The sequence below is a fragment of the Pituophis catenifer genome, unplaced genomic scaffold (genome assembly GCF_029215685.1).
Source record: "Pituophis catenifer annectens isolate HBS135680 unplaced genomic scaffold, rPitCat1.0.hap2 SCAF_3, whole genome shotgun sequence".
In the NCBI taxonomy this organism is placed as follows: domain Eukaryota; kingdom Metazoa; phylum Chordata; class Lepidosauria; order Squamata; family Colubridae; genus Pituophis; species Pituophis catenifer.
Window position 1 is genome coordinate 156,676,691 of NW_027256883.1, and position 120,172 is coordinate 156,796,862.

At 39.3% G+C, this 120,172-nt stretch overlaps 4 protein-coding genes and 1 pseudogene across 7 annotated transcripts; 3 read left to right on the forward strand and 2 right to left on the reverse strand.

Annotated features, from left to right (window-relative positions):
• Positions 1 to 6,839: 6,839 nt before the first annotated feature.
• Positions 6,840 to 19,258, forward strand: LOC139314056 (cytochrome P450 4A25-like; annotated as a pseudogene).
• A 25,479-nt stretch (positions 19,259 to 44,737) lies between these two features.
• CYP4B1 (cytochrome P450 family 4 subfamily B member 1) lies at positions 44,738 to 64,255 on the reverse strand. Its single transcript, XM_070939576.1, is given in 11 exon segments — positions 44,738 to 44,947; positions 45,656 to 45,738; positions 46,248 to 46,312; positions 47,895 to 48,028; positions 48,321 to 48,511; positions 49,962 to 50,068; positions 50,450 to 50,601; positions 52,737 to 52,861; positions 53,831 to 53,958; positions 60,536 to 60,646; positions 64,057 to 64,255. Coding segments are annotated over 11 exon segments (1,467 nt in total). The 3' UTR covers positions 44,738 to 44,775.
• Positions 64,256 to 69,359: 5,104 nt separating this feature from the next.
• Positions 69,360 to 87,916, forward strand: EFCAB14 (EF-hand calcium binding domain 14). 4 transcript variants are annotated; one of them, XM_070941359.1, is made up of 11 exons: positions 69,360 to 69,847; positions 71,488 to 71,636; positions 74,386 to 74,531; positions 74,926 to 75,024; positions 76,021 to 76,131; positions 76,881 to 76,982; positions 78,607 to 78,798; positions 78,896 to 78,976; positions 80,417 to 80,522; positions 81,875 to 82,006; positions 83,135 to 87,916. In XM_070941359.1, the coding sequence occupies exons 1-11, from the start codon at positions 69,615 to 69,617 to the stop codon at positions 83,308 to 83,310; spliced, it is 1,527 nt and encodes a 508-aa protein (XP_070797460.1). In that variant the 5' UTR covers positions 69,360 to 69,614; the 3' UTR covers positions 83,311 to 87,916. The 4 variants fall into 4 exon arrangements, with proteins under 4 accessions (XP_070797460.1, XP_070797461.1, XP_070797463.1 ...); XM_070941360.1 differs by having other exon boundaries at positions 81,878 to 82,006; XM_070941362.1 differs by having other exon boundaries at positions 76,947 to 76,982.
• Positions 87,917 to 88,636: 720 nt separating this feature from the next.
• Positions 88,637 to 93,808, reverse strand: TEX38 (testis expressed 38). The gene is made up of 3 exons (XM_070939577.1): positions 93,790 to 93,808; positions 91,900 to 92,043; positions 88,637 to 89,133 (listed from the first exon to the last, which is right to left on the reverse strand). Exons 1-3 carry the CDS (start codon positions 93,806 to 93,808, stop codon positions 88,637 to 88,639), a joined length of 660 nt encoding a protein of 219 aa, XP_070795678.1.
• A 3,914-nt stretch (positions 93,809 to 97,722) lies between these two features.
• Positions 97,723 to 107,677, forward strand: ATPAF1 (ATP synthase mitochondrial F1 complex assembly factor 1). The gene is made up of 9 exons (XM_070939578.1): positions 97,723 to 97,943; positions 98,471 to 98,579; positions 99,468 to 99,512; positions 100,647 to 100,709; positions 101,793 to 101,843; positions 102,098 to 102,145; positions 104,057 to 104,152; positions 105,412 to 105,516; positions 106,421 to 107,677. The coding sequence occupies exons 1-9, from the start codon at positions 97,723 to 97,725 to the stop codon at positions 106,619 to 106,621; spliced, it is 939 nt and encodes a 312-aa protein (XP_070795679.1). The 3' UTR covers positions 106,622 to 107,677.
• Positions 107,678 to 120,172: the final 12,495 nt, after the last annotated feature.

The following is a 120,172-nucleotide window of genomic DNA, read 5'->3' on the forward strand; positions in this document are numbered from 1 at the left end:
TAAGCCATTAATGTTTACCGAAAAGAGTTTGATCTGTTCATCCATTGCCTATTGTATCTGTTTTTTGGTGTTTCTTGTTTCCATCCGTTCTCTAGGTTTTGCACCTTCTCTCTGTTCTCTCTCTTTTTCTTGCCTCTGTCTTATTTTTTTTTCTTCCTTTGTTTCTATTGGTTCTTCTTCTTGACTTTTACTATCTGTTTCCTCCTTACTTTCCTGTTCTACTTCTAGTCTAAAATGTGTGTTATGAAATTCTCTTGCCTTTTCTAGAGTGTCTATTTTATATCTTTTGTCTTCCCACGTAATTAAGATCCCCTCTATTGGCAGCCATCTATACATTATCTTGTATTTGATCAATAGTTGTGTTAAAAACTGATATTGTTGTCGTAGATTTCTTACTCTTCGGGGTATCTGTTTTAAAATTATAATTTCTTTTCCATTATAGATCACCGTTTCTTCTCTAGATTTCTTATAGACTTCATCTCGGATTGATTTTTTTGAAAATTTAACATGGACTTCTCTCGCCAATCTGTGTCTTCTTATATAATTTGTTTGTACACGATAAGTTTCTTTCAATTGTCCTTTTATTTCTTCTGGCTCTTTTTGTATCATTCCTGCAATAATCTCCACCATCTTTCCTTCTAAATCCTCATTTTTTTCTTCTGGAACGTTTTGAAAACGCAGGAAGTATGAGGCCTTTTCCATTTCGAGCATGGCCAAGGAGTCTGACATTTCTTTGTTTAGTTGTAGGGTTTTTTGTTCCATTGCTTCTACTTTTAATTCCACGTGATCTATTTTTGTTTCCGTTTTCCTAATTCTCTGTTCATTTTCTGCTATAGAATTTTGAATGCCCCCAATTTTATCTTTCATGGTCTTAATATCTTCCTTAACTTCTCCTAATTCATTTCTGATCTCTGCATGGAACGTTCTCATTTCTTCCTGATTTTCAGCTATTTTTTCTTGTGTTTGAAGCAGTGTTTCCTGGATCTTTTGAAACATATCTTGTATTACATTAGGTGCCATTTCCAGTTTTTCTTTTTCTTTTTCTTTCCCCATCATGCTATCTATTGTTTTTTGTTGTGAGGGGGAGGGAGTCATTACTAACGTACTAGTTGTAGGTTTTTTCCCTGTCTTTGTTATGGTGGATGTTGTATACATTTTTAATATTCGTGTAAAGCTTTCCAACCTTAGCATCAATTATTAAGTTATTCCTTAATATCTCTTTTCCCCTCCAAATACTACTTATACACCACGCAACTTATATATCGTTATATTATATTATATTGCCAGTTATCCCGATTAAGCAATTAATTCTTGTTCACAGTATAAATCTATTTACTTATCAATCAAGATTTTAATTTAATTTTCTTATTTTCCTAATTAGCAATCTTTTCAATTACCCCCTTTTTCAATCAGTCTATCTCAGAGATACAGTCAACTCATCTGTTATTTTATATAAACATCAGTCTTTCGCTTTAACAATAATTCCTTGTCTAACTACAATTCCACAATACAATTTATAGCTATAAAAATATTGTCAACTTATATATTTCTTTCAAATATTAAACTTATTAACTAATTAAACAGTTCAAAATTAATAATTCACTTAATTTTTATTTTCTTTAGTCCTTATTGTATTCTTGTTTTACCTCTCTCAGTCTGTTCTTTCACAATCATGAAAAACGCAATCTGTGTTGTCTCAGTCTTTTTTTTTTTAATTTCTTCTCCCAGTAATTGGATCTCTGCATTCAATTTTCAAATCTTTTTTTTTTTAAACTTAAGTTCTTATTATCCAAAGTTATTTGTAAATCCAGAGTTCGAAATCCCGACAGATCTTCTGTATCCGTGAAATTCACCACTTAGTCTGGTATTTCAGTCTCTGTATTCGGTTTCTGATGTTTGGGGTTTGAATCAGTTATAATTCCCAAGATCAAACAGCTTGTCTCTATATCCACAAAGTCCACAGGCTGCTCCCTTTGATCAGCTGTAAAGGTCCGCAGTCAGACTGCTTCGAGCGCTATTTCTCCTTTTCTGATGTTTTGCTTAGTCATTCTATGGGATTCTCTCTTCCGCGCTGTAGTTATTTTCCCTTTTTTCCTTCTCCTCTTGTATCGCCGCTGTTGTAACTCACTTGTCTTTCTCTGATTCGATCGCGTGTCCCGTTTGCCGTCTCTATTGTAGGTGATCTATCTGACAGTCACTTGGAATTGCTTCCACTTTTTGCTTCGATCTAGGCGGGCGCCATCACTCCTGTCCGCCGATAAGGCCGACTTCTTCTCCACCAATTTAAGAGGTTGATCGCTCAACCTCCCTGATGACAGTGCAACACCAGGGGGCTTCGCGAATTCCTCTTTCGTTTCCCGATCCCTCCAAGTTCGGGAATGCCCCTAAAGAGCAATTAATGAGGAAATTTGGGTTTCAGAGATGGAGCCTCCATTTCCTCACCCGTTCGTGATGATGTCACCGCCGGAAGACACATACTTCCATGCACTAATAGAAACATTTAAAAAAAAGAAAGAAAATAAATCTAAGGCAAAAGGATTGTGTATTTAGAAAAATATTATTAAAAAGTAAAATGAATGTAGAGTTCTTTATTGTAATGGCACAATGGCGGACAGTGGAGATTGCAATTCTCATCTGATTTTTTTTTTAATTTGATTTATATGCCGCCCTTCTCCGGAGACTCAGGGCGGCTTACAATGCATTAAGCAATGGTCTTCATTGAATAGGATAATGAAATCTTGATTAAACTGACCAGCTGGGTGAAGAGGCAGTGTCCATTATACCTAGCTATCCACTAAATGGCAAATGAGGTCATTTATGTATTTTTGCATCATCTGTATAATGACATCATTATGCAAATGACTATTGGCATAATTTGCATCCGAGGACATAATTCATTGCTAATTATCATACTTTAAGGTGCCTTGTCTGGATTACTTAAGATGCAGAAGAATTTCCCTTTATTTTGGGGGGATGCCAAAGAGAAATTTTCTGCATTGTATCTGAGGACTGTTAATTGGTGATCTGTTAAATAGAGATCTCACTCAATTCCTATTATTAATTTTGCTGTATCAAGAATGGGTGTTGGTGTAGGACAGGGGTCCCCAACCTCTGGGCTGCGGCCCACTATCTAGCTGTGGCCTATTTGGAACCAGGCCACACAAGAGATGGGATAGTGCATGCATGCAACTCCACTTGCGCCTCAAAGGCTTCTCTTCTGTCACGTGAGTGGAGTTATGCATGGAGTGGTGGGAACAGAGGCTGAATGGGACAAGTGGGCCCTGCTCAGCTTCACTGACTCAACGAGGCTGCGTGCGCAGTATACCAGATCCACCTTTGGAATGTCGGGCAGCCTCGGTGAGTCTGAAGGAACACAAGAGTGTGCCTCCAAAGCAGGGGTGAAATGCTCCCGGTTCGGGCCGGATCGCCTGATCCGGTAGCGATGGCGACAGGTGGTTCGGAGAACTGGTCGCAAAAATCCCTGCCCCCCCCACCATGCCCAGCTGAGCCACCCCATCATCAGAGGCTTTTTTAAAAAAAAAAATTTAAAAGCAGTTTTTCTACAACCTCTTTGGCCGAAAAAATGCTTTTAAAAGTTTAAAAAAAAAAGTCTCTGATGATCGCGCGGCTCAGCTGGGATCGTCAGAAGCTTTTAAAAGCATTTTTTTTTACAACCTCTTTGGCCGAAAAGGTTGCAGAAAGAATGCTTTTAAAAGTAAAAAAAAAAAAAAGTTGGCCATACCCACTCAGTCACATTATCCCCACCAAGCCACGTCCACAAAACAGGTAGTAGCAAATTTTACATTTCACCACTGCCCCAAAGGCTTTTCTTCTCCATGCCAAAAGCTTTTGCAAAGGGATGAAAGGCTTCAGAGGATCAATCTGATACTGCTTCAGGTTTTCCATCCCTTTGCAAAAGCTTTTGGCATGGAGAAGCCTGAAGGAGCACAAAACCGCACCCAAAAAACCTTCTCTTCTCTCTTGTGTGAGTGGAGCTGCAAGCACGTGTGCAGGTGCGCCAGCTCACCCTTGGCATGGACCTGTTTCTCTCCCCCCTCCCAGCCGGGCCACCAAGCCACAAAGGTTGGGGACCATTAATGTAGGATAGGTTTCTACTATATATAGAGTTACCATGAGGTAAGATAGGTAGCCTGTCAATTTGATAAATAAATAATTAGAAAACAGATACAGTTTTCTAATCCAAGATATGACCCCATATATTTTGCCATTCATGCAAATGTTTATATGTATTACATGATTTGGGTTTATTTAACCTGGAAACAATAAGTAAATAAAGGTAAAGGTAAAGGTTGCCCTCACACATATGTGCTAGTTGTTCCCGACTCTAGGGGGAGGTGCTCATCTCCGTTTCAAAGCCGAAGAGCTAGCGCTGTCCGAAGATGTCTCCATGGTCAGTGGTCGGCATGATTACATATAACAAAAGATCAAAGTTAAGTGCTACAATTTTTCTTTGGGTGAAGTAGAGATCCTCTGAAAATATCACACTTTATTTTAAAAATTGTTTTGTTATTTAGTTTTACTTAATATGGCATTAAACTTACATAAGTTAAATATTACATAAGCTAACAAGTCTATACAAATGCAAGTTCTATCCCTAGAGCAACTTTTAATATATAAATTGAAAACAGTTTCTGTTGCATGCATAAGTACACAAAGATGTTGCTGGTTTCATATATATTCACATTAGCTAATATTCATGTGGGGGGGGATGACTTTTTTCAACACCTCCCAAATTAGGAATTCCTCTTTGAACATTCTTTTTTGTCCAAACTTTTGGGCACCAGTTCTGTGGAGAGAGGTTGTTCTGTGTGGTTTTGTATGCCTGAATCCCACAGCTGGGGCTTCCCTTGTTTGCGTGGCCCAGTTTCTGGGATGCCGTGGCCCAGTGAATAGTGGAATAGTGAAAATAGCAATAGCACTTAGACTTATATACTGTTTCACATGGCTTTACAGCCCTCTGTAAGTGGTTTACAGAGTCAGCATATTGCTCCCAACAATCTGGGTCCCCATTTTACCTACCTCGGATGGATTGAAGGCTGAATCAACCTTGAACTGGTGAGAATCAAACTGCCAAATTGCTGGCAACTGGCAGTCAGCAGAAGTAGCTTGCAGTACTGCATTCTAACCATCGTGCCACCACAGCTCTTGGTAACTCTTGTGTGGTAAACACAAAATAGGGGTTTGAAAGAGGGGTCAAAGAGGCCATCTACATTAAGATTGAACAGCCTTCTCTCAACCGAGGGGAAGGGATACAACACCACCTATCTCCTGTTTACAATACAGTCCTTTCAACAGTTCCAAGAAGGGTCCACACCCATCTGCACTATTCATCTGACCCTGAGGGCACAGATACAGCTCCAAGTGGCCTCAATGATTCTCAGAAAGAATGCTAACAACCAGATGACTTCAAGGAATATACATCCTTCTATTCTTTTATTTATTTATTTATTTTTCCATTTATTTATTTATTTGTCAAGCATATATAAGATAACAGATAAAAGTATAAACATAATTTGCATGCATGAAAAGGATACAAGTAAAAAAGGATATTAGGACAGGGACGGTAGGCACGCTGGTGCGCTTATGCACGCCCCTTACAGACCTCTTAATTGTGGTGGGGAATTGTGGTGGGTGGGAGTGTGTTTGGGGATTGCTATGTGTGTTGGACCTGGTCTTTGGGTGTTAAGTGAATTTCGTTGTACAGGTATACTGTGTATACACGTACAATGACAATAAAGTTATTTATTTATTAGGAATGGGGTGAGGTCAACAGTAGACAGTTTAATTTTTAAGTTTTGGGGGTTTAGGAAAGAAACCACAGAATCAGGTAGTGCATTCCAGGCACTGACCACTCTGTTACTGAAGTCATATTTTCTGCAATCGAGTTTGGAGTGGTTTACCTTGAGTGTGTATCTATTATTTGCTCGTGTATTGTTGTGGTTGAAGCTCCACCATTCAGTCAGAACTGAAGAAACTTATTGGATGAGAAGTGAAATGTCTTCAAGCAAAATTAGAAAGTTTGGTTGCCTTTTGAAAGAAAGCACCTTTGGGACAATAATTTTGAGGTATTTTAAGGAAGGCTCTTCCTCTCTTGGCTTAATATTTGAGAAAGGTAAACTTTTAAAAAAGAAAACATTTTATCATCATATTTTGATCAGCATGGATTAGCAGTCAAGAGATCCAGTGCTTTGGGTCAAATCAGTTGCTTCCACAAACACCTCCCTACTAGATACTAAGCTTACATTTAAATCTCAGGGGAAAAAAACAGAGTTCAAATAAAACTTTCCCAAGCAATTACAGTAAATGCCCATAAAATAGCTTAACTCATTCTTAGATAAAACCATATCTATGATCTCCAAGATCTGGAGTGTCCGACCTTGGCAACTTTAAGACTTGTGGACTTCAACTCCCAGAATTCTTCAGATAGCTATGCTGGCTGCAGAATTCTGGCAGTTGAAGTCCTCAAATCTTAAGTTGGCACAGCTGTCCAAGAGTGTGATCCAACTTATGAAATGTCATGTGAGTTTACTGATTAAAGAAGGAGAAATCTGCTGACATCTGCTATCTTACTCATAATGACTTCTAAGGCAAAGATTAGATGAGATTATAAATTGTTTGAAAACTTTACTTGGAGTTCACTCCCAAGCAAATGATTAATGGTTGAGAAAGTTTAGGTGGAAGTGGGCCAAGATACAACAAAAGACTCACTTAAGGAACATCCATCTTGTAGTTTATTGGTGACGACATTCATCCTTTTATAAAACCCAGCCAGTGAAGTACTGTAACACCATTGCAGAGGCTTCAGGCTCGTGGCACGCATGATGGAGAAAACATCAGGTTTCCACCAGCTCACACTTCTTTGTTCTGCATTCTGTCTTGTTTATGTCCTGGTTAAAATCATCCAACTGTATTACAAGAGACAAAAGCAGCTGGCGACACCCAGGGGGAGGGCCTTCTCTGTGGGAGCCCCAGCCCTGTGGAATGAACTGCCCCCAGAAATACGTAAGATCTCCGACCTCCGGGTGTTTCGCTGCGCACTGAAGACCCTGTTGTTCCGCCAGGCCGGGCTATCAACATAATAATTTTAAATTGGGGTATTTTAAATTTCTGGGGTTTTAAATTGAGCCAAATCTATTTAATCATTTTAAATTTTTAATCGTTGTTTTGTCTTGTGTTTTTAAATAGGCTGTACACCACCCTGAGTCCTTCGGGAGAAGGGCGGTATAGAAATAAAATTATTATTATTATTATTATTATTATTATTATTATTATTATTATTATTATTATTATTATTATTATTATTATTATTATTATTATTATTATTATTATGAATTTCCCAGGCCCTCCTACTCACTGGCTGTATAGCAATATCCATCAGGTAAGAAGCGGCAAAATATATGGGGAGGTGATGGGGCAGAAGAAGACCATGAATTTCTGACACAGTTAATTGCTAGCAGAACTTGAAAGTATTTAAAGATTGTAATTGTCCCTTAAATAATATTGAATATTCTTAAATCATTGATTGTGGCTCTGTTATTATCAGATGAATAACTTCATTCTAATGCCTGTGTTCCACAAAGTAATCTAAAAAGTGGTTAAGTTATTTTATTTATTTATATCAAATTTATCTAGCTGCTCATTTCTCTAATTCAGGGAATATACTGTATTTTCATAAGCGTGCATTATATTATGAGTGCCTTTTACACATTCTTAATTTTGTTTGCATTATTCAGGCTGATTTAAATGGATGAATATTCTGATGAACGTCAGGGTTTAAATGCACAGCTTTCCAACTATACTGTAAACATGATTTTCTTTCTTTCTTTTTCTTTTTTGCAGATACCTACCTAGAAAAAAGAACTAAAGTATATGTTGGAGTGGTCTGAACAATATTCTTATGCTTTTCCCAGATGGTTCGGGACTTTTATTTCTTCTATAATTGTTGCTCACCCAGAATATGCCAAAACTTTGTTTGCCAGAGGAGGTAAGTGCATGCCTGTTAGGACAATGACTATTTGCCATGCATTTATGCATATAGAGAGATTTACACTAGAGAACAGTACCCAGGCTCTGTTGGATGCTAAGGGGCACATTTCTATCAGAGCTTCAGTACCTTTCAGCTACTCCTATAAAGTTTATATTGATAGTAATGTAAGATGATGCTAAAAAAGACAAATGGAAGTTACCTTCTTTATATGTATTTGGCACCCACTTTATACACTTAGTTAAGAACTGTTTTAAACCTCATACTCATTAAAGTATGTCTCTTCTCTACTGCAGCTCAAAGACACAACTTCAGAAGAGTAAAAAATAGTGTCAGCAAGGCTTAATGATTTCCACTAAACTTCACTAAACTCTTCCTCGCAAACAGTACAGTACAACAGTACAACATAAAGTTTTACTGTACATTTGAATAATTTTTCTTTTGTTGTGATCCAATGGTTAATGTGTTAGAATAGGACTCAGGAGATCGAGGTTCAAGTCCATCCTCAACCATGGAAACTGATTGGGTGGTTTTGGGTCAGTCCCTCTTTCTCAGCCCTACTTATCTCAAAGAGTTGTAGTGGGGAAGACTGGAATAGGGAATTTTGTCTATAGCAACTTGAGCTCCTAGAGGACAATTAGGGAGTTAATCTTATTATATGAATGTGTGAATAATGCACTCATACCTTCAGCAGAATGACTGCTGCAAATGACAGAGAAATGGGGAAAATGCAATATGTCAGTTTAAAAATATGTCAGTTTTGTAATTCTGTACTAGGGCTCAAGAAATAGCCAAGGACATCCAACAATAAACTTACTTTTAACATTTAGTATATTTTTTAAAAAATAGACCTTTAATAAGGCTCTGCAAATTCTTTGAAAAGTTGCTTCTCAATATGTAGGAAGCATGTCTTCCACTCATCAAGAAGCCACTTTGGCTACTCCTGGCAGTCCTCCTACACATGTAGGTATCTATAGCCACTTCACTTTTCCTCCAGCAAAGCATTCTGGAGAATTCTTTCAAACTGCCCTAATTTTTAACAGATTGAATGGACTGAACTTTAATACTTGAGCAGAAGTTGATATTATTATTGTATGCTATGGAAATGCTTCACAAAGCACAAAGTGATGGATTTAAGATTTTTGTAGCAACACCAAAAGAGAATGATCCATTACTTTTGTCATGAACTTTGATAGCCACTAATTTTCATGTAAATTATCTTGGTCGTCATATGTAAACTACTGTATATATATGAGCCACATATGAATATATATTTTACGTATCAGAGTTACTGATTCTCTCATATTTGTTCAATGAAAGAAAGATGCAGTAAACTTCCAATGTGGACTTTATCTATGCCAAATAAATTAATTATTTCAGTATATGTTTAGCACTGTGCTATAACTTTGTTCTGATCTTCTTTAAATTTTCTAGATCCAAAGCCTGAATTCACCTATGCACCTTTGATTCCTTGGATCGGTATGTGTAAAATTTAAAATCAGTTGTAAGTATTTTTTCTATTTCTCCCTTTTTTTCCAAACAGTTCAATTGATAATTTAACTGTTATTATGTTGTTTGTTTTAGTGTAGTTTTCCAATGTTAATTTGATCTTCTCCGGTCTTCTGCAGACTGGTTGTATATAATGGGACCAGAATCTGGAACTATATTCAGAACCGCACCTGAAATTTATCAAGTTGTGGAGGCTTGATTTAATTTACAAAAATTTCAATTTGATCATAAGAGTCTGATCATCACATCTACACTTTAATGAATGAAATGGTGTACTAAGGAAGGTCACCCAATAGCTTCTGTGCTTAATGGAGGTCTAGAACCAATCAAGTAATACCTTTTCAGCCCAAATCAGTATCAGACTCTTCAAACATTTTGTCATATTATGTAATGATAGCTTTGTTATAAGAATTGCAGTGAGGATAATACAAAACAAGCTGACCCTACAAGTTGGACAACATAGGAAGTAAAACAACAGAGTATAAAATAATAGAATAAAGAGTTGGAAGGGAGGCGCCTGCTCAAGTGGGAAACCCTGTACCATTTCAGACAAATGGTTGTCCAATCTCTTCTTTAAAAATCCCCAATGTTAGAGAACCCACAACTTCTAGAAGCAAGTTATCCCACTGATTAATTGTTCTAATTGTCAGGAAATTTTTTCTTTAGTTCTAGGTTGGTTCTTTCCTTGATTTAATATCCATCCATTGTCTTCAGGTGCTTCGGAGAATGGGTTGACTTCCTATTCTTTGTGACAGTCCCTTAGGTATTGGAACACTGCCATCATGTCATCCCTAGTCCTTCTTTTCATTAAACTAGACATACCAATTCCTGGAACCATTCATCATACATTTTAGCCTCCAGTCCCCTAATCATTTTTGATGTTTTTCTCTGCACTCTTTCTAGAGTCTCAACATCTTTTTTATAATATGGCAACCAAAATTGGATGCAGTATTCCAAGTGTGGCCTTACCAAAGCATTATAAAGTGGTATTAACACTTCATGTGATCTTGATTCTACCTTTCTGTTAATGCAGCCTAGGAGTGTGTTGACTTTTTGGCAGCTGCAGCGCACTGCTGCCTCATATTTATATATACAGAGGGAAGAAGGGATAATTTAAAAAATCACTTTCCTCTTTAATTAGCATGAAGCGCTATGGATGAAAGCCAACTTGGGTCATTTTAAAACCAACCATCTGTTTGTATTCCTATGCAATTTTCCATGGAGTAAGTATTCTTAATATAATCTGCTGCATAGAAATAAAAAGCTCATACTGCATGGGTCTAGTGTCTTTATGAATTGTCTTGGATAAAAGCGGTTTCTTCAATTCAAAAGCTTCAATATCTGATTTCCCTAACACCCAAAGAATGGATGAAAAGCTACAGGGAGATGAAAAGGTAAATTTTTACCTATCTTTCAGATGAATAAGCGAAAGAGAGATAAAGAAATCATATTCCTGTCAGGAATTTTAAGACAACTTGAAATGATATGCAATGGTCCTTGAGCTCTGTGCTTGAAATATGAGCATCACTGTGTCAAACGAATATCAAAAGTAGCAATTCTGGTTGGTGCAGGACCATTTTTAAAACCCTGCTGTCATTTCTGATGAGATTTGTTTTATGGGATTTTGAAAGATGGGCCTGGACGCTGCAGGTACATTGACTCTATCTTAACGCCTTCAAACGTCTCAAGCGTGAGATAAACTGCCTATCTAATTCTGAGTGCAAACAATCTCTTAGCTCGGTCAGAGCAGATGGAATAATATCATCATCATCACCATCACCGCCACTACCACTTAATTCAATGTAATTTGTCTTTTTTTTTTTTTTGTACCTCCAGGAAAAGGATTGCTTGTTTTAGGTGGCACAAAATGGCGTCAGCATAGACGGTTGTTAACACCAGCTTTTCACTATAATATTTTGAAGCTCTATGTGGCATTAGTTGCAGATTCCACCAAAGTTATGCTGGTAAGGAAAGTTTTTTTTTTTACAGGTTATACAAGCAGATGCAAAAGAGACCATTGTAAACTGAGAAGGACATTCCTAGCTAGCTCTTGGATAGGCAACCATCAGAATTTCTAGGACTGTAAAATACAGGGAGTCCTCGACTTACAACAGCTCATTTAGAGACCGTTCAAAGTTACAACGGCACTGAAAAAAGGGACTTATGACAGTTTTTCATACTTATGGCCACTGCAGCATCCCCACAGTGATGTGATCAGAATCAAGATGCTTGGCAACTGACTCATATTTATGTTGGTTGCAGTGTCCTGGGGTCGTGTGATCATCTTTTGTGACCTTATGCCAAGCAAAATCAATGGGGAAGCCAGATTCACTTACTAGTCATGTTACTAACAACTGTGGCAAGAAAGATCTTAAAATGGGGCAAAACTCATGTAACCACTGTCTCACTTAGCAACATAAATTTTGGGCTCAATTATAGTTGTAAGTCAAGGACCACCTATAAACTAGCCAAGAACAATTCTAGAAAATGAGAATGGGAATTCTCTTCCATGTTGTTGCTAAGTAAGTAATATGGACATATCTATGTAGTTATCTGAAGCTGAGCTGAACTCAATGGTACATTGTACAGCAGTTCACCAAAATGGCATATGGCATGGGAACCCTATAAACAGCTAATGCTGTTCCATCTCTATTTTCCCCACTAAGATAAATGGGAGAAACTGATTGCAAAGGAGCCCATGAAGTCTTTGGAGATGTTTGACCATGTTAGCTTAATGACTCTTGACAGCATCATGAAATGTGCATTCAGTCACAAGAGCAATTGCCAAACTGAGAGGTTAAAACTTCTATAATAATACATTCTAATAACATGAGTATTGGGTAACGTTGATCGTATTTATGTAGCACATATATATACATTTTGTTAAAAATGTTTTTTCCCCCTTCCATCAGAGACCTGGATTATTATGTCCAAGCTGTGTCTGACTTAACTTTCCTGTTTTTCGGAGAGTTACCTCTACTATACTTCAGAGTGATATCCTATATTCATGTACTCCATCAGGACGGCATTTTAAACAGGCTTGTAAATTGGCACACCAGCATACAGGTAACTCTTGTGTTGTTTGGTTAAATTAAATTAAATTAAAATTACTATGAGAGTGTCTTGGGTTCCCAGCAGGGATGAAATCCAGCAGGTTCTGACAGGTTCTGGAAAACTGGTAAGCGGAAATTTTGAGCAGTTTAGAGAACCAGTAATAGTTCGGAGAACCAGCAAATACCACCTCTGGCTGGCCCCAGAGTGGGATGGGAATGGAAATTTTGCAATATCCTTCCCCAAGGAGTGGGGAGAGAATGGGGATTTTGCAATATCCTTCCTCTGCCATGCCCAACAAGCCACATGCCCAACAAACCACACCACGCCCACCAAGCCACGTCCACAGAACCAGTAGTAAAAAAATTTGGATTTCATCACTAGTTCCCAGGATATATGAAGATGGAGGAGGAGCGGCTGTAGCCTGAGGTCATCTTTGATGGACTGTTTCACTAACTGAAAGCAAACATGTTGAAACCACTTGGAGTGAAACTGTTTCCTCTAATGCCATTATATAAGAGCTATTATATGACAAATAGAAAGGTTTTCAAAACATTGTTTTATTTGGCAGCAAAGTAGTTCAATCTTCATTCAAAAGTTAATGACCTATATAGATTACTGTACTATGCTTAAAACAGCATATTTTAATTTTTCACTTATTTCATAGCCTTATCCTTCATATGTTGTCTTAGAAGCAAGTCCCATAGACTTCAATGAGGCTTATTATAATATAAGCAATGTTTTCTGATTCTCCTTATTATGGGGATAAGCCTCATTATGGCCTTGAGATATGTCAGTGAAATCCTTGACCTGCCAACACACAATGACTTTTATTCATCACTACTAAAAATTGACTAGCATCAGAAAGACACTGTTGAATTTACTTGGAGCCTAATAAGGGATTTTGGTGTATACTGATTTGATTCTGAATAGTTCTTAACTTGCATATTGCAAATTTTATTTATAATAAAAGGAACCAAATTAATCTCTCAGAGCCCTTTTTTTTCCGAAGTCAAGGGATAAAATGATAAAATGAGGCAAACACCGTGAATTTCTCGTTCCTGGCATTAACTCATCTTGTATTACTTCATAGAAAAAGTAATTGAAGAGAGAAAGAAAACACTACATAATGAAAGAGAGCTTGAAAAGATCCAAAAGAAGTGACATTTGGATTTTTTGGACATTCTTCTTTGTGCCAAAGCAAGAAACTATAGGGAGTTTTTTTAACAGCCTCTTGTCTCACACTGTTATGAAAGTTATTACAACACAAAATGAAATATTGTTTTATTACAATGGTAAGTAGGACAGCTTGAACATAAAATTGATGTGCTAATGAAAAACCGGTAAATCAGAATAGGTATTATAATAAACCTGGGACAATTAATTTGAATCTTTGACACTGGCTTATTTGCAATGTCTGTAAAAAAAAAAAGATGAGAAAGTCAACAGTACCAGAGAAAAATATAGTTAAAGCAACCTATATTTTAAAAAGCTTACAATTTTTATACTGCAGATAGGAATTTTCTATATCAAATGGTTGCTAACTCAAAGCATTTGTGCAAATAAATTGTGAAACAAATGGGGCTGCCAGGTCAGGGAGTTGATGTTCTCCTTAAACATTGCAGAGTAAGGTGAATGGTTATGGACTGATTCTCATGAACTGCACATCATGTCAGGAAATCATCTTATCATTTTTAAAAGACATGCCTCTGTCTCATTCCCAGCCAATTGCAGAGAAAAAGGTTTTCCTTCTACCAACAATTTTGCTGAGAATGCAATCTATTTTATAGCATTTTATTGGCCAGGGTGGGATAAAGAGTCTCTGAGGCAGTGGTGAAATCCTACTGGTTTGCACCGGTTCGGGCAAACCTGTAGTGATAAAAGCTACCGGTTCAGTGAAGCTACCAGTTGGTCCAAATCGGTATTTCCGACGATCAGCTGTGCCGCGTGATTTATATTCGCTAGAAAGCAGGAAATCCTGCTTTCTATCGACTCTAAATCATGCGACACAGCTGTTCCTCCCCTCACTGTTCTACTTACCTTGTTGTGTCCTTTTTCCATGCAAAGTGTGCCTTTGGTGCGCATTGCACATGCGTGTGCATGCAGCATGCATTTGGTGCTCACTGCACATATACATGCACATGCGTTTGGTGTGCACTGTGCATGCATATGCAGCATGCATTTGGCATGCACCGTGCATGCGCGGGCCGCGAACTGGTGGCCAACCATGGAGGATTTCACCACTGCTCTGAGGTATGCTAATATCATTTACAATTGCAGAAAGGAAGATAGATGGTAGGGTGGTGAATCTCACAATTCCTTGCAAAAGTAGCACTAAATGAATCAGATGTATTTGTAGTATTATTTGGATAGGACAGGGAGAAAGAAAGTAAAATAAAGATAGCTGTTTATGTCAGGATGCTTTTCGACAACTCAAAGACTAAAACAATATACATTAATCTGACCAGAAGGAAGAGCTCTATGTGTCTTTGTTCAAACCATGGAATAATAAATCCCAATAATATCAGTGTATCTGAATCCAATAATATCATAAATTAAAAACTCATTTTTGACACTTTTGTCTTTGGTCTGATTTTATGATGACCTCATTTTATTTTATTTTTCTTTAAATGAATGCTCATTGAAGGTGGCCCTTGCTGATTCTTCTTCTCTATTTATCAGTATGAAGACGGAACCGGACTATCTGATGAAGACCTCCGTGATGAAGACCTCCGTGGACACTTTCATGTTTGCAGGCCATGACCCAACATCCTCTGGCCTCTCTTGGCTACTATATATAATGGCTAAGCACCCAGAACATCAGCAGAAATGCAGAGAAGGAATCAAGGAAATCTTGGGGGATCGGGAAGACATCCAGTGGTGAATACAGTATTGTTTGCTTTAGATTTCTTTAATTGGTGACTTGATTTAAGCATCACACTACACGATACCCATTTAGAAAGTAATTTTAAACAAACAAAGAACACTTGGAGGCTATCAGATGGATGAATTGGTTAGATTGGATGTTTAATCCTTTTGCTGATATCACCTTATTTTGTCTTTTTTGAATCAAGAGGAAGCAGAGGGAAGGACAACCATCAACATGATTCTTTATGTTATGTTTAGATCCATAGGATTGCCTATAGGGTCTCCTGCTTGAGCAAGGGGTTGGACTAGAAGACCTCGAAGGTCCCTTCCAGCTCTATTCTGATTGGTTAATACCCTTTGCCTATTTAAACCTCACCAAAATAGTCCAAAATTGCACCAAGAGTTCCAAAACTATATAAATTAAACATTGCATTATGTCTATAAAACTATACTGATAGCACATCTATTTAAAGAGTTACTCTAGTTAGAATAAGCAATTGCCATTATAACAGAATTATTAAAAACACCAATTTCCACCATCTGAATTAATTGAAGTTCTTTGATATCTTTGTTCCAAGAACTTAAAGTCAATTTTTCAGGCATTAGAATAATTACTAATTGGAAGCTTGCAAAGCAACTGCCAAGGCATAGCAACTTTGCCTGATTTCTAGAAAAACTACGCAAAGTAAAATCTTGGATGAGAGTTCTTGGATGAGAGATTATTAGGAAATTTGGGGCTGTAGTTTAACTTGACTAAACATCCTAGAACAAAACTGTGGCAAGCCACATCTATATTGTTACCAAGTAACTGTATGAATGTACTAGGAGTTGACTTTGATTCTTCACCATTATGTAAAGATCTGGTTCTGATTATGCAACAGTATCCCGGGTTCTTTTTCTACAGAATACTTAGATTCTGCTTAATGGTAACATCATAATTATACCAAAGGTGAAGATAATGTATTGGCCAGTTGCAGCTGGAATGAAATTGTATATATTTAAAGGTAATTTGGATACTTAACTGGGATGAAGATTACCGCTCTTCCTGTTGTCAAATATGTAATTCTTTTTCATCTTCAAATTACAGTAGTGGCCAAAATTGTGGAAACCTTTTGGGAAAAGTGTATTTTCTAAAACTAGCTAATACTTTTTTTTTTGGGAGTAGTACCATAAAATTATATATCAATGGAAAGATAATTTAATCAAGAATGTAATGCAATACATTTTATTAAGGATTTGCTATTAGAATAGCAGTTACAGTATAAAAAAGAAAAGTGAAACACAGAAAAAAGGAGATATACAAAAATTATCACCATAGAAAAAAATGAGATATATAAAAATTATCATGTCAGTTAATACTTAGTTGGGTAACCTTTAGCATGAATTATGGCCTTACAATATCTTCCCATGGAGTGAACCAAATCTTTTAGTTCTGCAGCTGTTATAATGTGCAACCAAGATTGAATGATTGCTTCTATTAACTGGGTTTTATTGCTGGGTTGCTTCTGACTAACAAGTTTCTTTAGTCGGCTTCATAGATTTTCAATTGGATTAAGGTCTAGGCTATTCCCTGGCCATTCCAGCAGTGGAATATGATTATCTTGAAACTCCAAAAAAAAAAAAAAGTGGTGTTATTAGCCATCAAACTTCAAAAATACATTTTTCCCAAAAAGTTTCCACAATTTTGGCCACTACTGTAGTTATTGAATATATAGGTGTTTATACTTTTATATGTAGGATTACTTATTTATCATAACACAAGAGAAATCCATTGAACAGATAATAAATTAATATCTGTTAATTTATTTGTTTGCTTAACAGTGCCTATGAACATTTTCCTTGAAAATGCCAAACTTCTCTGGTTGCATAGAACAAGCTGCAGAATTCTTTTCTTCATGTCTTTTGATCTTGTTTCAACCACTGACAATGTTTTAATTACTGTCTTCTCTGGTTCTTTGTTTTACAGATATTATAGTTGCAGTTGACATTTATTCTCTTCATAAAAACCCCAGCACTTGGCCAGATCCTTTTGTAAGTAGTTTTTTTCCCCATCAAATGATGACAGTGATAAAGGGGACTAACTGTTGTAAATAAAATTTGTCACACTTAATCGGGACTTTTATAAGTACACAGATTCTCTATAGTAGAGATAATCCCCATTTATCACTTTTATTGACTCACTATATTTTCAGAGCAAAGCCTAAAGTGATTCTGAGATGCTTCAATAGCTTTATAATAGCACAAGTGCTGTAATGAGAAAAAGGATTGTAAACGTAGTAGATTCACTTTTTTATTTTTTTTCCTCCAATTTTCATTATTTTTTTTATTCCAGGAGTTTGATCCTATGAGGTTTTCACCAGAGAATGCCTCCAAAAGACATTCTCATGCATTTATTCCTTTTGCAGCTGGATCAAGGTGAGTCTATGGTCTATTTTTTAGACCATTGGTTTCAAAATGAACATCCCTGTCACTGTTTCTCCTCCTTGGCAACTTATTTGGACAACTGGATGCAAATTCTGAGAGTTGAAGTTCACACTGAGAGTTGAAGTCAACACAAGTTGCCAAGGGTGAGAAATGCTGTTCTATGCCTATCAGTGGTGGGTTGCTACCGGTTCTACTCGGATCGGTGAACTGGTAGCGGCAGCGGTGGGAGGCTCCACCCACCTGTGCTGGATGCTTCTGCACATGCACAGACGCTTCTACATTGCACAAGTGCGAGTGTGCACGAGCGAACCGGTAGCGACAGGTTTTGCAACCCACTACTGATGCCTATCCCAAGCATTGTTATTTGCTGTCTTTTTAGAGTCTTATGAAATGTTCTTACAGCTAAGAATGACAGGCAGATATGTTAAAGGAGCAAAATAATCATCCCCCAAAGCTGTGCAATTGACACGGCTGTTTTTTTTAAATTAAATGTGAAAAAGTTTTCCTAATTAGAAGGACAGACCCTGTACCTGCAGTTGTGTATTTAGCACTGTATTTAAAAGCCTTTTCCAGATAGAAAATTCCAGTCAAAGGTTGAAAACTGGGCATAATTCAATGATACTCAGTCCCTGATTATAATTTCCTACGGTGCTTTCCTGCTTAGTTACTTCAGTTAAATGCAGCCCCTGTAGACTAAATGCTTCCACTGAAGGGAAACACTTCATGCATTCACACATTAATTTAATTGATCCAATACATTGTCCTCACCTGTTCAGTTTTTAAGATACCTATAAATGTTTGCACTTCTCATTACACTCCATATTTAATTTGCATGCTTACTAACTGGTACGTAACTGAGCAGGAAAAAACAAAACCCACCCTACCTTGTTCTTAATGTCAACCAGCCTCCTTTTATATTGAGTATAACACAATATATATCTCTTCCTTTTCTTGTTAGGAATTGCATCAGACAGCAATTTGCCATGAATGAACTAAAAACAGCACTTGCTCTGACGCTGCTTCGCTTCGAACTAATACCTCACCCAGAAAAAACTCCGATTCCATTCCCCCAGGTTGTCCTCAGGTCTGAAAATGGAATACACATCATTTTAAACAAACTTGACTGATCCTGAAAAATTATTCCAGGAGTTGATGCCAAGAAGACTGTAAGACAAAGATGGGGCATTAACAGACTATGCAAAACTACCAGAAGCATGATGCATACTACAGCTTTTTTAATCGTAATAAATCTCTCCACTTTGCCCAGAACTATTCTCATTTTTAACTTTAATTCCTTGTAAATGCTTAAAAACTCAGCCTTCACTATTTGTCAGAGGAATGCATCACAACCTATCTGTCATGGAGTCATGTGTTCCCCTATCTCAGATTGTAAAATGTTGCCTGGAAAACTCTGTAATAACTTACACCTTAATATTTTATACAATAATTGTCTAGCAGCAGCTTAATTGTAGAACCCAAGTGTTAGATCAGGCGCAGGAAATGAAGACGTGACCAGCTCGATACATGTAACAACTTTATTTACAATGTAGCAAGTAAAAGAAGACTGCTGGCGCGCTGCCGGAGCTCTCCTTATATTCGCTCCCGGCAGACGCACCGCCCCTAGACAGGGATTCAAATCTCCCGCCCGATGGCTGGCAGCCAATCAGGGCGGATGTCCTTATAAGGACATAACACTCCTCCCCCCTTAGTCTGGACCATCAAATCTCGTCCACAAAAGTCACGTAATCACGCAGGTACGTAGGACGCCTCGGCACCCTAGCTGACCTGCGCAGTCTCACTTGTTCTCCGTCTCCGGCCTGGATGGACGGGGCTCTGTCGTCTCCCGGCTCCCTCTCTGGAACCGGGCTTGGTTCGGCTGTCGAGTGAGCGGGGTCACCCCCAGCGCCTCCGGCCGGACCGCATACCTTGGATGGCTGGTTCTGATGGTCTTCCTCCTGGCCTGTGGATCTATCGCCTCATCTCGGTGGCTCGGTTCCGACCCGGGAAGAGCGTCTGAGTCTCGGTAAGTCCATCGTTTGCTCCTCCCTGGTCTCCCGGGCGCTGCGGTTCGGTTGCGGTTCGGCCTGGTGCCGGGTGGGTGGTGGTTCTGTTCGGTGCCCTCTGGACCGGCCCGCCGGCTGCGGGTGGTGCTGGCTTGTGTTGTGTTGTCCGACCTCGCAGGGGTGGTGTTGGTCTGCTAGGTCGGGCTGGCGTTGGTCTACCCCGTCTGGTTGGTGGTGGTCGACCTGGCCGGGCTGTTGTTGTGGCACTACCTCTGCGGGGCGGCGGAGGTCTCCCCTGCCGGGGTGGTGCAGGTCTCCCTGGCCGGGTTGTTGTCGGCTTTCCCTTCCCCCTAGTCCCTGGTCTACCGTCGGGTGGTGCCTGGGGTCATCCGGGTCGGGTTGTTGTTTTCTGGCTGCCTCTTGAGATGGGCGGGGGTCCCTCTCGCCGGGGAGTCGTGTGCCACCCTTGCCCATGGGTCGAGGGGTGCCCGTCTTGGATGGGTCCCGGTCTACTCGCCTGGAACTGCGGTCTCCTTGGCTGGGCTGGCGTAGGCTGCCGTCACTGGTGGGGTGCGCCGCTCCTCCATTGGGCAGGTCCTGGTCTACTTGCGGCCTGGGTAGGTGGTCCCTGGCCCTGTAGAGCCGGGTGCCCACCTGGCTGGGTTGGTGTTGCCATCCCCCGTGTGGTTGGCCCCGGTCTACCTCGCTGAACTGCCGACGTGACAGTACCTGGTAGTGTGCTGGGCCGACCTCATCGGGATAGCGTTGCTCTGCCTCGCCGGGGTGTGGTAGGCCTACCTCGCAGGGGTGTGGTAGGCCTACCTCGTCGGGGTGTGGTAGGCCTACCTCGTCGGGGTGTCGTTGGCCTACCTTGTCTGGGTGGGGTAGACCTACCTCGCCGGGGTGTTGGAGGCCTACCTCGTCTGGGTGTTGCAGGCCTCCCTCGTCAGGCTGGTTTTCGTGTGCCCCCCCCACCTTTTCCGGAGTTGGTCGATGTGACGTCTACAGACCTGTCCATCTTCCAACTCGACGGTGTAGGATTTGGGGCCGGTTGTGCTGGCAATCTTCCCCTTCAGCCACTTAGGAGAGCCATTGAAATTCAGCGCGAAAATTAAATCTCCTGTGCTGAAGGCGCGAAGCGGGCGGCTGGCGGTTGCGGTCACTTCCGGGCTGTATTGGGGGTGCAGCCCTGTCCAGGGGTGACCTCAGTCTTCTGCCCATCAGCAGTTCGGCCGGGCTCTTGTGGGTGGTGGCATGCGGCGTGATGTGCTGGGTGAGGAGGAAGTTGTCGATGCGGTCTTGCCAGTCCCCCGGGCCCATCTTGGTGAGGGCTTCCTTGGTGAGGCGGACCATGCGTTCCGCTTGTCCGTTTCCGGCCGGCCTGTACGCGGCGGACAGGGCGTGGCGGATGCCCAGTCCTGCCAGGAAGGACTCCATGGCCAGGGATGTGAGTGGGGGCCGTTGTCCGAGACCAGCACGTCCGGTAGCCCGTGTGTGGCGAAAAGGCGGCGCAGGGCTCGGATCGTCGCTTCTGTTGTGGTAGATGCCATGGGTACCACCTCGAGCCACTTGGAAAAGGCATCTACCACGATGAGGAGGTATCGCCCCTGCATTGGACCCGCGAAGTCTATGTGGATCCTCGACCAGGGGTTGCTGGGGGTCTCCCACCTCGCGACTTCGGATTGCGGCGGTGCTGGGCGGACTTCTTGGCACGGGTCACATCTGGAGACCCATTGCTCAATGTCTCTGTCCATGGAGGGCCACCAGACGTAACTCCGTGCCAGGGCCTTCATGCGGACAATGCCCGGGTGCCCTTTGTGCAATGTCTCTAGCGTCCGCCGTTGCAGAGTGCTTGGGATCAGCACCCTGTCTCCCCATAGAAGACAGCCCTTTATGGTGGACAGCTCCTTCTGCTTCCTGGCGAACGGGCTGAACTTCTCCTCCGTCTTTTCCGATGGCCACCCTCTGAGGATCCAGGACTTCACTTGGCGGAGTGTGGGATCCTTCTGGGTGTGGACGGCCACATCTGCGGATGAGACTGGACAGCTGGCATCGTTGTCGATGTGGAATAGGTGGAGCGTGGGGGCTGGGTCTTCGACTGGGTTCTTAGACGGGCATCTGCTGAGCGCGTCGGCGTTTCCTATGGCTGTGCCTGGCTGGTGCACGAGCCTATAGGAGTAGCCGGCTAGGAAGATGGCCCATCTCGTCATCCGAGGAGACATGAAGGTCGGGGTGGGTTGGTCGCCTGCGAGGAGTCCCAGGAGTGGCTTGTGGTCGGTGACTATTGTGAAGCGTCTTCCGTAGAGGTATTCGTGGAAGCGCTTCACTCCAGCCACGATGGCCAGGGCTTCTTTGTCCAGCTGACTGTAGTTCCGTTCCGCGCCGGACATCGTCTTGGAGAAGTAGGCGATCGGGGCTTCCGTGCCGTTGGGCAGTTTGTGGCTGAGGACTGCCCCCACTCCGTATGGTGATGAGTCACAGGTCAGCTGGATGGGGAGCGTCTCGCTGTATTGAATGAGTACGCACTTGGACGTCAATAGTCCTTTGATGGCCCAGAATGCTGCCTCCTCTTCCTGGCCCCACCTCCAGGAAGCCGATTTCCCCAGCAGGCGGTGAAGTGGCTCAGCAACTGTGGCTTTCTGTTTTAAGAAAATTGCGTAGAAGTTGAGCAACCCAAGGAAAGCCTGGAGCTCCGTTTTGTTTTTTGGGCTTGGAGCTTCATGGATTGCTTCTACTTTTGATTTGGTGGGGTGGATGCCAGTGCTATCAATGAGGTAGCCCAGGAACTCGACTTCCTGTACTCCTATGATGCACTTGTCCCGCCTGACCCTCAAGCCCTTGGCCTTGAACCGCTGCAGGACAAGCCTGAGCCGTTCAAGGAGTTGAGCTCTTGAGCCACCGGAGATGAGCACATCATCGAAGTATGGCACCACCCCTGGAACGCCTTGGAGAAGGCGTTCCATCATTGATTGGAAAATGCCGGGGGCAGCGCTGACTCCAAATTGGAGGCGGTTGCATTTGAATGCCCCCCTGTGCGTGACAATTGTTTGTGCCTCCGCCGTTTTTTCATCCACTGGCAGTTGCTGGTAAGCCTGGGCCAGGTCCAGTTTCGCAAAAATTGAGCCAGTTCCCAGGGAATGCAGCAGATGTTGCACCACTGGGACTGGGTATGCGCTCTGTGCCAACGCTTTGTTGATGGTACAATGGTAGTCGGCGCAGATGCGCACAGACCCATCATGCTTCAGTGGGGTCACAATGGGAGTCTCCCATGAGGCATGATCGATCGGTTCCAGGACGCCCTGGGCGATCAGCTTATCCAGCTGTTCGTCTACTTTAGGCCGCAGGGCAAACGGAACTCGGCGGGGCTTGAGCCTAATTGGGGTGATTCCCTTATCCAGATTAAAAGAGATTGGCCTCCCCACAAATTTCCCCAGCTTACCATCGAAGACTTCCTTGAACTCTTCGATGATGGTGTCGAGTTCGTCCCTGTGGATTTCGTGGATGCCCTCGATGGAAAGCCCCAGCGGCTTAAACCACTCCACACCAAGCAGGTTCGGTCGGCTGTGCTCCACGATGGTGATGGGCAGCTCTCCGTTGAAGTCGTTGTACTTCACGTGGATGGTGGCTCTGCCCAGGATTCCAGTGGGGTTCCCGTTGAAGTCCACAAGCCTCGACTTTGGGGTTTTCAGCTGTGCCTTTTTGTAGGATGGCTTCAGCTGCTGTAGGTGCTGCCAGTCCATGATGGAGTAGGCGGATCCGGAGTCTACCTCCATCTTGCACGGTGACCCCTCTGCTAGCAGCGTCACGTGGAACTTGGTGGTTCCCTCGTCGCTTGTGTGAGCGATGGTGGTCTGGTGCACTGTTCTGCTTCGGGGGTATTCCTCCTCTCCGCGCCGGGACTGGTTTGAGGACCGTTTGGATGTCCTCTGGTTGTCTTTGCGATTCTCCCGGAATCGTGGTCTGGATGGTTCCAGGGCTGGATCTGTGGCTCTGCAGGCCTCGGCGATGTGCCCTCTCTTCAGGCATCGGCGGCAGGTTGCGTCTCTCCATCTGCAGGTTGCCCTGGGGTGGTCGCCTTTGCAGCTGCCGCATCGTTCTCCCCGGTCGCCATGCTGTGGGTTTTCCCGCCTGGGGGTGCGGGAAACCTTGTGGACGGTCCTTTCCTCATCAGACTCAGAGTGTGTGGACGAGTCGTCTGATGAGGTCAGGCCCGACTTGTGGATCTTATGGATCCCTCTTGCCTTTATCATCGCGGCGGCTGCTTGCTCCGATGTCTCAGCCGCTTGCCTCGTCGAGGACGTCTTTGAGCGGGATCCTCTTTCGGCTGAGGAACTTTTTCTGCAGACCCACATCTCGCATTCCAAACACAACGCGGTCTCGGATAGCGTTGTCCACGTTATCAAACTCACAGTTGGCAGCGATTTGGCGGAGCGCTGCCACGAATTCTTTGATGGATTCACCTTCCCGCTGGTTTCTTTGCTGGAAGGTGAATCTGTTTGCGATTGGGGTGCCTGTGGGTGCGTAGTGCTCTTGTAGGACTTCCTGCAGGTCGTTCCAGGACATCTCCTCAATGTCCTTGGGTGCCACGAGGTCGATCGCCATCTCCAGGACGTCCGATCCGCAGTGAGCCAGGAAGAGGGCTCTTTTCCGCTCATCGTCGAGGTTCTGGTAGCCATTACCTCGCAGGAACTGCCGGAATCGGACCATGTACGACCTCCACTTCTCTCGGGATGGGTCGAATGGGTTCAGCGCGGTCATCGGGGCTTGCGGAGTTGCCATTCTGTAAGTCGCTGTGTTGTAGTGACTTCAGCTCGGTGGCGATCGTGCCGTGAGTCTTTCTCAGGTTCTCTTCTCTAGTCCTTCATCGCCAGTGTTAGATCAGGCGCAGGAAATGAAGACGTGACCAGCTCGATACATGTAACAACTTTATTTACAATGTAGCAAGTAAAAGAAGACTGCTGGCGCGCTGCCGGAGCTCTCCTTATATTCGCTCCCGGCAGACGCACCGCCCCTAGACAGGGATTCAAATCTCCCGCCCGATGGCTGGCAGCCAATCAGGGCGGATGTCCTTATAAGGACATAACACCAAGCCTTTAATCTCAAATTGTTCCATGCCTGCGATTCCTCCATGGATTCAGATGACTGCACTTCTTTCGTCCTTTCCATCTCTGCGGAAAGTATAGTAGTTGAACATAAAAGAGCAATACAACAATGAAAGTAAGCATCTACTATACAGCAAGACAGCAACAGGGAAAACAAACTGAATATACCGTACCTATAGGGCAGCTGCCAAATGTATAAAATCTCTTATGCTTCACTGCCCATTAAACTGGATGCCAAGCTAGATAACAAGTACATAGTGAATGGGATCAGAGAGGCTCTTACTGAGTTGTAGACTGATGTAAACCTCCCTCCCTCCACTCCCCAAGTCTCTTGTCTACTACTGCTCTCTAAAGAGCAAGAGGTGGAATTGTAATAACATCTGCTTGTGGTAGCTTGAAATGGCATATCAGAGAAGTGGTGTGATCCTGGAATGATGTGAGCAACACCCATCCTGCTCAGTGCTTGGAGGAAATGGAGGCCAGTGTTTGTTACCAGTGGGAGAAAAAAGGAAGGTGTTACTTGTGGAGCCAACTTCCATTGCAATTCCAATCTTTCTCTTTGTTGTGGACGTTAATAAATCAATGAACCGTGAACCTTTATCTCTATGAACTTCTACTTAAACAAATGAGCATCTGAAGCAGTTAACAGTAAATGTTTTTATTTGCATAATAAAAACCTAACAATATCTATTCAATTAATAAACAGCACTTAGTTACTATGATAAATTATACTGTCAGCTATCTACAGTATCTATCTATTCTCTCTAAGCTATGTTATCTATGACTATTCTTCCTCAGAAGAATTATTATTATATACCACAGAACTGCTCTTCTAACGGACTTCCAAACTGCTCACAGTTATCTAACAGAATATCCTAGAAGACAATACAATACTAGACAGAAGAGTAAACTGAAGAGTAACCTGAAGAGTGAGGTTTCTGTTAAGAATCTCCTTTTATACTGCTAACTGTGACAGTTAGGGGAGGGACCGGGAGATTCAAACATATTAGCTGCCCTCTGATTGGCTTATGTATCTGTACATTCCAAAAGCCATTAATAAGCACAGCTATAGAGAAATAAATTTTCTCTAACACTCTTTTTAATTCATCTGGGTTATGACAGAACAATCCCCAACATGAGGTACAGAACTGGAATAGGAGAGATTGTAAAGAGAAAGAACCAGAGGATCCGTGGACATACACAATAAAGAGATGGGAGAATATATTAATGGTTTATCTAGGCAACAGCAGAAAACGTGGGAAGGAAAAAAATTCAGACTCAATTTTAATGAGCACACTAATAACACAGAGCTGGAAGTTCTTGTCACTGTTTCCAGGATGTTCTTTTCTCTAACCCTTGTTGTTGAATATGTAAATAGAGAGTGAAGCCGAGAGCATAGGTTTAGCCGGACATTAACATACCCGCCACTCATTGGTCCATTCAAGTGGCGGTAAAATTAAAGCAATGTCAGTGGCTAGGCTGCCGGACAGCTCCCTTTAAAAGAGAGCGCTGCCGGCTAGTCTAGCAGAAGTTTTTCCAAGTCACAAATAAAGAGTTGAAGTTACTTGCTGGAGTCCTGCCTCTTCTTTCAACTCCCACACTTAACTTGTATTAAACCTCCTTTTTGAAATCTTGTTTCCTTGATTGTGCCCTTTTCTGTCTCCTAAATAATGAAGTTTGGGGAGAGGGATTCAGGCAAGGTGCTCCTTAGAAGATAAAATCTGATAAAGGCTGGTGGCTTCTGGGAATGGGAAGACCAATCTAGATTTTAGGATTTTGTCCAGAAGCCTCATTCCTACAAACGTGACTTTTGATAGATAGTGCACCATTTCTTTTATAAGAAGGTGTACAGGAAAGGAGGGGTGTAAAATGACTGTGAAGCCATGTACATAACCTTAGACATTGCTGATCAACACTTCCAGCTTGCCTTGGCTTAAGCAAGGATTACTAACCATCTGTGAAGGATAGGAATTCATGGATATCATTTTTAACCTTCTCCCCATCCCACAATGAAAGAAGATTCCATATGTCTTTTCTTGAACCACAACATATACAGCATGGGTATCAAACTCGCGGTGTCACGTAGCCGTCATATGACGTTTCGCAATGTTTTTCCCTTTGTGGAGCTGGAGTGGGTGTGGCCTGCATATGATGCATCTGGCCTGTGGGCTGCCAGTTTGATGCCCCTGATATACAGTATTTCCCAAGTCATTCTGCTTTAAACTGTACTGAACAGTTATTTATTTATTTATTCAATTTGTATGCCGCCCCTCTCCGAAGACTCAGGGCAGCTACAGTTACACTGTTTCATGGTGAAAGGGTAAACTTTTGTTATTTTTCTTCCAAGTGCACTGATAATGTGGTGATTAAAAAAAATCAGGTGGAATTTTCAGAAGTTCTGTGAATTCCCATTTCTAGTCCCAGTAACAGAACTAATTAAAATGTAGTGTTTTGCTTTTTTTATACATTTTCTGGTGGACATACCAGACTGGAAGATACTACTGTGTTTCCCTGAAAATAAGACCCTGTCTTATATTTTTTGAACCCTGAAATAAGGGCTTGGCCTTATTTTCGGGGAGGTCTTATTATTTTGGGGTGCGTAGAGCAAGATGGGGCTCCTCTTGCTGTCTTACCTGATTTCCAGCTCTGCGTTTAAATATTTTTGGAGAGGGCTTATTTTCAGGGAGAGGCTTATTTTAGCACATGCACTCAAAAGTCCGATTGGGCTTATTATCAAGGGATGTCTTATTTTCGGTGAAACAGGGGAAGTAGGGACTCACCAGATGGCAGCTTATAGCAAGTTGCTCCTGTGCAAACTATGTGGCCCTAAAGACCCATAGAAAAGAGAGGGAATTACTTTCTCAACACAAGGGAGAGGATCAGGGGAGGAAAATCTACTAATCAGAGATTGTAGTATCCATTCTCTGGGCAGAATACCTGACTAGCATCCTTGTCAAAGCTGAAGGGTTTGTTTTAGTCTGGGAGACAAACAGCATAAGACTGCTGTGTAGGATTACCCATAGAGTATTCTTTATTTTAATCAGCAAAGATAAACTTTATGGCTTGGTAGTAATTCTTTTTTTGAACAGAAGCCTTAGATATCATGCAAAGTGTATGGCATTCACAAGAAGTCCAGGATAGAAGTGTATTGACAAAGCAAAAGATTGGCAAAGAATGGTGTGAAGTCATGTTTCCTGTTGCACATACAGGTAGTCCTTGATTTACAACAGTTCATTTAATGACTGTTCAAAGTTACAACAGCACTGAAAAAAGTGACTTAAGATCACTTTTCAGAGTTACCACCTTTGCAGCATCCCCATGATCATGTGATCAAAATTCATATGCTTGGCAACCGGTTTATATTTATGTCCGTTGCTGTGTCCCAAGGTCATGTGATCATCTTTTGCAAACTTCTGACACACAAAGTCTGTGGGGAAGCCAGATTCACTTAACAACTGGATTACTAACTCATTAACTGCAGTGATTCACTTAACAACAGTGGCATGAAAAGTCATAAAATGGGGCAAAACTCACTTAACAAATATCTCACTTAGCAACAGAAATGTTGGGCTCAATTGTGGTCGTAAGTGGAGGACTACCTGTCTAAGAAATAAGGTATCCTTCTAGAACATCTAGGAGACTTCCCAAATGTATGGGTTTGGAATAATAAAGGGGTGTGCTTGAGTTACCCTACTTAGGATCCTAAAGAGATCCCTGTGCCTCCTACGCTGATGGCAATCCAGAAGGCCTTAAATCTTGTCTGTTTTCCTAGGCCTTGCTGGAGACAGTTTTGCATTTAAACAGTTTGCATTTAGAGCTGTCCAGGTGGAAGTTGATTATTTTGTATATTTCATAGTGCATAATATATTGTTTTAAATTGTGGGATCCTGTTGCGCGATTCCGTTGCGAACCAGTAGTAAAGGTAAGTAGAACCCACCCCTGATCTGTTGTTGTCATGCACTTCATGTTTCATTCAAAAGTCATTTGGAAAAATTATGGTTTGAATACAATTAGTTTAATAATATCCAGTATGGACAAAGCATGAAATTTTAGTTACAAATGAATTTTCTTTTTAATAACCAAATATTGTGATCATATTTTATATAATAGTACTAGAATCCCAGAGGCACATATTCTTTCTTGGCTTCCAAGCCCAACTTGGAGCTGAATTACTCTACAATATGAGTGACTGAAAGAACTGACCTACATCAAGAAAGGTCGGACTTCCGGTTTGCTAGCCTTCGGCGAAGACGGTCCCTTCTTAAGGACCACCAGCCCCGCCGCCTGTAGAGCCGCCTCGAGATCGAGAAGCGGCTCGAAAACTCTGAAATCCGAAGGATTGAAGGAGGAGAGATAGCAGGGCACAGGTTGAGCCCCTGTAAGCCCCCAGAGAATCGCTTCTGGGGAGGAAACAGGCGCGGCTCCCTCCCAACCTGCTGAGACTCTGGACGGCGTGGGACGATTCTGCTTTCTGCAGAACAAGCCGGCTGCAGCAAACGTTCAAATTGAATGAAACCAACCTTAACAAGCAGCGGAAACATTAACGTGAACCCTTAAACTTGGAAATCGCAAGTATTAACGCTTTGTTGACTTCTTAACTTAAGAGAAAGTACGAGCGAGTGAAAGTGATTTGAAAAAAAATGGCGCCCAGCAGCAGAGTTAACGAGCTTGCGAGAGTGGACTTGTGAAGTTACTCTGCTTTGTTACAAAGTTGCTACAAAGTTGCTCTGCCTGTAATAAAGAGAAACAGAAGAAGAGGGGGAGAAAAAAAACCTCTTTCTTTAAAATCTGAGCTTGCTTCAGTCCAGTTTCTATTTGATTAAACCTGGGGGACTTTTTCAGAAGTCTTTGTGGAGGTGGAAAAGGAAAAGGGACTTCCCTTCTCAGAAAATCTAACTTACGTGGCAGGATGGCCTCAAAGAAGCAGGAAGGAAAGGCAGCAGGGGGGGGATCCCCCACACACAAATATGAACTGCAGCTTCCTCCCCCCCAACAGACTCAGAAAAAAGATTTTGATTTTGAAAATTTAAAAGAATTTATTTCTCAGGCTTTGGATGATAAATTTCAAAAATCTCATCAAGAAATAGACGATAAACTTCAAAAATCCCAACAGGAAATTATGCAGGAAATTAATGAAATTAAAGATATGGTGAAACAGGATTATGGCAAGGTGACTAAAAAAATATCGGATGTGGCGTCTGGCCTTGCAGAATTTATTATTAAAGTGGACTCCAAAGTGGAAGAATTCAAATCAGAAGTCGATGTTAAGATTAAGGACAATGATTATAAAATTTTTGATGTTGATGAAAAAGTGCAGAGAGTTGAAAACGAAATTGTAATGATGCAATTCAGGGCCATGGAATTTGCTATAAGGCTCAGAGGAATTAGAGAAGATGACAGGCAGGATTTGAGACAGATTTGTGCTGATGCCCTGGCTGTGTTATTAAAAATTAATCCTGAAGTGGTTTTTTACAAAATAGATAAAATTTATAGAGTGAATTCCTGGGTGGCCAGACAAAGACAATTGCCTAGAGATGTGGTGATATATTTTACAGATAGAACAATAAGAAATGACATCCTGCAAAAATCTTTTCTCTCTTCTGTGCAAGGGGGGGGGGGGCGAAATTGGAGTTTTTAAAGAATTGCCACCCAAAATGTTGAAAGCTAGAAAAGATTTTGGTTTTCTAGTAAATGAATTGAAAAAACAAGACATACCATTTCGGTGGGACGCCCCAACTGGTATAATTTTGAAATACAATGGAGAAAGACATCGGTTGAATACTGTTGAGAAGGCGGAGCATTTTTATTCTGCTAATTTTAAAGAAAGAACACCATCTCCACGTACGTCTACAGTGTTGGAGATTAAGGAGAGTGATAAGAAGCAACCCCAGCAAGAGATGCAAGAACAGTCTAAGCAGGTGGATCCAGAGGAAATGCAAGGTGCTGTAGGAGGTTTTCTGGAGGAGCGCCTGCTAGAACCTTCTCCAATCCTGGACCCGGTCCGGATGGTTGAAGTCAAAGACCAGCGTATAACTAGTGCAAAATCTAAGCAACTTAAAGAAAAGCAACAACAGGAAAGACAATACAAAAAGGGAGCTAAGAGTACTGCACAAGAGACTGAAGCCATGGGGGGAGCAAAACCGAAGATTTTGGAAGATATTTGGTTATTCTGCTCATTGCTTCAAAAAGATAAAGATGACAATTAAGTGCTTATCTTGGAACATGAATGGGTTGAATTCATTACAGAAAAGGAAGAAGTTATTTGCATATTTGAGACAATTTAATAATGATATAATTTGTTTACAAGAAACTCATATTAGAACTCAAGATCAAAAATACTTGATAAATTCTAAATTAGGAACACATTTTGTAGCTTCAACTTTGCAAAAAAAGAATGGTGTGGTTATCTATGTAAATAAAAGACTGACAGCTAAAATTATAGAGGCAGATGAAGATGGCAGGTTTATAGCAATTGAATTGTCCACAGTAAATGGCCAAATTCTTCTGATTGGAATTTACGCTCCCAACCAACAACAGGATCATTTTTATAAAATGCTACACACTAAAATACTGCAATGGGACTATAGATCTATTTTAATTATGGGAGATTGGAATGGAGTAATCGATTCTAAATTAGATAAAAAGAGCCTGGCGAAATCCAGGATTAGCTTACCACAGACTTTTTTCGATATGAAAGAGGACTTGGAATTAAAAGATATCTGGAGAATACATAATCCAAAAGAATTGGACTATACTTTTTTTTCCGATAGACACAGATCCTTCTCTAGGATTGATTTTATTTTGTTGTCAGATGATCTACTTGTTAAGACAAAAAGAACAAAGATTTTTCCAAGAACTCTGACCGACCATAGCCCAGTATGGATAGAATTTGAGACGGGTAAAATTGAAAGACGATCATGGAGATTAAATGAAAACTTGTTCAGATATGAAAAAAATATAACAGAACTTAAGAAGCACTTGAAAGAATTTTTTGAAATGAACTTGAATAAGGGTACCCCACTTGAAATTGTGTGGGATGCGAGTAAAGCTTATATGAGAGGGGTACTCATTTATATGAATTCTAAACATAGACTGAATCGACAAAAGAAAAGATCTGAATTGGAAGCAGAAATAAAGAATAAAGAACAGCTACTTATTAAGAACCCAACAGATGAAAGAATACGTGGTGCTATAAAACTTTTGAAAGATCAATTCCAAATGCTTATGGCGGAACAAGTTGCAACAAACCTACAATATGTGAGGCACAATACATTTTGTAACGCCAATAAACCGGGCAGATGGTTGGCCTATACATTAAGGAAGAAGCAGAGTATTCGGACTATTGATAGTATTGATATTGGAGGGAAAGAAATCTTTCAACAAAAATTAATTAATGAAGCTTTTCTGGACTATTATACTAAACTATATGCTAAAGATGATGTGCAGAATGGATTTATAGAAAAATACTTAGATAATAAAAGAGTTACAAAAATTACTAATCAACAAAAGGAAAGAATGAATTATCCTATAACAGAGGAGGAGATAATAGTAGCAATTAAACAATTAAAAACAGCTAAAGCTCCTGGAACGGATGGTTTGACTGCAGTGTATTACAAAACTTTGCAAGCAGAAATGGTGGAACAACTTAGAGTAAGGTGACCAGATTTTAACATTGGTAAAGAGGGACATTGTGGGCGTGGCTTATTTTGTGGGCGTGGCTAGCTGGTCATGTGACTGGGTGGGCTTGGCTAGCTGGTCATGTGACCGGGTGGCCATGGCTATGTGTATAGGGTAAGGTGAACAGATTTTAACATTGGTAAGAAGGACACCATTGTGGGCGTGACTTATTGTGTGGGCATGGCTTGGAGGCCATGTGACTGGGTGGGCGTGGCTAGCTGGTCATGTGACCCGGTGGCCATGGCTATGTGTATAGGGACTACTCAGAGGGCTGAAAAGTCATTTCTGACAGGTCCTCACACTTTTGACTGGTCCTCACACTTATGACCATCCTCACATTTATGCCCGTGCAGTATTCTTAACAACCATGTCACTCATTTCACAACTGCTTCTCTTCACCATGGTGACAAGATAGGGCAAAAACGTAAAATGTGAGGACAGTCGTAAGTTCGAGGACTGGTCAAAAGTGCGAGGACCAGTCAAAAATAACTTTTTCAGCCCTCTGAGTAGTCCATATGCACAAAAGGACTAACCAGACGGCTGAAAAAAGTCATTTCTGACAGGTCCTCGCACTTTTGACTGGTCCTCACACTTATGACCATCCTCACATTTATGCCCGTGCAGTATTCTTAACAACCATGTCACTCATTTCACAACTGCTTCTCTTCACCATGGTGACAAGATAGGGCAAAAATGTAAAATGTGAGGACAGTCGTAAGTTCGAGGACTGGTCAAAAGTGCGAGGACCAATCAAAAATAACTTTTTCAGCCCTCTGAGCAGTCCATATGCACAAAAGGACTAACCAGAGGGCTGAAAAAAGTCATTTCTGACAGGTCCTCGCACTTTTGACTGGTCCTCACACTTATGACCATCCTCACATTTATGCCCATGCAGCATCCTTAACAACCATGTCACTCATTTCACAACTGCTTCTCTTCACCATGGTGATAAGATAGGGCAAAAAACGTAAAATGTGAAGACAGTCGTAAGTTCGAGGACTGGTCAAAAGTGCGAGGACCAGTCAAAAATAACTTTTTCAGCCCTCTGAGTAGTCCATATGCATAAAAGGATACAGCAATAGAGAGGGATGAAGGAAGGGAAGGGAAATTAGAGTAGGAGTGAGGGTAAGAGGGGGAGGAAGAGAGGAGGAGAAGGAGAAAGGAAGAGGAAGTAGGGAGGAGAAGAAGATGGGGGGAAGAGAAAGTAAGAAGGAAAGAAAAGAGAGAGGTGGTAGGTTTGAGGAGAAAGATTGCTGTACAATAAAAAAGGTGAAAGGGAAGAAAGCCAACCCCAAACAAATATAAAGATATTAAGATAAAGAATGAATGGTTAAACTTTAAAGAATAAAAGAGAACAAATATGAATAAATAGCAGTAATTAGAAACACATACAAACATACAATTTATTTTCTTTGAACAGAGTATTTGGCCGGTTCACAAATTTAAACAGTGTTTAGTCACTTCAATTAAATTTACAATTTCTATATTTCCTTTTTGCCATATTTATTCCTCATCTATTTTTTTAAAAAAACCAATATTACCCTTCATCCTCATCTCTAATCTTAATCAAATTCAATTTTTCCCTTCTATTCTATATTATACCCCTTTCCATTGTCATCTATTTTTATATCCATCCTCACATTGTTTAATTATGTAATTATGTAATACAGTTGTTTAATACAAATTCAACATTTTAATATAAATCAATTAGTTATAAAACTATCTTTTTTGTATATTAATCAATATGAACATGAATATTCCAATTATTTCCATGCAATCCAATTTCTTACAAATCAATTAATTATATTTACCAATAATAATAAACCAAATAATTTCCCCCATATATTCCTCTGAACCACAACTTAACCATTTCTGCTTTCAACACAATATACAATTAATAGTATCTCAATTATTACAATTCCCTAGTTAAATACAGCTTTTTTTTCTTTTGTGTTTTAAAATCTTGAACTGTCCTCCTAAATTTCCCATTGTTTGCAGTTTTTCACCTACCTTTTTTGGGGAGGAAAAATAAAAATAAAAATAAATCTCTCTCTGCCTCATTTTGTCACGTTGCACCAAAGATCCTGGTTTCAGTTTCGTTTCTGCAGCTTAGCTAGGGGGAAAAAAAACTGCTTCAGGAACTCTTTACACTGATTGCCTGTAGGGCGGCCCTTTGAAGCCCCCGGCAAGAGTTTAAACAGTTTTTTTTTCTTCTAGCCATCAGCTGGGGCTCAAGAGGCAGCGGGACTGAGGAGGCAGAATGAAAAATCGGGACTTTTTTGAAACGCCGCGGGCCGCGGGACAAATTGCTAAAAATTGGGACTGTCCCGCCAAAAGCGGGACGTCTGGTCACCTTAACTTAGAGACTTATTTTGCAATATTCAACAAGGGGGTAAAATACCCCCATCATGGACAACAGCTTATATTTCTTTGATACCAAAAGAGCAAGTAGGTCCTAAAAAACCGGAGAATTATCGACCAATATCTCTTCTGAATACTGATTATAAAATTTATGCAAAAGTACTAGCCAACAGGTTGATGCCAGTAATCCAAAAGGTGATTCATGATGATCAAGCGGGATTTATCGAGGGTAGATACATGAAGGATAATGTAAGGCAAGTAATAGACTTATTGGAATATCTTGAGAGGAATAAACAGGTACCTGCAGTGCTGGTCTTTTTGGATGCGGAAAAGGCCTTTGATAGAGTGGATTGGAATTTTCTATTAAAGACTTTAAAAAAGATGGACTTTGGGGATCAATTTATACAGGCGGTTTCAGCAATTTACCAAGAGCAAAAGGCACAGATTATCATTAATGGAAGTTTGACAACAGAGTTTAAAATTGAAAAAGGAACAAGACAGGGATGTCCGTGTCACTGCGTTATTTTATTTACCAGCTGAGCTCATTATTTCTAGACTGTCAGACCCTCCGTAGCTTGCCAAGAATTGTTATCAGTAAGCTACGTGTTTCCGTATCCACCCACATTCCTTCACTTGCTTCACACACTCTTTCCTTTGTTCTCCTGCCAGAGAGGTCCGTCTTGGACCGGCAGGAGATCGCACTTGCCAAAATGTAACAATTAACTTTTCTTAGTTAGTGAGGTGTTTTATTTTCTTTATAACAAATAAATGAGTTTTATTAGAAACCTTTTCCTCGCGTTTCTTTTCAGATTATTGCAACTTGGAATAAGCCACGATACATCTCCTCTAAACCAGGGTAATTAGTCCCAGAGCCAAACATGGGATTAATAAATGCCCTGACATCTGGTAGCTCTCGGACAGTTTGATTTATGGCTTTTTTCCTTGTTTTGTTATTTCTGATAAGAGCACATAGGCAATTAGTTTTTAGCTACTGAGGTACGCTAATTATATTGCTGAGATGCCGAAACAGAAGTAAAACAAATACAAAATGTATTTTGCTGAGAAGGTGGCAGAAAGGAGGTTTCCAGATTTCCAGCCCCTTACTACAGCCACACGCCTGGAACAAGAAGAAGCCGTGGGAACAGAAATGTTGGGAGATAAGACAGAAGCTGTTTTTGAAGATGATGATTTACGACTGAGGTCAGTAACATTTTCTTCTGATCTTCCAAGCTCTGAAAAAGTCTTCCCAGAACCTTCTGAATTTGTAATGCTCGATGCAAGGCTAAAGCACACTGCGGAGCAAAATTCCTCCCACGCAGAGAGAGAAACAATTCATTATTCTCCTCGAAGCTCTAAGCTCACCCTGGATGAGCTGGCTATGAAAGCCTTTCGTGACCGTATAAAACTCTATGAACAGCAGCTATCCCAGGCAAAAATGGCTATATCTATGCTTGAGCAAGATAAGGGAAATAACTTAAATTTTTCAAAAAGCGCCATATTGCCTTCTTCTCTGGAGCCAAAGACACTCCCCCTGGTGGATTCTGTGTCAGGCCAATTAAGGCAAAGAGCACTGCATACGTCACATGAAAGTCTCCCTGATCAAGTTACACATGTCTTACATAACCACTCCTACTCTAAAGCATACAATGCCACGTATGCAAAGCTGCCCAAAGGTGCAGCACCATCTGCTGGCGAAAGTAATTTACTACAGGAAGCTGAAATGCCACAAGTGTTTCCACAGGCCCAAACTCAAACACCCCCTGGCGGTGTTGGTGTCCTTTTAGATGGAACAAAGCAAAGGCAAATGACTGCATCTCCAGCAGGTCATGCCAATATTGCAGCTCAAGCACAAATGGCAACTGGAACACAGCAGATTCCAGTGCATCAGCCACAGCAGCTACAAATGCCTGCATATGTGCCACAGCCACAAGTGCAAATAGGGCCACCTCCTGGCCCACCTCCAATGGCACAACCAAGACCATTTTTAGGTCCACAACAGGCACAGCAAATACCACAGGCATTCCTGCCAGCACAGCCAGCATACCAAGTGCAGGCTCCTTACCAGGCATTTTCTGTCTCTCCACTAACTGGTGAGTCAAAACTAAAAATGTCAGGACACAATTACAAAGCCTGGGTCAGTGAGATTACACTATTGCTTCTTAGAGAAGGCACGCACTGTATGGTATTTAACCCACCTGCTCAACCTTGGACTTATGCAATAAGAGATTTAGAGATAAGGGCTCGCACAACATTATTGATGTCCATGGATACTGAACTGCAGGTCACTTTTCCACCAAATACAACGGCCCGACAAATTTGGGCTGAATTGGAAAATTGCTACAGGCCTGTCTCAATTGAATCTTCATGTTTACTCATGTCTGAACTCCACGGTTCGAGATTGAAACCTGGTGAACAAATTGGAGGACATTTGACCAAACTGAAAGGTCTGAGAACAGAATTGAGAGAAAGAGGCCATAACATTGAAGATATTCAAATGATCAGCATCATTATTAACTCCTTGAATTATGAATGGAAAGATGCTGTTACAAAAATTAACCAAGTCCCAATTGCTCAACGCACAGTGGACAATGTCTGTAGACTTTTAATTGAAGAAGAGGCATTCATGTTGGCCACGCCACACTTGAGAGGACCACCCGCATCAAGAGCTCCAGCTAGGCGCCCCTTCCGAGGAAGAACCTACGCTCCAAGGATGCCAAAATGCTACACCTGCAATCGTGTGGGACATGCCACCCGGGATTGTCCCCAACGAGTTCCAGCTCCCATCACGTACCAGCCCAGAGGAACAGATTCCAGAGGCAGAGGCAGAGGCGGAAGACAAGATCGTCGTGGTCCCCGGCGTGATCCACAAACTCCACTCGCCACATTGGCTTTAACCAATGATCCACAACCTCAACCAGAGTACGACAGACGACTCCTGTGGACTTTGGACAGTGGTGCAGCATTGCATGTTACCTACAGAAAGGAACTTTTCACAGAGATGCACGAGCCTTAACCAGAACTATGTGAACTTTATTCTTTTTCCAATCATCCTTGTCAGGTCAAAGGAAAAGGAACTGTTTATGTTGAAGAGCTCGATGCATTCATTCCTGATGTTTATTACATACCAACAGCAACCAGTAATTTGCTTAGTCAGTGTCACTTGTCTAGAATGTTAAAGTTCCAAGTTCACCACCTTGAAAAAGCAAGTTACATAGTTAAAGATGGAGATATTGTTGCTGAAACCATATTAATTGGTGGTGTTTATTACTTAAAGCCAAAGCCTAAAAAACAAACACAGGCAAGTATGCAAACTCCAAAAAGGGAACGCACAGGCCCAGAGAGAGATGCTCCAGAGAGAGATCCTGTTGCTATTCCTAAGGCTCCTAAAGCCAACAAAAATAGAATTGGTAAACAGGTTGCTCAGAGCAAGCCTGAGGTTCCGCATAAAAATGTTAATGTTGAGAATTCACTAACAGGTAAACCTTTGCATTCCAGGTGTATCCACAAATGGCATAGAAGATTGGGGCATGCCAGTTTCCGTGTTCTTAGGAAGATGCCGGAGTTCGCAAAAGGTTTGGATCTAAAGGGGTGTAAGGTGTTTTTGGATTGTGCTGTATGCAAGAAGGCCAAATCCAAAGCAGCAGCCATTCCCAAACGCGCTACACGCCTGTCAACACGCATTTTTGATTTGGTTCACATTGACATAGTTGGTCCATTCCCGCCATCATTTGGTGGTAGAAAATATTTTCTAACAATTGTTGATAATTACTCTAGATATGGATATGTATATCCTATGAAAGAAAAATCAGAGACTTTTCAGATCTTTAAAGACTTTGCAACCCTTGTTTCTACCCAACACCAAGTTTGCATCGCCAGAATCCAGAGTGATCGTGGTGCCGAGTTCATGTCTCAGCGTTTCCAGGACTGGATGCGTAAGAATGGAATTATTCATCAGACTTCGGCCCCTTACACACCGGCTCACAATGGAGTCGTAGAACGAAGACAAGGGGTACTGCAAACCATGATGCGTTGTCTCCTAGAAGACGCCAACCTTGGTAAGATATACTGGGGTGAAGCTATCAAGTACGCAAATTACATTGTCAACCGTACTTGGAGCAGTGTAACAAATCAGACTCCTTTCTTCATGTTGTATGGCTACAAGCCTGATCTTAAAAACATCCATATTTTTGGTTCATATGCTATGGTGAACATTCCCTTAGCTCAAAGAAGAAAAGGAAGTCCAGCAGCAAAGAGACTGAGATTTATGGGTATTGATGATAACTCAAAATGGAGCAGATTTATTGACTCTAAACATGCAATTGTGATTTCCCAATCTGCTAATTTTGAAGAAGACATTGACTGGTCCAGGATTCATTCCAATGATCCTGGAGTTTATTTTTCCAGAGATGATACTGCTGATGCCACGCAGATTGATGATCAAGATTCCACTGATTCTTCTCAACCCGATGTTCCGTCTTCGCAAGCCGCGGATGCTGATGCTAGTGACGAAAGTGAGGACGAGGACAAACCAGAAGAAGACTGGACAGTTGTTCCGAGACGTTCCAAGAGGGCCACAAAAGGGATCCCTCCACAACGATATTCTTGGCAACTGACAAAAGCACCCTTACCTTTGATTTGCAATGTTACACTTCCACCTGATAATTTCACACAAATCAAGCAGCTCCCTGATTCAGAGCAAGACAAATGGTATGATGCAATGCAGGTTGAAATGGACAGTCTAAAGAAACTTAAGGTATTTACACCTGCAAAACCTCCAGCAAACAAAAAGGTCATTGGCACACGATGCGTCTACAGAATCAAAAAGAAACCAAATGGTGAGTCACTGTACAAAGCCAGACTCGTAGCTCAGGGTTTCACTCAACGTTATCCTGAGGACTACACAAATACTTACTCACCGACAGTCAGAACTGAGAGTGTAAAAATTGCTTTAGCAACTGCAACTATCCTTGGTTTAGAAGTTTTCCAGTTTGATGTTGACACGGCTTATCTACATGCAGACCTAGACGAAGAGATCTATGTGAGAAGTCCTCCAGGATTCCGACAGCAAGAAGGGGATACCTGGTTCCTAAACAAAAGTCTTTATGGTCTGAAACAATCTGGTTTAATGTGGTATTTATGTCTTACTGACAAACTAAATTCAATGGGCTTTATTAAGTCCGAAACTGATGAGTGCGTGTTCACAAAAAGATCTAACAATGCATATGAGATAGTTCTTGTTTATGTTGATGATATTGTTTATATTGGTCCAAATAAGCAAACGAGTGAAATCTTTGCCAAAGCTTTGCAGAGATACTTCACATTGAAATCATTAGGTCACATTAGCACTTATTTAGGTGTTCAGATTGAAAAAACACAGAAGGGGTTTAGTCTTTCACAAGAAGGTAAAATTGAACAAGTTTTGCATCATTGCAACATGAAGGATGCTAACACAACAAAGACACCCATGCAAACAGATTTTCACAACTTGACACAAGAAGCAAGTCCTGAATTCGAGGATCAAACACTTTATCGTTCAGTCATTGGGTCACTGTTATACATTAGTAGTTGGACCAGACCCGACATTGCACTTAGTGTTAATCTCTTATCACGACACGTAGGTAAGGCAAAACAGTTTCACTGGACATGTATTAAGAAATTATTGAGATACCTAAAATACACAAAACATTTGAAGTTATTGTTAGAACCAACACATACTGATTATGCAGAATTATGTTGTTATGCAGATTCTGATTGGGCAAGTGATAAGAAATCATGTAAAAGTACTTCAGGTTATATGATGTTCTTAAATGGATGTCCTGTTTATTGGCAAGTACGTAAACAGAATTTTGTTTCTTGTTCATCTACTGAAACTGAATATGCTTGTGTTTCAGATGCATGTAATTCCCTAACTTGGTTTGATGCTTTAGTCACAGATATCTGGACACACCCGATCCGACCAATCACAGTGATGGAAGACAATGAATCGGTGGTTTATATTTCTGAATCTCATTTCACAGGTTCTAGGTCCAGACACATTGACATTCGTTATCAAAACATAAAACATTTAGTGAAAAAAGGTTTTGTCAAAATGCAGTATGTATCTACACATGATCAAATTGCTGATATGCTCAACAAACCACTTCCAGCAGCTCAACACGAGTATCTGCGCGAGAAGATGTGCCTTATTTGATGATGTACTGATATTCGCTCAACTGGCAAAAGAAGGGGAATGTCACTGCGTTATTTTATTTACCAGCTGAGCTCATTATTTCTGGACTGTCAGACCCTCCGTAGCTTGCCAAGAATTGTTATCAGTAAGCTACGTGTTTCCGTATCCACCCACATTCCTTCACTTGCTTCACACACTCTTTCCTTTGTTCTCCTGCCAGAGAGGTCCGTCTTGGACCGGCAGGAGATCTCACTTGCCAAAATGTAACAATTAACTTTTCTTAGTTAGTGAGGTGTTTTATTTTCTTTATAACAAATAAATGAGTTTTATTAGAAACCTTTTCCTCGCGTTTCTTTTCAGATTATTGCAACTTGGAATAAGCCACGATACATCTCCTCTAAACCAGGGTAATTAGTCCCAGAGCCAAACATGGGATTAATAAATGCCCTGACAGTCCGTTATCCCCATTGCTATTTATTTTAACATTAGAAGTCTTGTTAAATACAATTCGGGACTCTAATATCCTGAAAGGTATAATGATAAGGCAAGAGGACTACAGAATAAAGGCATTTGCAGATGATCTGGTTGTTACCCTAACACAGCCAATGGAATCAATAATCCAGATGAAAGACATTATACAAGACTATGGTAAAGTTTCAGGTTTTAGATTGAACCAGAAAAAAACTAAGATGATAGTTAAAAATATGACACAAGATCGTAAACACGAGCTTGAAAGGAGGGCAGGTTTTGAGATTGTACCAAAGGTAAAATATCTAGGAGTTCAGGTTGCAGAATCAAATATGAAACTGTTTCAAAATAATTATGAGGTGTTGTGGCGAGAGGTGCAGAAAGATATGGAGACTTGGAAAAAACTGCAGCTGTCTTTACTTGGAAGAATAGCAGCAATTAAAATGAACATTTTGCCAAGATTTCTTTTTTTGTTTCAAATGATTCCGGTGCTTAAAAGTGATAAACAATTGAAAGTGTGGCAAAGTGGAGTGAATAAATTTGTCTGGAACGAGAAAAAACCGAGAGTGAAATTGAAAATTATGCAAGATGTTCCAGAAAGGGGAGGTCTTAAACTTCCAAACCTACAATTATATTATGAAGCAGCAGCGCTGACTCAAGCAAGCGACTGGTTTGGAAGGAAAGACTGGAATATTGAATATAGAAAGTTTTGATCTTGAATTTGGATGGCATGCCTACTTATTTTATGAGAACAAAGTGGATAAAGTATTTAAAAGCCATATACTTAGAGATTCTTTGATGAGGGTTTGGAAAAAGCACCGACTCAAATGGGATTATAAAATACCGCTATGGCTGGATCTTGGTCATATTATTTGGAATACAAATATAATGTCACTCGGGGGGGGGTTTATACAAAGAGGTTTTTTTTACAGATGCGGGCAGATCGCAGTTGAAGACATTAGAGACACTGTGGGACGAAGGGATTAACTTAACTTGGTTACAATACAATCAACTTCAACTGAGATGGAAAGAGGACCAAAAAACTGGTATTATGTTGCATGAGGAAGAATTGGTTAGACATATAAAAGAGAAAGGTCCAATGCATATTAAAAGGCTTTACAATGTTTTGTTAGAAAGGGATTCAGAAACTGAATTGGTTAAAGATTGTATGATTAAGTGGGCACAAAATTTTGAAGAACCAGTGATGTTGGAAACATGGGAAAAAATTTGGGTTCAGAACGTTAAATTCACACAGTGAATTTGAGGGAAAATTTCTATAAAATGTGTTATAGATGGCATTTAGACCCTAAAAAATTGTCGTGTATGTACCCTAATGTTCAGCCAAAATGTTGGAGATGTGATTATTTAGATGCTACATATTATCATGTTTGGTGGACTTGTAAGAAAGTTAAGGCTTTTTGGATAAAAATTTGGTGGGTTATGCAGAATGTTTTGAAGAAAAAAATTCAATTTTCTCCACAACTGTTTTTATTGGGTATAGTTAAGGGTTTTACATTGGGTGAAACTAAGCTGATACTGTACATGATAACAGCAGCGAGATTATTGATAGGTAAATACTGGAAAAATGAAGCTTTGCCCACTATCGAGGAATGGACTTTGAAGATGGCCAGTTTTGCAGAGATGGCGAAGATTTCAGCATATTTAAAAGATTGTTCACAAGAGACTTATGAATGGGAATGGAAAAAGTGGATAGATTATGTTCAGAACAAATATCATACCAGGAAGTATCAAATAGCTTTTATTTGAAAATGTTATATTAAGATAGATATATTTTAATGTAATGAAGATGAAAAATTATAAGGAGGAGGGAGGAGTTCAAGTTTTATACAAAGGGGGGTTTTTCTCTTGACCTGAGTATATTGTGTGGAAGTCCGGGGGGAGGGGAGGGTTAGGGAGGGTTAGGGAGGGCGAGGTTGGGAAGTTTGGGGTGGGTTGAGGGGGGGGGAAAGGGGTGAAAATGTAATTGTAAAACTTTTGCAATAAAAAAAAAAAGAAAGGTCATACACTGCTGCTTATCACATGAGAAGAAAGAAATTAAAGAGTAATTTCTCTGCTGAAAGCAGTCAAAGTCTATAGCTATAGACCCGTGATGGGGAACCTATGGCATGTGTGCCAGAGGTGGCACACAGCACCCTCTTTGATGGCACGTGAGCCGTCACGCCAGCTCAGTTCTGCTGCGCATGTGTGTGCATCTCCCGCCAGCCAGCTGGTTTTTGGGTCTCTGCCACACATGCGCGGTGCGAGGGGGGCATGTGGGGGGGCGCACATGCATGCAGGGGTCGGGGTGCATGTGCGGGGTCAGTGCACGCTTTGCATTTTGGGGGTTTGGGCGCATGTGTGTGCTTTGGGCACTCAGACTGGAAAAGCTTAGCCATCACTGCTATAGACTATAAGAGCCATGATGGTGCAGTGGTTACAATGCAGTACTGCAGGCTACTTCTGCTGACTGCTGGCTGCCTGCAATTTGGCAGTTCGAATCTCAGGCTCAAGGTTGACTCAGCCTTCCATCCTTCCAAGGTCATTAAAATGAGGACCCAGATTGTAGGGGCAATATGCTGACACTGAAAACCACTTAGAGAGGGCTGTAAAACACTGTGAAGCGCTATATAAGTCTAAGTGCTATTGCTATAACATGATGCTTGTAGTTGGATGTTACAAGGCCATTCAAGTGTTGATCTTTTTTCTTCCCATACTGTAATTCATGACTACATGCAAACACTAATTAAAAAAACCACAGTGGATTAATTACTGGGTGAAAGTTTTTAGTGTTGTAGTTAATCTAAAAATGAACTGACAGTAAATGAAACCAGATATCTTGGCCATTCAACCTTTCATCAGGAGAAAATATGCTTCCTGGTAATTACTTGCAAATATCATTCTATAATTTCTATATTCTACTTCCCATTTTCAGTAAATTAGCAGTCCCCAGACCCAGAGGTATTAGTATTTTAATTCTCAGCCACCATGATTAAAATCTCAATATTTTTTGAAGAGCAACAGAAGTATTCTGGGAATTATAATCTCAAAACATATACAGGGCACCTGGCTAGATGAGAAAATTCTACAGAAGTCCTTCCCTGCTCCCCACATGAATTATTTCCTCTATTAATTATAGGTTCACCCCAGTTTCTTCAAGCAAAGATGAATTCCGTTGTCAGAGCGCAAGACAATCAGAGGCACTGGAACAGGCGGAGGCTTTGACAAATCAAGTGACAATTCAAATCGAAGCAAAGTCATAGCAAGAACCACTTTCATTTCATTCATGGCAAACTGTTGTCCAATGCAGTTTCTGAAAGGACAAGAAAGCTTGTTATCAAAGGCGCATCTATCTGGAAATTAATTCCCAAATTCCTCACCTTCTGGCATTTCCCTAAACTGGTATTTTACTATTGTCCTAGGACTCTCAACTCCCAAAATTCTCTGATAGTTAATTTATCTTGCCCAAAGTGTTCTTTGAAATATACTACTAGGCATGATAGCAACATTCTAAGATACTTCTGGGAAGATGCTGTGGTCTTCTATAAATAAATTATAGGTTACTTTTCCCATTTTTTAAAGACCTAGAAACCCTTTGGATTGATATTCTGAGAAATTCTGCCAATAATAAAAAGGAGAATGGAATACCCTGTATTACTTTTTCTACCACCATTTCTTCTGTCAGCAAAGGCAGTGAAAACAATAATTCTAAAAATAAGAAGATCCTTACTGCTACCATCTAGAAAGTCCTCTAAATATACCCACCTTTATATGCTCTTTTTATAGCCACTTTTCTTTTTCTGCTTTAGTAATAAATATCAAAAGCAGGTCTTTAGAACCAAAAATTCTAAAGAAAGAATGCTCATCTCAGCACTAGCTGATTTTGTTCATCTACCAAAGAAATCTGGTCATAAGGATCACAATGTTGGCTTCATTGTGTTTAGCTCAGTTTTGACAAGACACGGATAGAGACATTCTGGATCAAGTTAATATGCTTATATCTATATAATAATAAACTCACCTTGGCCCAGCAGCGAATGGAATAAAAGCATGAGAATGTCTGCTGGATAAGTTCTCAGGAGAAAATCTCAGTGGGTCAAACACCTAAAAACAAGAAAGGGGTTGTTTCAATAGGTGGTTACGAAAGAAATATTTTAGTTGACCAAATTATTAGAGGACATCCATTTCTATCAAGTGCCATAAAAAGAGAAAATTAGGATCACTTCAGCTTCACACATTACAAAGCTGTCTTGAACTGAGCCAAACCAGCAGTCCAACTTGTTCAGTGCCATCTCCTGTACAATTATTCTTTCGGTTTTCAAGCAGGAGATTTTTCCAGTCTGTATCTGAAAATGCTACAGACTGAAACTGGGACCCTAACATGAAATCTACTATTGCCCCTAATCTGAAAAAAATTTTTTTTGAGTTGCTGTGTTAATACTAAATGTTTTGCAAAATGAAACTTTTGCATTATTTTTATAGATTACATTTGTATTAATCTTAAATGCCATTTAGAAGTGACAACTGTGACAACTCTCTACTTTGTTCTAGTCAACCCAAAGGATGTGGCTCTCTTTTGGAGAAAATAATTGCAATGTCACCAAATACTGTACCTCCGGATTATGCCATATACTGGGGTTCTTGTGCATAAGATGAATGCTTATCACAACCCAGGTGCCTGTGAAACAATCAATAGGAGAAAAGGAGTCATGTTGGATTGCATGCAATGAGATGGCAATAAAAGCTCTGATGAACTCTGTGCTGGAAGTTTTGTATCCATTCAGTGATGGAAATTGAGACTGTGCCTATGACTGTAATACAGTACACAAATAGTAGGAACTTGACATTTCTTGACATTTCTGAACCAAAGCAGTAGTTCCAGATAGTGTAATCATAGTATATCAGCATTTATACTATGTAATCCCATTTGGATAGCCTAGAAGGACAGGCAGAATTTCTGTTAATTGACTTGGATATCTCAGTAGCTTTCAGTGCCTATAATGTCTTTCTAGTAAGGCTTCTCAACAAAACTAACATGAATTTTCTGCCAGGTCTTCTGGGACTATTATTTCAAATTCAGTTCCTAGCAGATAAAGATACTTCAATCTGTCCTAAAGTCTACCCAATTCCCCCCCCCCTTGCTAGATACATTATTGGGCCTTTAGCAGGGCTGAAATCTAAAAATTTTCTCTACCGGTTCTGTGGGCGTGGTTTAATTGATGGGCGTGGCTTGGTAGTCAGGTGACCTGGTAGGCGTGGCCAATAATAATAAATAATAAAAATAATAAACAAAGTACACCAAACAATAAGAGGTACCAAAAAACAACTTTCACACTTTACACACACACAACACAACACAACACAACTGACTCACACACAATGTAAAAGCAGCTGCACTTCACCCAAAATGGCTCCTGCAACAAGCAGGAACCTCACACAGCCACAAAAAGCTCAAAAACCACCTTTCACACTTTTCCCACACACAGCTTTGTGAGATTTTGTGTGTTTGTGTAGTTAGAGTGAAACACTACAGATACACACCAAATCTCAGAAAGCTGCACAAATATTTTATTTTATTATTTTATTTTATTTATATTTTTAGATAAAAGCAGCTAAATTTAAAACTTCCTTAATTTTAAATAGCTATGTCTAAAAAGAAAAACTCCTTAAAAAACCCCAATTAACTATTTTTTTTTAAAGCTCCCAGTTACTTACCAAATTGAAGGCATAAGGCAGGCAGGCAGGCAGATTGAGCTGCTCACCGATTGCATTGATTGCAGGCAGACAGATTGAGTTGCTAGCGGATGCAATGGATTGCAGCAGCCGAAGCAAGGCAGGAAAAGCGAGTGAGCCCAAAAGCAGTAGCAAGCTGCCAAGTAGGCAAATGGGGACTGGGCGATTGAGTGGGCATGGGCAGGGGAGCAGGGATTTTTGCAACCGGTTCTCCAAACTACCCGCCGCCATCGGTAACGGATCACCTGATCTGGTCCGAACCAGGAGCATTTCACCCCTGGCCTTTAGGCAGTGGAGGGAAAGGGACTGGTAGGCTCAACTGTGTACATGTTGTTTTGATTCATTTTAAGTTTTGTAGTAAACTAGCCTGAGTGAACTAGAATGAAATAGAGACTCCTAGCTAAATAATAAACAACCAAATTAGAAACAAGGTAGTTTAGAGACAAATTGTATAAAGATGATATGTGTTGCAATGATGCAGCTAAAAAAGATCTATGGATATGAGAATAGAATAAAATGATTTGAACCTTCAGGTAGAGTTTTCCCATCAAAAAATGTAACAGGTTTGGTTAATTCTCGGGAGACTCCAGGTACCGGAGAATAAAGGCGGAGACTCTCTTTAATGCATAAGGTGCAGTAAGTCATCTTATTAAGATCATCCCTGGAATATATTGAAACAAAGTGCATCAATAGATTAATTACTAATCAGATAAATTATTTAAAGTTATTTAAGGATCCTCTGTATTGGTAGTTGTCATGCTAGTGCTGAGATTTGATGCCCTCAGTAATAAGAACACAATCACAGCAGCAGAACCAAAACCTAACAAAATGCAATCAGTGGGCACCCTTTTAACCTCTATAACCACCAATACTTACAATATCACTCACTGATATCCCACACCTACCCACTGAATAATGATACCTATAGGAAATCTCTCCAGTACAATACTTACCACTCGATTGTGTCACGATCTCCCAGAATGGATTTTATCTCCTCTCTACATCTTTCCTGATGCTCAGGATTTTGTGCAAGGCAATACAGCAGCCAAGAGATCCCGCTAGCTGTGGTGTCGTGACCTTCAAACATGAAAGTGTCCACTTCAGCACGTACCTCTTCATCAGATAATCCAATGCCATTTTCATCCTAAAGATTGAGAAACTTGATAAGTGATAAGACTTTATCGAAGAATTCATTTTTTCACTAGGTTCATACAAGACTCTAAGTAATAAATATATTTTGTTTCATTTTTGCCTTAAGAGTATTTTGTGATCCAGTCTTCCAGTAAAAGATCTATGGCAGACTTGATGTTCCTGATGAAACAGGCATGGCATTGTGGTAAAGATTAGTGGCCACATGGCAAATTCAAACCAGTGCTGTCTTTCCAGATAAAGGAGAGAACATGAGATAACCCACTTGCACTTCAGGCAGCTGTTTCTCATGAGTAGACTGCAGGAATGCTTTGCTGTGGGTGGCTGAAATTCCCTGCTTTTTATGACTTCTGATTAGCCAGGGGAAAAAATTGTTTGACTCACTGGAGGGAGCTAAGAAGATAGCTAAAGTGAAGCACATTTTTAGAGACATATTTGAAAATTACCTATGGAAAACTGTTCATATTATAAATCAATTATGTTCTAAAATATAAATGAAATGATACTTTATAAAGAGTAATATGTACAAACAGAAATATATATAATTTCCTACAGCAAAGAAGGAAAAAAAGTAGAGGTGGTTAAATTGATTGTTTCACTCAAAAAAAAAAAAACATATCTAATTTTGTTTCCATTTGGAAATCGCTTCTGGATTTTGTGCTCCTGATGGGGAAAAATGAAACTTTGATTTTGTTTTTTTCTGATTATATAGGTTTGTTTTTATAGAAAGGCTAGTAGTATTTATTATTGTGTAAAAGTAAAAAGTTGAGGCAGTAGTGTGATCATCTTCTACTGTGCTAAAGAGAGTCAGAAGTCAACTTTATTTTCTTTTTCCCCTTTACCCCTCAATTTTTTTATTTTCCCTCTTTCATTCATTAGTTTTCCATTATTTTCATTTTCTTTGTATTTTATATTCTGATAAGCTAATAAAAATTTCAAATAAAAAAGCTTACGCAGATATAAGAAAGTTTCAAAACAATAAAGTGGATAGTTTTTGTGTGAAAGTGCTTTTGAATACATTGGAATTAAAATTGACAAACTGCACCTTTATGGGAATTTTTTTTTCTCTTTACTATTAAAGAGTGCAGGCAATCGTTGGATTTTAAAAAATAAGAGGCAAAACAAAGTTTAAAATGGAATTATACATAAAAGAGGTGCATATATTGCTAAGATGTATGAACTTCTGTTGAAATTTGAAATGGAAGAACAAATGAAAGAATATAAATTGGGCTAAAAAAATTGGTTATAATATGCATACGGAACAATAGGAAAATATCTATATCCATGTCAGTTATCTTTGAGAGTTTCAAAACTTCATAGCATGAATTGGAATTGCAAGGTTCTTATTTGATTATATAAAGTCTACTGGTAGTAAAATCATTTAGAAATCATAGTCACAACTAGTATAATTAACTGACCAATGTTTTCCTCATTGCTATACTTACTTTGGCACAGAGAAGAATGTCAAGAAAATCCAAGTGCCTCTTCGCCTGGATCTTTTGAAGTTCTTCCTCAACCTTCAAAGATTCCTTTCTTTCCTTGATTATTTTCTCTGAATTGGAAACATTTGATGTTAATATAATGTTTAAGCTTGTTCATGGTAATTCCTTACACTGTAGGAAAATGCCAAACTGTACATTATGTTAACCTTTTTAATTAGCTATTTTTCTTGTTGCAATAGCATACCAATTGAGTGATTTCCTTGAGTGCATTGCAAAAGTTGATAAAATGCAGACTGAAATACAACATACTAATGAAATATAAAATACACAGAAGCACTTAAAATGATGGATTGAATAAAAATCTTACTCTGCATGATTTCTTCTTAAACGGTTGTTTAAGATTTGCTTATGTTTTTGTTCATATTTTTTTTTACCTTCCTTTGGGTCCAGAACACCCAAAACCAAAATCAAAGCATTGGAAAAAAAAATACCTGTATGAAGGTGAGCAACTTGGCAGGCTTTCCGAAACCGAAATCCATGGGGACTGAACCAATATAGAAGATCACTGTAACCTACAATGTATTGCATCCTGGCATATATCAAGAAGCAAAGCTCAAAGACAGCTTGAACGTAAGAATTTTCCCTAAAGGACAGCAGGAAAATCAAAGGATAAATTCAGGATTTTAAATATGAATACTGTCACTACTTTATAGTCTTCAAAAAATAGTACGGGTAGTCCTTGGCTTACAACCACAATGGAGCCTAAAATTTATGTTGCTAAGCCAAACATTTGTTAAGTGAATTTTGCCCCGTTGTCACAGTTGTTAAGTGAATCACCGCAGGTATTAAGTCAATAACAAGTTTGTTTTGTGAATCACGCTTCCCCATTGACTTTGCTTGTCAGAAAGTCGCAAAAGGTAATCCCATGACCCCAGGACACTGCAACCGTCATAAATATGAGTCAATTCCCAAATTCTGAATTTTGATCACATGACAGTGGGGAAGCTGCAAATGGTCGTAATTGTGAAAAACGGTCATCAGTGACTTTTTTCAATGCTGCTGTAACTTCAAACGGTCACTAAATGAACTGTTGTAAGTCAAGGCCTGCATGTATTGAAACAACTCAGTGAAGCTTAATTCTGATTTTACATAAAATTACATCATAAACCATTACATTTATTTTATGTTATTAAAGCTTTCATTTAGCTTTCTAGACAACAGGTAAAGGTAAAGGTATGTGCTAATTGTTCCAGATTCTAGGGGGCGGTGCTCATCTCTGTTTCAAAGCCGAAGGGCCAGCGCTGTCCGAAGACGTCTCTGTGGTCTTGTGGCCAGCATGACCAAACGCCGAAGGTGCACAGAACACTGTTACCTTCCCACCAAAGTTGGTCCCTATTTTTCTACTTGCATTTTTTACGAGCTTTCGAACTGCTAGGTTGGCAAAAGCTGGGACAAGTAACGGGAGCTCACTCCATTAGGCAGCGCTTGGGATTCGAACCACCCAACTGCTGACCTTTCTGATTGACAAGCTCAGCATCTTAGCCACTGAGCCACCACATCCCTTGGACAAGAGTCAGTGGTAAATATTTAACAACCAACTCTGTTGCTGCCATCTTGCCACTAGCAACTGAACAGTCTGCTGCTCTGCTCTCACTCACGTCACAAAATTCCAGAAATTTAACAATTAGTTCTCATGAGCCAATACAAGTGGGATGCAGGACACCACTGGTAATAATGCTGTAGTGTATTATAGATAACACAAGGCCCATCTATTAATACTTCAGGAATGTTATTTAAAAGCAATTCTGACTATTCATTAACTAATACAGTATAAATTCCCTGGGCATTTTATTGCTGTCCAGCCCACCTAAATCAGGGGGTGATTTACTCTGCACCACAGGCTGCAAATAAATGTCAACTCCTGGTTTGAAGTCCATTGCCAAAATCTGACAGAAAATCACTGAGCTTTCAGGGCTCAGTTTCAATTTTCCACTGATTTCTGAAAATGGGGGTGGAATAGAAAAGAAACAAGGTTTGTTAAGTTTCTTACTGTGCTTATGGTCACCTCATCCTAATTTTTTTAAATACCCCCACCCCCTCCTCTCTGTCACCAAAGACAAGTGTTGGAAAAGTAGCTCTGACCACTAGCATAACACTATTATTTTGCCCGATTTCAGCCTCATCAGCCAAAAATTATAGGGAATCAGTCCTGGTTGCAAAACATTTGATTATGTGTAAATTGTGCCTTTAAGTCAGTGTGGACTCCTGGCGACTGCCTGGACATGACTCTGCAGTTTTCTAGGAAATATTTTTTTTGGAGATGGTTTACCATTGCCTACTTCCTAGGGTTAAGAGGGAATATGTGGCACAAGGTCATCCAAACTGAATTTGTGCTGAAGGCACTAGACTAGAACTCAGTCTCCTGGTTTGAAGCCTAATGCCTTAATCACTATACTAACTTTCTAAACCTTGATTACTCATTGCATTGAAATGATGTATAATGTATACAAACAATGAGGCAAAAATTGGTTCTTTTGGGGGACTTAACTGCAGTTTTTATTTGACTCCAAAAGAGCAAGTGATGCATAGTAAATAAAGAGGACAGTCATGAAATGTGTAAGTTGTGATTCTGTATATGTGGGAGGGTAAGTAGTTACACAATATAAGGATGCTATGTTTTATAACAGGATCACTTGGATCCCATTAAGTCATTACTGAATATGTTACTAAACCAAGAAAGGAGATTTTTACCAAAGTTAAAAGAAAAGCAATACCAACTTGTACGTTTGACAGTTGCTGTTATAACCAAAGGCACATTTCATGATGCTATCAAGTGTCATCAAGCTCACATGTTCAAAGAGTTCCACTGATTTCTCCTGCATGATCAGTTGTTCCCATTTATCCTAAATCAACAGAAGGAAAAAGAAATATTTCTGTTATGTTATGTTGGACCCCTTAAAACAGGGGTGTCAAACTGGCGGACCATGGGCCAAATGCATCACGCACAGGCCATGCCCACCCTGCCTCTGCAAAGGCAAAAAAATCACAATACGTCACATAATGTCACGTGACTGATCGAGTTCGACACCCTTGCCTTAAAACAAGCAAAGCTAAATTATTGTATAGTATATTCTATAAATCATTTTACTCTAATGTATAGAACTGTGATGGCAAACCTATGGCATGGGTGCCACAGGTGGCAGGCATAGGCATAGGCATAGGCACGTGAGCCCCCCAGCTAAGCTGTATATACATCCAATAGGAACAGGAAGTGCCTCACAGGAGCAGATAGAGGTAAATCCTAGAGAGGCAGGAAATGCATCACTGAACAATAGAGATAAATGCTAGAGAGGAATAAAGCTGCATACAAGGCCGACATAACACCTGTAACAGCATAGGCATGCCGGGGGGGGGGACACGGGGGGAAGCGTGCCCCCCGCTCCCATTTTTGGTCCCAGGAGGCTTCAGGGAGGACTGCAAGAGGGGTGTCACGCATGCATGCACAGGGGGTGGGGGAGCTTGCGTGGGGGGGGGTGGCATACGCAGGGGGGTATCGTTCACGCACTGTATTATGGGTGTGGGCACACGTGCGTAGCTGTTGTGCGCGTGCGCACACAAGGACAAAAAGGTTAGTCGTAACTGGTATAGGAGAATGACATCTCAATTTTCTCAAGTAATTATTTTTCTGAGACATTCATTACTTTTCATTTCTGATTCTCTAATGCAATGTTTCTCACCCTTGGCAACTTTAAGGTGGGAGACTTCAACCCACAGAATTCTGCAGCCAAACACACATACATATGCACACACCATTTCAGCTGCAATAAATCATTCACAGAAAAACTTTTAATAAATCAATTATTAACACTTACCAACATCACTTTTGTAGAGTCTGCAATCAGGGGCACATATGGCTTTAATACACTAAAGTGGAAACCTGGAGTTAGCAATTTTCGATGTTGTACCCATTTGGGTCCATGCAGGACCAATAAACCTTTCCCTAAAGGAAACAGACACTTCCAATCAAATAAGAACACAGGAGAAGGAAGGAGTATTATATAGGTTCGGCACCTTGCGTTACTTATAATAAAGGCAAGATGAAAAAAATCTAATAAAAAATAAACAGTGCTATACAAAATCTTGTTACATTTAGGTAATCTCCTATAGTTTACAGCAGCAATGAAACTTCATTTCCATAAAAGTTTTCATAACTATTTCATTACTTCTGAACCAGGTAAGTAGTGCTTTATGCACCTGATGTACATATAAAGAAATAAAAGAAAACAGAGATTTCAAAGTTCATTGCAACTGAGTCTATAGTAAGAACATTTACCATAATCATAAACCAGGGGTGAAATCCAGCAGGTTCTGACAGATTCTGGAGAACCGGTAGCAGAAATTTTGAGTAGTTCAGAGTGGCTGGCCCCAGAGTCGGGTGGGAATGGAGATTTTTGCAATATCCTTCCCCTGGAGTGGGGTGGGACTGGGGATTTTGCAGTATCCTTCCCCTGCCATGCCCACCAAGCCACGCCACCAAGCCACACCACACCACACCCACCAACCCACACCCACAGAACCAGTAAAAAATTTGGATTTCACCACTGCCATAAACCAAGATACATTATGTAATGTGAGTATCAAAACTTCTTATTGTGTCCCTTTCTGTGACTCATGTTTACGTTTCTACTTTATTTGTAGCTGATTGGTTAACCTGAGCATTCTTGATAAGCATTTTCTTCAGATTTATTTTTTGCCTTAGAAATGTTTTCTCCTTTGCCTGTTTCTTCATGGGGCATTTTCAAACATATGTTGGATAGATAATAATAATAATAATAATAATAATAATAATAATAATAATAATAATAATAATAATAATAATAATAATAATAATATTTTATTTCTATACCGCCCTTCTCCCGAAGGACTCAGGGTGGTGTACAGCCTATTAAAAACACAAAACAACATCAGTTAAAATAGTTTAAAATTATTAAATAAATTCGGCTAAATTTTAAAACCCCAGAAATTTAAAACCCAATTTAAAATTGTTATGTTGATAGCCCAGCCTGGCGGAACAACAGGGTCTTTAGTGCGCAATGAAATACCCGGAGGTCGGAGATCTTACGTATTTCAGGGGGCAGTTCATTCCACAGGGCTGGGGCACCCACAGAGAAGGCCCTCCCCCTGGGTGTCGCCAGCCGACATAATTTGGCCGATGGCACCCTGAGGAGGCCCTCTCTGTCGGAGCGAACTGGCCGGTGGGAGGCTATTGGTGGCAGAAGTCGGTCTCGAAGGTACCCGGGTCCTATGCCATGGAGCGCTTTAAAGGTGGTGACCAGCATCTTGAATCGCACCCGGAAGACCACTGGGAGCCAGTGCAGCTCGCGCAGGAGGGGTGTCACGTGGGCGCAACGGCCCAGATATTTGTCAGGTGTGGTTTAATGGATTCCAACAATAAGCAGAGAGTTGGACTAGATGGCCTATTTGTCTCCTAATGTATACATACTATGATCACTATACATGCTTGTCTACTTTCATTGCATTGCATCAGAAATATTGTACAGCATAATAATTAAAACTTGAAATGCAGAATTGTGCCCAAATGGCTCATCCACACAGCCGTGTTGATGTATCTTTCCTCCATGTTGTCTTTGCAGACTGATTCATCAAGAGAGACTGAGGATCATGAAAGGCAAAGTTCTTTTGGGAAAAAATTCTTTGGCAAAAACCACTACTTAAAATGTCAATTGAGATTCTCAATCATCCAGGTCATTGTTGTCCCAAAGGTGCTGTTTCCAAAAGGCAAGTGGAGTTTCTTGGCTTTTTTCTTGGAAAACATTTCACTTCTCATCCAAGAAGCTTCTTCAGTTTCAGCTTCTTCTGCCCTTTGGAAAAAGCACCTTTGGAACAGTACTTAAAACCACTATGATCAGCTTCATGGAGGCCCATTGGTAAGCATTAAATATACTGATTAGTAAGAAGGAGAGTAGGCAGGTAAGACAGGGATTAAGAACCAAACCATTGGATGTTCCTCCCATGATCAATCTCTCTTTATGCTAGGAGACTCCTAACTCTGGGACCAGATGCCAAGGGGTGGCACAGCAGTGTTGGCAAGACACTGACTTCTGAAGATTTCTCCTCCTTCAACATCTACATGGATGCTTTTTATGCTTTCTCAAAGAAAACAGTACTTTTATCAATTTTAATTCCAGGATTTCAGTAGTCAGTAGATGAATGAATTATGCAAAAGTTAGCAGGATAAATAAATCTAAAGGCCTATTTGTGGCACCTGCAAGGATGTATGTGTCTGAACTGGCACAATGGGCAGACTGGAGTGTTGCAGTACAAACATTGCCCTTTCTGAATATATATGCAATTCTCTCCGTCCAACAACCTGATTTTTGACTTTCTTTAGATGGCACTGCAAGTCAATAAATTCCCCATAAAAGTCAATTGAAAAAAACCTACCAACCCAGAGGGATTTTTTTTTTACTCACAAATGAAAGTCTTGCTAAAGTCAAGGCTTCTATGAGAATCTCAATTTCTAATGTAATTTATTTATTTATTTACTTACTTACTTACGCCTCTACTTCCAATAACTCTCTAGAGCAGGGGTCTCCAAACTTGGCAACTTTAAGACTTGTGGACTTCAACTCCTAGAATTCCTCAGCCAGCAAAGTAAAGCTGGCTGAGGAATTCTAGGAGTTGAAGTCCACAAGTCTTAAAGTTGCCAAGTTTGGAGACCCCTGCTCTAAATATCTCTTGACCCTATTCAACTCCTTTGTAAATCATGGGGATACTGGAAGCGATAAGACAATAATACAATAGTAATACTGAAATAAATACTTATACAACCGATTTGGAATTTTATTACTCGAGAATACTTAATATATTTCATGTATATTTTTCAGAAATCATTATATTAAATAGCATATAGACTCAGTTCTCTATCATAACATATTTTGTCTGTTTATTATATACAATCAATACACATTTCCAGAGAAGTGGAAGCAAGCAGAAATTAAAATAAGCAAACAAAATAAAGGTAAAGATTGCCTTTCTTTAGTTATGAAATAGCTATGACAAAAATTAGACAATGTAGAGCTCCTAAGGGGGAGTCTTTAGAATAAAATTATAAACAATTTTATCTGTGCTAACTGATCAATTGTTCTTCACCATGGAGAACTGGAATATACATACCAATCCATGGGACCATGTGCCGATAACCAAAATTATCTTTTGGTTCTAAAAGAAGAGAAAAAAGAAGTAAGATTCTATAGATTAATTAATTACACCAGGCTGCGATTAGAGAAAAATACATAAATTTCTGAGAAAAATATCTGCTAACCTAAAGAAATAATAACTAGATAATTAGTGGTTTTATTTATGGATAAAGAACTCATAAAGAATATTATACATTAAAATATGGGCATAATATAGAGATATCCTTACTTTGCATTTTTAATGCTAACACATAACAAAATGACTCCCCTTCTTCCCCCAATAATTTTCAGGGTGTTCCTCAGATTAAAATAATTTTCTCAAAATATACTCCGTCCCTTTCTAGACAGTATCAAATAATGCTTATGTTCTATTGTGATGTAAAAAACAACTGAAACAACTATTGTACAAACTACCCCTCTACTTGAGAAAACCTTGGACTCCTTGGTTTTCTGCCACATAAATTATTTTCCCTACTTTTTATAAATACGCTATACATTCCAGGTGGCTGATAAAACTTTGGGAAATTATTACTTAAATTACACAGACAACAGGAACAGATATTCCCATATTACTAAGTAGCCTTTTACTATATTCCACAGCACAGTATCAGCAGTAGAATCCTTCAAGTTTTGGGGTTTTATAATTTTCTAGGATTTGAAATGGACACCTAACGTTAGAACCATCATCAAAAAGGCACAACGAAGAATGTTCTTCCTGTATCAACTTAGGAAGCTCAGACTGCCCCAAGAGCTCTTGATACAGTTTTAAAGAGGAATTATTGAGTCGGTCTAAGTATATTCACCCATGTTGTATTGCTGTATTTATTTATTTATTTGATTTGATTTGATTTCTATACCGCCCTACTCCCGAAGGACTCAGGGTGGTGCACAGCCAAACAATAAAACACATACATACAAAATTTAAAAATAGAATTAAAATCAAATTAAATAATTTTGGCCCGGACAAATTAAAACCCCAAACTATTTAAAACCAATTTTAAAACTGAATGTATAAAATACTAAAAAATATTTAAAAATTAAAAATCTTTTATAAAAGAGGGAGAAAATTAGGCCAGGCCCGCCTGGTGAAATAATAAGGTCTTTAAAGCGCGGCGGAAGGTGCGCAGATCCGGGATCCTCCATATCTCTGGGGGGAGCTTGTTCCAGATAGTAGGTGCCCCCACAGAGAAGGCTCTCCCCCTGGGGGCCGCCAGTCGACATTGTTTGGCCAACGGCACCCGGAGGAGCCCCTCTCTATGGGAGCGTACCGGCCAGTGGGAGGCTATTGGTGGTAGTAGGCGGTCCCACAAGTACCCAGGTCCTAAGCCATGGAGCACTTTAAAGGTGGTAACCAAAACCTTGAAGCGCACCTGGAAGACCACCGGAAGCCAGTGCAGCTCGCGCAGGAGGGGTGTTACATGGGAACTCCATGTCGCTCCCATTACCACCCGCGCGGCCGCACTCTGCGCCAGTTGGAGCCTCTGGGTGCTCCTCAAGGGGATCCCCATGTAGAGAGCGTTACAATAGTCCAGGCGGGAGGTGACAAGGGCATGAGTGACCGTGAGTAATGAGTCCCGATCCAGAAAGGGACGCAACTGGCGAATCAGGCGAACCTGATGAAAAATCCTCCCAGTCACGGCCGTCAAGTGCTCTTCTAAAGACAGCCGTGAATCCAGGAGGATGCCCAAGTTGCATAAATAAATAAATTCACCCATGTTGTATTGCTGTAGTATTATTATTATCACTCATCTTTTCTATTACCCCTTATTGGTATTATTATTATGATTATTATTTTGTTGCTCTATATGGACACTGAGAGCTTCTGCACTAGAAACAAATTCCTTTTGTGTCTAATCACATTTGGCCAAATATCCTATCCTATCCTATCCTATCCCATCCCATCCCATCCCATCCCATCCCATCCCATCCCATCCCATCCCATCCCATCCCATCCCATCCCATCCCATCCCATCCCATCCCATCCCATCCCATCCCTATAGTGGAAACTCCCAACAAGCCCTTGGACCTGGCACATAGATACAGTCTTGGGACAGCAGTGCCTAATATTGCTATGCTATGATTTATGCTTTGCTATGCTTTAGTGGATTTTATACATGATAACCAGCATTTCAAATGCCAGAAGCCTATTAGAATGCATAAACATTACAATTTATCCAGATTCAGAGTGGCCTATCAATAGCCTTGACCATTTTGTACCAGATGCAACTTGCAATGTAACTCCAAAAACCATCCTGTACAGAATATGTTACAATAGTCCAAGCAAGTGTTGTTCAAGGTATAAGTTACGGTCACCCAGAACATTTTTTCAGAAACAGCTAGGCACACTCAGTCTTCCTTCAAATGTTCTTCTGTTACATTCATGCCAGCTATAGGAAAAATCTGGCAATGTGAAGATAGACCAAGTGCCAGGTCCAAGTCCACTGTAACAGCCACCAAAAACAACAGCATGCTGTGAAAATTAGCAGACCGTCAGAACATCTGGTCACTGAGATGGAATTATATAGATCACTACCATTTTACATTTCTGTCTCATAACCTGCTGTAGCACATAGTAATCCAGCAAATAAAATAAGAAAGGACCTCACTCGCCACTGTCAGTTACTTCTACTGGTACATTTCTGTTCAGTCTTTTCATCCAAGAAAACATACAGGTTGGAGGAATTGTCTTTACTTTGACTTCTTTGCTTACTCAGTAGCCTGAAAGAAAGGAAGGCCAGCCTGCAATCTATCCTTCTTTTCTTGTATCCCATTTAATAGCAATAGCAATAGCACTTAGATTTATACCGCTTCATAGTGCTTTTACAGCTGTCTCTAACCGGTTTACAGAGTCAGCATATTGCCCCCAACAATCTGGGTCCTCATTTTACCCACCTCGGAAGGATGGAAGGCTGAGTCAACCTTGAACTGGTGAGATTTGAACTGCAGCTAGCAGTCAGCTGAAGTAAGTAGCCTGCAGTACTGCACTCTAACCACTGCGCCACCTCAGCTCTAATATCCCTTTGCCAGTTACTACTTCTATATTAGCCAGGCCATTGGTATGTATGTAAAACAATTTGTCAACTTAGAGAATATGTTTTTTTAAGTAGATATTTATTGAAATCTTCTGTGGAAAAACTACAGAAAAACCATATTTGTGGTTTTTCTTTTTCTTACGGCTGGATAATTGGAGATGTCATCTGTGTATGCAATTTGTACCATAATTAACAGTGGTTGGGGAACCTTGGAGTCATAAATTTGTTTTGGAATATACTTTCTTTGTTACTGACCAGTTAATGTACATGTGCAATGAAGTATTAATTACAACAACTAATGAATTACGACTGTTGTGTGTCTTACCCGTTCGAGCAAGTATTGGTTTTGCATAATCAGGATGAGTGATATTCAAAAATGCAATGAACCTGCCAAACCACAGAGGAAAGGCAAATGGATACAGACAACTCCATTTCTCTGTATTTCTGTAAACTGCAGAAATAGATGAAAACTGCATTGGTGCAAGATAAAGAAGAAAACAAGAAAAGGTCATATTTGGTAAAATATTTTAATGAGCTATTTGGTGTTTTAAATTTATTTTTTCAGGCTAAAGGCTTCCCTTAGACTTTAAGTAGCACATCTGAAGCCCCTCCCCTAAAAGCAGATGGAGCCAAGACAAAAAGTGTCTGAAGCCAAATAAAACAAAATATTATTTACATTTAATTTCATTAATGAAATGAACAAAATACAGTTATTATTGTATTCTGTGTTACATAATTTATCTTTCTATCACATTAAGCATTAGAATTCAGTTGCAACTTCTGGAAAAGATGGACCTCAACTGAGCCTTTTAGGGTCTCTTGCATCTTGGAAACTTAGTTTCTGCTGTTGTAGGCCACTTTTTGGCTAAGAATGTCAGATATTACCATGTTTCCCCAAAAATAAGACCCTATTATATTTTTTTGAACCCTGAAATAAGCCTTATTGCCATGTGCTGAAATAAGCCTTATTGCCATGGGCTTATTATCAGGAATGACTTACTTTGAGGGAAACAGGGAACTTACTAAATGTCAATGCAGCATAATACAGGATCTGAAACAAAACTGACAAAACTGAAAAATCTTGCTGCATTCTGAAAATATCTGGAGCTCTGTGCAATTGGTGGAACAAATATGCAAACTGGATCTGCAAATCAGATTAGCCCAAAACCAAAGTAAATAATGTTAAGGTTCAGAGCAATGTGTGAATGCAGCCAGAGAGGAGGTACTCAACTTTTTGCTCCTGATCAAAATATGAAGAAAGTTTCAGATTACAGATATAGTGATAGCAATTTCTCGTTCCTGCAGTTCAGGTTTTGCTGGTCACAAATGAAATACAAGGGATTATAGGCAATCCTTTTTAATTTTTTATTTGAAAACTTAAGTGTTCAGAATACTAGGAGCAGTATTCCCATCCTGTGATGGGAAAATTGGGCTGTGGTACTTACTTTCTATGGATAGTTGTAGGGAGGCTGGAAAAGAAATGAGGCCAGACATAAACAACTATAAACATGTCTTTAGCCTAAGACTACAGAAATATGGCAGAAGTCTTCTAAGTTTATTCAAAGAGACTCTGCCTTAATGAACTCCCTATATATGAGGCTGAGGAATTTTAATTACATTTTCCAAGATTCCATATTTACCTCATTAAGAAATCCTAGTGAAATCTGTGTTGCTGTTCTTGCTTCTCTGATTATGCCAAAGTTGGCACATTTGGCATAATGAGGTTTGTTTCATTTTGGCTTTGTGCACTGGATGAATATTTCTCTTATGAATTATAATTTAAGGTTTTGATTGATTATACGCCATGAAGCTGGTATCAACTCTTAGTGACCACTCAATTTTCTCCATTTCCTGATTGCAAAGTAAGTGCAGGAAAGATGTTACCGGTAGGTAGCTGTTAACTGACACAATGTCATTCAGGGAGTATTATGATTCAAAACTGATTTGTACGATGAACTTCTAACTTGCATATAACATTAAAGTTCTGTCAACAGGGCAATATAGCCATGCAAATCTTGGCTGCATATTGTGCAACTGCACAAGGAACATGAACCATAAATTATATTAAATCGGTTGTGGATAAACAAGACGGAAAACAACAACATTAACAATATAGTGCACTTCCTGTTTACTACACCTCCCTCTCTAGAATTCTTAATATGGCCATATATCTATGTGGCCATAGATAATGAGAAAGGATTCAAGTCCTACCTTCCCGGAAGATGACTTACCAATTGTTTTTAAGGACATGACCTCAAGATATAACCTCCATCTCCCACTAACTCCCTACAGAGGCTGCCTGTAGATGTCTTTTGTTGTCCTGATTTGCAGGTAGGGTTTTCCTTCTACTCCCTAATATATTTTCCTACAGGGACAATCTACAGGCATCATGGAGACAAAGCTGGGGATGCCTGCTCAGGAACTGCTCACCTTCAACTGGCCCATCAAGAGTGCTGTGGGAATGCTTCCTTCCCTATCTGACAGTTGGGCACTGCCTTCCATGACCTGTTCGGGTCCATGGCTGTGGGTTAATTGTAGGCCTTGAGAGTTTTACCTTTGCACAACCTTTATCCAACTTTTGTGTTAGCTCTAAGCAATAACCATCCTTACTTTTCCAATTGCCTTTCTCATTAATTTAAGTACTATAAAACACATGTCCTCAGTGACACTAGGAAGAAACAGCACAGAAGTTTAATAAATCATGTTCTTGTTAGACAAGATGAACAATATCAGATTTATAATATCTAAACTTCAGCCCCTAAAACATCCCTGGGTCTCCACTGGAATTGGTCAAGAAACTCTGACATGCTCCTGCTTATGCAGGTAAGCCTTGACTTATGACCATAATTGAGTCCAACATTTCTGTTGCTAAGTGAAACATTTGTTAACTGAATTTGTCCCGTTTTACAAGCTTTCTTGCCACAGTTAAGTGAATCACTGCAGTTGTTAAGCTAATAACACAGTTGTTAAGTGAATCTTAACAACAGTCTTGGAACGTGCTGGAATTTCTAGCAAGTATACACTATTGAACAAGCGACATCTACACTGACTTGGGCATGTCGTGAAAATGGCTGATGGTTGGGTTCCAAAAGATCTCTTGTATGGAGAATTAATGCAGGGAAAGTGCCTCAGAGGGAGACCACAGCTGCGATATAAGAATACCTGCAAGAGGGACCTAACGGCCCTGGGAATGGACATAAACAACTGGGAAACCTTGATCTCCGATCTTCAGCTTGGAGGCTAAAGACACAGCATGGCCTTCTCCAATTCGAAGAGACACTTGTTTGGCAGGCTGAGGCAAAGAGGCAGTCCCGAAACCAGCGAAATCTGAGGGCTGGGCAAGGACAGAATGTATCTGCCCTCAGTGTGGAAGGGATTGCCACTCTCGAATTGGCCTTTTTAGTCACACTAGATGCTGTTTTAGGACCTCTTTCCAGAGCACGATACCATAGTCTCTTGAGACTGAAGGATGCCAATGCCAATCCTAAGTGAATCTGGCTTCCCCATTGACTTTGCTTATAAGAAGGTCGCAAAAGGTGATCACATGATCCCAGGACCCTGCAATCCTCATAAATATGAGTCAGTTGCCAAGAGTCTGAATTTTGATTACATGACCATGGGGATACTGCAACAAAGTGGGAAAAACAGTCATAAATCAATTTTTTCAGGGCTGTTGCAACTTTCAACGGTCAGTAAGTAAATTGTTGTAAGTTGAGGACCCACCTGTAATGGGGCATAAGATAGAAGTACTACAAATTTTCATTTCTCTCTCTCTGTCTTTCTCTCTCTCTCTCTCACTCAAACACACACACACACACACACACACACACACACAGACACACACACAAAAGGGAACAAACCTTCCCAGCCTTCCATCCTCCCTTACCTCAAGTACATGACCATAAAGCCAATGGGGAGGAGGCCCGGCAAAACAGTTCAAAGCTTTCAGCAGCGCCTGTCTTCGGCGATGCAACTGGATGATTTTGATCAGCATGTAGGTCAAGCAAAACACGGCAACCAGGTGCCAAACCCGCGAAAGATCCATCGCAGAGTAAAGGGGGTGACGCAGGCTCGGGAGGAAGGGCTGCCCGTCCGGTTGACAAAATGGCTTTTTCCAAAGAGAGAAAGCTACGAGGAGCGATGCTCGTTGTGGACTCTTTACGGTCCCGATGAAGCGTTGGCAAAGGAGAAAAAGGATATCACAACGGTTCCGAAGGCGCAGGCGCTGCTTCCTCTGGAGTCAGAGGAGCTGGAATGTGCGAAAAGGCAAGTTTCAGCCTCCAAAGGGCTTACGAAAGAAAAGCTAGGCGCAACTTCCAACTTCCATGCAGAGGAGTGTTTTTGCAATGGCAACTAGATAAGAGGGGAAGCCTCAGGGAGAATTACCTCACCATATTCAACCTTTTCTTCAAAACGAACACAGAGAGAACAGCAGCGGTGAATTGTTGGAAGATATGAGAAACTCAATATTAAAAGAGCAGGGAAATTCCCCTAAAGAAAATAAGCAGAAACTCACGCAGAGTTTCAGCCCCCACCTTTACCAATGGGCCATTAAGAAGCTGAAGCCACCTTATTTTCCACAACAAAGGAAGAAAAATTACAGGGGCCTGCAACATCCAAACAGATGTGGGACACAGGAAAGAAAAACAAACACCCAAAAAGGAAAAGAAATCAAGCCAAAGTAATTTAAACACATGAGAAAAAAAAAAGAGAAATTCACTACAACACAGAAATAGCAAACTGAATAATTATAGGGAACGAACAACTATAAAGGGCTAGGAAAAACAGAGAGTGGACTATAAAACAATTACTTATTTGCCAGATCTAGGACGGAAGAACCTAATCACAAACAAAAACAGGATTTAAACACCATAAAACAATCACACACACAAATCAAAGAATTCACACGCCAAATCAAAAGACTTTAAAGGGTCACATAGAAAATCAAACGATGTTTTAGGTTATAAAAAAGGGTTACTCTTACAGTTAAAACAGGCTAGCCTCGGAAGGCTGTGCTTATATTTGTTTCTTGTCTGCCTTCCTAGAAACAATAAACTGATTCTACTCTCAAGCACCTGACCTCCAATCATTTCGAAGTAATCTCCCAGCCGGGAGTTTTGAATTCAGGAAGGGGAAGCTCTGCCTTTCAACTATCCTTAAAGGAAAAGGCTTCTTTTTTCCTTCCAACAGAATAATTATGTTAATATGGCTAGATCAGTAGAGCCACTTACTTCTGCATCCTGCAGTCCCTAAACAAGTCTGTAAAACAGTACTTTGAAGTTTTGTTAATATTTATTAACAAATAAATGGTTTTGCCATTTGTTAATATTTATTAACAAATAAATGGTTTCGCCATGATGAAACAAGGGCTCTTGTCCCCTTTTGTTTATCCAGTCCCCCCCCCCAGCAAGTTTCACTCACCAATGGAGAATATGCACTTATTTCACTGTTTCATGCTTCCACCCCATCTCCCAGCAAATGGGTTAGGGTGGAGGTTATCAAATAATAGTTAATAGTTTCCTTTACAAATTTATATATCTATGTCATGATCACAACTACCAGTGGGAAAACTGTTTTGAACATGAGATCTAAACACTAGCGATGGGCAAACAAGAAACAAGTGTAACAATGAATAGCGTTAACAAGAGAGCAGAAGTTATCTGCTCTCTTAGAAGTTATCTCTAATGTAACTGCTAAGGTTAGAAGAATAATATATATTTTGTTGTATCTGATAATCAAAATAAATATGATTTTTTTGTTTACATCAAATAAAAGGGCAACAATAAAGAATGTGTGCTATAGACTCAATTTCTTCAAAAAGTTATGGACATGAATGATCTATCTAGGTGTGCCATTGAATCTCTCTTCCAGAACTCTGGCTATTATAAAAGCACATGTGTATTGGGCATAGGGGTTCTCCAGGTAGTGACAGGCATAAAGGTTTAAGATGGTGGTTATAGACACACAATCAAACCCTGTTCCCTTTGGGTGTGCCTCATCACATATTTACAAAGGGGCAAGGTTTCAACTGTATAGTTTTGTTCACCGTCTCAACTTTTTTTTACATTGCCCCCATGCTGCTGGATGGGCATAAAGTATTGGTGAACGAAATTGGGAGACTCCGAAAGCGGTGTGGCTGTACTGGCTGGGAAAATGTCCAGCTCCGACGAGCTTGGCAAAATCCAGCCAGACAAACCGCACCTGGCGGTCTTCGGACCGAAGCTGTCCTGTAGTGACAGTGAAGAAAGAGAGGCAGCTTGGTGTCTAAAGAGGGACAGGCAAGTCCCTTGAATAGCCCGAGAAACGCTCTCCGAGCCGGTGAGGGGTGGGGGGAGGCGATCAGAGTGAATCACCATGAAGCTGGAGCCTCTGAGAAATCTGAGGAGGCAAAGACAGAGCTAGAATGCACTGAAGATGACAAGGAAATGGCTAATGAGAAACAAGAAAGAGAGATGGATAATGAAGAAGACAAAGACAAAGAGACTGACTATGGAAAATTAAACAATTGTAATATTAAGTATGGACAAAAAGAAAAGAAACAAAGAAGGAAGAGAGGGTGGAACAGGAAAAATATAAAAAACTTAATGATTACACTGAGATTTACAGTGGAAAGATAAGAAAGAGACAAAAGAGATGGAAAATAATAAGAAACAAAGGACAAAATAAAGGTTTTATTATTTTAAAATACATAATAAGCATGCTAGGATTAGCAATGAAAAGACACAAAAAAGGAAAGAGAAAGGAGAAACTGGGAAATATAGGGCAGAATAGGAGACTGCAGACTTTTAAAATACAAAAGAAAGGAAGAAGAAGAAAACAAAAGGCAAAGAAGGAAAAGAGGGTGGAGAAGAAAAAATATTAAAAATATAAATGATTACACTGGGATTTACGGTGGAAATATAAGAAAGAGGGAAAAGGGATGGGAAATAATGGGAAATTAAGGGCAAAGATTTTATGATTTTAAGATACAAAATATTAATAATGAAAAGATACAAAAAAGGAAAAGTAGAAACAAAGGGAAAACTGTAATAAATGTCACATGCTCAATAATATTGGAGGTTTATAGAATGATAAGTTTTGACAATATGAATAAACTAGTTGGGGGAAATGTAATATTTGGAATATCTTAAACTATATATTTGAAACAAATAAAAAGAGAAAAGAAGACAAATTAAGAATATTTTAAGAACTAATTGGATTGGGTAAAATGAGAAAGGATTAAGATGTGCTTTATAAATATATATTTGAATAAGTGGAAATATATTGTTAAGATGTTTTGAGAAATATATTTAATAATTGAAATTAAATGTAAAAGTGAATGATAAAAATGATTTAAATGTTATACTTGCAAGAAGGAAAGCAGAAAAAATATATTGGTAAAAGTAAAAAAGATAAGAGATTAGAAAAGTGTTTGAGTAAAGATTTGAAGGAAAAAAAGAGAACAAGATGAAATATATAGTTAATAATTAAAAAGATAAAGGATCGGGCTGCCTGGACTCCACAATGGGAAACATTAAGTTGAAAATGAATACAGCAATAGAGATGAAGGAATTGGAAGGGAGGAGGAAGGAGAGAGAGGAATGGAAAAGTAGAGAGGAAGGAAGGGAAGGGAAAGTAGAGTAGGAGAGAAGGCAAGACAGGGAGGAAGAGAGGAGGCAAAGGAGAAGGGAAGGGGAAGTAGAGAAGAGAAGAAGAAGATGGGGAAAGTAAGTTGGAAGGAGAAGAGGGGGAGGCTAGGTTTGAGGAGAAAGATTGCTGTACAATAAAAAAAAAGATGAAGTGGAAGAAAGGCAGCTCTGAACAAACAAATATAAATATATTAAGAAAAAGAATGAATTGTTTAAGAATAAAAGAGGATAAATATGTATAAATAGTAAAGTTAGAATTTAGGGATAAATGAAAAAGATGTTTACGTATGCAAGTATAGAAATATACTGAGGTATATTCAAAAAAAAAGAAAGGGAGGAAGACGATATTGACAAAAATTGTAATTGAGTAAAATATATTTTAATTTGACTAATTGTATAAAATAAGAAACGACCAACACTCTGTTCAAAAAAGAAAGAAAGATGTGGGTGAAGGTGGGAGAGGAGAAAAGAAAAAAACCAATAAAACTTTTTTTTAAAAAAAAAACATGCCTAAACTAAAGGCTTTTTAAAACATATGACTGAAGACTTTTTATAAAGCTAGGACTACAATTTATTATATTTCTGAAAGTTTTCTCATAGCCAATCAGGGACTGATACTGCAGGGAAAATCTGCAGAATTTTAAATATGAGCATGTAATAAATTTATTTTACAAAATTAGAAGAAACTTTGAGGACTTTCAAAATATTTTTTGAGCCAATATCTTAGGTAGCACAGCTGGATATGACCCTAAATTGATTTTGTAGCTTTTTGAATTCTTAAATCTTAAATTTGAATTGGTATTCCCATGTGTAACCTTATTTATTGGATATTCTGTTTTAATTTGTCTTTTAACTTTTGTATTCTGTTTCTTTGTGAGCCGCCCCGAGTCCTTCGGGAGAAGGGCCGCATATAAATCAATCAATCAAACAAACAAACAAACAAATAAATAAATAAATAAGGCTCTTTGATGAAGCCAAGCTTTTTCTGAATTTCCAACCATCTTGTCTGGGGAGTTCGGGTGAATTCAGAAGTTTGCAACTACATTGTAAGCCTTTTTTTTTTTTTGGTCTATTTTCTCTATGCTGTTTTACTTTTTTTCCCTTCCCCCTCTAGTCAGCATGTCTTTTTTTCTCCACTCTAAGTAATTAATGACATTTGAAGCAGAGTAGTTGATCCAACGGCATTTCATCGAGAAGATCTATTCAATCATCTTTGCAAGTAAAGTGTCATTGTAATTTATCCCATTTATCTCTCTCTAAGTCCTGGCCCCTTTAATTGGTTAATTTATTTACACTCCTCGCTGTGGGCGGGTATTAACCGGTTCCCCGGATGTAAATGTCACTAGCCAATGAAAAAAAAGGCTAACATAGCCCAATAGGGAAGAAGGCAGAGGTAAGAAAAACAATCTTTTTATCCAACAGGAGGAGGGGATACTGGTAGGTTCTGGCCCACGAGCAAAACCCTCCAATCGGTGTCTCCGGTGCTAGCAACTAATGGCTCCAACCCTTTGGTCGGCGAGGAGCAAGAGGAAGCGATGTTCTTCCCACGGCCATGGCTGGGGTTCCTGCGGCGGCAGCTAAAGCCGGTGGGAAGAAGAATCGGCCACAACGGCATCGCCGAAGCCTGAGAGATCCGGCCCGGCCCTCTTGAGACGCCCGTCTGGGCGGTGAACGTCGGAAACGCTGAAGCTGGCGAGCCGGGGCCCCGAGTTAGGAGCTCCTCCTGCGTTGCGGAGCTCGGCTCCCCAGAGCCTCGCCCCGGCTCAGCAGAAGAGGATGAAAAAACGCAAGGAGCTGAACGCGCTCATAGGCCTCGGCGGTGGAAACGGCGACCGGGGAAGCGGAAGCGGCGGAGGCGGCCGGCTCAAAAAGAAGCATCCCAGGAAAGGCTCTGCCTCGGGGCATCGGTTGCTCCGCACCGAGTCTGCCGAGAGCATCACCAGCAGTTCCTCTGATCCGGATTACGGGGATAGATTCGGACTGCAGGGCTCCCGCACCCGCTTTTCTAAGTGAGACCCGCATAATCCAGGGAGGAAGGGAGGAAGGTGGCTGGGAAAGCCGGGATGGATAGGCAGGGTACGGGAACCGAGGATTGTCTGTGGGGATCGGGAGGTTTAGAAATGGGAAGAGATTGCGGCGTTTTATGGAGGGCGTAGAGAAGGTTTCAGTTTATACAGGTAGTCCTCGATTTACAACAATCCACTTAGTGACCGAAGTTACAACTGGCACTGAAAAAAGTGTGACTGATGACCGTCTTTCACCCTTATGACCTTGGCAGCCATCCCCATGGCCACGTGTTTTACATTCGAAAGCTTGACAGCTGACTCACATTTATGACGGTTGCAGTGCCCCTGGGATCATGGGATCAACTTTTGCAATCTTCTGAGAAGCAAAGTTGATGGGGGAAAGCCAGATTCACTTAACCAACCGGGTTACTAATTTTAACAACTGCAGTGATTCACTTAACAGACGTGGCAAGAAAAGTCGTAAAACGAGGCAAAACTCACTTAACACATTCCTTGCTTAGCAACATAAATTTTGGCCTCAATTGTGGTCGTAGGTTGAGGACTACCTGTAATCGACTCAGAATTTTGTAGAAGCCGAGTTAACAGGTATTGAGAAATAAGGTTGGATTTGGAATGAATATAAATCGGAAAATATAGCAGTGGAATAGCAATATTATTAACATAGCCTTCAATCTGTTGCTCTGATTTTGTGTTGGATTTTAATTCCAAAACTTCAGCTGTTAGCTGCTTTGGATTGATGGTAGTTGTAATCATAGCTCATTTGGAGAACATCAAATTGCTGAGCGCAACTGGAACTGAAAACGATTGCTGCTGAGGTATGACTACAGCAACACAGTGTGGAGAATTGGCCTTTCCTGACATAGTAACTTGGGTGTGTTACTTGTACAACTTATCCCGGTGTTGTTCTTGTGGTCTGCTTAATGATGCAGGTATGGGGAAGAATGATATTGTCATTCTTTCTGCTTGAGTATTGTCAGTTTGCAGAGATTATACTGTTAATTTGATTCCATAATATGATTTTGGTTGCAGTAGTACATAAACATATATCAAAGCATAATCTGGTTTTATTGGCATTTGTTGTACATTTGTTTTTACTTTGTAATGTTTCTACACATATTCCTGTGGGATAAGGTACTTTTTTCTTGTACTTTTGTTTAATGTGTTCAACTTCAAAATTCTATCTCAGGCTTGATGTAGAATAACACTATTTGTTCTTCTCTGAGTTCTATGCATAATTTTATATGCTTCAGTCATATCACCCTTTTTTAAGCCAAAGTATCCCAAATATTGTAGCCTTTTCTTATATAGATGTTTCATATCCTTGATCATTTTGGTTGCTATATTATGCTTTTGCTTTTTGCTTTTTTTTTCTGTGTTATATTTTCCAAGTACTATTACCAGAACTAAACTTAGTATTTCAGATGCAGGACAAGGATAATACAATATTGGCAGTTCTATTTTTATTCCTAATTTTTCATAGCATGGAATTTCATATTTGGTATAGTACAATTATATAGAATTAAAAAGCAGGATTGCTTCCTACATTGAATTTAGTAAGGTATTTGTTTAATGTAATATTTAGCTCTGTTCGCAAATACCAATTTAAAACATTTTTAATGTAGGGGTGACTACCTGCGATGCTGCAAACTCTGCTGCCCGTTATGTACTTTTGTCATCCTGGCTGCTTGTGTGGTGGCCTGTGTTGGATTGGTATGGATGCAAGTTGCTCTCAAAGAAGATCTGGATGGATTAAAGGAAAGATTTAGAACCAGTAAGTTCAAATTTCAAATATTTGCCATCTCTACGGGGAAGAAATTAGCATATAGTTTGCCTTTAGCATGCATTATGGGGCAAAATCATATATTCCCATTTTCTTAAGAATATTTTACCAAAAGCAAAAACAAATATCCTCTGTTTTGTTTTAAATTGATAGAAGGTAGTACTGTATGTTTAGGCAAACTTTCTTCTTTATAGAACATAATGCTGTATAAAGCAAGTAAAGAATGAATGGATGCTCATTTCAGAGACCAGGAATATTTTATATTTTCAAAATTCGGAACAGCTCTCTATTACAGAAATAGCTGCATCTGTCTTGGTTATAATAGACAACCTCTGCACCAGGGAGACCCTAATTGCTGTCCTGTCCTACATTCTAATGTTGATATGGACACTGCAGATTTTATATTTCAGTACAGGTAGTCCCTGACATACAACCACAACTGAGCCCAAAATTTTTGCTGTTAACTGAGATTTTTTCTGTTAAGTTAATTTAACCCTGTTTTATGACCTTTCTTGCCTCAGTTATTAAGTGAATCATTGCAGTTGATAAGTTGATCACCTGGTTGTTAAGTAAATCTAGCTTCTCCATTGACTTTGCTTGTCAGAACGTCTCAAAAGGTGATCACATGATCTTGGGACACAGCAACAGTCATAAATATGAATCAGTTGCCAAGCATCTGAATTTTGATCACATGATGAGGTTGCTGGAAAGGTCGTAACTGTGATAAATTATCATGTCACTTTTTCAGTGCTGTTGTAACTTTGGACAGTCAGTAAATGAACTGTTGTAAGTCAAGGACTATCTGTATTGTCAATTTTTTCTTCTTCTTCACCCTCCACTTCTGGGTCTTAAAATATTTCCTGATGAAGATATTGAAAGCTTGTGCTTTTTTTTGACCTTTGGGTTGATGTAATTAACATCTTTTATGATTGGATTTTGAAATTAAGAAGCAAAGAATGAAAAGGACCTTGGAGTAGTCCACCTCCCTGCCCAGTAAAGGAATGTACTATTACAAAATCTGTGATTGGTGGCCATCTGTTCTCTGTTTAAGTAGCTCCAGCCAATGAGAATCACCTAAAGCAGTTTATTCAATTGTTGAACTGCTATTGGAATCTTAGTAATGTCATTTATATTTAAGAAAACAATGTTTCTTCATGTAGGGAGTTGGTGAGTTATATCATACTTAATCATAAGAATTCAATAGCATGAACAAAAATGTTTTTGTTTGCTAATGCTAGTATTTCTGATTAATGACATGATTAACAGATCTTCCATTTGTGGGTTCCTTTATTATTAATACATCTGCATGTAAACAATGTTTTTTGCGAAACTGCAGAAAATAGAGTCTTAAGCATATAGAAAAACGGCACATGCTTATTAAACATAATTAAATATTTTGTGGTCAATTTTAAGGCATGTTTATGACAATTTGATTGCAATCTCTAATAAAAGTTAAAATGTTTGATCCTAAAAGCTTATTGATTTGCTAGTTTACAATGGCTTGCTTCTATTATCGGTGTATTGGATTTCAACTTCATTATTACTAGTGAACACCGAATTATATGTCATCAGTTATGGATTAGAAAAGTATAAGTGTATTGGCATAGATACTTACAGTATATACTACTGAACCTCTGATTGTCATGACCTTTAACTGAGCAAAAGCATGCATCATGCAGCAACAATTTTTGAACTAAAAGTGTACCTCAAATGGACTAATTTACAAAATCCAGGACCAGTGACTCAAGGGAATGAAATTTGGGAAAGATGTAGCTGCTTCTGGCGGTGCTGTACTCTTGCTGTGGTCACATGATCTTCATTTTCACTGCTGTGAGGGCTTCCCAACCAATCTAACAATTCCTTAACCCCTCTCCCATCCAACAGGTGGAAAAGAAGGGAGCAGAAATGGAGGAACAAATCCCCCAGCCCATGCTCTGCCTCTGTCCTTCCCTGATCTGCGTTCTTCCCCCCACCCCCCGTTTCTTTTCTTGACTGGTATTACCTTCCCTGACCCATACAGCACCTCTTTCATGCACACCCCTGCACCACTGCCTGGTGAGAGGGAGAGAAAAACTTTCTGTTGGCTTCCCTGCTAACTTCTTCCTGCAAGTGTACCAAAAGCAAAGTAAATGGAGAAGGAGGGAAGGGAAGAAGGAAGGGAAGGGAGGAAGGAAGGTTATCTTATGCTACCTACCAACTTCCCACATGGAAACTCGATGGGGAAGCAGGCAGGAAGTCAGAAGTTGCTCCCGCTCCACAATTGTTTTTCCCACCTATGGTCTTTGTTTAGATAAGGACATATCTTTGAAAGGATGACCCAATAGGGCATGGGGTGTCTTGTGTTTTACTGTTTTATGAAAAATGAGTACAATAAATGCACTGGGAAGTGTACTTGAGACCTGGAAGAAAATGTTTGTTGTTTATTTGAATTATACTCTGTTTTTCTACTCTAGCAAGTTTTAAGTCTCATATTAATATAATAATTAACGAGAGATAATGTTTCTAAATGCAAGACAGCAGAGACCAAATGCAATTCCCATAATTTGGGAACAGTGCAGGAGAACAGGCTCTTCTGCATATTATGGTAATGATAATGGGCTTCTAAAGCTGGGAATATCTCCAAAAGAACTTAGGCATATTCATAATGAGAGTCATAGCCTCTTAGATATTAAGAATTAGAGCTTGAAAGAAATTATGTTCATGTTTTCAGATTCAATAAGTATTTAATTTTCTATTTTAGTGGAATCTAATCAAAAAACTTCATTTCAAGAAATTCCCAGAATGACTGAAGACCTCCTTAACAAAGAAAAGGAATTGGAAAAAATTAAGAATGGAGATTTGGGGATAAACAAAATATGGATAAACATCACTGAAATAAACAAACAGGTAAAGTGAGCAAGCATTTGTTCAAGTAAAGTTGCATCAAAAATAGTGTTAAATAATATGCAGTATACAGGTCCTCAATGGAAGGCAGATAGATAGCAATTGTTTTATCTGCAGTTCTAATTATCCATTGAAGTCTATGTTTGTCTTGATTGGTTGCAGTGCAAAACCAGACAGTTATAGAGGTACAGATGACAGACTCAATAATTCCTCTGTAAAACTATCAGCAGCACCTTGGGCAGCATTTTGTAGTTCAGGTTTGTTCCTTTGAGTCAGTCTTCAGTCCTGGTAATTCAACAGTAACACATTCATAACATGGTTTTAGGATGAACCTTTACAACAGAAAAGATTAAAAAAAACCTGTCCTGTAAAGTCATTCTTTCATTTGTGATTACAGATATCTTTGTTGATGTTGGCAGTAAATCATCTCAAAGCAAATATGAAATCTGCTTCTGATTTAATTAATCTTCCTGTTACAGTGGAAGAGCTTCAGAAAGTATGTATTATATTTAATACTAATCTGTCTTTAGAATTTTTGTGCTTTAGATAATTTGACAAGTACAGAGCTTTTCATTGTGTCCTTCCTTTCTAATAGGAACTATATTTTATTACGTTTTAATCCCTCTTTATTTGAAAATGTATGAAGAAAACAAAAACATATTTGTAAAACTATTGAAATCCATGAGTTTTCCAGTTTATGTGACTAGATCATGACTAGACAAATCACTTGTAGGAAGAATATAGGGGACAATTAGTAGTGGTGATTTCAGTGTCTTTGCAGTATTGAGGCCTACTAGTAAAACTGGGCATAAGTAATGTATTCAGAATTGTTGTCCTTATATGTTTACAGCCAATATTATGTTGGCTTACCTGGAAATAAGTTCCTTTTTCTATATGTAAGCTAAGTGCAATACTATAGACAGGTTGTATTTCCAGCACTTTATATATTTTTCCTATAAAGAAAGTAGTTTTCATCATACTTTGTGATCTGATAATAGAACTGATAATACTAGAGGTTTGTGTTTCTAAACATGTTTACAAAATGTTTGCATGTTTTTCTCCAAATATAAAAAGTTTATCATAGGATGTATCTTTTCTTGCATATCCAAGCATGTAGAATGCTGATGCAGTTGGAACCTTCGTGTGTATATGGCAATATAAATTATGTTGTCTGGTTGTGTGTATACACTACAACATATACTTTATATAAGGTTTGATGTGGAAGTGATTTCAATGGAGCAATACAAAGTGACTAATTTTTTCCATGACCTCATTCCATATTTTTCAAATGTGATATAAGTTCCCAGTTAAATATATCCAAGAAAATAAGTTGTTATTCATACTGCAATAAATGAGATTTGTTAATGTACATTCTTTGTATTTAATGTAACCAATTAAAATAATTCCTCATTGGAGTAAACACATTTGAATTTCAATTAGTTGATCAATGAATGTCTGATGCTAAAAGATTTGCTGTTGGTTTTTTTTCTAGAGTGTCGCTACTATAGGTAGCACAGTAACTAGTGTTCATCATGATGTTGAGGCCATGCAAGCAGCAATTGAAGAGCAAAAGAAGACTCTAGAAACTCTCCAAAAAGAAATAGTAAGGATGTATAGACGTTTCACAAGAGTACATTCTGTAGCACATCCTATAAGAATTTCAGATTTGATATGCAATTTAAAAATAAAAGTGGCTGAGGCTTCCCCCCCCCTCCCCATTTTCTTATTTAAAACCCAGTGGTGGGTTGCCCCCGGTTCGCACCGGTTCTATAGAACCGGTAGTAAAACCGGCAGGAGGCTCCGCCCACTGACCCTGACATCATCAAAATGCTTCTGTGCATGCGCGAGCAGCCCCGTTGCGAACCGGTAGTAAAGGTAAGTAGAATCCACCCCTGTTAAAAACCCCTATGGACTTATTAAGAGAAAATGATGTTTATTGTTTACCATTTTAAGTGGAATATATTTTATGTTCTTATAGGTTTGTTAAACTTTATCAGGTCTTAAAATCAATTTAAATTTATAAACTTTATATAAGCAGATTTGTAGATATTGACTGTTTATCCAGATGGAAACATTTTAATATTAACATCACATTTTAGGCAGTTAGTTAGACACTTCACTTTTCTAGCTATAACTCTGCTTCATATTCTTCCTGCATAAAAACCTTAAATTCAAATTTAATGTCAAGTAAAGCAAATGCCAGTATTTTATGGCTGCTCTCAAAAGGTTTACTGTCTTCCCTTTGCTTTCTTCTCCTTCAGTTATTTACGGAATGTATATAAGAGTTATGCTTGATGGGTTATGAATATTCTAATAATAACTGGTTTGAACACATATCTTAATATATTTCAGAATGAACACACAGAAGATGTTAGACAAAAGCATTTACCTTCCTTTTCCTCCTCTTCTGTCCCCCAGATAAATGAAAAGAATATGACGAACGTTTGTAAACAGGTGCTGCTTTTTTGCTTTTAAAAGCTTTGGAAATCACGGTTTCAAAACTGTTATGTAAAAATAAAGCCAGGATAGCTTTGCATTGTTATATTCCTTAGTATTATTTTTGGAACACAAATGCTGATATTTATACTGTCTCTAGAATGAAAAGAATAAGTAGTCAAGAAGCTATTGCTGTTGCTTCAAATGCATCTATCTTATAATCGTTGAGAGTAGTTGCAATATGATAAAGACTTAGGTATCACATCCACAATAGAAAAAAGATGCAGTTTCTATAAAACAATTATTCAGTGTTTAAACACTCCCAAGTATCTGACTGTTACTGAATTGGTCCTGTTATCTTCCTATTAGTCACCTGGCATAGGTGGAGTAATTTAGAATTCTTTATTGGCCAAGTGTGATTAAACAGACAAGGAATTTGTCCCTGGAGCAAAAGTTCTCAACAATAATGACAGATCATTGTAATAATACATTCATCATAAAACATTAGATACAACACTTAGTGATAGTCATGGATACTAAATAAGCAATCAACATAAATCATACTGGGATACTAAGTAAACAATATAAATTGTAAGATACAAGCAACAAAGTTATAGTCCTAAGAAGATAAGGAGATAGGTAACAGGGAAGATGAGAATAATGATGATAATAATACCTTTCTAGCTAGTTTGACAATGTTGTGAGAGTTAGTTGTTTAGCAGAGGAATGGCATGGGGGGGGGGGGTGGAACTGTCCTTGTGTCTAGTTGTTCTGACATGGAGTACCCTATAGAGTCATTTTGAGGGTAGAAGTTGAAACAGTTTATGTCTAGGATGTGAGGGGGAAGGGTCTGTAGATATTTTCACAGCCCTTTTTCTGCTCGTGCAGTATACATGCCCTCAATGGAAGGCATATTGGTAGCAATTGTTTTTTCTGCAGTTCTAATTTAAATTTAATAATTTAAATCCCAACATATTATGAAAATATGTTCATAAAACTTCAATGGCATTCTAATACTTTAATGATTGTGCAGAATCCATAACAGCCACTGAAATTGGCCTGCATCAGAGAAGAGGTACATGAGATAACATCTAATTCTGCTTCTGTCTTTGACTTGCAATTGAGCACACTTCCATTGCTAAGCATGACAGTTAAGTGAGCTTTGCCCCATTTTACGACTTTCTTGCCACAGTTGTTAAGTGAATCACTGTGGTTGTTAAATTAGTAACATGGTTGTTAAGTGAATCTGGCTTCCCCATTGACATTGCTTCTCAGAAGATTGCAAAAGGTAGTCACATGACCCTAGGACACTGCAACCATCATAAATATATGCCAGTTGCCAAGGGTCTGGATTTTGATCATGTGACCATGGGGATGCCACAAGATCGTAAGTGTGAAGGACAATCATAAATCATTTTTTTCTGGTACCACTGTAACTTTCAAAAATCACTAAACGGTGGTTGTAACTCGAGGGCTAATTGCATATTCCTTTGGTATACAGTTTGTTTTGTTGAACTTGAAAAGGCTACAGAGAATAGTTTATAGTGTACTGGATTCATTAAGATTATGTTGTTCTTATTTTCAATAATTTTGTTGCGCTGCTTTTATAGTCAAGTAATCAGATTGTTTTTCTGTTAAACAGGATAACCAATATCTAGATATCTCTATAGAGGAAATGAACTCTACCCTAATGTTACATCAGAAACTGAATGATTTAAAATTTTTCAATCTGGATTCCACAGTCACCAATCTAAGCTGGAAAATTACTTCCTTAGAAAATCACATGTTCATTCTGAACAAACCGGAAAAGAGAAAGAACCTTACTTTTGGTATGGTAAGTGTTTAACAATTTTGGGAATTAAACACTTGCAATATGTTATGATGCATAATAGTAAGGCACAAGCAAACACATGCATTATTATCTCTTGCAGGTGAGTAACCTAACTACCTCGGTAAATATGGAAAGTGAATCAAGAAATGAAACTACTGCTGAAAAAGTAGAAAATATGGAGGTAAGTTTTGGAGAACCATCGTGAAGGTGATTTTTTAGAGCCCCCTTGAATTGTGTTCCTGACTTTGAGGGTAAGAAGGGCAAGGTAACCAACTCAAGTGAAATGACAGAACAATTAAAGTTCATAGCCCAAATATATACATTTTTCTCCATTCACATTTTGTAAAAACAAAAGTCCCAGGGGAGCTGAAATGTTGAAAAGATTATATTGGTTCAACCTTGAAAAAAAAAAATAAGGATAAACTATATTGCGGTACATTTACAGTGCTGTGTGCCTACAAAAATTACACACACACTTTTAGTTTCTTTATAAATCTACCCACAGAGAAGAAATTCCATTACTGTATTAAAAACAAAATGGAAACAAGTAAAATGATACCTTAGCTTTTACAGTGGTTGATATTAAATCTGTAACTGCTCCAAAGCTGACAAAGCACAATATGTAGGTTTGTTTGTTTACCCATGTTGAGTTCTGTTTAACTGAAAAGTGTACAAGGCTCTTGAAAATGGGTCCTTGTGTCTTCTCTATCTACATAGAGAAGCTACATAGCTACAAAGCATTTTTATTTCAAACATTTTAGAACTTTAATTATATGGTCACCAATTGATTGAAGTGAGTTTGTTGTTATTAAATGCTGAAAGTATATATACTTCTTAAAAATACTTAAAAATATCATAAAATATTACTCTATGGGGCATTAGAATATCACTTCAACTTTCCTCTTTGTTCAAAACCTTAGATATAATATCTTGATGCAAAGAAAAATGTGCTTTTAAAGGACATACATACGCAAGGCAAAATATACTCAAAAAAACTTTCTCAAAAAAATCAACTTCCTGTTCCTAAGGATAATTCTCATGCTGCAAAACTATTCAGGTTATTTTATGTTGTAGCTAAAGACTAATGAAAGTAATTAACAAATCCAGGGTTTAGTCACATTTTAAGAATATGAGAAACTATAGAGTAACATTATAGCAGAGATTTATACCACAGAATTTTTAGCTTTAAGATTTGAGGAGAGAATGCTAATTTTACCAATAAAATGGGCTTTACTGTGTATTTATGTCAATCATAGATTGATAAATTCAGTATACAATCATGTAAGAGAAGTACAGGAGAGAGATGTTTAAATTTAGTTTATTCAACTTATAGATAGAAGTATGACTAGGTACGACAATACCTGAAATTAGTTATTCTTCATAGGAATTAAGATAAAATTCCTGCTGGGTTTTGACATTGCCAATTCCCTTTTCAATGTAGATAGTTCTGAAACCATCAAAATTATAGTATTTGCAATTACAATATTCTCATAGAAAAAAAGATACATAAATATACTTGCTAGAAACGTATAAACTACCCAGTATATTTTGTATTAAGTGCAATCAAAGTAGAACAAACAGGGCTTCTTTAGAGTTTTTTTTTTTAATTGGTAATCTACAGAAAATAGAAAATGGAGAATCTCAGGTATCCAAACTAAGAGAAAAGCTGCAGTTGATTAATGCTCTGTCAAGCAAATCAGATAGTGAACGATCTGAAGCACTTAAAGGTAAACATCTCATATACATGTCATTTTGTGTATTGTATTAGACTATCCAGCTAAATTCATTTTATGATGCTTTAATTACTGACTTACTTTAACAAATTGTTATCTGTTTCCCAATGCATACCTGAAGGCATGGAGATCTATTTACTGGCTAGCATTTGAATTCAAGCTTCTGAACTAAACCTTTCAGTTGTCATATTTCATAGAATTGAACATCATTTTCAGCATTTATATGTTTGTCAGTTTCCACTTGGGACCACCCTTGAAGACCATTTGGAAGCTAGTGGTAGTAGAATGCAACTGACCAGTGCTGCCTAGTGTAATCACATTACACATTTCCACATGATTTGTATTGATGGCCACTTGGTTTACAGGTGCTTATTATCACCTTTAACATCCTATATCCGTGATGGCAAACCTATGGCACGCGTGCCACAGGTGGCACATGGAGCCATATCTGTGGGCACGCGAGCATTGCCCTAGCTCAGCTCCAGCGCGCATTCGTGTGCCGGCCATCTGATTTTTGGGCCTTGCGGTTCCACCAGAAGTCAGGAAATGGACCGTTTCCAGCCTTTGGAGGGCCTCCGGGGGAATGGGGAAGGCCGTTTTCGCCCTCCCCAGGCTCCAAGAAAGCCTCTGGAGCCTGAGGAGAGGGAAAAAACGGGCCTACTGGGCCCACCGGTAACCTTTTTGCCGTTGGGTGCCAAAAGCGGAGGGAAGGGGGGGGTTGCGTGTGCATGCACAGGGGGGCATTGAATTATAGGTGTGGGAACACGCACGACCCCCCCCCCCCACGCTCCCCCCATTTTTGGCACATGACAGCAAAAAGGTTAGCCATCACTGTCCTATATGGTTTGGAGTTGGATTTCTTAAAAGAGTATCTACTCCAGATGGAGTCTAGGTCCCCTAAGGTAGATCTACTGAGAGTCCCCATTTATCATGAGCTACAATTCTATATCCATTTACAGTGGATATAGAAAGTCTACACACCCCTGTTAAAATGCCAGGTTTTTGAGATGTAAAAAAATCAGATCAAGATTAATCACTTCAGAGTTTTTTCCAACTTTAATCTAACATATAAACTGTACAATTCAATTGAAAAAGAAACTGAAATTGATGATCTGATTAAAAAAATAAGTAATAGTTCTGGTCTTTAAATTTCCAGAAGGCAGTTATACTATATGTTTATTATTTACTTTAGAATACATTTGAAGTAGATACATTTGAAATCTGATAAGATTGCTTGTGACTGCTTTATACCATCTAAACAAAGTCCCCCTCCCCCCACCTTGATGCATAATATTTGCTATTATCAAATAAGAAAAAGAAATGACTACTGTAAAATTACTTGACAGTAGAAAATTCACAGAGCATCACATCAGAGCCTACAAAACTTCCAAGAATTTCTTCAAGATCACTTGGCAATAATGTTGAGGGAAGTCGACACCCAAGAAGCTTGTCCTTACCTGGAATATCCAAACTAGAAGGTAAAGTTGAGGTTTTTAGACATGGAAAAAGAACCCATGTTTTGTGTGCAAAGGATTCTAGAAATTAATACATTTGGATCTATAGATGTCAAAGAGTTGTCTTTACAAATTTAAATTGGGAGTCTACATTTAGAAATGGCAAAATGAATGAATATATAAGGATTTATTTATGATGGTAAATATTTGATTGTGTATATCTCTTTGAGATGGGATAAATGGCTGCTAATTTCAGGTGGAATGAGCAGGGTTGGGATTACAGAGAGATACTTAATCCCATCATCAGTTCATCTGTCTCTTTGAAGTTACCGTTAGTCATAATAACTTCAGAAAATGTTCGTTTAGATCATGTTAGCAAAAAGGGTGAGTCTCTGCTTTTGCAGGATCCCCATGTCCTAATTATCTCTTGATTTTCTTAAATATCTTTTATTGGGTTCTTGCCATGGGTTATCCAATTGAAAATATTAAAGTAACAAAAAAGAAATATTCTTTTTTACGTGGCTTTAACGTGGCTATAATGTATAAAAATAATATAAAATGGGTTGTTATACTACAGTCTACTCTGAATACTTGAAGTAGATAATCAGCTATATTGAGACACTTGGCATACATTAATATTTAGCCATTATCTCTTTCCAAATGTTTAGTGTTGCTTTTGCTAGTTTAATGCATATGTATGGCATATCATTATTGTTTTGGGGTCAGCTCAGACATAATGATTTTCCATAGTTTAATAAACTGAAAACGAGGTTGCATTCTAATTTCATATCATTTCTTTTTCCATTACAAAGCGATATTGACCTTTTTTTTGGTGGTTTTAATAAACCATGATAGTTTTATACATCCCAGACATAATGAAAGTAGCCTTTGTTTAGTAAGTGTACACTAAACTGCATTTTCTGAATTGCAGATGAATGAGCAGCTCTAATTAAATAATCCATGATAGAAATATCAGTGCTGACAGTAAGGAGACTGAGTTTGAGAGACATGACACTATTATTGGCACAATAAAGTTATTTCTTAAGCACAGTTGCAACTGACTTGTGCAGATCACAGATGTTTGGGGTGATTGAATTCAGGAGAGACCTTGAACAGTTTTTTATGATTTTTTTTTTTTTTTTGTCCTTGCAGATCTTCAAAATTTATTCAGGACTTCTAGCCAAGGCACTAATGACAAGTTATCATATGAGGACCTGGAAAATCTGGTTGAATCTATAGTGGATGATCCACAGAGTTTTCAGGAATTTGATGAAGATGGAGATGGAAGATATTCTATATCAGAACTGAAAGTAGCATTGGGTCTATAGTATCTTTTCTTATAAACACAGTATTGAAGGACTACAGAAGCTATTGTTTTTTTTTTAAAACCAACTGATTAAGTAAAAACTACTTATAGCACTTTTCCCAGTGAGCTACTAGTTCCGTGATAGCGAACCTGTGGCATGCGTGCCCGAAGTGGCACACAGAGCCATGTTGCCTGGCATGCACTGCATCGCTGCTTCTCGATTTCTGGCGCACATCTGCACGCGATGATCAGCTGGCTTTGTGTGTGCAACAGTGCCGGAAACTGGAAGAGCTGGTCTTCCATTTTCCGGCATGAGCATGCACGCTGGCCAGCTGATCGGCACATGCACATGCGTGGCAGTAACCGGAAGACTTGCATGCGCACCGGAAACCAGAAGTACTTTATCCGGTGCGCGCATGCCCTCTAGGCAGCTCCTCTTCCTGGTTGCGGCCCTGACGAGCGAAGTGCTCCCTTTTTGGCACTCAGTCCTGAAAAGGTTCGCCATCACTGTACTAGTCTTTGAAGTTAATTTAGTGCAGGGTCAGCAACCTGCGGCACCGGAGCCGCATGTATCTCTTTCATCCTTCTGCTGCGGCTCCCTGTTGCTGGTCGGCTCCAGAATTGATAGGGCTTTTGTTTAGGACAGGTAGAGGAAAAAGGATGCCATGCTAGGAGGAGACTATGGTGGGGGACTGGACTTCCGGTTGGCTCCAGAATTGAACGGGGGCTTCCTGTTAGGACCTTTGTGGGTCTTTGAGTGTTTAAGCTTGCCGATCCCTGATTTAGTGTAACAATTGACACCTTTTAAATTTTCTGTTCTTTGGAAAACAGTGAAAAGCTTTTATATTTTTATCTGTTGTAACATAAGATATGTTGACCCCTGAAAGTTTTTCCAACTTTTGAGGCCCTGATCCAGGGGTAAATAGCCATGCCTAAGTCTGTTTATGCAAATAGGGCCTATTAATAGCAAATACATTATTGCATTGGTTTGGATTCCCACAGAACTAGGGACATTTTATTTGTCCTGGATCACAGCCCCAGGATTGCATTGCATTGAATTGAATAGTTGTAATGAAAATGATAATTGCACCTTATGACGAAGAATTTTATCTCAGAGTTCTTATTTCCCTTATAAGGGAAGCTCATCTTCAAGTTAAAATATGTGTATATATTGACAAACTTGATTTTATATTTCAAATTTGCCTTAAATTAGCTGCACTTTAGAATAAAATATAAAAATCTGATTTGCAGGATGGGATTCTTCCGTTTGTAAATATTTAAACTAGAATAACTTATACATATTTGGGTCTAATTTTCATCAAAAGTAATCAATGTTCCAGTTTGTATTAAGTAAAAGTTGACAATAGAAAACATTTCTTCTTCCTAGGAATTACACTTGTATGACACTCCTTTCCTATATTTGTTTGTGAATCACCGGAAAGTTTTGTGCTATTCAAGGACTAATTTTTATGCCAGACTCTAAAGGAGACTTCAGTTCTTGAAATTGAGATAAAAAGACATTCTGAGAAACTGGTCGTAAGAATAATATTTTTTTCTGATTTTAAACAGATCACAGATTCATTGTTATTTTCAGTTATAATAATTTTATGAAGAAGGATTCCTGCTGGAAACACTGCAATATTTACTTCAGTTTTTCCTCATTGTATTGGTGATACTTTATTCAATTAACCTTCCCCAGTTTAAAAAAGAATAAAAATGGTGTTAATGGTTAGCATACTTAATATTATCAGTAATTAGGATACTCTCAGAGAAGAATGAGGTGATAAGGACAAAATTATATTTTGTACTAAGTACATCTTTGTGTTTTCGCTCTGTAGTTGGCTGATTTATTTTAACATTAATTCCAATGTGAGGTTCAACTGGATTGAGATTGTGGCATGGATGTGCTATTTTCTCCACATTATAATTAAATCTCCTGCTTCTTAAATTGCAGTTTGAGAAAGATTTCCACTAGGAGTACAGCATCTTCCTATGTATTATGGCCTATCAAGATTAGTAAGCTTTTGCCTTATTAAAAAAAAACATGTGTTTGTGAATGTGAAGTCACTTATGGTGATGTGGCATGAGCTATAAACTTGGAAATTCAAAGCATTTTAAGCTGCTGTATTTTATTTTATTTTATTTTATTTTATTGTTATTGAAAACATCAGATGTTGTCAGGCAAACAAATGGTAGGATTTTGTTTAGTAAATAACCTCATATAAACATTATTCTCTATACAAACCAAACACAGCAAGGTTTTTTAATGTGCCACTATTACTATAAAGCTATTTTAAAAGGATATGTCGAGTAGAATGCTGTCATAGTTGTTGGCTTTCTTTACAGTTTTTAGTTTTTAGCAAATTTAAGTTCTCAGGAATCTCCATTGCCCATCACAAAATTCAGGCTTCTTGGGAGAATAATGGCACTGGTTTCTATCAAAGTACTGAGTACTGGTGTACTAGAATATGATGTAAACAGATGCCTTCCAAAAATTTAATGAACAGTTTTTTGAAAACCAGATTCCCTTATGTAGATAATTATCCAGAATGCATATTGTTTCCTTAAGTTTATATGTTAGCTATACCCATTAAAGCTCAAAATTCATATTGCAAGCTAACTGAACACCAGTATTCTTTTGGATAAAATTAGTTTTATATGCTTTGTGTATAAAAACTATTGACCAAATAAAGCAATAACAATTAAATATAGCAGTATTTGTATGTGTGTATGTCATACGATTGTATAGCAAAATATTGAAGGTATTTTTTAAAGGTGGCTTGTTATGATCCATATGAAAAGAATGACTTTTAATCTCAGTATTAAGTTAATTATCATGAGCACTTTTAGGAATTGTTTTTAGATACATTTTTATTGTAAGAGAAATCTCACTCCAAAATTTTTGATCCAATTTAGAAGCTGAAGTCATAGTCTTCAATAACTCAATACTGTATTGTAAGAGAAATATGTATTTGAAATCTATCCTACATTAAAGGAATGCTTTCAGTAGAAAAAATTACCTAAGGTAAATTCATATTTTGTTATAGAGCAGGAAGGAAGGTATAAGTTATCACTTGAATACCAGCATTTCCTCACGTGTGTATGTCACCACTGAGAAATAAGGCATTCATATTAGGCAAATTTAGGGACATGAAGTGATGAAATGTCTAAACTCTGAAGTTCAAAAGCTTGCAAATTTTCCCTATTTGCAAGCCTTTTAGAAAGCTAACTCTTCATATAAAATCTTGAAGTAATTCTATCTTTCTATTTTTGAATATCATTAGAGCCTTCAAAATGCATTGTTTGTCTTATTAAGTATTTCTTCTAATTTGCAATATTTGGGCATTTAGAAGTAAATTTATGCATATTATCAAGAAAACAAAATAAATATGGCAAACAGAGAACTATAATTGGCTCAAATAAGCACATTCTTTGAAATTATTTCAGGTTAATTAACAATGTGCACAACAGCTGTACAGCAGAATTGATTTGAAATTGAATATGTAGCATTCTTCCCAGAGCTGAGCCTGCCTTTTTAGGGAAGGTTATGTAAGGAAGAGTAATGGGAATTAGCTAAACCACTGGTCAAAATCCTAGCATTTCCCCCATTTTACCTTCATCATCCTTAAGGTATAATACTCTTCTGAACTGATGCCACAAGTCATATCATGTCTATCAGCCAGGCTGAGTAGGATAGCTAGAAGCGGTAACATATTTTAGAAAAACACAAGATTTGGAAATGTTCATGTGGATATTAATCTACAGGTTTTTTTCCAGTGTTCATCTTCGTAGGTGCCCATGAAATGGATTCATTTATTTAGATTGGTAATAACAGAAGGCTTCAAATGAATATTGGATTTATTGAAATGCTTCCAATGAATATATTATTTTTAAAAATTAGATTATTCAGGTATTTCACACAACAATAGAATCCCTTGATAAAATTAGGGACATTTAGAATAGAAAGAATAGGGACAGGGTAACATAACAGTGGAATGTATTGTATCTTTTGTGATTGCACAAAAAATTCTAGTGGCACTTAAAAAGTAAAAATTACTTTATTGCAGATTGTTTTTTTGTTCAGATAATCATATTTAAAGAATTAATAAAATTAAGATTTATAGAAAAGGGTAGTTTATTTGTATGGAGAACCGTAACATTGTAAAGGGAAAAATTCTTAAGGGTTTTGAAAGATCAAAACCTGTTTCTCTTGTATGAGAGTGTTGGCTGTACTTAAAAGTGGTACTGCTTTTTATGCTATTTAAAAAAAAAAGAGTCTTGATTTTATATCTCCAGAGTGAAAATTATGTCATTTTGAATATGAATAATTAATCCGATCTTTAAAATGTTAAAACAATTTTGTGCTATGAATCATAGTGTTCATCTATGGAATTTGTTCTTTAGGATTTGTATTGGAATCCACTGCACTGAAAGTACACTGGTTTTACATTGTATAAAAGCAATTGATTTGCATTGTCCTACTTAAACTAATTGAAATGGTTTATAAAATTGGGCCTCACAAATGTGCAAAAGCTCTAATGGAGTGGATGAAAACTGGATTTAGCTGTTGCATTTTGCACCTATTATGCATTGTGAATGTCAAATCTAAATAAAATAGTTTGTTTTGAGTCTGATGGTTATTTTATTTCATCTAGAAAAATACGTTATAGGATAAACTGAAGCATTCAGCTTTCTCTATTGTTGAAAATGTGGTTCACTTGAAAAAATCCTATTGTGTCCATGGGAATAGCATAGTACATGATAAACTGTTTTGCAAAAACAGCTGCTGTTCCCATATTACCTCTTGTACTGGAAAAAATAAGTTGCTCCAGATATTCACTGAGATGGGCCATGATTTGTACTATATTTTACTTTCAGTTTTAAAAGGCTGCACTATGAGCACCATTTGCTAGCCATAGCTAATTTCACTAATGAAACGTGAGACACTTGGGACTAAACAACGTCTGCTGGTTTTAATTATAAAGACTTCCATACCATTTGCCTTTTGATATATCTGGATATTGCTCCTATATATTAAAAGGTAATTTGTTACTGAAGTTAAAAATAGAAATATGGCCATGTAATATTCAGCTCTTTGGGCAATTGGGATGAAATGCAGATTTAGAAATCTTGGAAGAAACATATACTTCAGTTTCATGATATATGAAAGGATTCTGAACACAATTTAATTTCTAAAGAAATTAATTTCTTTCTACACTAGCTGTTGAAGGCAGATTGTCTTCCCAATATTAAAATGCTTGAATGAAAATGGAAATAGTTTGAAATTGATCTTTAATTGTGTTCTAACCGAGACCACTTAAGAATATTCCCATCCATGACATGGACTGCTAAGCAGAAATCCTGCTACCAATACTGTATGGATCGTTTTTCAAGATGGTTGGTTTTAGAGGTGAGCTGAATGGTGAACTTTCTGTTGGAATGGCAGAGCAAGGGTAAGAAGCTGAATGCGCAAGCAGCGGTGGCAAGTGAGAGAGTGCACAAACACACGCAACTTCTTGAAATATCGGTTTGTATGGAGCTGAATCGGGAAATGGAGGGGTAGAATTGTCATTGCTCTCCACAATATTCTCACTGGGCAAGTGCAAGCTTTGTGGCTCTGGGATGTGATCGGGATTGCAGATGGCTGCATTTGTTCTAGGCTGGGCTTCCTCATCAGCCCTGTGAGCCAATGCATGTTGAAAATAAGACTCTGCTTTCAATTGTTTCATCCAGACTTTTGCACGGCGCTTCTGAAGGATTTGTTTTCGCCATTGAAGGAGCAGCATACATGTGAACACCAAGATGTAGCAAAAAGCTAGGCTTCCAAAATACACGGGCAGCAAACCTGTAAATAGGTCATAAAGTAAAATTCAGAAGAGAATTTGGTTACATATGTCATTTGAATGTTACTATTACTGCAGGAAGTTGTGAAACGCTTTCAAACTGTCCAAAAAAACAAAAACAAAACACAACCCATCCCCAAAACATCAATAGAATACTGCTTTGGTTAAAGGATTCACTCACGTTTTAAGTTGGAAAGAGTTAGCATGTTAAAAGAATCAGGTTCCCCCTCTGTCTCTTCTATAAACATTTTCATCAAGGGAAGAATTTGATAGGGAGGTTGGATAGCTTGGAATTAAAAGGATTCAAGCTTTGCAATTTGGAAGAATAGTTTAAAGCTGTCTTATACAGTAGCTTTTAGATATTTTTTTAGCATGTAGTTCTATATTCCAAATCTTACAGTTCAGATACAATGGTAACATAATATTTAATAAAAAAGTTGTCTTCTAAAGAATCTAAAAACTATAATTCATTATTTTAAAATTAAATAATTTTAAAAATAATTATTCTACCAATTTGAGAACTGAAGATTTAAAATAGCAGAATTCTACCAAAATAATTAAGTCTATAGCCAGCAAAGGTTTAATACCCTAAGAAAAAAAAAAAAAGAAAGAAATTTGAAGCTGGATTAGTGCCATGGAAAAGGACTTGTTCTACATTTGGTTCAGGTGGGGGGGGAAATTGTCCCCCTCAGAACGGGCTCGCAATTTGGGTGTCCTCCCAGACTCACAGCTAAAATTAGAGCAACATCTGTCAGCTGTGGCTAGGGGGACCTTTGCACAGGTTCGCCTGGTGCACCAATTGCAATCCTACTTGGATCGGGAGGCTCTCCTCACAGTCACTCATGCCCTTGTCACCTCATGGTTAGATTATTGCAACACGCTCTACATGGGGCTACTTGAAAAGTGTTCGGAGACTACAGTTGGTCCAGAATGCAGCCGCGCGAGCTATCGGTGCACCTAGATACACCCACATTACACCAATTCTCTGCAAGCTGCACTGGCTCCCTATTGGTCTCCGGGCACAATTCAAGGTGTTGGTTATTACCTTTAAAGCCCTACATGGCTCAGGGCCAGGTTATCTTCGAGATCGCCTTCTACCACATAGAAGCTAAACAATGCCGGCTGGCGGGCCCGTGGGGGAGGGCCTTCTCTGTGGCTGCCCCAGCTCTCTGGAACCAGTTACCTCCTGAGGTCCGGACCACCTCCACCCTATTGGCCTTCCGAAAAGCGGTGAAGACCTGGTTTTTCTGGCAGGCCTGGGGCCGTTGATCTCGCTGTTGCGATCTTGTGAGATCTGGCCATGAATGGTGCGAATGGGTTTTAATGTTTTAATTTTTAAATGTTTTTATAATGGTTTTCTAAATGCATTGTAAGCCGCCCTGAGTCTCCGGAGAAAGGCGGCATATAAATTTTAATAATAATAATAATAATAATAATAATAATAATAATAATAATAATAATAATAATAATAATAAATTATTATTATTATTATTATTATTATTATTATTATTATTATTATTATTATTATTATTATTTCCTTCCTATCAGCAAGGCTATCTACAAAGATACTTGTATAGATACATTGTACATTAAGTGCTGAGGATTTTACAGGTAAAAATTGCCTGAATGTCTCAGAAATAAACCAATGTTAGAGGAATTGTACAAGTGAGTGCACACAGTGCACCCTTGGAAACAATCTGGTTGCCCTATTTTATATTAACTATACCCAATCACACATCAAGGCAGCTTTATGTGATATGCATTGTGGTTATCTGAACCAAAGGTAACCATGGATTATTGGCTGAGCTGCCTTTATATCAGGAAGTAATAGGTTCTTGCTCCAGTCAAAGATTGTTGAATTGGTGGGGAGGTTTCCCCAAGGGTTCGAATTTCCTGGCTGGGAGTGCGTCACCGGCGTAACGAAAGAACTTGAGATCGAAGCGAGCTGTGTGAAAGCGAGGTTTTTTTATTTCGTTTCAGGAAGACGGGTCTGGCAATGGTGTGGACCAGCGTTCCTGGGTGAGCTGACCCCGACATGGTAAGTGTACAATCTTTATACTATTTTCCCCTTTTGAAGATCTTTGTCTTCTATTGGCTATTGTGCATTTTTCCTTTTTGTGTGTGCATTTATTAATGGTTCTAATCCTATCTTGTGCTGTTATGCCCCTACAGGTATTTTCCTTGGGTGGGGATGAACTTTGGTATTTTAATTATGTGTCTAATGTGTCAGTTCCTGATTAAATTTTTGCCCTGAGCTAATCAGTACTTTGTTATCTCCTTGACCTTCTATCGTCTGAGCATCTAAATAGTTCTTCCTGCATGTCCTGGTTCTTTTTTTTTTTTTTTGGTATTCTGTAGCTTGTTCTTAATAGTCCTGATACTCTTGTGATTATATTTAGGAGGTTCTTTTAAAATGCATATAGAGTTTCTATTCCTTTGGAGTCAGTATCTGTATAATCATCATAATGGTTTCTGGTTTGGTTCTTCTGACACAGCACTGTCTTGGTGAAGTTCCCTTCCTACAATCTATCATTTAAAAAAAAATTAGGAATCTAGATGTTCCTCTTCCCTTCCTACACTCGCTTGGTCTGTGTCAGAGTATATTTGGTATTTGTGATCGATTTGGATCATCATAAGAGCTTCTTGGTGTTTTCTGGCATCTGGCTGGGAGAGGGTGGGTCAGCAGATCTTTAAGCAGCTGAAGCAAGGGGGAATGCAATGGCAGAGACAACACATGAGGGCTCCTAGCACACAGATAGTGACTATACCTGCTAGGAGAATTTTGAGCCAGTGGAAGTCTGGTAGCCATGAGAAGAGCCAGGAAAAGTCTAGGGATGATTGGTTATGGCCAATGTTCTGGGCCAGCTCTTTCAGGTGATGGATGTCTGTATTCACAATTTCTGAGCTTTGTTCTAGGTCAAAACAGCATAACCCTTTAAATTCTTCACAGCCATGGTTGTGTCTTAATAATAGGTAATCTATTGCTACTCGATTCTCAAGGGTGGCCTCTCTGACCTGTTTCAGTTCCCTGTTTAGGGCATCCAAGACATGGGAGGTTGAATTTAAACCTTTGGCTACGGTACATGCCAGACTATTCACATTTCTGGAGTTTCGCACCGCTAGTCCTGGCACTCCCACTAGTGATACGGCCAATGAAACGTATACTGCTTCTGTGAGCAGGGACACTTGGGAGTCACAGTCTGAGTCTAGAGAGTGAAAAGCCCTTTTGCATCATCTGTGTAGGGAGGGCATTAACATGGTTAATTTTCCTAGAGTGCAATGTCCCCCTGTGGAGTTGGCGGGTAGGTACGAATAGGCTTGTAGTCCACACAATATGAACCAGCCATGAGGTAACCTTAAATAGCTATAAGAGAAGGGAATGGGTTCTGTGTGATTGCATCTTAGTTCTGTGTTATTTAGATTGATGCAATCTCCATCCTCTCGTTTTTGGCACCCGTTAATTCTAAAGCACCAGGACGAGGTGGTAATTGTGGCTATGTGGAAGGGTGTACATGTCTAGGTCTTTTGTTGTGGAGATGTTTCCCCAGTCATAAATGGTTGAATATGATGGTGTGATGGGGAAATGTCTAAGCCTAGTGTGGTTGAGTATGGCTTGAGGTCTTACTGCTACTCCCATTAAACAGGTCTTGAGGATGTCTTTTACCGATTTACCCCCGGCTAAACAAAAATCAGTGGTGTTGAGTACCTCCTTTGCCAGATACTCCCAGATGTTTCCTTTTTCTGAGATGAGATTTGGTTCCAGGAACACTGTTATACCTGAGTTACACTTAACAATATACAATACAGATTACATATGCTTACAACCAGTAGTGGGTTTCAAAAATGTTTACTACCGGTTCTGTGGGTGTGGCTTGGTGGGCATGGCAAGGCTTGGTGGGCGTGGCAGGGGAGGGATACTGTAAAATCTCCATTCCTACCCCATTCCAGGGGAAGGATACTGTAAAATGTCCATTCCCTCCCCAATCCAGGGGAAGGTTACTGCAAAATCCCCATTTCCTCCCGATCAGCTGGGATTTGGAAGGCAGAAAATAGATGGGGGTTGGGCCAGTCAGAATTTTTACTTGGGTTCTCCGAACTACTCAAAATTTCTGCTACCGGTTCTCCAGAACAGGTCAGAACCTGCTGAAACCCACCTCTGCTTACAACAGGTTTCTTTCCTTCCATTGCGTAGATCCCTTCCCCCACCCCCCACTTTTTTTTTTTTTTTTTTGCGTGAAAGGGATAGAGCGCATAGGGGAGGGGCAATAAAAAAATTGTCAGATCTAGGCCAAAATAACCATCTCCAAAGGGAGCAGCTCCTAAGTCATCTAAAGAAAAATATCCTTTGCCCAAAGCCAGTCCAAAACCAACTTATCTTTTGACCAATGACTCTGAATTCATGTATTTTAGTAAAAAATATACCGTATGTTGTTTATTTGATTTTGGCTAAGTATGTTCTGCAGACCAAATCATCGTAATTATAGTTGTAGTTTGTAAACTGTGTTTTAATCTGTTTGAACCACTGAGCTTTAATTAAGAGACTAGAATTGAAACAGATAAGGCACAGCATTGTATGTACACTGTGTCAATTGCTTGCTGCTGGGTCATTCACCTAGCTTTCCAGTAATAAAACTCAGAGAAGACACTGGGCTACTTACCACTAGGGATAATCATCATTTACTGTAAGTTTGGATTTTATCATGGCTTTATGTGAAGAAGATGAAGCTGCTCTCTTTCCAGGAGGAGAAAACCAAATGAGTAGTTGAAATTAATTCTAATGGAAAGGAACAGAAGAGAAAGTCAGATTCCAAAGCTTATGATGAGACAATGGTCACCAGGAGACCATACTGAGGGCCCAAGAATATACATTCTACTCTCACACCCAGTTGAAATAGCACATCTGTGAATACAGTTGACCTTGATTATGTTTTAGAGTTGCCAATTCCAATTACCTGTCCAGGCATCATGAGAAAACAAAGCTGAATTTGCTCTGTAGACGCCTGGCAAATTGTATTAGAAGAAAAATGTTTTGAAAATAATAGCCCTATTTTAAGGGTTTCTAACCATCATTCAGCTGCTGAGGGCTTTCCCCTTTTTTGCTGTCTGTTATCCTGCGCTACACAGAATATTTCATTGTACATACCAGTTCATAAAATAATTACGTTTCACTGACACTGTAATTTGCTGCTTCTTCCCAAACAGGGATCTTATCTACCAAGGTCGACATACTATTATAATTGCAATAATTGAAATGTGTATTCATTTTCCTGGTAAGCAATGCAATTATCATAGAGTGAATATATTTCTGAAACTGAGTTGGTTGTTTCCGTCAGAACTTTCAGTTTCATAAAAAGCCTTTCATGTTGTTTTGGTTTTCTATAAATTTTATGGAGTAGTTGTACAGAGAGAAATGTACAGAAACACAGCCAGATTTCATCAAAGGGATAATCAAAGAATATAACTGCTGTTATGGCAAAATTTGAGAACTTCAGCATCCTGTCTACTACTGGAATCTGAGAAGGCACTTGAATATTCCTTGTAGTAAATTTTGTGTTGAGAAAGTACTCATATTTCTGATAACAAAAACCACAAAATTATTTAAATTACACAACCCTGGTAGCATAAATATTGAAACGTTTGTAATTTTGGATAATAAAAGTGTTCTCTGGAATTATCAGTTAGAAACTGGTTGCACTACAAATTGGACACTGGGTGGTGCATCTCATTCAAGTTAAAAAATTTTTGTGGAAACTTTTTGTTTTCCATCTGCAAAAAAAAAAAGTGGTTTTTTTCCTCCTCTTGCTTTACAAGTATTTAATCCAAACTTTTACTTCTTGTATTTGCCAAGGGCCTTTCCATGATTCTCTGCATAGTATGAAAGGAGTTTTACCTGACCCAAAAGTTAATATTTTTATTTTCACTCACAGAATTTAAAGTAGGGAATTTTTATAGCTGTCAGCTTAATTTTTTTTGTTAGAAACCAGAACAGAAATATAAAATCATGTTGCTTTTCCAATCTTTTATGATAAAAAAGTTGCAACTACATTAGTAATAAGAGCATCTGTCTTTGTTATTTGCACAGTACTATAGATATACAGCATTTTAATTAAAACTGTTAATTGAAATCTCTGGTTGTGCGTTACAACATGATAAACATACCATTAGTTGCTGTCCTGCTTAATTTGCTTCCTTGAGAAATTGCTCTCACAAACATATTTGCTGTGTTGCCAAATTCATATTTTCCATAGCAGTTGCTTTGATGGACAGAGTGCAGAGATTTTTGATTACTGATTGCTCTACCTCAAATACTTGTATCATCATCATCATCATCATCATCATCATCATCATCATCATCATCTTAGCCATTGTCTATCCACTGCAGGATGAAGGCCTCTTCTGCTTGTTTCCAACCAAAGAATAATAAATAGTCAATACAGCAATTATATTTTGTTACTATGTGTATGCGTGTACGCCTGTGTGGATATGTTCATGCAGGCCCATATACAAGCACTTGACAAATACAAGAAATGTAAGAGCACCTGCAGAGGGCATCTTTCAGGCCACATATCATTGCTTCACTTCCATCTGTTGGAATAACACATTGTCAAAAATAAATAATTATAACAGATTGTCTGTTTTTTGCATAGTACTACTATTCTTATGTCCCCTGTCCATCTTCTTCTCAACTGAACTCCTAGAAGATTATAAATTCCTGTCATTTGGATAGAGGAGAGGGATTGTAACTTACAAATTGTTTTTTTTTTTTTTCCTAATTCACAATCGAAATGTAAGGTCTAGAAACTCTGCTCTGCCTGAAAAAAAAAATACATTCTTCAACTATTCTTTTAAAAGGTGAAGCTCATGTGCTGCAAAATAAACTCATCATCTTCTTTTCAAAATATGCCCCTGAGCACCACGTGGCTCTCGTAACCTTTTTTAGAGATATAAAAGTGCTTTGTTCAGAAATATGCCCATTTACTCACAAAAAAGAATAAAGGTAGGCATCCTATGAGGGGGATTCAGATTGTAAATAGTTACAGTATGTCCCAATGTTTCAAAGGTACTTTTTCCCCCCAAAAGGCAACTGGATTGTGTTTTGAGGAAGATGATGTTTCACTTCTCATCCAAGAAGCTTCATCAGTTGTAACTGGCTGGTGGGGGGATAGAAGGATAGATACATGCATCACCCCCATCATCCAGTCACAACCGATGAAATTCTTGGATGAGAAGCAAACATCTTCATCTTCCTCCTCAAAAAACAGTCCTGCTGGCTTTTGTGGGGAGAAAAAGCATATTTGAGATAACTATGACCTAGATGACTGACAATCTCCATAGACATTTATGTCCTGATAGTTAGCTTCTGAATGATAAATCCTCCCCAGCAGTTTTTTTTTTTTTTTTGCAAAGGTTCACTAAATTCCAGATATGCCCTCAAACCTGTTCTCTAAATTCTAGATATGCCCTTAGCACCAAAAGGTTATAGATCCCTGACCTAAAATAATCATCTGGCCTGTTTGGGAAGTCTTATAGTCAACTACCAGAATTTCCAGTTAAAGGGGCTAATATTTCTATAGATCACCATTTGGAGAAAGGCACCACAAACAGCTCTTTCTCAAAGAAAAAAATAAAACACACACAGAGATAAGTCAGCCTGTAGCTTTTTGGATTGCATAAGAGAAGTATGGGCAATCAAGCATTTCCTTATCTTGAAAAGGAAGGCAAAGGTTTCTAGAAAGTCTTTCCTTTCCTCTATAGTATTGTTTTATTGACTTAAAAGTCCTTTCACCTATATTCCAGGAAAGTAGAGATTCTACAATATTCTCTTTATAAATTTAAGAATAGTCTTTACATATCTTTCTACAAGAAAATAGTCATCTGACTAGTGCAAAGTAGTTCTCTACTATTTTGTAATGTTTGATGGGAGCAATTCTATTCTCAAATAAAAGTAAAAACTGACAATCACCTGTGGTAGTTCTTGTTTTGCATTTTTTTTTTGTTCAGAACTCTGGAGAAATTGAACTATGTGTTAATATTCATAAGTTTGTAAGGTTAATTTTCCCCCACTTTTACACTTGGAAATCAAGCACCCAATCGTTTCAAAAATGAACAGCCCAAGAGAGGCAGTTTGGTATAGCGGTTAAGAGATACAGGCTAGAAACCGGGAGACCATGAGTTCTAGTCCTGTCTTTAAGATGCAAAGCCATCTGGGTGATTTGGCCAGCCACTCTCTCTCAGCCCTAAGAAGGAAGCAATAGCAAACCACTTCCAAAAAAACCTTTCCACGTAGAGGGGCTTAGCCAGGAATTAAAAAGGCATAATAAGTTTAACAGAGATCAACCATGTTCAACGGGGGTTTAGTCCTAAAGTCCCAAATATCGCCTGAACGGGCGTAGACCTAGTATAGCCTCATTGGAGACGCTCTCTTTAATGGGCTCGCTCTGCGGGTTGTTATTATCTAACTACATTTAAAAATGTGGCGTCCATCGCTCTCCCCCTTCTTTGCCTGGGCGGAACCTTTGCGCTGGGTGACGCAAACGGGCGGAGGGCGTTCCGCGTTGCTCGCGGCCACGGCAGAGGGGGGCAGGGGCGGCATGGCAGCGGGGCATCTGCAGCAATTCTGGGGGGCGGCGGGGCTCAACCTGTCCCGCGGAGTGCTGATGAGTCGCTTCGCTTCTCTTCGGCCTCTGGGCCTTTTGGTCCCCCCGCGGCCTAGGCCGCTAGTCATGGGGATCCGCGGGCTGGCAGACGAGACCGGTTTGGGGGAGAACCCTTTCTTCGAGAAATACCGAACGAAGATCCAAGAGCTTCGCAGGTATAAGGCAGCGGGTCGCCCTTCTCGTGTGCTTAAATTCCCCTTTTTTTTTTGGGTGGGGTGGGGGAAAGAAGTGGGGACTCTGAGAGTAACCTTGAAGTGGCAGCCCTAGGAACGTCCTTAGCTAGGCTTTCTTTGCCCGCCTTTCCCTGCACGCCTCCCAAAGGATTTCGAGGCATTTACACGCATTCGAGTAAACAAGTCCAGGGTCGAGTTATATATCTATCCCGCACTCGGGTTTGCAGAGGTTTACAGTTAAGGCTTCAGTTCAAGCCTTACTCGTGTGCATGCGAGCTCTACTGGTTTGGGTGCTGCTATAAACACACAGTAGATTTGCTTCCACGAGTCTTCTCCTGTTGAAGCTGGTCGCTGACAGATGTTTAGAGTAAATATGTCCAGTTTGCTGTCATCCTGTCCTGCTTTTAATAAGTTACCAAAGACCAAGTATGATAAGGAGGTCACGCACTCTTGGGGCGAAAATATGATTCTGTGTGCAGTAGTTATAAACTGTTCTAACTTTGATTCAGATCCAATCCAGATCTTTTTGAATCTCGCGTGGAGCAAAAGAATGATTTGAAAAAGCAGCCAGTGGGATTCTCAAAACAGGCAGAGTTTGTCAGATGCATGGAGGAAAAGGCAAGGCTGATATCAAATATTTCATGTTTAGTGTCTAATCCAATAAATATTTTATTAACTATCAGAAGAAATCAGGATTAGGAAACATTTTTTTTTGCTATATGGGAAAAAAAAATCCTGACTGTTGTTTCCACTGGTGTGTGCCTTCGTATTTATGGTTATGTATGTATTTCAACGTTACAGAGATAGAGTAAACTTTTTTCTGTTTGTATTAAATATTCCTTTATATTGAATAGAGGCCTTTATAGTCACAGCTGGATCCTTTATCCCATTTTTTTTTTTTTTTTTGTTAAAATGAGGCTTCAAAAAGGAGGCCTTCTTTTGCAAAGAGGACCAGTAATTAAACTGAAATTTGTTTGGACATTAAAAAATTACAAAAATATTAAGATCTACTCCTTTAACTTTTGGGATGCACGTTTGATATGTACATATAAACATACATAAATGGAGACACCTTTTATGTTTTCAGATTTACTGTAGTATATACAGGAAGGATGCATTGAGTTTGAGAAAATACATTAATATCAGCAGCATAACCTCTCTCTCTCCCTCATGCTTTCTGATTGAATGGAATACAGGTTATTTCAAGATTTCGGACAGCTTTATATTAAAGTGTAGAAGTATCTTCCAGAAATGACTGTCAACTAATAGGCTTCATCTCAAAATTACCATAACTCATGTCTTCTACTGATACAAAACTAACTTCTAATTTAAAAACAATTGTATTTTACCCAGTCCCTTGGCTTTGCACTTCAACCAGTTATGTGTTATATGTGCCTCCTTGAATTATTCTGAGGTCTAAGACTAACTTAATTTAGCTTAACACTAGGGAGATTATAACAACTTTCATGGTATTGATTCTAAATTAGTCTTAATATTTAATTTTAGACTGCAAAAGCAGGACAAACAAAACCAGGATTCACAAAAAATAAGGTAAAATTATATTTTCATTAAACCTATTTTCTACTCTTATTTACAGTACCTATTTTGCTAATGGTGTATTAGATTAGGGAGCTAGATCTATCTGAGGGATTTTTCATAAGATGTGTTATAGAAAATTCTGTCATTGGCATAATTTAGCTGCTTTTGACAAGCTATCATGGATATGCTTTCTTTCATCCTGTGAACAGGCCACTGGATTTGATGTTTATTTTATATAGTTTTTGCTATTGAACCAGCATAGTAGAGTGACTAAGGTCTTGGATTTTTCATATTGGGAAATTAGAAATGTGATAATATTCTGGATGTTACCAATAAAGAATATTTGTAGCTCAGGGTTTGAATGAGGAGTCTTTGGTGCTCTCTGAACTTGTTCTTTTTTCCAGACATTTCATTACTCAAACTAGGTAACATCACCAGCACTGATGATGTTACTTAGTTTAGGTAATGAAACGTTTTGCAAGAAAACAAGCAAACTCAGAGAGCGCCAAGGACCCCCTCATTCCGGATGTTGCAAAAGGCAATATTTTCTACTAATCAAAGGATGCAAGGATATATATTACTGTGGCAGAGATTTTGTAATATTTTAGAATTTTGTACATATTATGTTATAGTAATATATTTATTAGTAACCTCAGAGCTATTGGTAACTATAAGATATAGAGATTTTTTTCTCTATTTTAGTCTTGGCACTGATTTATTCCTATTTTTTCTTTTGCTTTGTTTTTTTTTAAAGTTAAGTTTAAAGATTGTTTTACTAATTATTTATTATAAGAATGTAAAATAAAATTTTACAAATAAGTTGGATCTAGATTGGTATGGCCTAGTGTTAGGTTCCTTCCCATTCATCGAATAAATGGTTGATTTTGAGCTAGATGTTTTCTTTCAACCTGCCTTTCCTCCAGATTGTTGTTGTGGAATAAATTTATGAGACACCCAAATGCATACCACATTGAACTATCAGATGAAAGATAGGATATAAATTATTTAAATTAGATAACTATTATTAGAAGTAAATAAACATCTTCCCAGTTACATTGTAGGTGGGTTAGCCTACAAGGAGCAATGTTTTATTTAATTTCTTCTTACATTGATGACTTAGCATGCAAACTTTATAATTTGTTTCAGACACTTGATTCTATACTTAATGTTGAGATGATGAAACAGAAGAAGCCTGAAGAAATAAAGCAGGTGACAAAAATGGGAATGCTTAAAAGTACATTTTGTGTAACTTTTAACTTTTTTAAGTTAATGGAACTTCTTGTTGTCTGTTAACTTTTGAAAAGCAAAAACTTAACATTAAAATCCTATGTTCAGTGCTGTTGCTCATATTTATTTATTTATTTATTTATTTATTGAATTTATATTGCCGCCTATTTGCACATGGAGATTCAAGGCGGCTTACAGAATATAAAATCTCATTTAAAACAATACAACTAATAAAAAAGAATCAAATAAATTAATCTAATATAATAAAATCACCCACCCCGGCGACAGCAGATCACACGAGCCATTTAATTCTTCGCGCGAAAGAAGAGAGCAGCTGGCCGATGTGCATGTGCGCAACGGAACCTGTAAGAGCAGCTGGCCGATGCGCACATGCACACCGGCCAGCTGCTCTCTTCCGGGTTCTGGCAGTCCGACACATGTGCTCCAGTTTTGGCACTTGGTGCCAAAAAGATTAGCCATCATTGCCCTAGGGCAGGGGTGGGCAAATGTGGCTCTTTTACAATCTGTGGACTTCCAACTCCCAGAATTCCTGAGCCAGGTGGGCAGAAATCAATTCCCATATATTTTTTCCTTGAAATCCTCTTTAAAGAACATTGGCTTCCTGTGCATGGTGAAATAAGATGATGATGAACTTTTTAAATGTGCGCCCACACCACAGAGGTTTTTATCCAAGCTAGTTCCTTAGAGTTCATCTTTACATCTTTCTAGGACTGAGTAAAAATCTTTTTAGAATGAAAATCCCACTGAAATCAACTTGTAGTTATCCTATAGAGCTCTTCAGCTTTGTTATGTGTTTCATTTAGTAAGTTTTGGTTATTTTTATTATTAGTTTTAACTGTCTGAACCTTAAACAGAGACATGGGTAAAAAAAACCTGGATAACTTTCCAGTTTGGCTGTTAGCACCAGTAAAAACCAGCATCAAATATTTCAATTGAGTGATCATTTTAGTAATATTGTGTGACTACAGTTATTGCACTGAATTGAGAAGCTTTTGATTTCCATTCATTGTCTTTGAAATAATTGGCACTATCTCTTTTGTCCAGATATGGAAGCAATACTTTTCTGGAGAAGACACAGTTTATGCTGTTATTCCTGTAAGTACAACAGTAATTTTCCCCACCCCAACATCTCCTGTTTAACTTAGTGGAGCCTTCAGAAATTAAATTAAATATTATACAGTAATAATAAATAAATACACAATTTGTAGTTAATATTCAGGAGTTTGATCACTTGCTATTATTAGAAACCACCTCAAGTGGTGGGATGTAAGAAAATAAATCATGTTCTTTGTCATTTCTTTTTCAATGATGAGAACTACATAAGCCTATTTTCCCATTTCTTTCCAAAGGGAAAAACTTTTGATGTCATGTGGAAACGAATTCAAAATTGTCCCTCTGTAAGTATAATGTGTGTGTTTGGGAAGGTTCTTTGTGGCCAGAGTCTGTTCTTTCACTATTCTCAATATAAAATGTTGTTACTGATAGTTTGATGTTCCAATTGTGATGGAATTTAGATAAGCTGCTCTTAATAGATTATAGTCCTGATAATCTACAGCTGTTATATTCCTTTGTCAATTCTTATCATTCTTATAATTCTCTAAGGAGAAATTTCCTGATAGTGAGAACAATCAGTGGAATGGCTTGCCTCCAGAAGTTGTGGGTGTTCCATCACTGTTGGTTTTTAAGAAGAAATTGGAGAGCCATTTGTCAGGAATGGTATAGGGCCATGATGGCGAACCTATGGCACGCGTGCCACAGGTGCCACATGGAGCGTTGCCCTAGCTCAGTTCCAGCATGCATGCGTGTGCCGGCTAGCTGATTTTTGGGCCTTCCGGGCCCACTGGAAGTCAGGAAATGGGCCGTTTCTGGCCTCCGGAGGGCCTCCAGGGGGGTGGGCAAGGCTGTTTTCGCCCTCCCCAGGCTCCTAGAAAGCCTCTGGAGCCTGGGGAGGGTGAAAAACGGACCTATCTGGCCCACAGTGCCATCGCATACCAAAAGCGGGGGGAGTGCGGTGAGGTCGTGTGCGCATGCGCGGGGCATATGACTTATGGGTGTGGGCACACGCGCATGCGACCCCCCCACGCTCCCCCCACTTTTGACACTTGATGGCAAAAAGGTTAGCCATCACTGGTATGTATGTATGTATGTATGTATGTATGTATGTATGTATGTATGTATGTATTTATTTATTTATTTATTTATTTATTTATTTATTTATTTATTTATTTATTTATTTATTTATTTATTAAATTTGTATACCGCCCTAACTCCCAAAGGACTCAGGGCGGTGAACAGCCAAATAAAATACATATAAATGTTAAAAAACCATTAAAATACTATTAAATAATTGGCCCGAAAAACAAATTTAAAACACCCCAAATTCAAGACAAATTTAAAATTTAAAAATTTTAAAACAGTTTAAAAGGGAGGTTTAGGCCAGGCCGGCCTGCTGGAAAAGAAATTTTTGATGGCACGGCGGAATGCGCGCAGGTCCGGGATCCTCCGTATCTCCGGGGGTAGCTCGTTCCAGATGGCAGGTGCCCCCACAGAGAAGGCTCTCCCCCTGGGGGCCGCCAGTCGACATTGTTTGGCCGACGGCACCCTGAGGAGCCCCTCTCTATGGGTCGGTGGGAGGCTACTGGTGGCAGAAGGCGGTCTCGTAGATACCCCGGTCCTAAGCCATGGAGCGCTTTAAAGGTGGTAACCAAAACCTTGAAGCGCACCCGGAAGACCACTGGGAGCCAGTGCAGCTCGCGCAGGAGGGGAGTCACATGGGAGTGCCCCGTCGCTCCCATAACCACCCGCGCGGCCGCATTCTGGACCAGCTGGAGCCTCTGGGTGCTCCTCAAGCGGAGCCCCATGTAGAGAGCATTGCAGTAGTCCAGGTGGGAAGTGACCGTATTTAACGAGTCCCGATCCAGAAAGGGACGCAACTGGCGAATCAGGTGAACCTGATAAAACGCCCTCCCGGCTTGAGGAGATATAGGGTGCTTGAGGAGAGGACTGGACTAGAAGCCCTCCAACTTCCCTTCCAATTCTGTTATTCTGTTTATAAAAGTACTTTAGTCCTAAAAGTGTGTTTTAGTATGTTTACTAAATTGTTGCAAAGAACATTCTGGGGGAACATCAGAGGCAGATAAAAAGTTTCTCAGGCTCAGCAGGAAATGAGGAAATGAACATTTAAGAAGTGTCATTTTCCAGAACTAGTCTAAAATGAGTGCTCATTTGTCTTCCTGAGTCTTGTGTTTTACTCAATTTGACTAGGATTTCAATAGACCAATTTTAATTCCCATCCATCTTCAATACAGTTTCTTTATGCACTGCCAAGGAAGGAAGGGTATGAATTTTTTGTTGGACAGTGGTCAGGAACAGAACTTCACTTCACTTCTCTGATAAACATTCAGGTAGGTGGAGGCTTTTTTCTAAAAAATTATTTCCAGGGGCATTCTGGGGAATTCAGAAAGGAGGAAGAAGTCCCTCCCCCCAAAAATTTCTATGTATGTCACTGCCTTTTAAAACTCCTTAAAACAAGAATTCTTTCATGTGGGCACTGATAGAGATTTCTGGATCTTTAAGGGAAATTTAATTGTTTTTGAGCTCTCTGCTACATATCTCTTGTGCAGGATTCTTAAATTGCAGAAGATGAATTTTATTCAAGACTTGGGTCATTTATTTGGCCTTACTGTGAGATCCATAAAACAGACAATTCTCCAGTGCTTGATTCAAAAAGACACGGTGCTCCAAATCAATTAAGCCTTGATAGTAAACTTATTTAGTGGAAACTGGTGTGTTAATCACCCCAGACACAGAAGTCAAAATTGGTTGATTAGGTGATGAATCACCACTGGTGATTATGTCTGGACAATTAATAAGCTGGGATAGGAGCAGACTTTTTGCAAGACACATCATAGTAGCAAATAAATTAAATCTTCACTTTACTAAACTATGATTCGAAGCTGGTTAATAATTTTTGCTTGTTTTGAGAGGTAACATGGAAACTGCATAGCCTAGAAGCTTGATTGCTCTTGCCTCAAAACAAAAGCAAAATGGCTCCTTGAGTTGTCAACAGTTCCTTCATAACTCAGCTTGTTAAGGTAACATGTTTGTCTGGACTCTTCCAGTGTGCAGGTAGCTCAGAACTTGAGTTGAATAATGAGTATTTTTCATAACACTCATACAGTCCTGTGATAATATGTGCCCAGGTGTCAATATGAAAAACGAAGGTTTACCAGAGCAACCCTGTTCTCTAGATCAGTCTTTCTCAACCGATTGCTTAGACTAGTCAATGAACATGCTATATGGGAAGTAAGAGAGTTGTAATTGAACTTTGTGCTTGGAATGACATCTTAATCTAGCCAAAAATCAAAATGTACATAGTTTTCCTAAAAAACATCTCTCTTTTTCTGTTGACTTCCTAGTATTAGAGTATTGGAAGGTTTTAGACACACTTATACAAACATTTCTCTGCATATACCATACATGAAACATCAAAGAAAGAAAGAATTCTGAATAGAAAGTGCTCAATAGTGCAGTATTTTCTTTTTACATCTTGTAGATGCCTGTGAATCTTTTTCCTGATTGAAGTCTTAAAATGATTTTGTAATTAAAGTGCTTGTTGAATACCCCTATCTTTATATAATAGTGAACATTGTATTTCCTGCAGACTCAAGCCAGTTTTCTCAGCCAGTTGATTTTGTATCATTATCCTGAGCTTCAAAAGGAAAAAGGAATTGTACTAATGACTGCAGAAATGGATTCTAAATTCTTGGTAAGTGAAACTTAGCAATGATCAGGTTTTCATGACAGAAGGACAATTCCTTGGTTTATTAAAATAAATAGCACCCCAACGAATAGCAAAAAGGTGGAATTCTTGTATCATTTTGTCAGTCTTGCTTACTGAAAGCACAGAATGGATGAGCATTTCTAATATGCTAGGCAAATATTTTTATACATATTCCACCCTCATATTGATACCAATAGAAGAGACTTCCAGATGGCCAGCTAACAGTTTATAAAACAAATATGTAAACTTGTGGATGTTCAGTAATAGCTTGCACACTTTAGTAACGTGGACTACAATAGGACTGGCCCACTTTTTTTTTTTTTTGCATTCCAGTTGGCTGGCTCTCTCTCTCTCTCTCTCTCTCTCTCTCTCTCTCTCTCTCTCTCTCTCTCTCTCTCTCCCTCCCTCCCTCCCTCCCTCCCTCCCTCCCTCCCCCTCCCTCCCTCCCTCCCTCCCTCCCTCCCTCCCTCTCTCTCTCTCTCTCTCTCTCTCTTTGTCTGACTAGTATTGTGATAGTTGAAGCTGTACCAACTGTTGCTGTTACACATTTGTGTTCCGCTTCAAAGACTTAAGACAATTGGACAATATTCAGGACTGGCTTAGAAATGCCTCAGAATTCATAAAAGAGCCACTGACCTCATCACCATAATGTTCTTTTCCCTTTCATAATCAGTTCTTAATGATTTGAAACGCCTCCAAATACTAAAATACTGTGCCACTTTTATAGCAGCTTTGTAATGTCTGTTATTATATATTGTCCTGGCGTTAAAAGCACAGTAATAAAATGAAATTAAATTTTTGGTACGAGGTGTAAAGCTTAATGCTCCTTGCTTTTCCTTTGATGAAGCCCCATAATTCTTCTAACAGCATACATTGTTTATTTTCACAGACTGTACAGGAAGCCCAGTGCCTAGCCAGCCAGGTTCAGCTTTTCTATGCCACAGACCGTCAAGAGACCTATTGGTTGGTGGAATCATTTAACCATAAGCCAAATGAATTTAAATATATGTCTGTAATAAGTGAGCTTGAACAGAACAGAATTGGGCAAGAACTGAGGCCTCAGGAAGATGTGCCCTCATCAACCGCTTGAGAGGTGTAGCGGCTTTAACTAAAGATCACTGGCGTGGCAAGAGATATCATCATCGGAAAGAGTTGCTGTTTTTTTCCAGAAAGTGTCATTAAAAACAATGCCCTTGGGACTCAGTTGGGAAAAGAATCAGTTATAAACTCAATACTGTGACAATGTAGAGGCCCTTGTCCATTTTATATCTGAATGCTAGAAGAATGGATAAGTATTTATGATCACTATATGAACTATTTGAAATTTCCTCTTCCCAGTTGCACACGGCTTGTTGGGTTTTAGCATTTTTGAAGTTTCCATATGTCTTGTTCAGCAAAAAATGAAACTGAAAAAAAAAAAGAACCAATAGGGGCTTTTCTCAATGGGTTATGAAAATTTCCTGGACTGGAGTGAGATCCATTTGAAATGAAAGACTGTTGAGTATTTACAGAATCTCTCTAATTCTAAGTAGCGGGATAATATTGGGATAATGAAGTTGTGGGAGAAAAAAATAGAAGCCTTTAATTGCAAAAAATGGAAATTCTTTATTTTTTTCATCTTAGAAATAACCCAACATATGCCTAAACTGGATCTAATGTCATCTTTGTTCTTCATTCATGAAATAGAATATGCTTTCTATTGCCTTACTTTCTTTGACTTTTCCTGCTTTTGTAATGAATCACTTCAGTGATAATGGGAACAGGAAAAAAAGGCACATATCAGAATAGGAGCCAGATGGGCTCCTTTTCTTGGGCTTGCTTCAAAATTAAATATTGGTAAAGGAACACTGCCAAATAGTTAAATAAGATAAGGAAAAGCATTTGGAGGTTCTGAGAATATTTCCTAAAGATTTCCCTCTCTGTTTTAATTATGCACTCCAGCTTACACTCACCTATTAAACAGTACATGCTGTCAAGAAAATCACAAATTGATTTCTCAGGCAAATTGTTCAGAACATATTATGTGATTCGCATTCTCTGAAAACCAAAGCATTGTAAAGACATAAATGAAAATTAACATGTGTATTGATTAATTTATGAAATCTATATTTTTGCTTTGGAATTAAAACAGTATTCTGCAGAAAAATGATGTATTTTTTTCTTTGCGTTCAGTTGGTGAGCCTTCAAGTCATAACAGGCACAATGTAGAGACATCCCCTTCTAAGAGGTGAGGAGAAAATGCTTTTTCTCACTGGCAGATCAAAACAAATATTTAGCTATTACCTTTTAATTTAAACTGGGGAACCTTTCATATATTGAAAAAAATTAAACTAAATGATGTTATAGTTCTAGAGACAAGTGTTGGATTCAAAGGGGTCTTAGATTTAATGCCTGAGTGCATGATTTCATTGTGCCTGCTGTGGAACAGAAAGGTAAAAATGTCCTCTTCTGAAGCCTCACAGACTAACCCATGCTTGGTTCCAGGGAGAATACTCGGGATTTTGGAGTGCCAGAAGTGTCATGGAAAAGGGAAATTAACAAAAATATCCCCGAAGGTCCTAAGGCATCTTGTTTTTAAATCTCCATCAGTACAGTATACACTTTCAGTATTTAGATTACAAGACTTGAAATATCTAATAATAATAATAATAATAATAATAATAATAATAATAATAATAATAATAATAATAATAATAATAATAATTTTATTTCTATACCGCCCTTCTCCCGAAGGACTCAGGGCGGTGTACAGCCTATTTAAAAACAGAACAGACATCAATTTAAAATAATTTAAAAATATTAAATAAATTTGGCTTAATTTAAAAACCCCAAAAATTTAAAACATCCAATTTAAAATTATGTTGCTAACCCATCCTGGCGGAACAATAGGGTCTTGAGTGCGCAGTGAAATACCCGGAGGTCAGAAATCTTACGAATTTCCGGGGGCAGTTCATTCCACAGGGCTGGGGCTCCCACAGAGAAGGCCCTCCCCCTGGGTGTCGCCAGCCGACATGACTTGGCCGATGGCACCCTGAGGAGACCCTCTCTGTGGGAGCGGACTGGCCGGTGGGAGGCTATTGGTGGCAGAAGACGGTCTCGAAGGTACCCGGGTCCTGTGCCATGGAGCGCTTTAAAGGTGGTGACCAACACCTTGAATCGCACCCAGAAGACCACTGGGAGCCAGTGCAGCTCGCGCAGGAGGGGTGTCACGGCACAACGGGTTGCACCCATAACCACCCGCGCGGCCGCATTCTGGACCAGTTGGAGCCTCCGAGTGCTCTTCAAGGGGAGCCCCATGTAGAGAGCATTACAGTAGTCCAACCGGGAGGTAACAAGGGCATGAGTGACTGTGCGCAGGGCATCCCGGTCCAGAAAAGGCTGCAACTGGCGAATCAGGCAGACCTGATAAAAGGCCCCCCTGGCCACGGCCGTCATATGCTCTTCTAAAGACAGCCGTGCGTCTTTAGAAGATTGCGAACCCTCTCTGGGGGGGGCAAAGATTCACCCCCAATAGTCAGTGATGGCACCTGCTGACTATATCGGGACGCCGGAAGCCACAACCACTCGGTCTTGGAAGGGTTGAGTCTGAGCCTGTTCCTCCCCATCCAGACCCGCACGGCCTCCAGGCAGCGAGACATCACATCAAGGGCATCGTTGGGGTGGTCTGGGGTGCAGATGTACAGCTGAGTGTCGTCAGCGTACAGATGACACTTCACCCCAAAACCACGAATGATCTCACCCAGCGGCTTCACATAAATGTTGAACAGGAGGGGCGAGACCGACCCTTGCGGCACTCCCCATGCAAGATGCCTCGAGGTCGACCTCTGTCCCCCTGCCAACACAAACTGCGAGCGGTCGGAGAGGAAGGAGGAGAACCACCGCAGAACGGTGCCCCCTATTCCTAACCCCTTATCCGCTGCAGCATGATACCATGGTCGATGGTATCAAAAGCCGCTGAGAGATCTAATAGGATTAGGACAGAGGAGCAACCCCTGTCCCGAGCCCTCCAGAGATCATCTACCAACGCGACCAATGCCGTTTCTGTGCTGTACCCCTGCCTGAAGCCCGACTGGCACGGGTCCAGATAGATAGCTTCATCCAGGTGTCGGGGAAGCTGTCGTGCCACCACACTCTCAACAACCTTCGCCACAAAACGAAGGTTGGAGACCGGACGGTAGTTGGCTAATTCAGCCGGGTCCAGGGAAGGCTTCTTGAGGAGGGGCCTCACTACCGCCTCTTTCAAGGCAGCAGGAAAGGCACCCTCGCTCAGAGAAGCAGTTATAATCCCCTGGAGCCAGCCTCGTGTAACCTCCCGGGAGGCCAGTACCAACCAGGAGGGACACGGGTCCAATAAACACGTGGCGGCACTAATCTTACCCAGAACCCTGTCCACATCCTCGGGAGCCACAGGATCAAACTCCTCCCAGATAACATTCTCAAGACCTGCCCTCGCCCTTACATGCAGTCAGACATAGAAGTCAAATCTCATGGTCCTATGGATTCTGTATAATGTCTATATAAAACATCAGACCGTTCTCATTTAGGATTATAGACATATGAAACAGAATGTGTTTCTATTTCTTTCCTGATTTTAATGTTATTGGAGGAAGCAGATCAGGGACTTGTGAAGACTAGTAATGAAACTTATGTTTTAGATATACACTTTCCCTTTGGGTTGATTTACTTATCATAGCAGTGAACTGAAGTGCTTCAGAGACAGGCATCAATGTTGATGGTAGATTGAGTCAATAGCTATTTACAAACAGTTGTGTTCCATAAATTTCCTGACAGAACCATCAGTGGAACAGCATGCTTTTAGAAATTGTGGGTGCTCACATCACTGGAGGTTTCTAAGAAGAGATTGGACATCCATTTGTCCAGAATGGTACAGGATCTTCTGCTAGTGCAGGTGTTGAATTAGAAGACTTCCAAGTCCCTTCAAACTCTGTTCTTCTGTTAAATGTTTTGTAATAAATATAATAATTAAATATTAATAAATCTTAATTTTAAAGCAGTCTTTATATAATTCGTAGAAACTCATCAGTGATAGCACCGCTTTGATTTCCATCTTTTAAATATCACCATATTTAGGATATTAAAAGTTCTTTGAATGTGCTGATTAGGATTCAGTCAACTTTAGACTCAATCCTACACCGTGGGCATATAGCTCAACTAAAAATATTGGATTGCGTTCATGACTGATTTGAAAAAGTTTGTGCTCTTTGCCACTATTATAATAGTTTTTCAGCATTTCTACTCCTAAATCGTTTTCTGAGTTACGGTCTCCCAAAAGGGCCTAGCAATTATATTGATATCTTCTATGAATATTTTCTGTCTCTTATTACCTTCGAAGGTGTGAGTGATGATTAAGGAAAACATCTGTATGGTTTTAGAATTTTCAAGAAGTTCATCCCAGTCTGACACCTCTTCTGTGCCAGTTGTAAATTCCTATATAAACCTTATGGTACTCACTTTGTCTTAGTAGTTTGTGCTCTTAATTTAAAGTATAAATACAAACTCTACAAAATATAAATTGCTTTGAGAAATCTGTTCCAGTGAAGAAGCAAAGTACTAAAATGAGAAATAAAAATATCTTTTCTTGTTAATTAGTTATTCTAGTCACAAAATCTTCAAAAAGCAAGTAGCTAAGATTGGATGGCTGGCTCTCCATTTAAAATTATTTAAAGCACTATATGACTAAATAGTTTAGTACGATATTTATCCTGATCCATTTCAAAATACATTCCTGAGGGACAAAACGTTAGAAAATAATGGATGGGATCCTCAATTTATACTTGCATAATGGTTTACCTGCATTCATAACTTGTTTATAAAGTCCAAGGTCAACCGCTTTTCACAATAGGGTTCTTAGTTAAAGAAGAATGAATTCATCTTCTCAAACATTTGTTCAGCTTCTGTTAGGTTGCACAAGATCCTGTCTGCGCTGCTGGACTCTGCAAAAATACAGTCCTGTATAGGCATATCATAGAAACAGCCACTAGAGGTCAGCCTTGCCCATATTATCTCATATTTTATTCTATTGCTGTTGGTTTTACTCTGGAAACTCTACAAGTGACAACACTGTAATGAAAAGAGTCATGAAATGAAGGATGCAGCATGTAGGGTTTTTTTTTCCAAGACCCTCAAAAGATACAGCCTACCACCTGTTGCCACAAGAAACTTCAGAGCAATTAATGCCTTTCTTCAAAGGGGGATATTTTTGCTGGAGCATCCCGCCGCCACCACTACCTGTTTGTCCAAACCGGGGCGAACCGGTAGAAACCCACCAGTGGGATGATCCATTATGTAATCAGTTTATACAGTATCATCTTTTCCCCATAGGATGAATATTTTTTCCCATTTTTTTGTACAATGGTGCAGTTACAGCCTTTCCATAATTCTTACAGCTGTCCCTATAAAAACAAATCTTCAGTTTGCCCAGGTTGGGAAGTTAAAGTAGCTTTTTTCTTCTTCTTTGGGACATGACAATCACAGGAAAGAAAGAAAGACTGAATGGGGTTCAGTCAGCCACAGGAAGAGCAGGAGTCAGAAATGAGACTCCAAATAAAGACGATAAATTCAGACTTGCCCATTTAATCCTTTGGGAGCAAGAACTTGTACTCTACAAACACCACATCAATATACACTTATTCTACCCAGCTTAACAATGGCAATAGTTTTCATTGTGATATTGCACTAAATAACAACAGTAAATTTAGCTTAAGAAATTTCCCCTTGCAGAAAAAAAGTCTCAAAATTTTTCTCATTCATTTGGCATTAGCACACACTTATCTTCTCCTAAACCCTTTAGTTGCCTTTTCCATTGTATTTAGCAAATAGATATTAACATATTGATTCTACCGGCTACTTGGGACAAGATCATGGTGAAATCCTACCGGTTCGCACCGTTTTGGGCGAACCTGTAGTGATAAAAAGCTACAGGTTGGTCCGAACCGGTATTGTGACCCCGACTCCCGAGCCTGTCCTAACAGAGGAAGAGGACTCAGAAGGTGATCGGGAGGAACTGATAAGGCCTCCCTCTCCAGGACCCTTCTCTCTGGCAATGCCTCAGGTTCCATCCAAAGGCCAAGAGGAACAGCCTGGGATATGCCAGGAGGAAAGCATATCGGAACTGTTAGGGTGTGTGTAAAAAGTATTTGTTGCTTGTGCAACGAGCAGAGCAGAAACACACAGGGAAGGAGATAAACGTACGGCTCGTGTGAGAAAAATACTTTATAGATAACAAGCAGTCTCGGTGTAAGTAAAACAGTCCAAGGTCGTAAACAGTAATATCAGTCCAGTAAGTATCTTCCCTTACCAAAGCAAACAGACTTTAGTAACTCTTGGTATACAGTACCATATAACAGACGCAGTAAGCAACAGGATACAATCAGGTATCAATCCGGAAGAAGCAGGAAGAAGGAATGCTTCTCTGTGCTGCTTATTTATGCACTGTAGCCTAATTACAGGGTTCAGCAAACCCTGATTACGTGGCTCAGACAGACAGGGAGCGAGGATGATGAATCCTGGCTTGATCCCAGGCAGCGTCGGAGGGAGAAGCATGTGCTGCAATGAAAGAGGCGTGGGAGGGCCAGAGATTGAGCTGAGTCACTGAGCCACACCCCACAAGGAATAAAAGTGGGTGTGATTGCTCTTCAGGCTTTGTGACGGTCAAAGTTAAAAACCTGAGAGTCACATCACGTTACCTGAAATCTGGCTTGTGCATATTTGGATTGGACTTTGGCTAACTCTTGCTTCGTGGATTACTTTTTGCTACTGAACCGGACTGTGGATAAACTCTCTCTTGCTTACTGTGAGTGAAAACTGACTTGGCAGGCATTTCGCAGTTTACTGCCAAAACTCTTATCTGCAAGGGTTTCTAGTCTGATTGCTTAATAAAATCTTGGCAGGCGTGCCTGGTTCTGTGTTTGCCTGTGTGGGGAAGGGGGACAGAACAGGCATTTCCGACGATCAGCTGTGCCGCTTGATTTAATTTGCTAGAAAGCAGGAAATCCTGCTTTCTAGCGAATCTAAATAGTGTGGCACAGCTGTTCCCCCCCTCGCTATTCTACTTACCTTGTTAAGTGTCATTTTTCCACGCGAAGCACGTGTTTGATGCGCACTGAGTATTTGTGCATGCATTTGGTGCGCACTGCACATGTGTGCACATGCATGTGTTTGGCATATGCTGCGCATGTGAGAGCACTGCATGCATTTGGCGCACACTGCACATGCGCAGGCAGAGAACCGCTGGCAAAATGCAGAGGATTTCACCACTGGACAAGATATATTTATTATATGAAGTATAATTAACTGCCCATTTCTATTATACTTTATTTAAACAAGCAAAACCTAATAATTGGAGAGAAATCCAGTGAGGTGATGATGTTTTTTTCTTAAGGATATAAATGTCTTTGTTTGGTGGATCTCCTACATGCCTTCTTCAACATCCTCCTGCACGTTTTCAGAGTGCTCCAGAAAACAGAATGACTCTCCAGAAGAAGGTTTAGGGGAAGGAATCAATGTACAGAAGAAGAAACAACATAAAGTTACAATACACCACCAGACTTGATGTTCCATTTCATCTATTGTCTCCCATGATAAGAAATATTAGATACATATTTGCTTTAAAAAAAAATATTTTAGTAGCATTTTACTCCTGCTATTTTATTTATTTGTTTGTTGTGGAGCTACTCCAGGCGGCTTACAATAATAAAAAGAAAGAAAAATGAAAGGTGTGTAAACAGAACAGAAGTGAAATAATAAAACAATAAACAATGACAAAAGAATTTGCCATTGTTTTAGCCCATTTTAGCCATTGAAAAGCTGGACTACTTTTCTTAATTTTTGCCAGTTCGCTATGCCTTGTTGATTTACTACCTGCTCAAATGTTACATTTTGGGGTGCAGACTTAAGAATCTATAGTAATAACTATAGTTTATAATCATTAGTTAGTTAACTAATTAATAATAATTTCCAAGGAAGCTGTTCAACAATGGTTGAACTCAGTGTCCCAGGTTCTAGCCTGATGTCTTTAGCACTATACCAAACGGGCTCTTAATAATGTTTTTTTAAGGCGATGCAAAACTCTTTTGATTCACTGGTTTATTCATTCTTTTTCTTTCCCCTTTGCTGCGACCAAATACAATGTGTTCCTTCAAACTTACAATCTTATTATTTTCTCTAATAGTAAAGTTTGTTATGGAAGCAGCAAATCTATTCTACAGCATTCTTGAAAGATTTTGTTGTAATACATATATAATAATTTGTAGCGTCTAAAAGCGACTTAAAAACTTCAGGTTACTTGGAATATTGTCTTTTTGAAAGGTAAATAGAAAAGGGCTGGGATAGAGATGAGCTAATTGTCTTGCTCAAGTTTCTAAAGCTTTTAACAAATATTGGGAGAGGTTAGGGGAGAAATACTAACCCCACCCTTCGAATGTTGTAACACTTGGTTGAAAACACTTTTAATTGCTTGATTTTGTAGTAAGAATTGCATCAGGATTAAAAAAAGATATGATGCCAATTATGTAATAACCCCAAAATAATAGCTAGAGAGAAGTCTATAATCTTGTGGTTTTGAGGAGGGAAAAGAAGAGGAAAAGCTGTCCTCTGAACTTGATATTTCAAAGAAATCATCCAAACATTGCATTTGGTCCTCTTATTGATGTGGTAAAATCTGAGGTCCCAAGCGGGGGGCAGGGGTGGATCACGGGGGTGGTGGTGTGCAGCGTGCCCCCCCAGCCCATTTTTGGGACTAGGAGGCTTCAGGGAGGCCTGCTAGGCCAAAAATGGGGGGTGGGGTTGCATGCGCATGTGCGGGGGCAGGGAGAGCATGAGGGGTCATGTGTGCATGCGCAGGAGGCGGAGGGAGCATGGGGGGGGTGTCATGTGCACATTGCATTATGGGTGCTGGCACATGCGCGCTATCGCACACACACTTTCAGCACACAACGAGAAAAAGGTTAGCCATCACTGCTTTATAGTGTAAGTCTTGCATCACCAGTTTCTGCTTAAGATTGGATTTTTGAAGAAAATTGGAGTCTCCTTTTCTGCCTTTTGTTCTCATAAGGAGATGATGGTTCTCTTCAAATTCTAAGCCCAAGCAGGCAGCAGAGATTCAATAAATAATCGCTTCCACATACTGGAGGACAATTCGCAAGCAAAGCCAATGCCTTTTCTAACAGGATGCGGCTATCTCCATATTCAGCAGCTACTGCAAGCTGATTGCCCTGACCTCTTACCGTGCTCTTGACTTGATTTTGCAAAATTACACTGTTTCTTGGCACTGTCCAAAATTGGGTAGACAAGTTGTACTATCTCTAAGACAACCTACTTGTTCCCAAATAAATCACATTCTTTACGTAGATGGAACATTCAGTATAGCCTTGGCAGATTTTAGAGCACTGGACTGATAACGTCCATTTCTTTTTATAAGCAGCCGTAGGAAGGAATAACTAGTAGTGCTGAAGTGGCCCAGGGAAAGGAACGCATAATTCAAGTGCTTTTTTTCATTAAAAGCTTTTCATTGGCTATGTTCACATCACAGGCCCAGGATCAATTTAGCTGGTTTCACAAGACATAGTGAACTTCAAACTAAGCCCCTGAGATAAACTGGGGTTAGTTACTTTGCTACTCTCTTGTAAAATTCCACAGTGGTGTGTAAGGTGCACTTGAGTCTAGAGGCTTCAAAACTATAGAGATGGCTGTGGAAGAATTATTTTAAAGGGCTTCTTTAGAAGCTTGGAAGCCTAATGTATAATGAACATGTGGCAGGGAAACAGCTGTTGTAGTAACGTTATGTATAGCTGAATTGGAGCACTGTAACACTAAATAATGGAGATTTCCCCAAAGGCGCTTTTTCAAAAGGCAACTGGAGTTTCTTTGCTTTTCCTTGAAATCATTTCACTTCTCACCCAAGAAGTTTCTTCAGTTCTGATTGAAGGGATTAAGAGGGATTTGGTTTTTTTCCCCTACCAGCCTGTATTAAACAGTTACTTCTGCCTCATTGTTTACCTCTTCTTACTTTTTATGTTCATGCTTCAAAAAAAAAAAAAAAAGAGAGAGAGGGGGAGAGGGAGAGGGAGAGAGAGAGAGAGAGAGAGAGAGAGAGAGAGAGAGAGAGAGACTTCCAAACGAAAGATTCCTCAGACAAACAAACAGGTTTTTGGGTTTGAGGTTTTGTAAATAAGAAAAAGTTGAACTCTAGCTGCCTCAGAACTAACTGAGTATACCCATCGCTTCTTGTAGCTGCAGAAAAAGTGTCCCTTTCTAAATTCACTTACAAGATCAACCCTTCCCAAAATACATCACAATAACCCCAGAATTTACAAAGTTACGGATACCATAACTGAAAAGAAACTGCATAATGTATTTGATACATTGTACAATTTCTTTTCAATTATGACACCCATAGCTTTTTAATTTTATGTCTGGGTATCCTAAAGAATAGAAACTACTCAACTAGTGCTGCTTTAGAGTCAAGTATTAAATCTAGATAAACATTTTTGGACTTTGCTGCAGATCTTGTTTGCATTTTATCAATTCCCCTTGTGCTATGTGTCTACAAATGCTATCTTGTTAGCAGACTTATTTTGTTAAATATGGGATTAAAATAAGTAACTAGTTTCAGCGACTCCCTAATCTTGGTCCTTGAAACTGGCATAGTAAATGCTGTGTGCAGAAATCTTATGGATAAAGTTAAGACACAGTTCTGTTTCGCTGACCTTCCACCTCTGCCCAAGCTAAAGTTGTCTTGTAGTGCAGGATTATTAGTGTTAATCAGAGCATGAGTCCTACACTGAAGCGGGATACAATTCAGTTTCATTAGTGTTCAGTAATGTTCCCTGCTGATAATTACATATGATCACTCATAGTGACATAGGAAAGTGTCCTTCAAAAGTTGGGTGGACTTTTTCAGATCTTTGATGGCACTTATAACCTCTAAATCTTTCTTATATTGACCAAGAGACTCTCTTATATTTGTTTCATTGGTGCTTATATTAAAGTCTTTTGAAACTTTTATTTTGCTTATAAACAACCAGCCATTCTTCCAGAAGTCACTATGTTCTCCTTATCACTATCCTAACATCTCTTGGCCTTCCTATCGATTTGCAGCTGACCTCATTAGTGCCTTCCTTTACAACTTTATAACAACTTTTGCTGATTCCCACAAATTTTCCATTCATACTCTAAACTGTATTCATTGCACTGAAGTTCTAGAAATAATGTACTGTATAATTCAGTAATATAGATGTTATGTTAGTAAGAAGTAATGCACAACTATATTTACAGGAATTAGAACATATAGCTAAAAATACCATACGGTTGATTCTCCACATAAGCAGAAAAGGTGTCAGACACTTTTGATGCAGCTTGTTGCTAATTGTGATGACCCAGGGCGAGGCACGGAGGAAGCACAGTTCTAACTCCCCTTTATTGCTCCAACTTTCCCCCAAACGTCCCCATGTTTCCTGCAAGTCTGGGAACAAAAGCTCCCACATGCACCTCCGACAGCCTCTGGCTGCGAGTAGTCCAGCAAACAAAGTTAGTAATGCAGCAACAAGGCAAGAAGTCCAGTAAGCAAAGTTAGCAAGGCAGCAAACAAGGCTAGAAGTCCAGTGAGGCAGGCAGACCTGGCAAGGCACACAAGGTGAAGCATAGCAAAATCCAGATGTTGGCAACAGCACACAGGGTTCCAAAAATTCAGCGTTTGTTCCCAACAAATGGCCCTCCCAATGGCATCTCCTTAAGCCTCAGTCCCAGGTGAGCCTTGTGAAGAGTGGCGGGGTGCTCTCCTCCCAAGTTGTTAGGTCAGTCTGTGTTGCTCCTGCCTCCTCTCCACTCTCCATGCTTGGGGATCAGGAGGGGGCAATCCTTGCTCATCGCCGGAGCTCCATTGCTTTTCTCTCCACTGCCTGACCTCTCTTCCCCACCTCTCTTGGTTGTCCTGCGCCCATTCTTCCTTGCTGGCAATCCTTCCCAGGCCCAATCCCAGGCCTCATCCTGCTCCTCCAGTCGTTCCTCCAGAGCTAATGAAACCGCACCCTCTTCCTCTGTCGGCCCCAGCTCCAACTCCTCCTCCTCCACGGACTCAGGCTCCAACGGGGCCATGACACTAATCCAACAACTATCTTGGCGACCAAGTGACTGGAGCCATAAACAGAAATCTATGTATCAGTTCTGCCTTTGACAAATATGCCTCACCACTAGCATTCCAAATTCCTACACTGCAGGAAATATGTGATTGCTGGATAACAGCTCATGTCAGCTTAAGTTGGGGCAGAAATCAAGTTTTGGAAAACTGCTGGAGAATATGAATTGGCAAACTCTAATAGTACTCGGAATTAATGTTTGGTAGTGTAAGTATTCTTTGTGAACTGCACTAACGTATATCAATTAAGGATGTCTCGCTCAAAAACAGACTTTTTGGATGGAAGGAACAAGTCAATGGAGAAACAATAGAAAAGTAAGAAGCCAGTCATTGTCTAAAGACCCTAAAATGAAACTTTAATTCTCCTTTTTCCTAAATTGTTTGGCCTGCAGTTCAGCAGTTGGAGGCTGTCAGTCTTTACCTCTTGCAACAAAAGGGGAATTTTATCTTGAGAGTTCTCTGGAAACAGTCTCTTCTGTTTTGGTTGTTTTGTTTTTAATGGTGTGCTTGGGTTGTTGTTTTTTTTAATCTTGTTTTGCCTTGTGTAGATAAGAGAAATTTGCAGTTGGTGAATTGCTTTCTTTTTGAAAAAGAGGAAAGGGAGCCTTTTTCAGTCTAGTGCAGTTTTGTCAATCACAAGGAGAGGAAGTCTTCTCTTTTAGGTTGCCTCTGTGATCCCTTGGCCAAAATCAATGTGCTTTTATGACTAACGATGAAGCAAAGTCTTCTTTCCAATTGCCCAAATGTTTATTTTTACTGCAGAAAGGGCGCTGCTTCATCGTCAGGGTGCTTTCTCATTTCTGTGGGTGGGGTTAGTTTCCTGGCAAAGGGTGATTTTGACTGGGATTTTTTTTTTTTTTGGCTGTTGTGAGATTCTAGATGCTGTTTTTCTGCCTATTCAATTTTTCTCCATCACTCTGCTCCCTCCCTTGTCATCCTCCTTCCTGATCTGCTTTCCCTTGAAATTTATTTGAAGCAGAGGAAACCAGTGCTACAAAGCACTGAAGAAACTCTTTTATAATGAGAGACTACGCCCTTACTTCCTTCAACTTTAAACTCAGGAAAGTAATATCAAGATAGAAAAAACATTTAATCTGTATCTCCCTCCTTCCCTCCCTCCCTCTCTCTCTGTCTCCCCCCCCCAAATATATTAGAAAGCCAAGCCCAGAATTCAGATGCAGAGGTTCTCAAACACTGCAATAGTGTAGACCCTTAAATAATAAATATTTTGCCTGCTTACACTTGGAATAAGATTGTGTTATTGGGGCTATTGATGAGCAAGAAATAAATATACAATTTCCTTTTCATACTTGAAATTTAAGCTCTGTGCTACAGTTATCAAACCTTGTGGTACTGCAACTTCCCATTGTGTCTTGCACACATGAAGTGAAGGATGGGAGCTCAACCCCGCCCCACGGCAACACATGGGTCTTGAACGTGGCTTGCTATCCTAACCATGCGAGCCACCATGCTCCTACCTGTTGCATT

Bases quoted from the DNA above. Each gene is read 5' to 3' on its own strand.
- EFCAB14 (XM_070941359.1), top strand. From the start codon at position 69,615: ATGAAAAAACGCAAGGAGCTGAACGCGCTCATAGGCCTCGGCGGTGGA. The intron at 78,799-78,895 runs GTAAGTGTTTAA...TATCTCTTGCAG, and splicing joins AGAACCTTACTTTTGGTATG to GTGAGTAACCTAACTACCTC. The intron at 82,007-83,134 runs GTAAAGTTGAGG...TTGTCCTTGCAG, and splicing joins TGGAATATCCAAACTAGAAG to ATCTTCAAAATTTATTCAGG.
- ATPAF1 (XM_070939578.1), top strand. From the start codon at position 97,723: ATGGCAGCGGGGCATCTGCAGCAATTCTGGGGGGCGGCGGGGCTCAAC. The intron at 98,580-99,467 runs GCAAGGCTGATA...ATTTAATTTTAG, and splicing joins TCAGATGCATGGAGGAAAAG to ACTGCAAAAGCAGGACAAAC. The intron at 105,517-106,420 runs GTAAGTGAAACT...TTATTTTCACAG, and splicing joins AAATGGATTCTAAATTCTTG to ACTGTACAGGAAGCCCAGTG.
- TEX38 (XM_070939577.1), bottom strand. The intron at 89,134-91,899 runs GTATAGTCACTA...ACCTATTTACAG, and splicing joins GCTCAAAATTCTCCTAGCAG to GTTTGCTGCCCGTGTATTTT.